Source organism: Symphalangus syndactylus, chromosome 22 (genome assembly GCF_028878055.3).
Source record: "Symphalangus syndactylus isolate Jambi chromosome 22, NHGRI_mSymSyn1-v2.1_pri, whole genome shotgun sequence".
Taxonomy (NCBI): Eukaryota; Metazoa; Chordata; class Mammalia; order Primates; family Hylobatidae; genus Symphalangus; species Symphalangus syndactylus.
In genome coordinates, this window is record NC_072444.2 from 32,977,786 (window position 1) to 33,099,681 (window position 121,896).

Sequence of the window (121,896 nt, forward strand, 5' to 3'; positions counted from 1 at the left end):
TTTGGGAATAATGTCAAGCAGCCTAATATACATGTAATTGGAATCTCCAAAGGAGGAGAGGGAGAACAGAAATACTATTTGAAGAAATAATGGCTGAAAATGTTTCAAATTTGACAGAAACCAGAAACCCACCAATTCAAGAAGCTCAATGAACCTCAAACACAAGAAACATACAGACACATCCCAATCAAACTGCTTAACCCCAGTGAGAAGGAGAATATCCTGAAAACAGCCTGAGAAAAAAGATATGTTGCATATAGAGAAACAAAGATTAAAATGACAGTTGATTTTTTAGGGGAAATGATTCAAGCAAGAAGACAGTGGATCAACATCTTTAAAGTACTGAAGGAACAAAAAACTGCCAACCTATGCAGTGAGCCAAGATTGTGCCACTGCACTCCAGACTGGGTGACAGAGTGAGAAGTGAGACTCTGTCTCAAAAAATAAATAAATAAATAAATAAATAAATAAATAAATAAATAAGTCAACCTACAATTTCATACAGTGAAATTATCTTTTTTTTTTTTTTTTTGAGAAAGGGTCTCACTCTGTCACCCAGGCTGGAGTGCAGTGGCACAATCTCGGCTCACTGCAACCTTTGCCTCCCAGGTTCAAACGATTCTCCCACTTCAGTCCCTGGAGTAGCTGGGATTACAAGAGTGCACCACCATGCCTGGCTAATTTGTTGTATTTTTGGTAGAGATGAGGTTTCACCATGTTGGCCAGGCTGGTCTTGAACTCCTGGACTCAAGTGATCCACCCACCTTGGCCTCTGAGAATGCTGGGATTACAGGCGTGAGCCACTGCACCCGGCCCAGTGAAGTTATCTTTAAAACAATCAAGGGAAGGATTCCAACTTCAGGTGTGATGAAGTAAGCGCATTCCACCCAGTCTCTCCCTCTGGACACAACTGTGACACCTGAACATATGCATGGACCAGTTATTGGAGGACTCTGAAAAGTAAACTGCAGCAGGCAGATTGAGAAAGAAAACCAGATGTCAAAGTACCACCAAACCGGTGGTGATTTACCATGTTCTTCTCCAGGATCATCTGGCCTGAACACAATGCAGTTTGAAAAACAAAGGTAGGTCCTGGCACAGAGAAACCTCCAGGGCAAGCCCTCTAATTCTGGTTCAAGAAACATGAAAGAGGCCTCCCAATGCTCAGGAAAAATATGGAAATTCCACATTTTTTCTATTCTCACACTCCAGCCCCCAATAAACCCTGTGACAGTGTTGGCAGAGACCCCAATAGGAACCCACAAGAGCTGAAACACTGAGGGAGGAGAGCTTTCTCCCTGATTAGTGGATCTGCGATCCCAAGACAGCACAGTAAACCCCATTGCTCTTTTCCCTCTTTCTTTTCTCCACCGTTTGACACCAGACAAGGGCACACTCACAGAGGTGCATGTCAGAGCAGGGTCACTAGAGCCCTAGGTTTTTGGTCAAAGGACCAAAGTGGGCCACAGTGTATCAGGACGATTGCAGAGATGGAGAAGCTTTGGAAAGCAACCACCTAACATTACATATAAATTCCTGGTCCTATCGCCACCCTGAAAGCTGCACGTGGCATGAATCTGATCCTAGACAGTTCAAGAACTGAACCACTTTTTGGCTCAAAGGCCCACTACTCAATGGTGCACACGTGGGATGGACCTAAAAAGTGCTCCAAAGGGCCCGGCACGGTGGCTCATGCCTGTAATCCCAGCGCTTTGGGAGGCCGAGGCAGGTGGATCATGAGGTCAGGAGATCAAGACCATCCTGGCTAACACGGTGAAACCCCGACTCTACTAAAAATACAAAAAATTAGCCGGGTGTGGTGGCGGGTGCCTGCAGTCCCAGCTACTCAGGAGGCTGAGGCAGAAGAATGGCGTGAACCCGGGAGGCGGAGCTTGCAGTGAGCCGAGATTGTGCCACTGCACTCCAGGACAAACACAAAGAAATGCAGCTCTCCAGCTGGGCACGGTGGTTCACATTGGTAATCCCAGCACTCTAGGAGGCCAAGGCGGGTGAATCACCTGAGGTCAGGAGTTCAAGACCAGCCTGGCCAACATGGTGAAACCCCGTCTCTACTAAAAATACAAAAAAAAATAGCCGGGCATGGTGGCGCATGCAGCTACTTGGGAGGCTGAGGCAGAGAATCACTCGAACCTGAGAGGTGGAGGCTGCAGTGAGCCGAGATCATGCCACTGCACTCCAGCCTGGGTGACAGAGCAAGACTCCATCTCAAAAAAAGAAAAAGAAAAAGAAAGAAAGAAATGCAGCTCTCCACTGATCCAGATAATCCCCTCTGGCACTTATGAGATGGAAAATGACAACCACATAATGCAAAGCAACACATCAGCTCCCACAACAGTTCCTGATGTAGCAGAAGCAGCAGAAACAGTAAATGGGCCCAAAAGGCAGCATGTGCAATGTCCCTTAGACCTTTATTTTCTTTTTTTTTTTTCTTTTTTTTAAATAGAGACAGGGTTTTCCTCTGGGTGTGTTGCCCAGGCTGGTCTCCAACTCCAAGCCTCAAGCAATCCTCCCACCTTGGCCTCCCAAAGCGCTGGGATATTACAGGTGTGAGCCACAATGCCTGGCCTCTTTTTTTTTTCTTTACTGCACTCTCTCTCAAACCCTATCAATTAAATTCAGCACTTCAAGAGCTATAGTTGGCCGGGCACGGTGGCTCACACCTGTAATCACAGCACTTTGGGAAGCTGAGGTGGGAGAATGGCTTGAGGTCGGGGTTCAAGACCAGCCTGGCCAACATGGTGAAACCCCATCTCTACCAAAAATACAAAAAAAATTAGTCAGGCATGGTGGTATGTGCCTGTAATCCCAGCTGCTCGGGAGGTTGAGGTGAGAGAATCACTTGAACCTGGGAGGCGGAAGTTGCAGTGAGCCAAGATCACACCACTGCACTTCAGCCTGGGCGACAGAGCAGGACTCCATCTCAAAACAAAACAAACAAAACAAAACAGTTATACTTGTAGCTTCCAGGAGACCATGTTACCTCCAGGCTGGGCAGAGGAGATGGAGAGGGGAACGGAACAGTCAAGAGATACTTTCCTCTTTGGCACCTCGTCCCAGGGTCCACCTCCTCTCCAGTGCTCCTCGCAGAATCCAGGGAGTGTCCTGGCCCAGAGCTCTTCCTGCCCCTCGCATGCCACCAGAGCTTCAGCTGACATTCCGTGGCACCTTTAGCCACCCCTGCAGGCAGTATCCCGTTCCTCCATGGGACCATGCAGGAGGAGGACTTGTGTGCCCACATCCAACAGAACTATAAACATCTGCATCCCTCTCCTCCCTGAAGTTCCCCAGGATATTTGGATGAGTGTGTAGGGCCTTTGGTTCCCCCTTGGGAACAGAGAACTTGATCTCCTCCCTAACCCTCACAGTAGCTGAGGTCAGGCTGGAGGGGCATCAGTGAATCAGGGAGATGCAGAGGAAACATCTCCATGCCATTGTGCAAGACTGACTTACTTTCAGGTTTGAGCAGCATGGCAGATGCCTGCAGCTCAACCATGGATGTCTGTGGCCCAGCCTTTGGCCTGACACAGCTTTAGGAAACACTTAACCCTTTCTCCTCCCACCTAGAGGAGAAAGCAACCAACAAACGAACTTCTAATCTTTTCAGCCTCATCCCAAGCCCAGTATCAGCTGTGGGGACTCAAAGACCTTTTCTCCCCCAACTGGAGAAGAAAACAAGCCCCAAATACGTCATTTAGGCTTCTTGTTGTTACCCCACGTCCCAACATCCAGCGTTCATCTACTTCCCAAACCCTTGCTAATTGAGACAACAAAGTGGGGGGCCACGTACCCTCATACCCCCCTGCTGACTATACGGTTTGGCCAATACATCTGCTACTAATTTCCATGGAGCTCTCTCAAGTTCTTACCAGCCCAGAAGACCCCTGTCTTTCTCTTTCAGTGGCTACCCTGTTTGCAAGCTAATCTGTTAACTTGCCAGTTTTACATGCATGTTGGGCAGAAAGGCACAAGATCCTTGGGCTAGGGAAACAAGACTTTTATTACCCATAACAAAAGCAGCATTTAAAACACCAGTTCCCCAGCCCTGATGCCCGCAGAGTGATGTGGCCAGACCAGGCTGCTGCCCGCACGTGCAGAGGGTTCACCCCAGAAAGGAGCCCCAAAATTATGAGACCTGGGGCTTATATAGGGTGGCTGGCTTATCTGCCCACTGTCCCCTCCTGATACAGAGACCTTATCTCGACTCTGGAAGAAAACAAATCTTCTCCGGGCACAAGAGGGGAAGCCTTCCAGGTTGATTCATAGAGAATGTAAGTGAGTGTCTTGCTGCTCTATTAGTTTGCCAATGCCCTTTGCTCAGAGGGCCCGGACTGACCATGCGGAACTGTGAAATAGTCATGGAGAATTGTCTCCCGACAACTGACTGATCTAAATGCTTCTTTTAGGAGGAATGTGTTTCTAGCTTTCAGATGGAGCAGAAGGAGCAGAGGCAGGCCACTTATTCCTGGGAGGAGCTTCTACAGAAGCTGAGCGTAGGGAGTCACCCAGTGACAGCTCCATGGACAGATGGAAGCTGCTAGAAGAACCTCAGGAGAATGGAATGGCCCCGGCTGGAAATGGGCTGGACTCTGAGACCAAGGTGATTGCTAGTCCTCTTTCTTGCGGGGAAGGAATTGCAGCCTGCGTGGGTAGAGGTCCCCATGTGGCCTCATCCTTGGGGCAGGAGGGAGTGGCCCCTGCACCCAGTGTAGCCCACAGAGCCACAGGACACTGAACCACTCTCCAGGTGAGCTGAGGCTGCAGAGCCTGGTGGTCATCAGGATCATGTGGCTAACAAGTTACCTCTGCCTCCTGGGACAGAAAATGCCCTTGGGGACATTCTCCACTGTGCCCTACAAGAGCAGGGCTCCCAGAGTTGGGCAGCCTGTGTTCAAATCCCAGCTGTGTTTTGCCGGCTTTGTGACCTTGGGCGAATCTCCGCCTCTCTCTGCGCCAGTCAAGTGGGGAATGGCAGGGCCACTCAGGCTGTCTGAGTCCCTGAAGCACCTTGGACACTGTTTGGTACCCAGAACCCAACAGCCCAGTGGCTGTGAACAACAATGGACCTGCCTCAGCTTCTCAAAGCCAAAGGTGCTGCTCAAATCCCAGCCAGCTCTCGACGCAGTAAACACCACATCCCCTCCGCCCCTCCGTTCCTCCCAGAAGGAACAAAATCAGCCGTTTCCATCTGCCGGGGTTGCTGCAATAACGCACCACACACTGGGGGTCTCAAACAACAGGAGTCTGTCCTCTCCCAGGCCAGAGGCCAGAAGCCCAAGGTCCAGGCATGTGCAGGGCTGCTACCTCCTAAGGCAGGAGGGAGAGGCTGTCCTGGGCCCCTCTCCAGCTCCCGGGGCTGCTGGCAACAGCAGCACTACCTGGCTCATAGACGCTTCGCCACAGTTTCTACCTCCATCTTCACCCGGCACCCTCCCTGTGTGTGAGGTGTGTGTGTGCGTGTGTGTGGTGTGTGTTGTGTGTGGTGTGTTTGTGTGTAGTGTGTGTGGTGTTTGTTGTGTGTGGTGTGTGTGGTGTGTTTGTTGTATTGTATTGTGAGTTGTGTATTGTGTGTACATGTGTGTTGCGTGTTGCATGTGTGGTGTATGTGTTGTGTTTGTTGTGTATTGTGTGTGGTGTGTTCGTGTGGTGTGTTGTGTGTGTGGTGTGGTGTGTTTTGTGTGTACTGTGTTTGTTGTGTTGTGTGTTGTGTGTGGTGTGTATGTGTTGTTGTGTGTGATGTGTGTTGTGAATTTATTGTGTGCATTGTGTGTAGTGTATTGTGTGTGTTGCATATGTGTGGTGTGTTATGTTTCTTGTGTGTATTGTGTGTGGTGTGGTGTGTGTGGTGAGTTGTGTATGTTGTGAGTTGTGTATTGTGTGCAGTTGTGTGTTGTGTGTTGCATGTGTGTTGCATGTGTGGCGTATGTGGTTTGTTGTGTGTATTGTGTGTGATGTGTTCATGTGGTGTGTGTATGTGTGTGGTGGGGGTGGTGTGTGGTGAGTTGTATGTTGTGAGTTGTGTATTGTGTGTACGTGTGTGTTGTGTGTGTTGCATGTGTGGTGTGTGTGGTGTGTTGTGTGTATGGTGTGCGTGGTGTGTGATGTGTGTGGTGTGTATGATGTGTTCATGTGATGTGTGTTATGTATATGTGTGTGGTGTGTGTTGGGTTGGTGTGTGTGGTGAATGTGGTGTGTAGTGTGTGTGGTGTGTATTGTGTGTGGTGTTTGTGGTGTGTGTGTGGTGTGTGTGATGTGGTGTGTTGTGTTGTGTGGTGTGAGTTGTATATCGTGTGTACGTGTGTGTTGTGTTGCGTGTGTTGCATGTGGTGTATGTGTTGTTTGTTGTGTGTATTGTGTGTGGTGTGTTCATTGTGTGTGTGTATGTGTGTGGTGTGTTGTATGTGATGTGTGGTGCGTGTGTGGTGTGTTTGTTGTGTGTGGTATGGTGTTTTGTGTGTATTGTGTTTGTTGTGTGTTGTGTGTGTGGTATGTGTATGTTGTTTGTGTATTGTGTGATGTGTATGATGTATGTGGTGAGTTGTATGATGTGAGTTGTGTATTGTGTGTAGTTATGTGTTGCATGTGTGGTATGTGTACGTGTTGCATTTGTTGTGTGTGTTGTGCGTGTGTAGTTATGTGTTGCATGTGTGGTGTGTGTGGGGTGTGTGGGGTGTGTTTTGTGTATTGTGTGTAGTGTGTTGTGTGTTGCATGTGTGATGTATGTATTGTGTTTGTGTATTGTGTGGTGTGTGTGGTGTGTGATGTGTATGTGGTGAGTTGTGTTGTGTTGTAGCTGTGTATTGTATTTGTATGTTGTGTGTTGTGTGTGTGGTGTATATGCTGTGTGTATTGTGTGTGGTGTGTGTTGTGTTATGTGTATGTTGTGTGTGTGTTGTGTCTTCGTGTTCTGTGTGTATCTCCAAATCTCCTCACATAAAGACCCCACCCCACCTGCTTGGGGCCCACTCTAATGGCTTCATCTTAACTTGCTTGCCTCTGAAAGGCCGTTTCCAAATGAGGTCACGCCCATGGGTCCTGGGGGTTAGGACCTTCCACACATAGATTTGGGGGGCACAACTCATGCTCGTGTGTCCATTTCTTGCTCCCTGCTGTACCAGTGCTTTGTCTTTTGCACAGTTTTTAGGACACAGATGGCTCTTCCTGGCTGCATCTGGAGGTCTAGCAGAGCACGGGCTGGGGAGGGCCGGCGATGGGCGTCCCTGTCCAGGCACCTCTGAAGCCAGCAGATCCAGGCACATCACAAGTGAAGCCCAGGTGGGCTCGCCCCCTGCCAGCACACGGCCTGGCAGCCACAGGCACTACAGCTTCCACACATCTGCTGAGGAGGAGCACGGCAGAGGCTAAGTTCCCAAATTGTCGTGGTTCTAATTTCCCTCACCAAGAAAAACAAAACCACCAGGCAATTGCTCCCTCGTTATTCTCTCTCTGCTCACTGTATTTTTCTCTGGTTCTTGGTATTACCCACTGTGCCAGGAACTGCACCAGAGGGCAGCCCTTAGTACCCCAGTGACTCGCAGCTGGGCCCAAGCATGACCCCAAAAACGCAGCAGACCCACTGGGGGAGCCAGGAGTGGGCTGCCCCTCAGGTCTGCTGGCCAAGACCACAGACAGGCATTCGGAGAGGTCCCTGCCTGTACAGCCAGACGTACTGTTGGTGGGAACTTAATAAACTGAAGCATGAAATATTTATCCACTTACACCAGCTTAAGTAATTTTAAGTTTGCTAGAAATCAACATCATGTTTTCATATTTAATGAGCTTTCTGTGAAGCAGCCTCTTCTGTCACTGGCAGGTGTTGGGGGCAGGAGCTTCCACAGCCAGATGCAATTTTAATCTCCCTCCACAAACAATGCTGAATAATGCACCAGGTTTGCCAGGGCTTTGCCTGAGGCTGAGGGGAAGGTGGGGCGCTTTAGCCCAGACAAGCCCGGCATTTGCCACAGAGGTTCAGAGTCTGGTGCCTCCTCCCTGGTCCCCTATTCTCTCTGAACACGGAAGAATGCTGGATGTCTATTAAGCAGAGCTCACAGGGCTGTGGCCAGCTGAATCATGACCCCAAAGATGTTACTTCTGTGTGTCAACTTAACTGGGCCAAGGATGCCCAGATAGCTGATAAGGCCTCATTTCTGGGTATGTGTAGGAGGGTGTTTCTGGAAGAGATTAGCTTTTGAATCAGTGGACTGAGTGTGGAAGACCTGCCCTCACCCATGTGGGCAGCATCCAATCTACTGAGGCCCTGAGCAGAACGCAAAGGCAGAGGAAGGGGGAATCCGTTCTCTCCTTGAACTGAAACATCCATCTTCCGCTGGCCCCGGACATCACAGCTCCTGGTCTCAGGCCTTCAGACTTGGGGACTTATGCCAGTGGCCCCCACAGATCTCAGGCTTTGAGTCTTGGACTCACTACCCCAGCTTCCCTGGGTCTCCAGCTTGCAAACAGCAGATCATGGGACTTCTCAGCCTCCATCATCATGTGGGCCAGTTCCCATACCAAATCTCCTCTTATATGTCTAGATGGATAGATACATAGAGAGAGAGAGAGAGAGAGACAGACAAGACTGATTGACCGATTAGATAGATAGACTGATTACATAGGTGATAGAGAGATGATAGATGAATTCAGATAGATAAGACTGATTGACTGATTAGATACATGATAGATAGATCCAGATAGATAGATAGATAGATAATACTGATTGACTGATTAAATAGTAGATAGATAGATAGATAATACTGATTGACTGATTAGATAGTAGATAGATAATACTGATTGATTAGACAGTAGATAGATAGATAGATAGATAGATCCAGGTAGATAGATGATAGAGATAGATAGATAGATAGATAGATAGATAGATAGATAAGATAGATGATAGACTGATTAGATAGATGATAGATAGACTGGATAGATAGATAGTAGATAGATAAGATAGATTGATTAGATAAAAGATGAGAGATAGATTGACCGATTGACTAGATGATCGATTAGACAGATTACATACATACATAGATAAGATAGACTAGATTGACTAATTGATCGATTGATATATTAAGTAGATTGATTAGATACATGATAGATGATATATTAGACAGCTAGATAAAGATAAATTACATAGATAATGATTGATGGATGGATGAATGGATGGATGAATAGATGGATGGATGGAAAGATGGTTGGATGGATGGACAGATAGGCAGATAGATAGATACATAGATAAGATAGATTACATAGATATAGATAATTACAGATAGATGGGTGGATGGATGGATGGATAGATAGATGATAGATAATAGAGATGTATAGAGATATAAACATATATATTCTGTTGGTTCTATTTCTTTGGAGAACTTTGACTAATACAGGAAGATTTTCCTGGATTGTCTGGGTGGGCCCAATGTGGTCCCAAAGCGTCCTTCTGAGAATGAGGCAGGGGGCAGAGTGTGAGAGATGCTGCACGCTGGTTTTACAGATGGAGGAAGGAGCCATGGGCGTGCAGGCAGCCTGGAGAAGCTGCAAAAAGGAAGGAAATTAATCGTCCCTCGGTCTCCAGAAGGCACAGGCCCCTGAGGACCCATTTTAGACCTCTGACATGCAGACCACAGGAGGAAAGATGTGTTGGCTTGCAGCCACTGAGCTGCCGGTGATTTCTTTTGGCAGGAATGAGGGGAAATGAATGCAGTGACTTCTTTTCCAGCTTTTCCCCCAACCATTGGTCAACACTGGCCACACGTGATCTCTACAAAGCCTGGCTTCAAACTCTCCCCCACCACTTCTTAGCTCTGTGGGCAGGTAGCTTGTCCTCTTGGTGCCCGAATTCACCTCCAAAATTAGGACAACACAGCGTTCTCTGTGAAGGGCGCCCTGGAGCTGCAACAGCCCTCCAGTCAGGGCTGCATGAGGATGGCATGCATTGATACGTTAGACACGGAAGGCACTGGCCACGGTGCCTGCACAGAGGACACTCAGGCCACAGGAGAGCCGCTCCACAGTCGCATGACCCTGTGTCAGAGGAAAGACGAGCTAGACCAACAGCAGCTCCCACATCCCAGGTAGGAAAACTTAAGGCTGCAGGGTGTGGACCTGGTGCCGAGTGAAGGGAGGCTTTGGGCTGGCAAAGCCATATATGGGACTCATGTGACATAACAGCCTTGGCGGGGACAGAAAGAAGGCGGAGATGCCTCCACCTCCCGATCACAGCACCCACCTCAGAGAAGACAGCCAAGGTCCCCAGGAAATTCCAATTCCTGCATCCAGCATTTTGAGCACCAACAGAGACACGGCCCTGGCTGAGCCCTGGCGGGGACACCAGGAATGAAAATCAACCCCTGCCCTCCAGAAGACCAAAGCCTGGATGCAGGAAAAGCCTCGAGCAAGGTACCAAGGTCACCTGTGTGGCAGACACTCCCTCCCAAAGCAGGAGCAAGGTACCAAGGTCCCAAGGTCACCTGTGCGGCAGGCACTCCCTCCCAAAGCAGGAGCAAGGCACTGAGGTCACCTGTGCGGCAGTCACTCCCTCCCAAAGCAGGCCCAGGTAGGGTGGCAGGGCAGATCCCACCTCCCCAGAGGGCTGGGACAGGTTTACCAAAAGAGACAGTGATGGAGCTGGGTTTAGTGAGCATTAAGCACCTTTGGGGTACGTGGCACCTGGTTACAACCTGTTGGGACTTAGGAAAGGACTCCAGATGGTCCCAGCTAAGAAAGGCATTTGTCATCTGGTTGGAGGGAGATGTTGCACAAACCACTATGAGTCAGGAGATGAGTGAGCAGGTGCTCAGGGCCACCCAAGGTGGCAGGGCTGGAGGGAGGGATGCAGCAGATTCAGAGGCCCTTTAGGAAGCACGCAGACATGATTTATGCAGCAGCTGAATTGCTGATGGGCCAGGAACGGAGGGACTGCCAAGGGACTCCTCCGGCCCTGGCCAGGGTATCTGGGAGAACAGAGCACCCTCAGTCAGGGGAGGGGTGCGGCCAGGGCCAGGACCAGGGTCAGGGCTAGGGAGTGCAGCCATGAACCTGGCTTGAAGCTGTGGACTTTGGAGGCAGGCAGCTCGCTGAGAAGACAGTTTTCATTAAGAACAAACCAGACAGAGGCTGCCAAGTGGCTGAAACCCCCCTAAAGAGCAGACCACATTCCTCCCGCCGGCTCAGAACTGAATCCTCCCCATCCCTTGTTCTTCTCCTGGGTGCTGACAGCTGGAGGAGTTACCTGTCATTCTCCCGCCCACACTGGCAGGCAAGGCCAGGCACGGGGGCGCTGCTCAGCAAAGCATCGGGAGGATTTGCAGGGGCACCTCCCTGGCGGGGGTGGGTGCAGGTGAGTTAAGACCATCGCTGGGCAGGGAGGCAGGGACCCCGGGAAGAAAGGAGGAGGCCACGGGGTTAGGTCCTCGCACGAATCCACCTGGGTGGTCTCCCCACCTCGGCCCGGAGGTCCGAGGCAAAAAGCCCTCAGGAGGGCCAGCTTCAAAGGGGCCCCATCAGGAAGCCCATCCATGGCTCAGCCGGCGCTGAGTGTCTGTAATGACTTCAAACTCTTTCTTAATCCCTCAGACTCTGCAAGTTCCTTACATAATCCATCGTCTATCACCAGGGAAGCATGGAGTGCAATGAGAAGGACTGTCCCCAAATGACCCTGGACCCCGTGCCAGCTGAGACAGCGGCTCCCCTTCTCCCAGCAAACAGACTCCTCCCAGGCTAGGGGGCCACAAACTCCACAGGCCCGGGGCCTCAAGTGCGGGGCAACTCATTTCCAGACACCGCCTAGTGCCAAAAAAATGACCAGGCTGATTTCTCCCATGCCCCCGTGGAAAGTTGGAATGGCAGCAGTGGTGCCATCTCCCCTCTGGGACACAGGCCCGCCCGGCACACCCCTGTCCATGGCTTGACCCCAGGCCTGTGTCTCTCGTTCCTCCCACGAGGTCCATCCACTGACTCACATTGTGTGATGTCGAGGAAGTGGGCCCGGACCCTGGTGTGTCACTGGGAAGCGTGCGGAGTCGGGGAGCAGAAGGCCCACCTGGCAGGACACTGACCCCGACGGGCCCCAGGGCTGTGATCCAGAGAAGGTGCAGGACGAGGTGTCCCGGAGGGTGCTGGTGCTGAGGGCCAGGGCCTGGGGTAAGCTGCTTAACCCCTTCATGCCTCACTTTCCTCACAACAAGGGCTGGCCATGTGTGAGCCCTGGTGCATGCCAGATACAGTTCCGGGCACTTCACGGCCTCTGCTCCTTTCCCCTGGAAGGGCCTTATAGAGGCAGAGCCAGCATTACCCTGATTTAGTTGATTAGGGAGCCGGGCCATGGTTCATCCCAGGTCCCCAGGGAGCCAGTGGCAGACATGGGACTTGAGTGGTGACATCTGGCTGCACTGCCTCCCATAACAGCAGTGGCGACTCCACTGCGTCCCTGAAAAGACTCGAGGAGATTAAAGGATGCAGAAGGCCTGGAATTATGGCTTAAAAGGTCAAGTTCTGGATAAAACTCAAGTACAGCTACCATGGGAAGGATAAAGGATGGGAGGAGGCATCACCAGATACGGTGAATCTGGTAATGGATGGAAATGAATTGAGAACTAGCACACCACCATTTTGCAATGCCCAGCAGGTGAATGGATCATGGCAGCCCTGTTGGTTTCTGTGACCAAGCCCCACAGATGGGGCAACTCAGAACCACAGAAAGGTATTCTTTCGAAGTCCTGGAGGCCAGAGTCAAATCCAGTTGTTGGCAGGGCTGGCTCCTTCCAGAGGCTCTAAGGGAGAATCTGTCTCCCAGCCTCCAGTGTCATCAGTCACCCATCCTTGGCATTCCTGGGCTCAGGAAGGCACCACCCTGACCTCCGCCTTGACCTCTGCCCTGACCTCCGCCTTCATGTGGCATTCTCCCTGTGAGTGCATTGCTGCATCTTCCATGTGTCCAAATTTGCCTCTCTTATAAGGACACCAGCGACTGGCTTAGGGCCCAGACTAAGCAAGTATGATCTCATCTTGATTGTATCTGCAAAGACCTGATTTCCAAACAAGAGCCTGTTCAGAGGTACCAGGGGTTTGGACTTGACATCTCTTTTTAGGGGACACCGTTACACCCACTACAGCTGCTACCATCAAAAAAGAGTGAAACCAGACATTATTACATGCCTCCTGATGACAGAAACCAGCACCATCTGCAATCTTGTCAAAAGGACCAAAGTGAGGCAGGAGAATAGGGTCTAGAGGCAGGGAACCTAAGGCTGATTTGCACTGACTTTCTAGAACTAAATCAAAAGGAAAACCCCAACTTTCCACACCCAAGTAACAAGAGAACAAAAGCTCCTCCCTTTGCCACCACCCCCTTTTCTGCATCACAGATGAGAAATGGAAAGTAGCTCTGATTGGTCCCCTCCTGCAACCAATCAGACTGGTCATGGGTCTAGTCTTCATTTGCATACGGGTATAACTTTGTAACTTCACTTCAGCCTCTGATTGGTCCCCTCCTACGACCAACCAGGTGTTTGCATAAGGTGTAACTTGTAACTTCAGTTCAGCCTCTAGTTGGTCGCCTTGTGCAACCAATCAGACTGGTTGCAGGTCACTACTTCATTTACACAGGGTGTAAACCAGGTAACCAATGGGAAACCCCTCAAGGCTATTTAAACCCCAGAAAATTCTGTAACCAGCACTCTTGAGTGGCTTCCTGGAAGCTGCTCCCACTCTGTGAAGTGCACTTTCATTTTAGTAAATCTGTGTTTTCATTGCTTCATTCTTTCATTGCTTTGTTTGTGCATTTTGTCTAATCCTTTGTTCAAAATGCCAAGAACCTGGACGACTCGTAGTCAATACTCTCTACTGGTAATGAAAGCAGAGTCCCATGCAGCCTCCGGTTCCAGCTGCCCCTTGCCAGGAAGTGCGGAGGACAGAGGAACATGGTAGCACCTCGCAGAGGCCTCAGCAAAGCCTCAAGGATGGCATCTCTACAGCCAGATGTGGGGCTCATCATCAGATAAAGCTTGAGGAAAAGAAAGGCATGGGCAGGAAACCAAATTCCCTTTCTTGATGTGGGTGGTGGTTTCAGGGATGTCTGCCTTATCATAATCCATTAAGCCAAATATTTGTTAGTGTAGTTTTCTGTGTGTGTGTTTTACTTACAATGAAAAGATTTCAAAAGTTAACTAGGGAACTGGTTTTCTCAAGGAGGGAAAAGGGAAGACAAATAATAAAAACATTTAAAAAAAATTTTTAAGCTAACTATTGTAATTATTATTCAAAATTATCATCGTCTCCACCATCATCCTTCTATCCTTTCACAAATATTTTCAAAGAGCTCCAAGTGCCCAGCACTGTGCTGTATGCCAAGAATTCAATGATGAAAAAAACAGGTGCCCTCATGAAACTTACCACCTGGTGCAGGTGGGCGGTGAGCAGGGAACAATCTGTCCACACGAGAACCACACAAGTGACCACATTACTCCAGCGCAAGCAGCACAAGGGTGAAAAGGGGACCCTGAGTCTGGATATTGAACCAGAAGAGTCTCCATTTCCCCTGATGAGAGAATGGCTCTTGCATCTGTCTGAAGGATGGGGCTAAACACTAGGAAGAATTAAAAGTAGTAACAGTGCCGCCAGCCAGCCTCTGCTGATCCACAGTTGTGGTGCAGGCCCTCTACTAAGGGCCTGAGATGGATATCTCATTTAATTCTCATAACAATCCCAGTTCCACACAAGAAAAAAAAAAAAAAAAAACAGCAAGACCTGCATTTTAATGAGTTTTGACAACTGTATACACCCATGTAATCACCACCCAAAAGAAGAGGTAGAGCTGGATTTTTTCGGCCCTAGAAAGGTTTCTGAGTCCCCATTCCAGTCCATCACCTCCCTGTCAGAGGCCAGGGCTTGCATGTTGAGAAATGACTGAGGCAGCTTTAAGAGGCCTTTCTGTCATAATCTGGCTGTACCTTTTGCTAAAGCAGGGGCCGGGGCTGGGCATAGTGGCTCATGCCTGTAATCCCAGCATTTTGGGAGGCTGAGGCGGGTGATCACTTGAGCCCAGGAGTTCGAGACCAGCCTGGGCAACATGATGAAACCCCATCTCTACAAAAAATACAAAAATTAGCCATGTGTGGTGGTGGCATGCACCTGTATCTCCAGCTACGTAGGGGCTGAGGGGCAGGGATCATTTGATCCCAGGACATCGAGGCTGCAGTGAGATATTATTGTGCCACTGCACTCTAGCCAGGGTGACAGAGTGAGAAGAAGAGAGGGAGAGGGAGAGAAAAAGAGAGGGAGGGAGGAAGGAGGGAGGGGAAGGAGGGAAGGAGGGAGGGGAAGGAGGGAAGAAGGAAGGAAGGAAGGAGGGAAAAAGAGGGGAAGGCGGAGGGAGGGAGGGGGGAAGACAAAGAAAAGAAGGAAGGAAGGAAGGGAGGGATGGAGGGAGGGAGAGAGAGGGAAAGAAAAAGAGAGGGAGGGTGGGATGAGGGAGGGAAGGAAGGGATGGAGGGAGGAGGGAGGGAAGGAGGAAGGAAGGAAGGAAGGAAGGAAGGAAGGAAGGAAGGAAGGAAGGAGAGAAAAAGAGGGGAAGGGGAGGGAGGGAGGGAAAGACAAAGAAAAGAAGGAAGGGAGGGAGGGACAGAAGGAGGGAGGGAGAGGAAGAGAAAAAGACAGGGAGGGAGGGAGGAGGGAGGGAGGGAGGGAAGGGAGAGGGGGAGGAGGGAGGGAGGAAAGGGAGAGAGGGAAAGAGGGAAGAAGGAAGGAAGGAAGGGAGGGAAGGAGGGAGGAAGGAAGGAAGGGAGGAAGGAAGGGGAGAAAAAGACGGGAAGGGGGAGGGAGAGAGGGAAAGACAAAGAAAAGAAGGGAGGAAGGGAGGGAGGGAGGGAGGAAAGAAGGAAGGAAGGGAAGGAAGGAAGGAAGGGAGGGAAGGAGTGAGGGAGGCAGGGCGAGTGAGCTGGTTGCTATTTCCAATGCCCTTGGAACTTCAGTGCCCATTGTCAGCCTGAAACCTGCAGAACAGAGCAGGGGAAAGTGCCAGCCAGTGAATACCTGGGGACGGCGGCATGGGTGGCCATGACATGTAGATATGCAGAGTGCACCCAGCCCCGTGGCATTCATAGGGTGAGGGCCCAGAGACCAAGACAGCCCAGGGCTGCAGGGGGAGGATACCTAGAGCAAGTCCTGGAAACGGAGCTGGCCCTGCATGGTTAAAGTGCCTCAGGGACTGCACAACTGGGCATTTTTATCACTCCATGGAACTGGGGGCAGCCCCTTGTCGTGCATGGGAGGTGGCTTGTGTTGGGTCTTTCCCCATAGGCCTCCTGATCTCTGGGATGTGAGTAGCCACTGTTGCCGATGCTCACTTACCCTAGGCTCCCTGATGTCCCAGACACCTTGCCAACCTGGGCCTTCATCACCAGGCAAAGTGGCCAGAGAGAGAATGTGGATGTCTCAGGAGACGGCCTGTGTGCCCACTCATGAAGGATCGTTTCCTGGAGCAGGGCAGAGCATCCCCTTCCACCGCCACTGTCCTTGAGAAAGGGAGGGGTCCAGATGCAGATGACTTTCAGCCCCTATCTGGAAAAGGCAAAAGACTGTCCCCGCAACAGCAGCTGGCACTGTGGGCTGGGGTGAAATGGCAGCATTTGCTGGCCTCCACTGGTGGCCTTCCTGGCACACAAAGGTTTCCTCTGAACCAAGCAGGGGACCCACGTGAGCAGCAAAGCCACAAATAGCACTGGGGAGGGTGAGCCCTTTGTAGCTGGTGAATTGCCAATAGAGGTCCAGAGGTGGGAAGGAGGCAACCGGGGTGTCCTGCTGGGAGAATGAGATGCCCTCAGGCACCCTGTCCTCCAGCGCTGCTCAGAACAGCCCTCTGCCTGGCAAGTCCGGGGGTGGTGATCCTGGAAATAAATCCCCTACGCTACTAACCCGGGAGGGCTCTTGGTCTTCTCTGTCTGGTCACAACCTGCCATCACTCCAGCATTCAGGGCCATTTGCAGCCAGTGTTTTGGATGAGAATTTGACCTGGAATTAGCTCAAGAGTTTTCTGGAAACTCTGCTGCGTGAACACAGCGAAGTGCCTCTGCAGGTTGTTTTTCATCCCCCATGAGCAGAAACACATGAGCTTATTCCAAAAATAAGGAGGTTACATGCTGACTCCCCACCCCCAGGCAAAGACTTCTACGTAATCCAGGTGTTTTCTGTGGCTCCCTTGCAAGGCAGCTCTTCACAAAGAAAGCCTGCCTCAGAGATCTGCCCGAGCCTGGCACTGTGGGGCATGAGGCTCTATTGTATTTGCAAAGCGGCCCTGTATTAGTCCATTTTCACGCTGCTGATAAAGACATACCTGAAACTGGGCAATTTACTAAAGAAAGAGATCTAACGGACTTACAGTTCCACGTGGCTGGGGAGGCCTCACAATCACGGTGGAGGAGCAAGTCACATCTTACACAGATGGCGGCAGGCAAAAAGAGAGTTTATGTGGGGAAACTCCCCTTATAAAACCATCAGATCTCGTGAGACTTATTCACTATCATGAGAACAGCATGGGAAAGACCTGCCCCCATGATTCAACCACCTCCCACCAAGTCCCTCCCACAACACGTGGGAATTCAAAGTGAGATTTAGATGGGGACACGGCCAAACCATATCAGGTCCCATTTGGAATGCCAGTGTCCCCATTCACCTTTGCACCCTCCAACTTGGCCTGGCTAGCTCCAAAGAGTGGATGACCATAAGCCAGAAGAAAGGATGGAAAGGAGAATTCAACCTGTTGAGCCCCTTCTATGAGTATATGCCCGCCCTGGTGCCACACATGATGCATGCCTTGTCACAGAAGGAGGCATGGTAGGCTTCGATGTCTGGGCACCCAGCACATACCTTCCCTACCCTGGGGACCACCCATGCCCCTCTGGCAGAGGGGTAACCTCAGGATGGAGCCAATTCCACTCAGCTCCAGTGCAGGCCTGACCCATCAGCTCCGGCAGTCCTCTGGCACCAATGGCAGGGCAAGGGACCTTGTCAGAAAGCAGGGATCACAGACACACTCCCAGGTGGCTGGAATCTGGGAGGATGCAGGCCCTGGGCTTCGGCCGTGGCTTGCCCCGATCTGGAACTCGAGACTGAAGCCCACAAGGAGGTGACAAGAACTAGAGAGGGAGGCTAGACCCCAGGATTTGCAGTTATGAGGATAGACCCCGGGATTTGCAGTTACCAGATCTGAAGTTCTTTGGCTTCAGCCGATTAGGGTTGCTTCTCCTCATCACCTGCAACCCAGAGAGCTAGAATAGATACAGCCCTGCTGTCAGATAAGGGAACCAAGGCTCAGAGGGACCAGGCAATGCAATCAGGTTTGTGCCGCTGTTTACCTGCAGAGCTGAGCTTAAAACTGGAACTCAGATCTGACTGCATCTGCCTAGAATAAAACATTCAGTTCATCAAATCAAAGGCAGAGACCATTATCTAATGGACCAGTAAGAAAGAATTTAAAATGCTGCCAATTAAACTTTAACACAATGTTTTCTTATTATCTATAATTTTATTTTAAAATTTGTTATGCTTTGGGAGGCCAATGTGGGAGGATCATTTGAGCCCAGGAGTTCAAGGCTGCAGTGAGCTGGATTGCACCACTGCACCCCAGCCTGGGCTACAGAGCAAGACCCTGTCTCTTAAAAAAAAAATTACTTAAATTCTTATAGACTTAGAAGGGCTTGGTTTTTCTTCTCTTTTTTCTTTTTTTTTTTTTTTTTTTTTGGCATCCTAATTTCTCTCATTATACACACAGAAAAGAGGAAAACATAAGTAAAATCAGTCTCCGTTATTTCTTTTTTTTTTCTTTTTTGAGACAAACAGTCTCGCTCTGTTGCCCAGGCTGTAGTGCAGTGGCGCACCCTCAGCTCACTGCAACCTCCGCCTCCTGTGTTCAAGCAATTCTCCTGCCTCAGCCTCCCGAGTAACTGGGATTACAGACACGTGCCACCACGCCCAGCTAATTTTTGTATTTTTAGTAGAGACGGGGTTTCACCGTGTTGGCCAGGCTGGTCTCCAGTGATCCACCCGACTCGGCTTCCCTCCCAAAGTGCTGGGATTACAGGTGTGAGCCACCGCACCTAGCCAATCTCTGTTATTTCTGAATGTCCTCACCATCAGAGCCCCCTTCACCTGAGAACCCCCTGACTCACAGTGCCGATGTCCGTGAGCCCCCACGCAGCGTCACCCTCTAGGTCGTCGTCGGGAGCCATGAGACAGGGCAATCCTGCTAAGAGGGGCGCACTGCTGTGTCTTCCAAGCTGCTGATGCCCACTCCAAGTGTGAATGCTGGTATCTTCTAGAACAAGTTGGCGGAGGGTTTTCTGCAACAACAAGAACCCCTACTCCTTCCTCAGTTGGTCCGTACATGGTTTGTGGACTGGGGTGTCGAGGCTGCAGTTGTCCACATGGCACCAGGAATAACCACCAAGTTCACGTGCAATTAGAGATTTCATATGCTGAGACTATTTTTTTAATTCACATGTGAGCAGACAACGGCAACTGCAGCCCGGATGCCACACTTGCTGTCAGATGCATCCCAATTCAGAGACGCTGGGGTGGGAAAGGGTGCGTGTCAGATTCTATGAAACAGATCAGAACGCGCACCCCGCTCTGGAGTTTGCAGAGCACTTACTCATTCATTAACTATCTCATTCGATTTCAAACACATCAGTGAAAAGTATTTTTATCTGTGTTTTACTGTAGGGATCGGAGATCCGGAAGCTATGCGTTCCCTGGCCACATAGCTACTGCGTGGCAGGGCCCAGATCCAAGCCCAAGCTTTCTGCCTCCAGAGCCGACATTCTGCTTAAAAATCAGGGAAATACCAAGGTGGGGGAGAGGAAGCTGGCGGCTTTAAAACGCTATTTTAACAACTATCTGTTGCCAAGGTCCTGAGGGGACCCAAATAACATCACCCTTCTTCCCACCCAAGTTCTGGACCGAATAAGAAACAAGACAAACGCGTGTGCAGATGCAGAACCAAAGTCTCTGTTGTCACGGGTGAGGAAAGGCAGGCCATGCAGCTCTGCAGGAGAGCCAGGTGGGCTCCTGCCCCGGAGCAGACCAATTGAAGGCTGAGCTGGCGGGACAGACACACTCACCACCCCCTACCCCACCCCGATCCAGCCGAAAGGGGACGAGGAAGAGATGGGATGCCTTCAGCACACAGCCTGGCATATTTTGCCTAAATCCACCTGGCAAGGGTGGACCATGGGCTGTCACCCACCAGGAAGTTCCCTCTGCCACCGAGGGGAGGAGGGAGGGCCAGGGGCCACAATGTCCCACGTGGGTGTCCTTCACTGGGAGGGAACATCAGGAGTGCACAGTAAACACCCCACCCAACCCCACACGGCTCCTCTTGGTTCTAGGGCTATCAGAAGGCTTCACCTCGGGAGAGCTGCTCTCCTGTTTGGTGGAAACCCCGCCTGGGGCCTTAGGATGACACGGAGATGATGCCCAGAGCCTGCTGTGAAGTCAGGGAGGCTGAGACAGAGGAGCTGAGCTGCTCTGTGCAGCGATCGTCACATGGCCCAGTCCAGATTCACTCAAGAAAGCAGTCAGTCACTACGGATTTCAGGAAAGTGGGTTCCATATGAGAATGAGGGTTTTTACAACTGTGGGGGTGGCTGGGGGAGGGAGGTCTGGAGTGGGGGTGGTCACTAACTCGTCCACCTGAAGCCTGGGAGCAGAAGGGAAACCAGAGCTTTGGGGGAGTCCCAGGAACTGAGGCCACCTACGTCCAGCCCCCCACACTTCACTGGGCACTGATGCTAGGGAGGCTCGGCAGAGCCACTGGGCCTGCTGCAGCCACAACATCAACAAAGCTATGGGGTGTGACCGTCCTCATGGTGGCCACCAGGACCTCCTACACATCCCAGCTCTGCTTGTCCTCCCCCAAACCTCACATGCATTCAGCATCTGCCACCCGAACCCCCATCCCAGCAAGGTAGGTTCTGGGACACGAAACCTCCAGCCGTGGCAGGGATGGCGAGTTGACCGAAGACGCTCCAGCCCTCCGGCTGCGGTGAGAGACGCAGATGCCTGAATGTTCAGGAGAGAGGGGCGCTCCAGCTGCAGGAACTGGGAGGGGTCGCTGGCTGGGGGTGTGGACAGAAATCCCGTTGAGGGCCCCAGGTGGAGGAGGGACCCACGACTGCGCAGAATGGCAGGAGTCAAGGTTCCTCTTAAATCTCTTCCCTTTCTGGGGTGTTTAGGGGTCAAGGGTGGCCATCACAGAGCCAGGTAGGGTGTTGGGAGCGCCGAGGGAGGATACTGCCATGGCCGCCTGGAGCAGGGCTGAGGGCCACAGCCGGGGCTGCCCTGGGGAACCGGTAAGCCTCTCGGGGGTCAGACAAAGAAGGAGGACGGGAGTCCCAGAGGAAAGGCGCGGGGTGCACGTTAGGTTTTCCTGGGGACGGCGAGGCCATGGTGACACAGCCGTCACTGATGTGGTCCAAGAACCCAAACATTACAGCAAACAGCGAGGTCAACACCCGCACTCAGCCGCATTCCTGGATGTCACCACGAATGGCCCAGCCAAGTCCACGGGGGCGCTCTCGAGCCCTCGGTGGCTGCAGGGGCCATAGGTCTTGGCTGGTTCTCGTGTCCTGTGGCATCGCCGCACAGACCCCTGGCTTTCCTGCCGGGGATAGTTTTACATCGGGATGCTGAGAGCCGCAGCCCTGCCCCAGCACTGCCAGCCCCTCCTTCAACCTCAGTGTAGTCTCAGGTGCTGGGACCAACCTCGCTGTGCGTTTGCTGTTCATTTCCATCTCCCCAGTGAGACCCCAGCCCTCATGAGGCATTCGGGCAGCCACATTCACTGCTATGACTCCCAGAGTCTACCTCAATATCAGCACATAATAGACATTCAATAAAAAATTGATGAACAAGCTGGGAGCGGCAGCTCACGCCTGTAATCCCAGCACTTTGGGAGGCCGAGGCAGGTGGATCACTTGAAGTCAGGAGTTTGAGACCAGCCTGGCCACATGGTGAAACCCCATCTCAACCAAAAATATGAAAAATTAGCCAGGCATGGTGGCATGCGCTTATAATCCCAGCTACTTGGAAGGCTGAGGCAGGAGAACCCAGGAGGTGGAGGCTGCAGGGAGCTGAGATCGTGCCACTGCACTCCAGCATGAGAAACAGAGTGAGATTCCATCTCCAAAAAAAAAAAAAAAAAAAAAAAAAAAAAAAAAAAAACTTGATGATCAGATGGATGATCAATACTTCATGTGGTTTCTAGCCCAAACCTGTCCAGTCAAGGCCCAAAACTAGAACCTCCTGGCTTCATTAACATTAGGTTTGCTAGGCAAACCTAATGTTGATACAATTTTACTTTCAGGCCTTTCCCTAAACGGAAAAAAAAAAAGGATTATCATTTGTCAGTGTCTTTCAAATGCTTGGAAGAGAGAGGGCGACCTGTGGACCTGGGCTTGGCCTGGCGTTCCCACCAGGTCTCCAGGAAGGGGAGGGGATTATAGCACCCCGTGTCCAGAGGACCCCCAGAAAGCACATCCAGCCGCCCTCCATCCACACCGACCCAGTGGCCTCACCCAGACACCAAGAGGCTGTGTCCTTTCAAAGTACCAGTTCGACTGGGCCTGGGGGCTTGAAGGTCAGAGGTCAGGGGTCAGTACAGTTGAGGCCAGATGGGAGATTGTGTCAAACTCCAGAGAGATGGGGTGACCCTCTCACTGCCTCCTGTAGCCCCCAGGCTGCTTCCCACAGAGCAGGGTCCACCTGCGGTCACCGAGCCCCCAGTGCGGTACAATTGCAGAGGCTTGAGCAGAAGGCCACCAGGGTCTGGTCGCCAGACAAACCCACTCCTGGTGAGGTCAGAGGCAGGTTCAAGGAGGAGGCCTGAGGCAGGAACAGAAATGTCAACCAGGGTGTCGGGGCGGGGGGGCCACCGAAACCCACGTCTTGCTCCAAGAGCAAGAGGCTCAGCCTCTCTCTGCCCGGGCCTCTCCTTCAGCCTCATGCAGCTCCAGCCTACAGAGCTGTGGATAGTTGCGACAGAAACACAACAGAAGCAGCCGGCTGGCATGTGGCCCGCACATCTCGGGGGCTCAGTGGGTGGCATGGCTATGATTGTGAGGTAGCCTTGGTGTGGCCACGTGTGAGGATGACCTGCACCTAGGCTGGCTGAGGCTCTGCTCTCAGATGAGGCTGCAGACAGGCGGTCTGCTTGAGGGGAGCCCAAATGCCAGCCCAGGGTGATGGGCCCCTCAGCCAGCCCAGGTCAGGCCAGGGTTGCACGCCCCTGGAAGCCACGGCTTCATTCCCATGGGCTTATCTGTACCCACTCAATGCCAGGCCCCAGCAGCACAAGGTAGCAGCTCCCTGGACACGGGACGACCACACCTGGATCTGTGTTTGCGCTGGCTATGGGGGCTCAGCGACCTGTCTGACTCCATGGCCAGCAGCTGGCCCTGGGGAGAGCAGGGCCTTCATGACAGCACTCCCAGGCCTCACTTTGTTTAGGATCCGCTCGCCGCCAGACCTTCAGGGTGCAGTCTCTCCTCACAGGTCCTGTGGCGTCGCAGCCGCTGAAAACCGTAGCCCCGTCAGGCTCAGGAGGGGCAGGAGGAGCTGGCACCCATGCAGGGTTCACTCTGCTCCTAGTGACAGGCACTGGCGCTCTCCAGACCACGGTGCTGTGCTTGCCGGGTAGATCTGCTGGGTGGACCTGCCAGCTGGTACCGGTTTAATTCCCACTCCCCTTCCTTGCCCCGAAGACTTGGGATAAAGGCCCAAAGTTCATGCCCAGAGGGCGGCTGGAAACCCCCCAGCCCCAGCGTTTGTTGGGACTGCCCATGTTAAATGAAGACTGGCTTCTTGGGAGAGCTCCAAGGCACACATCCTCAGAAACCCTGGGGACCCATCAGTCCCTCCCCAGGTCCCCCAAACACGCCGCCACAGCAAGATGAACCCGGCCAGTGGCGCCCACTCTTCCCACTGGCTGGAGGCGGTGGGTTCATGTCCAGATGCCAAGGCCCAGAAGCAAAGTGACAGACAAGGCTGGAGACAAAGGAAGAGAAAGGAGATGCTGGGGGAAGGGGGAAGGAATAAAAAGTACTTGGAATGGCAAACGGGAGGGAACTGAGGCCAAGAGAAGAACTTGGCCCTCCCCTCAAGGGAGACAGATGGGCAAGGCCAGGACCCAGCCCTGGGGGCGGGTTCCAGGCTCAGTGCAGGGCCTGAACTGTTGTGGGCCTCAGTTTCCCCATCTGTGAATGAGGGATTCGGGCCCGTACAAACCAGAGCTTCCTCCAACACGATTAACTGGTGACCCGTAAGAGATGAGGTGATTTCTAGACAACGTGCCTGGGAGGAGGAAGGAGGGAGCCAGATGAACCTTGGCCTGAACCCCAAGTCCTGCTGGGCCTCCTGGGTCTCAGTGGGTGGAGGCCACCACAGACTTGGAGATCTGAAGCTAGGCCCACCTGCTAGGAAGGTCCCTCTGAGTAGGAGCAGCCTAAAGAACTCTGCAGAGGGGCTGGGCTCCCGAGAACGGCTGGGGGCGGGTCCCCCTGGGCAGCAAAGGCTGCGTGAAGGAAAAGACTAGCAAAGCGGGGGGGTGCAAGGGGCGGCCGCGGACACTCAACCCAGCGGGGAGCAAAGCCTCAGCACAGCACCCACCACCCTGAAATCCCCTCACCAGCTCAGAACCTGCTGGGAGAGCCTGGGAGGGAGCGGCGGTCACCGGGATTCACGCTGTTTCCAGACCAGACAGCAGCGGACACGGAGCTCAGCAGCCCTGGCCCAGCCCGCAACTCCCTCCCTGAGTCCCCGCAGGAAGCAGCTGCCACTTCTCACAAACACATTCTTAATTCAGTGATTTCACTCCCTGGTGCTTGCCGAGGTGTTGGATACCTGAGAAGCCAAAGATTCACATTCTCTACAGAGGCAGCTGCTGCCCCCATCCTGGACTGCTCAGAAGACTCTGAAGGCCGTTAGTGAGCAACGGAGCCGCATTCTGAGCCCTGCCTGCCGCCCGGGCACCCTACGAGAGCCATCCTGAGAGCGTCCCAGGAAAAGACCGGCGAGGCCACCATGCCTGCGGCACCGACTTCGTTCCCCTGTCTCATCCTGCCCCCTGGCGTCGGGACTGCAGACACCTGAGCTGGCACCTAACTAAGGCGGCCAAGGGTGGCTCTCCAGGCAGCCGTCCCCTACTCAACAGGGGTCTGCACCGGTCCTCCTCCAGGAAGGGTGCCCTGCAGAGACCCACATGGCCATGAAGGCGGGGAGTCCAAGTCCAACTGGACCTCGGCACCTCCTTGCTGTGTGATCCTGAGCAAGGTGTGTCCCCTCTGTGCGCCTCCATCTCCCCAGGTGTCAACAGTGGGCGATGAAAGAACCCGTCTGTTTCACAGGGTTGCCGAGAGAATCACGAGATCTGCACAAGAGGGTCCGTGCCAGACCCAAGCCAGGGTCCCCTCAAAACATGCAGCCCTCAGACAGGCTCGGCCACCAGCAGGTCCACGGCACCATCCACGGCGTAGCCATGCAGCCAGGGGCTCCTCCTCTCCCAGAACGCCCGCCTCCCCCGGCGCCAGCCACCGTTGCAGGTGAACAGCCTATTCTCTGCACAGGTGGGAGCCTGCAGCTGCCTAGAAGTTGGGGTGGCTGGGCATGCAGGGCTGGGGCGCCGCATTGCTTCTGAGCCCACGCATCCTGCTTCTCCATCGTCCTTGGGAGACTCTTGGGGACCCAGTGCCCAGCTTGAGAGAGAAGTGGAAACTCCAGGCCTGGACCACAGGAGCTCAGTGGCAGCCCTGCCATTTCAGGGAGTCAGATGTCCCTGATGCTGGGCATCCTCGCAGCAGAGTTTAAAAAGCCATTGCTAGGAAAAGCCCCACTGGGAACGTCAGGCCGAAAATCCCTGTTTGGATGCAGCGCTCTGCCCCGAGGGTGCTGATCACCACAGACGCAGGTGCTATGTGCACCAAACCATCAACACACCACTGGCCTTAAAATGCACTGACTTCTTTAAAACCCCAGGAAGAAATTAATAACAACATCTAGGGGAAGGATAACGAATTTTTCACTAAGTGGGAAGGCTGGCCTCTGGTTTGGAGAAGAGTCCGGGTCAAACTGTGTCCAGCCAAGTGAGGAGCCTCAGTCTGGTTCCCATGGCCTTGGGGAGGGACAAGGCCTTCACAGCCTGGGGACCCATTTTCCTCACCCTAGTGACAGGGTGGAAGTCACTTTACAAACCACCACAGTACACACCCCCTGGGCTGCAGCAGCCCATGATCTGCAGAAATGCAAATATTAAGACAACATTATCTGCACGCCTCTCTGCAGGAAGGTTGCATCCCCTTAGCAGTAGGATCAAAAATTTTTTAGTAAATTAAAAAATTATTCAAAGGAACATTTCTCTCTCACTGAGAAAAAAGCAGGGTGCCTCCTTTTTCCTGAGAGGAAAAATGCTCTGTAAAATCTCACTCTTTGTAATCAGGTTCATACAATAGGCATTAGTTCCAGGGAATTTCAACAGAAATCAGAAATAAAAGGAGATAAGAAAGTTCCAACCAGCCTCGGAAAAGGGGCATTCCAGACCCATCAGAGAGATATTCTATTTCCTTTTCTCCTTAGTTCACTTGTGTGTGGGGGGAGGAAGGTCTGCGGTAAGAATTTAATCCTGCCCCAAAGAGGCCTGACCTTTGTCCTCAGCCACTGGGAGGTGACCTTCACGATGTCCTGCCTGATAGGAGTCATTGTTTGCCCAGGGCCTTGGGTCACACGGGAGAGTCCAGTGATGTGACTTAGAGTGAAGGACAGCCACCATGATGGTCTCAGGGTGGGGATGGCCATGCCAGAAAGACCAACGGTGTCATGGAGGGTGGGAGATGGGGGCCATGTGGTGTCAATCGGCCCAAGGACTGGGACTGACCACTTGAGTGGTCACTCAATCAGCCATGCCCATGTAATGGAGCCCCAGTGAGAACCTGGACACTGTGGCTTGAGGCTGGCCCTTGCTCGTGCTACCACATTGACGCAGGAGAGTCACAAGTCCCAGTCCTGCAGGAAAGGGATAGCAAGAGCTCCGCTTGGGGCACTTTTCCTGGACTCTGCCCCCTGCCTCCCGTCCTTTGGCCAATCTTAATCTGTATCCTTTCCTGGTAAGGAACTGATATATGTAGATGTTGTTCCCACCCAGACAGGCTGGCTCGCCCTCTGGCTTCTGCCACGACTGGAGGCTTCCTGAGGCCTCCCCAGCAGCCGAGCAAGTGCCACCATGCTCCCTATACAGCCTGTGGACCTGGGAGCCAATTACGCCTCTTTTCTTCATAAATTACCCAGTCTCAGGTATTTCTTCATAGCAATTTGAGAATGGACTAATACAGAAACCACAACTGTGAGTGTAACAGCTTTCAGGCAGCTCTGGGAGTCCTTCCAGAATCATCAAACTGAGGGTGGCCTTGGGCGCCTGACCTTGTGATTGGTACCAGGGTGAGGCCTTGTATGGACGGTGCCCTTGACCTTTGTAACTGGCCTGAACTCTTACTGAGTGTGTGTGTGTGTGTGTGTGTGTGTGTGTGTGAGAGAGAGACAGAGAGAGAGAGAAAGAGAGAGAGGAGAGAGAGAGAGAGGAAAGAGAGAGAGAGAAAGAGAGCAATTCCCGATCTGGTATAAATCTATTTTCTGGAATACTAAAGTTATACATCTTGGAACTGACAAATCCAAGGGAAAAATTATCCCCACCCTTTGGCCTCTAAATTCATGCAACTGAGTTAGCTTGAGAACGTCCAAGAATTCCAGACAGTTCAGTCCGAAATTCGAGACAAGGCACAGACCTTGTTAGCTGCTCCTGGTCCACAAGCCAACACCCCCACAAACCCAGAGACACGTGTGGAGACCAGATAACCACGTGGGCTGGCCTCCATTCTGTGCCCAGACTTCGAAAAGAAGGATGGAGCCAGGCAGGGGGCGAACCTGCACTAGAATAAGATGAGGTGAAACCACTGTACGAGGTGGCCTGGAGGGAGCCTGGAGCAAGACAGCCCTGCAAAGCCCCACCTGAGAGGCCAGGTTATGTCCACCCCATCAGTTCACACCAGTCAGCTGCTGTGAGCGGGCGGCAGTGACCCTGGCTCCGCACTCAAGTTTAAGGACGGACGCTGCCGTTCATGCAGCACTTAGCTGCCTCGAAACGCACTGACCTGAATCTGTTCTGGATTCTTAGGAAGCAGCATGACAGAGAAGTCACAGCCACACGGACCTCAGTAGGCAAGTGCCCTTCGAGGAAACTGGGGAATCCTCCGTGCAGCGGAGCAAGCCTGGGTGAGCAGAGACCGGCCGTCGGCCATTCTGCTCCCAGGGCCCACCAGCAGGGCAGACCCCTCCCGACCGACATGGAGAAGTCTCGTTTCTGAAACATGTCACCGACACACAGTCTCTACTGTCCTGCATCCCTAAAAGCAGATCCCTCAGCTCTCCTTCAAGTGGCTGAGACACTAGGCGGGAGGGCCTGCAAGCCCCACCCCGCCCTCCGGCCGCACCCCTGCCTTCCCACCGCACCCCTGCCTTCCCACTCACTCTTTCCTGCATCTTCCCACGGCCTTTGCTGCCCTTAGGGGGCCCTCATGGCCTTTACTGACAGCCCGTGACGTCTCAGTAGCTCAGATGAAACCTGTTTGATTTGAAAGCTGATGATATTAGCTCCCGAAGACCATATATGGAAACCGACCTGGACTTGAGGGCCATCGTTCCCAGTCCTGCCTCGGTCCATGTCCTGCCAAAATGCGATACCCATGAGAACTGGGCAGGGCCCCACAGTGTCTCCTCCTGGGTGGTCTTGACCTGTGTCGGTGGCAGCCGAGGACAGATGCTTGGGTTTCAATGAAGGCAACTGAACACGCACAGCCGCCAAGAGAGGCTGTGGGGCGGGGGAACCTCGGAACCCCATAGTCTCTGCCCTGGGTGCAGTTCTTCAGGAATTCCTCATCCTGCACATGGCCTGAGCATGGCTACACGGCCACAGACCTCACTCTGCCATCAGCACGATCCCCGGCAGGTTTCCACTGTCAGCGGTCCCTGCTTGAAGGCAAGGGAGCTCTCAAAATAGGGCTTTTCATCTTGGTATTTTTCTTCCTGACTGCCCAAAGATTCTCATAAAATGGCAACTTTTCATCTAGCTGGAAATTCAGCCTTTTCCAGGCTCCGCAAATCCCAGGCCTTTTCTTCAAAAGACACTGCAGCGTGATCCCAGCAGAGGACTGGCAGCGAGATGCAAAGTGGCCCATCGCTCAGAGCTTTTATGCTAGATGATGTTGGAGTTCACGATTTGAATGTTTCCCCCCTGGTGTGCGGTTTCACTGACACCCAAATGGAGTGTGTTCTTCATATACTCAGGGCAAGTGGAGACTATGGGGTTCCCGAGGTTCTCCTGCCCTGCAGCCTCTCTCTGCAGCTATACACGTGCACCGTGACTCCCCATGGAGGGTGCAGCTCCACCCTGGCGGGAGCCGCGCCCACAGCTCCCACGGCCCTGCCTGTGCGCTGCCTGCAGTGCTCTTTACAACGTGTGTGCAGAGAGCCCAACAAACTTTTGATAAATGAAACCAGTGGACTCCACCAGGAGACAAGTCCTGGCTTCTGCTGGAGCATCTCCACGGGGCCTGCGTCGGTGAAAAGCGGAGGCAAGCGAGTTCTCCTAAGTAGGCCTCCACATCCTGCCTACTTACATAGTGATTGTGAGTTGCCATCAATAAGAACAGAAGCACAATTCAATTTTTAGAACACACACAATTAGGTGCCCATAAAAAACAGAAGCCAAAAATTAAAAGACAAGTGAATGAGAAAGAACAAAACAAAACCACAATATTGAGAAACTTTAAGGAAGGCTCAAATTTCCTGGCAAGGGGGCAGAGAGGGGCCAGGGCTGGGCGTGAGCCTAGGAAGAGACGGCCAGGCCGGGATGACCGAGCCGGGTCAGGCCATGGGTCATGACCTCCTGGAGACCAGAAGGGCGTCGGGCTGGGGCAGGTGCCACGGACCCCCCACTGCCTCCTGATCCCAGCACGTTGTAGGATATATGAAGCAGAAAATGGCCTGGTCTACTCAAACGCGTCATGTCACCGACTACTGATCAGTCTACAAAGCGGGCTACAAGAGCCCAGTGGATGTTCAGCCTCCAGTGAGGGCCCCAGGGGCACAGGCATCGGGCCCCTCCACCCGCACCTCCTTCCCCATCTCTGCACGGCGCCGACAGTTCCTATGTACTTTACACCTGATTCTGATGCCACCAACTCCAGAAGAGAACCTCTGCCCCATGCTGGTGGCTCCCTGAAGTTTCTGGGCATCTTCCAACTGCCCCAGGGGGAGCCCTGTGAGTCTCTCAGGCACCCTAGCAGGTTCAGAGCCTACATCCTTCTCCGCTGTGTCCTTCATTCAAGGCAGGACCTTGGCACATGTGCATGGGGCAGACATGGGAGGAGCTGCGATACTTTCCGGCAGCAGACTGCTGTCCTACCGCAGGGTTATTTTTGCCCAGCTAAGTCGGGTGGACCGAGAGGATAGGAGAGGGTAGGCTATTAAGAAAACATTAGTTTAGGTCAATTCAAAGATAACTTTTTTTTTTTTTTTGGACGAAGTCTCACTCTGTCGCCCAGGCTGGAGTGAAGTGGCGCGATGACATTTTAAAAGCATGCTGCAAGCTTTTTTCCCCTGCCTTCTCCCTCCCTCTCTTCTACCTATTACGTCTTTCTTTTAATTATAAAAGGCCAGTATGCAAGAGAGGACCCGTCATCATACAGGCCAACATCTGTTGTCAGGAATGCGATGTGTTCTGGCCGGGGTGGCCTCAGTTAATGAGTCTACCGACTGCTAGTCAGTTGAAAGATCTTTTCAGCTTTCTCACTGGCCCTACAGTGTTTGTCAAAGGCAAATACTGAGCTGGGGCACAGCAGTGTTTTAAGTCGGAAATTTGTGGTATGGGCAAGAATGCAAAGTTTCCTCCAATCCACAATCCTCAAGTTCTCTGTGTGTGTCTCACCCCCAGACAGCCAGCCAGCCAGCCAGCCAATGTCCCCTGGGTATCACTAGCCTCCGTGAACAAAACACAGACCCTGCCTTCCGGGGGCTTACAGTTCAGGTGGGGGGCCAGCCACGTACAAGCCTGCACAGACTTCACACGCCTGCCACCATGAGGAGTCTCACTGTGCCCTGACATGGCCAGGCGGGGGCATAGCTAATCAGGAATAAGAACTGAAGCGGACACGGGGAACCCAGGAAGCCGTGGCACGGAGGTGGCTTTGGCCGAGCCTGGTTTTGGGGAACCCGGGAAGCCGTGGCGCGGAGGTGGCTTTGGCTGAGCCTGGTTTTCTGCTCCCTCCAGGGTCTCCTGCAATTCCACATGGCAGCTTGAGGTGGAGCAGGGGAGAGAATTCAAGATTGGCTCCTCTGCCCACGCCAACACCTCCCACCTCGTCAGGAGGGGTAGCCTGTCCAGACAGGGCTCCACTGCACATCCAGCCCTGACTAGGAGGCTCTGTTTCCCCCGGGTGGGCCTGAAAGGGGCCTGCATCCTACAGGATGAGGGAGGTAGAGGGGGCCCCAGCCACTTCCTCCCAGGATCCTCGCCCTACACTCCCAGCTCTGTGCTGTTGCCCATGTGGCCTCTCCCCTGTGGTTCCCATCACACTGCAAATGTACAATTCTCTGTGATGATTCCACACCTGGGCTCGCGCCTGGCCCAGTCCCCAGAACATAGTGGAGCTTGATACGTTGAGTGAATTAGTGGATGCGCCATGCTCTGGGATAGCGCAGGAGAAACGGTCCCGGCCTGCCACGGGGTCCTGGTAGAAGAGTGCAGAACGCTACAAAAGCAGTAACCGGCAGATGGAATGTGGGGGCCGGGGGAGCATCTAGGAAAGAGGCTTTGCAGTGGTCAGGAGCTCAGGGAGGCACTGTGGACAGCAGACGGGCAGGGGAACAGGTGCTGGGACCCTGTGCATCTAGAGCAGGGAGCAGCAACGGTGGGCAAGCTCAGAAGCCCTTCCACACATTCATTCGACAAACACTGCTGGGCACCCACAGTGTGCCAGGCACCGTGCCAGGGCTTACAGGCCACTCTAAGACTGTGGCTCTGGATCCCAGAAGCAGGGGATCACCCCAACAGCTGTAGGCTGCCCAGGCCAGAGGAAAAGGAGAGACCAGCCACGAGGCTTCAAAGTCTAGAATTAAGAGCAACCGGCATCTGATAGGATGTGGGCAGAGAGAGAGAGACGTTCACGAATGGCCTGGGTGTCAGGCCTTACAGCTGGGAGGCCGGAAACCATCCTCATCCCAGACCCGGGGAGGGGACAGACCACAGTGGTGAAGGGAAGGAGAGCGCCCTTTGGGATGTTAACGTCCACATGGCTCAGAGCCCAGAGCCCCCATCTGGCGGGCGAGGCCAGGCAGTGAGGCGTTTACATCAACTGGCACCAACCACAAACAAGACAGGCAAACACCAGCCAAGCCCCAGTGGATGAGAACTTTGAGCTCCCAAGGACTGGGAAATAAAACCACTGAACCAAGCTTATTATGAAATCAATCTCTGCGAAAATGGGACAGGCTAGGTGTTTAACAAAGTATCGCTCGCTCTCATTTTTTTCTGAACAGCTGGCAGCGATTATATTAAGTTTCCATTTCAAATGGATTTCCTGCCAGTTACACATTTGTCTCCTCCCCTTCTGTACAACATGGGAAATAACACGGGAGAAGCGCAGGGCTAGGAAGAGAGAGTGTACAACAGCCAGGTAGGACATGTGTGAGTGTGCGTACACCAGGGCTGCAAGCATCTTCACTCACTGCCGAAAGCAAAACCCCACGTGCAGTCTAATTTCAGGGCTCCACCTAATTACCAAACGTCACACTTCTAAAGAGAGTGGAGGCTGCATAGAGCTCAAGCTGGCAGGATCCTTAAATACTCTCCTTTCTCAGGCACTAAAAGGAGGCATCAGCTGCATGTCTGGGCTTTGAGAGAGTCATACCGTAAGTGCAGGCACACTGATGCTTTTGGAAGTGATTATGAATCACACCCTGCCTTGGAACAGTGCACAGAGGGACCCTGAGCAGGCCATGAAGCCACAATGCAATGCAGTTCACTTTTCAACCTTTGTAGTTTAAGTGGAAAACCTAACGCTTCTCACAAAAGTGCCTGATTTAAATGTTCTCACTTGAAAAAAAAATAATGATTTAAAAAGGAAATAAGACTCCCATTTATTTGCAAACCACAGTACGGGCTGCTGGGTGAGCCCTGTGCCCGAGCACCTGGGAGCCAGCCCTGGACTGGGCAGCCACCTGCGGGCAGAGAGGGGAGGCGCCAGGTGTCCTCAGCCTCTGATGTGGTTTCCACCCTGCGCCCTTTTCTGAAGACACACATCCTACAGCCCAGAGAACTCGAGGGCTGGAGGGTTTAAGGCAAGGCTGGATTTCATTTCTATGTTGAAATTCTTAAGAACAGAACAGTGTGCCGGGCGCGGTGGCTCACGCCTGTAATCCCAGCACTTTGGGAGGCCGAGGCAGGCGGATCACGAGGTCAGGAGATCGAGACCATCCTGGCTAACACGGTGAAACCCCGTCTCTACTAGAAATACAAAAAAATTAGCCGGGTGTGGCGGCGGGCGCCTGTAGTCCCAACTACTCAGGAGGCTGAGGCAGGAGAATGGCATGAACCCAGGAGGCGGAGCTTGCAGTGAACCGAGATTGCGTCACTTCACTCCAGCCTGGGCGACAGAGTGAGACTCCCGTCAAAAAAAAAAAAAAAAAAAACAGAACAGAACAGTGGGCCTGGTGCGGTGGCTCACGCCTGTAATCCCAGCACTTTGGGAGGCCAAGGTGGGCGGATTATTTGAGGTCAGGAGTTCGAGACCAGCCTGACCAACATGGTGAAACCCCATCTCTACTAAAAATACAAAAATTAGCCAGGTGTGGTGGCGCCTTCCTGTAATCCCAGCTACTCAGGAGGCTGAGGCAGGAGACTCGCTTGAACCCAGGAAGCGGAGGTTGCAGTGAGCTGATATCGCGCCACCGCACTCCAGCCTGGGTGACAGAGCAAGACTCCGTCTCAAATAAAAAAACCACAACTGAACAATGGTCCTCAGCTTTACAAACAACCTCCCTTAGCTGACAGGAAGGCCAGGATGTCAAGCGGTGGCCAAAGAGAACGCATCACAGCAGCCCAGGCCTGCTAAGGGTGTCTAGGCTGGAGGAGGCGTGGCCACCGTGTGTCCATCCAGACCTGATAGGGCGTGGCCATTGGAAGAGGCGTGGCCGCTGCGGGTCCACCCAGGCCTGCTAGGGGCATGGCCATTGGAAGAGGCGTGGCCGCTGCGAGTCCACTTTGGCCCCGGAGAGTAACGGGACAGCGGAGGGGTCAGTTCCCGCCTTGCACGTAACAGGGGGCGAAAACCGGGCCCCCAGCCCGACGCCTGACCCTTGCCTCCTGGGCCCACCGACGGCCTCCACTAAGGCCCGCTCCCGCCCGCGACGTGGGTGACAGCCGAGGCCACTTCCCGGGCGAGCCACCCCAACCCAAAGCGGCACGTCGCGGGGCAGCACAGCCTGCGACAAGCGCGCAAAGCTCCCCAGCGGGGCCGCAGCAAGGGCAGGCCTGGGAGTCCCTCGCGCTGCTCAAGGCCGCTAACCGGCGCTCAGAAACCAGCGCTCTGCGGCACTGGAGAAAGCACTTCCCGCCCTCTTGCAAGCTCTTAGCCAGGGGATGCAAGGGGAGGCGCCCCTCACAGACGCCCCGCCCGCCGCTCTCAAACATGGCGGACACAGGCGCACCAAGGGACGAGCCCCTCACAAACATGGCCATCCGCCCCTCTCATACATGGCGCCAAAGAGGCTTCAAGGGAAGCACCCCTCACGAACATGGTTGCCTGCCCCTCTCAAACATAGCGGCCACAGGCGCACCAAGAGAAGCGCCCCTTACAAACATGGCCGTCTGCCCCTCTCAAACATGGTGGCCAAAGAGGCTTCAAGGGAAGCGCCCCTCAAGAACATGGTTGCTCGCCCCTCAAAAACATAGTTACCCACCCCGCTCAAACATGGCGGCCACAAGTGCACCAAGGGAAGGGCCGTTCACGAACATGGCCGTCCGCCCCTTTCAAATATGGCGAACACAGAAGCTACAAAAAAAGCAACCCCCGCAAACATAACCTCTCAGGCCTGCCACGGGCGTGGGAAACATAGCGGCTACAGGGGTGCCAAGGGACGCGCCCTCCCGAACATGGGCGGCCACAGGCCAACTTCCTGCCCCAGTGTCCCACCACAGGCCCGAGGCCTGTGAGCTTCGCCCGCCGCTTACGTAAGAGCCAACACTGTGGGGTCACATGACGAGGGCGCTGCACTGTGATTAGCTGCGCTGACGTCGGACGCCGCCGCGGCGCGCTCTGCAGACTCCGGGTCGCCGCTCCGCCGGGACGCGTTGGGCCGGGGCGCGCGGTGCTTGGCTGCGGTGCTGACACTCATGAGGAGCCGGAAGGTGAGGGCTAGGTCACGGCAGCAGGGGCCACCTGCTGTCTGGAGAGCCGGGGCAGGGTCACGGGGTGCCTGTGGCCTGGGAGCGGCCTCCGCTTGGGCCTCGCCCCCCGGAGGAGTGGAGGGGCTCCAGGCCACGCTCCCAGGAGAAGGAGGGCTCCCAGGTCACGCCCCTGTGAAAAGGGGGGCTCCGGGCCACGCCCCCGGGAGAAGGGGAGCTCCCAGGCCACGCCCCCAGGAGAAGGGGAGTTCCCAGGCCACGCCCCCGGGAGAATGGGGGACTCCGGAGCACGCCCTCGGGAGAAGTGGAGCTCATAGGTGTTCACGTCTCCGGGAGAAGGGGGCTCCCAGGCTACCCCTCCAGCAGAAGGGGGGCTCTGGGCCACATACCCGGGAGAAGGGGAGCTCCCAGGCCATGCCCCCGGGAGAAGGGGGGCTCCGGTCCACGCCCTCGGGAGAAGTGGAGCTCACAGTTCACGTCCTGGGGAGAAGGGGGCTCCCAGGTCACGCTCCCTTGAAGGGAGGTTTCAGGCCACTTTCCTAGGAAGGTGGGGCACCCTCTCCAGAACTGGTTTCAACTCCTGATAGTGCTGGATGCTGCAGAGCTGAGTTTGTGCCCCTCAACTGCTGCCACTCCAATGGAGGTCACACAGCAAGTGACCTCAACTTGGCCCAATCTACTTAATGTACTAAAAGTGGGGTGATGAGGGATCCACCAAGAGGGTGGTGAGGATTGAAGGGGGTGCCAGTGTCTGGCAAGGAGCAAGTGCTCACTGCGTGGGTGTAACAGTTAAGGCGAGGGACCCTTTTCACAGTGGACCTGGCGCGGGTCCAGGTCCACTTGGGAGGCTCTGAGTTGCATGGAGGCTCTCCTGGTTTGTTCAAATGGAGTGGTCACTTGTGAATTCCAACTCCTTTTACTATTTTTATCTTTGAACCAAAACGTGTCCCCTGTAGGCGCATATACTTGGATCTTTTTTAAAATCCAGTCTGGTAGTTTCTGCCTTTTGATTGAATTGTTTAGCCTGTGCACATTTAATATTATTGATATACTGTAGTTAGGTTTACATATGCCATTTTCCTTTTTCTTTTCTTTATACAAGTCTGTCTTTTTCTTCCCCTGTTCCTTCTTTAAGTGGATTAAAATGAATATTTCCTAATGTACCATTTTAATTTAATGATTGTTTTTCACGATGTTTTTTGGGTTTTTTCCAGTGCTTGCTCTATGTTTTACCATACACATCTTAATCTTCATAGTCTCCATATACATCTTAAGCTTCAGATTTGTACTAGGTTAATTCCAGGTGATACGGACGTGTTACTCTTATATGGTTATTTTTGTGGTATTTTGTTATATGTATTACATCTGATAATGTTACAAACTCAACAATACAGTGTTATCATTATTACTTTTTGTCTGTGGTCATTTCCTTAGCCAGTAAGGCTTTGCTTTCACCCACTTTCTTTGTTTTGTTATTGGCAAATATAGTACATGTCTGTATATATTATATACATATTGTATACAATTGCTTTTTAAATTAAGAGAAGGAGGTAGAGGAATAGGCATTTAAACTATCTTTATAAGAACATAATTACCTTTACTGATGCTGTTTTTGTGTGTGTGTGGTTTTGAATTACTGTCTGGGGTCACTTGCTTTTACCCTGATGAACATCTTTTAGTATTTCTTGTAAAGTGAGTTTTTTTTCTTGTTTTTTTTTTTTTTTTTTTTTTTTTTTTGCTTTGAGACCAGAGTCTCACTCTGTTGCCCAGGCTGGAGTGCAGAGGTGTGATCTCGGCCCACTGAAACCTCTGCCTCCCGGGTTCGAGTGATTCTCACCTCAGTCTCTGGAACGGCTGGGATTACAGGAGCCTGTCACTACGCCCGGCTAATTTTTGTATTTTTACTGGAGTCAGGGTTTCACCATGTTGGCCAGGCTGGTCTAAAACTCCTGACCTCAGATGATCACCACCTCGGCCTCCCAAAGTGGTGGGATTACAGGCATAAGCCACCATGCCCAGCCCATTTTTGAAGTATAGCTTTGCTGGATATAGGATTCTTGGTTGACAGGTTTGTTTGAGCTCGTTGAATATGTTTGAATATTCTCCATTGTTTCAGTCAGTTCATTTATTGAGGTTCCCTTCTAAGTGGCTTTCTTCTTGAGGCTTTCAAGATTTTGTTCTCTTTCACGATTTTGCCTTTGATCTTTGTATATTTTACAGTGATGTGTCTGTGGATCTCTTTGCATGTATCCTATTTGGAGTTCTGTTCATTAAGATTCCTGGATATGGGGCCAGGTGCAGTGGCTCACACCTGTAATCCCAGCACTTTGGGAGGCTGAGGCGGGCGGATCACGAGGTCAGGAGATTGATACCATCCTGGCTAACACGGTGAAACCCCATCTCTACTAAAAATACAAAAAAAATTAGCGGGGTATGGTGGCAGGCGCCTGTAGTCCCAGCTACTTGGGAGGCTGAGGCAGGAGAATGGCATGAACCCGGGAGGCGGAGCTTGCAGTGAGCCAAGACTGCGCCACTCTACTCCAGCCTGGGTGACAGAGTGAGACTCCGTCTCAAAAAAAAAAAAAAAAGATTCCTGGATATGTAGGTTAATGTTTTTCTATAAATTTGAGAAGTTCTCAGCCATTATTTCTTCAAATATTTTTTCTGCTCCTTGCTCTCTGCATTCCTGGTGGTTCTTATTACGTGTATGTTAGTGCACTTAATGATGTCCATCATTTCTCTGCGGCTTGCTTTATTTTTCTCTGTGTTCTTCAGCATGCATAATCTATCGATCTGTCTTCAAGTTTGCTTATCCTGCCAGTTCAGTTCTACTATGAGCCCTTCTAGTGAATTTTGTTATTTCAGGTTTTGTACTTTTCTACTCCAGAATTTCCATTTGGTTTTTAAGTAATTCCCTTTATTGATAGTCTCTTTGATGCAATGTTATCTTATCTTTCTTCTTTATTCATGATCTTGATATTGTTTATCATGGTTACCTTGGTCCTTTATATATGTATAAATCCAACATCTGGTCACTCTCACAGACAGCTTCTGTGGCCTCCTTTTATTCCAGTGTATGAGTCTACTTTTCTTTTTCTTTGAGTGCTTCATAATTTTTTGTTGGAATTATGCCTTCATAATTTTTTTTTGACATTTTAGATAATACATTTTAGCAATTCTGGGTACTGTCCCCAACCCTGGGGCTTGTCATTGTTAATATGCTTATTTGTTTAGCAACTGGGTAGATTGTTTTCATAAAGTATATTTCCCCTGCCACAGTGTTCAGCCTCTGATGTTGCTGGTGGGGGGTGGCACCCAGCTTTGGGTGTGCCCACAGCCACTCTGGATGACAGTGGTTTTAGTGAGGTCCTTTTCCTCTTTGCCTGACCACATCCAGCTGTTAAACTTCCCTAATGCCAGGTTATTGTGCTGTTCTCAGCAACAGCCTGGGCATAAGTTGCTCTACAAACTAATCCAATCAAATTGTGGCTTCTTCAAAGGGATACTTTCTAAGGTCAGTGTTTGATTAGTTTGTTCTATGCCCAAGAGGCCTCCTCCCAGCCATGTTAGTCTCTGGTTCTCTCCTGCTAACTAGTTGGCCTACAATTTGACTTACTGCTTGATTCTCCACTGCCACCACCCCCTTCATCACAGCCTCCACTGTTCTTGAACAGTTCACTTAGGCTTGAACTTCTCCACATTCCATTGCAGTGAATTTGGTGCCTTTGGGCAGACTTAAGAGCTGTCTGTTTAGTTGCCTGCCTCTCACCCCAGGCAGAGCCTCTGAGCCAGGACCCTGCAGCTGAGGACAGTAATAGGCTCCTCTCTGAATGGGGGCTGGGGGAGCTAGCAGCAGCCTGAGATCCTCCAAATTTGCCTTCCCCAGCCTGGAACCACCTCATATCTAGGACAGGGTTGATGAGGCCCCAGTCTTCTTGGTTCACTGGGTGGAGCCTCTTGTAGAGGCTCAAACCCTACTTGTAGAATGGAGCCAGGGTGAAGCCTTCATTCTACAAATAGTGTCTGAGCAGAAAGGAGGGCCCCTCTTCTCAATCCTACTCACTCAGGACCTAGTCTCAGCCACAGGTGGGATGAGAGCAGAAAGGGAAGCATTGCTGTCCTGCCTCTCCTGGGAAGAAACCCCGCTGCCTGGGAGCTGGGGAGGTGGCCCTGTGTTCTTAGTTGCAGCAGGACGCAGCTCAAATGCCACAGGCTCTCCATGTCCTTATCAAATGTATGTAGGTGTTCTGGAGCAAGTGTTTCTTCATTTGCTGGGTGCCCATAGGACCATTTCCAAAGACTCTCTAAATGGCTGTTTGGGGACTGCTCATCACTTTCTCTGAGTAGAAGGTCAGTGAAGCTCCTCAAGCCGTCATGTTGAAGTCAGTCTCGGCCAGCCCTTTTGGAGAACCATGTTTGTGCTTCTGACATACCAGTTATTAAACAATCTACTGGAATGAGGAGAATCTCAATGATGAGAAAGTCTTTCCTTTTTTGGACTGTGGGAGCAGTCCAAGCTGCTCAGCTGCAGAGCAGGAATCTGCGAGTGAGAATGTGACCAGTTCTTGACATTTTGGAGTTGACACCTTGGAGGTGGTTAATCCATGATGAAACTGAAGCTAAGCTGCTCTCATATTTTGACTCCTGTCAATCCAGAGTGGACAGCAAATGGCCTGCTCAGGTGTCTGTAACAGCCAGCGCTTCCAGGCCCACCAGATCCTCACGTGTCTGTAACAGCCAATGCTTCCAGGCCCACCAGATCCTCAGGTGTCTGTAACAGCCAATGCTTCCAGGCCCACCAGATCATCTGGCTTTTCTCTGCAGAAGGGGCCGAAAGGTCTACCCGATGAACCTGTTGCACGCGAAAAGTTCAGAACCACTGCTGCCAAGATGCTGACAGAAGCCTTGAGAAGCACCTGCTGCGGGAAAAGACCTGCAGGCATAGAACACAGAGCGGGTGACAGCTTCTTCAGTCCCCACCTCAGGCAGCTTTTGGGGGTCATATCTAGGGGGAGCTGTGGTGATGGAACAGAGATTTGGAGGCCAGGCATCACTTGTATAACCTCATAAGCTCCTTACCCAAGTTGTCCTCATCTGAAATGGGCGTGCCACTCCTTTAAAGCTGCTCAGGCACCGAGCTGGGCTCCCCACACAGCATTTTTGCAGAGCAGCAAAGCGCCCAGAGGAGGGCTCACAGCAGGGAGGAGAGGAGGGGCAGTGGCTTTCTAGGACAGAGATGTCTTTTCCCTACGAGGCACGTGATGGTGTTTTAGGGAGATGGGCTTGTTTAAGACCCAGTGGGAGGATTTTGATGAGAGATGTTTATGGCAACTCATAGCAAGTTCTGTAACCTCTGTTGCCTCAGTCTCCTTGGTGTAACTGTGACCGTGACATCTGCCGGGGCTCTCAGCAAAGCCCTGCCCTTGTGAGAGGACAGAGCCCCAGCCCCCAGTGTGCCGTGGTAGCAGGCACTTCACCCAGCCTGTGGGCACCTTGTGTGTCCTGTGTACAGCGGGCGGGTGTCCTGGCCTCCGGTGGGCTGCTGCCTGCTCTTCTCCCTCCTGTTTTATATGCACACTCTGACTGCCACAGTATCACAGGACCTTGGAGCTGCCACCCCACAGGGCTTCTGGAGCTGTCTTGGGCTACGGTGTGCATGGCAGAGACAGATTTTTTTTTCTTTTTTTTTTTTCTGAGATAGAGTCTTGCTCTGTTGCCCAGGCTGGAGTGCAGTGGTGCAATCGCAGCTCACTGCAAGCTCTGCCTCCTGGGTTCACGCCATTCTCCTGCCTCAGCCTCCCAAGTAGCTGGGACTACAGGTGCCCGCCACCACGCCCAGCTAATTTTTTGTATTTTTAGTAGAGACGAGGTTTCACTGTGTTAGCCAGGATGGTTTCAATCTCCTGACTTCGTGATCCACCCACCTCGGCCTCCCAAAGTGCTGGGATTACAGGCGTGAGCCACCACGCCCAGCCGAGACAGATTATTTCTATGTTTTACTTTTTGTTTTTTTCTTTTTTTATTTCTCTTACCTGCTGTTGGGCAGGGCAGTCTTCTTCTGTCCCCTTCTGGGTTCCAGTTCTAGGGCCTGTTGGCAGCAGCTCTTGGGCCTTTCCTGGCCATGTCAACCTGCATTCCTCCTGTTTGTTGCTTCTGCTCCTCACACTCATTCCTTTCGAGTTTTCTAAGTGCAGTGTGGTATTCTGGACTGGATTCTGGAACAGAAAAACAGTTCATGGAGAAACTGATAAAATACAAATAAAATCTATAGTTTAGTGAAGAGTACCGTAATGTTGCTAATTTCTTAATGTTGACAGTGTCCTGTAGTTGTTTAACATTAGTGGAAGCTGAGTGAAGGCTACATGGCAACTCTCCGTACTATTTTATTATTATTATTTTTTCAGAGACACAGTCTCACTCTGTCACCCAGGTGGAGTGCAGTGGTGCAGTCATAGCTCACTGCAGCCTCAGACTCCTGGGATCAAGCGATCCTCTCCCCTCAGCCTCCCACATAGCTGGGACTACAGGTGCACACCATCACACCTGGCTAATTTTTTAAAAAATTTTTTAAAGATGGGATCTCACTGTATTGCCCAGGCTGGTCTTGAACTTCTGGGCTCAAGCGATCCTCCTATCTCAGCTTCTCAAGTAGCTGGGATTACAGGTGTGAGCTATCACACCAGTTTCTTTGTACTATTTTTTGCAACTTTTCTGAATACCGAAAATTATTCCTAAATAGTTATTTTAAATGTTGTGTCTTTAATTAATTTCTTTCTTGTTATTAGAAGAGTTTGCTTTGCATTCAGGATAAAAGACAGGTGGACCAGTTTGTTAATATTAAGATTTGTGAGACAGTTGCTAGCTGCATTCAACTAATAGAATAGGACTCTAATTTGAGGGAGAGAAACTTTGGTTTCCTCATGTTACCTTTTTTTAAGAACTTTGACAACGTATGAAAGTTGGAGATCCTTCTAAGGAAGGGCATGTGCTGCTTATTCTAAACACTTTGAAGTTGACTTAATTTCCACTAATGGACAAACGGTGGCTACTAGAAATATACAAGATAAGGGGAACAGATTGTCCCAAGCCTCCAAGATCATGGAAATAGTAGATCCTGTATCCTAAACCCAGGCACAATTTTGTTTGGATTTACACATTCAGGCCACAGCTGTCTCCACAAAGATGATAAAATCCCAGGAGCAGGAGGGACTGTCTTCGGGTGTTCTTTAGGTGGGAAATTCTCGTCTGCACGTTCATGCTGCCTTCCTGAGAGCACTCTCTGAGTGGCTCTTGATCTGTCTAGCTCACAGGTGCAGTGCGGTCTTCGGCGCGCTTAAAAGCACGAAGTTGTTCGGCAGCCAGGTTGGCCTCTGCCCAGGAAGTCGCTGGTTCCACGTCTGCCAAGACAGCATGTCTGGTGAGCCCTGTTACCATGGAGAACACCAAGATCCTGACTCGAGGGTCCATTTTTATACAAAATCGCCACTCCAGGATGTGTTGCTTTAGAAAAATATCGAATGTTACTTGTCTGCCAGAGGGGGACTATTTCAGATGAAAAGGTGACAGCACTGTAATTGCCTTCAGAGAAAGACACACTCGGCAGGCCGGGGCTGGCTCTCCTAGCACCTGCCCACCCGTGTGTGTGTCTAGACCCGGGCTCTGATCCTAGCACCTGCCCACCCATGTGTGTGTCTAGACCCAGGCTCTGATCCTAGCACCTGCCCACCCATGTGTGTGTCTAGACCCGGGCTCTGATCCTAGCACCTGCCCACCCGTGTGTGTGTCTAGACCCAGGCTCTGATCCTAGCATCTGCCCACCTGTGTGTCTAGACCCGGGCCCTAATCCTAGCACCTGCCCACCTGTGTGTGTGTCTAGACCCGGGCCCTGATCCTAGCACCTGCCCACCCGTGTGTCTAGACCCGGGCCCTAATCCTAGCACCTGCCCACCCGTGTGTCTAGACCCGGGCCCTGATCCTAGCACCTGCCCACCCGTGTGTCTAGCCCCGGGCCCTGATCCTAGCACTTGCCCACCTGTGTGTGTGTCTAGACCCGGGCCCTGATCCTAGCACCTGCCCACCCGTGTGTCTAGACCCGGGCCCTGATCCTAGCACCTGCCCACCTGTGTGTGTGTCTAGACCCGGGCCCTGATCCTAGCACCTGCCCACCTGTGTGTCTAGACCCGGGCCCTGATCCTAGCACCTGCCCACCCGTGTGTGTGTCTAGCCCCAGGCCCTGATCCTAGCACCTGCCCACCCGTGTGTGTGTCTAGACCCGGGCCCTGATCCTAGCACCTGCCCACCTGTGTGTGTGTCTAGAGCAGGCTCTGAGGCCACTTGTGCTCATCACTCTGCTCTTAGTGTGCTATCGAGTCATGTTGGCCCATTGCCGTGCAGCCTCACCGCCAGAGGCTTGAAGAGAAAGGCAGAGTGGGTGGGGAAAGGAATCTCGTGCCATCTGCCGTTCACCCTAGCCCAGCCATCGATTCCAAGGAGTGAGTTCCTGAACTTACCGGTGAAGTAGAGCCGCTTCCCGGAGCCCACAGCTGAGGGGTTGGGACTTGGCCCTATGCCAGCATGTAGCACAGAGCTTTGCTCATAAAGAGGTGCTTGGTAAAATTTTGTCGAAGTCAGTTTAACAAATATTTCTTGAGCACCTACTGTGTGCCAGGCACTAATCAGTGAATAAAGCAAAGACCCCTGCCTTCACAGAGCTTATGCCCTAGCAGAAATGAATGAAAGCTGGATTCTTTTACTGTAATTGTATAATATATAAATATATGCTTCAGAATTCACCTCAGGAGCTGTAACACCACTAGGGAAAACTGAAAGTGTAGGAGTGATGTGGGGTGTGTCTAGATTCAGTCTCACTTGTATTTTGTCCCTTGGTGGCAAAACAGTGAAATGGCGATCTGTGAAAGTTGTGGTCACAGCATCTTTATCATTTCAGATGTGAGAAGAAATACTAGCCTGTGGATTGAGGCCTGTTTTATTTGCTAGATGTGTCTGGTTCCCCTTACATTTTTTTTCTTGACAGACTTCCTCATCCCACAAAGCCACGGACAGGCGAATGTCCAAGAAGTTCAAATGTGACAAAGGACATCTTGTAAAGTCAGAATTACAGAAGCTTGTCCCTAAGAATGACAGCGCTTCTTTGCCAAAAGTGACACCTGAGACCCCTTGTGAAAATGAGTTTACTGAAGGCAGTGCCTTGCTTCCAGGCAGCAAGACTGGCGTTTCTGTGCAGCAGGGGGCTGCAAGTCTTCCCCTCGGTGGCTGCAGAGTTGTGAGTGACTCTCGCTTAGCAAAGACTAAAGATGGCCTGTCTGTGCCGAAACACAGTGCCGGGTCCGGAGCAGAAGAATCCAACAGCAGCTCCACTGTGCAGAAGCAGAATGAGCCAGGGCTAGAGACAGAGGACGTGCAGAAGCCACCACTTCAGATGGACAACAGCATCTTTCTAGATGACGACAGCAATCAGCCAATGCCCGTGAGCCGGTTCTTTGGAAACGTTGAGCTCATGCAGGTAAGAGTGGCGCCTTCCTCCTCCCGTGGGTACTCAGGCAGCAGCTGCACATTCAGGTCACACACTCACCACTCAGTGCAGGTAAATAATGCCTCGACACAACATTAAACATAAATTAATCATTTTAACCCACGAAGAGAAAATGAAACCGTTGGCTAATTGGGGGCCCTCCCTCCATCTCCCAAGCTGAGAATCACTGCCATCGGGAAAGACGGCGGCGGGAGGGGTCCCTCCCGCAGCCACAGGTGTGTTTCCGTGAAATCAGGTTTGTGGATTTTTTGAACATCTACCCCACGCTTGTTGTTGCTTTCTTTTGTTTTGAACCCAGCATCTTTCCTTCTCTTTACTCGATTAGTCCAGTAGGGAGGAAGCTCTCATCTAGAGGCGAGTGCTGGGACTCAGGCATTTTCACGTGTCTAAAAGGGAAGAGCGCTCTGTGAGCCCCAGAGCTGCTGGATGGGGCGCATTGCAAATGCAGGTGCAGATATGTATTGCTCATGACTGAAGTCATGTTTTCTTCTCCTCTAAGGACCTCCCTCCTGCGTCTTCATCTTGTCCTTCAATGAGCAGACGAGAGTTCAGAAAAATGCATTTCAGAGCCAAAGATGATGATGATGACGATGAAGATGATGATGCAGAAATGTAGAGGCCATACAAAATGATGTCCTTGAGTATTTAGTACCATTAACAATTTGGCAATTTAGCACATTACAAGATTTATATAAAATGTATCTCCAAGAGAATGTCTTAATCAAACTTCAGAACTGACCCATCAAAGTCAATAGTGCAAAGCACCCAGTACCTGTGGAGGATGTACTCATGGGAACTAAAATTCAAACCGTCTTTGAGGTTGCAAAGCTGCTGTACTGTGCCAATGTCCTTTCTTTTTTTTTTTTTTTCCTTGGAGACAGAGTTTCTCTCTTGTCGCCCAGGCTGGAGTGCAATGGCGCAATCTCAGCTCACTACAACCTCCACTTCCTGGGTTCAAGTGATTCTCCTGCCTCAGCCTCCTGAGTAGCCGGGATTACAGGCGTGCGCCACCATGCCCAGCTAGTTTTTGTATTATTAGTAGACACGGGGTTTCTCCATGTTGGCCAGGCTGGTCTCAAACTCCTGACCTCTTGATCCGCCTGCCTCAGCCTCCCAAAGTGCTGGGATTACAGGCGTGAGCCACCATGCCTGGCCAGTGTCCTTTCTTATACACGTATATACATGATGATGGCTTGAGTCAGCTGCAGGGCAGTGGGCTTAATGAGAGGGATCTTTGTAAAGACAGCTCTTCACTTCAGCTCAGTAGCTTTGGTCATAGGCAAGTTTGTTTTCCATTATCATAATTTGATCATTCTTGTGATGAATTCAATGCTGGTTCTTAAAGAACTCTTTTATTTCTGTATGCGGAGCTAATGTTTACCTTGGAAATTTTGCAAAATACATGTAAGGAAGAAATAAAATATATTTTGAAAATATTTTGAAAGCAGTCGTATGTTCCTAAAACCGGATTCCTTTCTCAGTGCCTGGGAGCCGAGTGGAGGAAACACATCCTGCCTCAGTCTCATGCTCCCAAGTGCTCGTAAGGCTGGGTCCATCTTTTTTTTTTTCTTTTTTTTTTTTTCTGAGACTGAGTCTTACTCTGTTGCCCAGGCTGGAGTGCAGTGGCACAATCTCGGCTCACTGCAACCTCTGCTTCCCGGGTTCAAGTGATTCTCCAGCCTCAGCCTCCCAAGTAGCTGGGATTACAGGCATGTACCACCATGCATGGCTAATTTTTCGTATTTTTAGTAGAGACGGGGTTTCACCATGTTGGCCAGGTTGCTCTTGATCTCATGACCTCAGGTGATCCGCCTGCGTCGGCCTCCCACAGTGCCGGGATGACAGGCGTGAGCCACCGCGCCCGGCACGGGTCCATCTTTTAGACCCATTAACCACTGAGGCCGGGACAGGGCCTCTTCCCTTCTCTCAAGTGTACTTCTGCTCCCACTTGTCTGCCGCAGAAGTGTCGGGCTTTCCTATCCTGTGTGGTGGAGATGGTCAGCTGTCCAGCGAAGGCCATGCTGTCCTCCAGGCCATAGAGAGGTCCGTGTGCAGCTGCCTGACAAGAACTGCACTCCCCAGCCCTAGCGGCATCAAGGAGCACCTTACCGTGTGTTCTCGCCCAGGGCGGTGAAGACAAGCCATTGGGAATGCTCTCTCCATGGCCTCTTCCTGCCACCACCTGCACATAGAAGCCAAGTGGACCAACCAGGAGCAAGCTGGGGTCCCCGGGTGACCAAGGACAAGGAGAAGTTGCCTGCGATGTGGAAAGACCGTGTGGGCCTTTTCATGAGGGAGCAAGTGAGTCTTGCTGGTTTTGAGCTTTTATACGTTTCTGGTTTAATTACAAGAGCAGCTAGAATTAACCCTGTGAAAATGTCCTATGAAGCACAGGAAGGATTTTCCATAACAGATAAATTGGAAGCAAAATATAGTTGAGGCGCCCTGTGAAAAGTGTTTCCGCTCTTTACTATTCAAACACTGCCCTCCCTGAAGGTGTCATTCTCCACTTCTAATGTGATCCTTTTCTCATGAGCTGTGACTTTCACCTGCTTTGAATAACTTTGTGATTTATTGATCAACAAACTATAATTTGGAAATGTGGCTTATAAAGTCATTTTATGATAGCCAGGGAAAATAATTTACAACTTTTGCCGGGCGCAGTGGCTCACACCTGTAATCTCAATACTTTGGGAGGCTGAGGCAGGCAGATCACTTGAGGTCAGGAGTTCGAGAACAGCCTGGCCAACATGGTGAAACCCCGTCTCTACTAAAAATACAAAAATTAGCCAGGTGTGGTGGTGGGCGCCTACAATCCCAGCTACCTGGGAGGCTAAGGCAGGGGAATCACTTGAACCCAGGAAGCAGAGGTTGCAGTGAGCTGAGATCACGCCATTGCACTCCAGCCTGGGCAACAGAGCAAGACTCTGCCTCTAAATAAATAAAGTACAACTTTAGATTGCTGCATGAATAACTATTAATAACAGCACCTGGCCGGGCACAGTGGCTCACGCCTGTAATCCCAGCACTTTGGGAGGCTGAGGCAGGTGGTGGGTGGATCATGAGGTCAGGAGATCGAGACCATCCTGGCTAACACAGTGAAACCCCATCTCTACTAAAAATACAAAAGAAAAAACTTAGCTGGGCGTGGTGGCAGGCGCCTGTAGTCCCAGCTACTCGGGAGGCTTAGGCAGGAGAATGGCGTGAACCCGGGAGGCAGAGGTTGCAGTGAGCCAAGGTCATGCCACTGCACTCCAGTCTGGGCAACAGAGCGAGACTCCGTCTCAAAAAAATTTAAAAAAAACATTAAGAAATAACAGCACCTATCTTGATAAGAATTTTGCCATCCTCTAAGCAGACTTCAGTGAGGTACACTGTCCCAAATTAGGATACACCTGCAGAGGAGACGCAGCATGCAGAGTGGAAAGTGCGTGTGTTCCTGGGGCCACCCCTATTCACTCACAGTTGTTAACCTGCACTAACAAGCACCCTCAGGTAGAAACACTTCCTAGTCTACATGTGGAGTGTAGCCTGCACAGACCTAGGGGGACTGAACAAAGGGGGGCGGATGAGGGAATAAAAGATAAGATACAAAACAGTATATTTGCGCTCATGCACAGCCCCTGGCGCAGGCCGACTGTGGCTCTGCCTACAGTGCGCTTCGTCCTGCGCTGCAGGAAGGCCATGTCTTGTGGTCGTGTTTGCTGCATCTTTGCTGTCTGGATGGAGCCTCGCACTGAGCTGGTTGAGGCCGTCTGCAGGCCTTTACTGGGCTCTTCCCTTGGAAGCTTCTTACGGATGCCAGGACCTCACAGGAGGTGACCCTTAGCCCCACAGATCACAGAATTCCACAATCTTAGCTCCTAGAACTTTTCTCCCTCTTGTGTGAGAATGGACAGACCACACACTCTTTGTTGCAGAGGTTCAGCCACCTTTCCTAACCTGAGACTCTGGGTGACATAACTCCTGATAGGTGATAGCTCTTTGTAACAATCACCAGCACCTTGCCCAGCCAAGGGCCCGAAAGCAAGAAAAAAACGACCAAAACACCATGTCACAGCCAGGAGAGCCTCGCACGCTTCACACACAGCTCAACAAGCCTGGGTTTCCGGTGTCTCACCTCCTGCAGAAATGAAGCCTCAAGTCAGGAAGGGTGAGGAGGGGCACGGACGAGGCCCAACAGCAGCAGGATGGCACAGAAGGCCTGAGGGACACAAAACCTTCTAGGCCTAGTCGTAGGCAGTGGGCAGCACCGTGGAGCCACGTGGTAGAGGGATAGCCTCCCTGTGTGTCCAGGGCAAGGTGGCACAGCATGCCTGGACCGCTGAGAAGGAAGGACTTCCCTCAAGAATGTGTCTTGCGCCGGGTGCAGGGGCTCACGCCTGTAATCCCAGCACTTCAGGAGGCCAGGGTGGGTGGATCGCCTGAGCCCAGGAGTTCGAGACCAACCTGGACAACATAGTGAGACCATCTCTACAAACATAAAAATAAATTAGCTAGGCATGGTGGCACACGCCTGGGGTCTCAGTTATTCCAGAGGCTGAGGCAGGAGAATCACTTAAACCCGGGAGTTCAAGGCTGCAGTGAGCTGAGATCACACCACTGCACTCCAGCCTGGATGACAGAACAAGACCCTGTCTTAAAAAACAGACAACGAAAGAATGTGTCTCTGAAAAAGGCCCACGTCTGTGGCTGGAAAACAGAGCAGCTCGTCTCCTGAGGCTGGAGCAGTGGAGCTGGAAGGGCCTCACAGCTGTCCAGGCCAGGCTCCTTGCTGCACAGGTGGGATCTGCTGGCTCCAGAGAGTTCTTCAGACCCTGCAAGAGGGATCTGAGAAGAGGAACCAGGCCCCCCGGTTCCCAGGCCTTGACTCTCCCACTGTTTGTCCTTCCCTGATCAGAGCAGATAAACATCACCATACCATAGATGGCGCTTCTAGAAATTCCCCACACAGGACTGGGTAATTCTAAGGTATTGCTTTAGCTCTGTGAAGAAAATGTAACAACTGAAGTCAATTTGTAAAACATCACAGACTCCTTATTTTTATCCTTATTTTCGGCATCCTCAATGAGTGCAAACTTTTTTGACATGTCTATTTTTGAAAAATCTTTATTGCTTTTCCTGATTGTACAACAAATGTAAAAATTCAATTACAAAATGACTTAATTTAAAAAGTACATTTTAACGTGTTATAAAATAAATGCCCATTTCAAAAAATTCAAGTATCAGAAAATACATAACATAGAAAATGAGCCTTCTGTAATCCAGCCCTGCCCCCGTATGCCCCAGGATTACTGCTGTTCAGATCCGCGTGTTTCCTTCCAGACTGTCTCTGTGCACCCGCCGCCCACACGGCTGACATGAGCTCCATGTGATCTGAGATGATAGTAACGCTGATCATCGAAGCAGGGTTCAGCTGCCGGTGCCCTGAGCAGCTTCCAGTTTCTACACAGAAACACTTTCCTCATAAAAGCTTGAAACTGCGACACAGTTTTGCACTATGTAAATGTATCAGGTTGAATCATGAAATAAATGATCGCTGACCATTTTTGGCCTAGAAAACGGCAGTTTCATGTGGTTCAAAGTGATAGCTGTGGCCCTACTCACAGACATTGGGGGGTTTCCTACTTTTTGCCATTATAAACAATTCAGCAGGTCAGGTGCAGTGGCTCATGCCTGTCATCCCAGCACTTTGGGAGGCTCAGGCGGACAGATCACCTGAGGTCAGGAGTTCGAGAACAGCCTGGCCAACATGGTGAAACCCTGTTTCTACTAAACATACAAAAATTAGCTGGCCATGGTGGTAGGTGCCTGTAATCCCAGCTACTTGGGAGGCTGAGGCAAGAGAATCACTTGAACCTGAGAGGCGGAGGTTGCAGTGAGCCAAGATTGCACCACTGCACTCCAGCCTGAGCGACAGAGTGAGACCTTGTCTCAAAAAAAAAAATCAGCAGTGAATGTTCTTGTATGTTCTTTATGGAGTACAAACATCGTACCCCCAAAGCATGACACCTCTTTTGGGCATTTAGAAGAGTCAGGAGGATGGAGCTGCCCATTTGCCATGGAAAGGGAGACCCAGCAGAGAGCTGATGCATAAACAACTTGTCCCTCAAGCAAGAGTGGCCAACTTCAGCCATGACACAATTTGAGGATGGTGACCACATTACATGAGCAAACCCAACGCTGGTGAAACCAGAGAACAGAAGAATTCCTCAGCCCAGAGACAATTCTTATCCCTGCTGACCCGTATGACCAGGAACTCACAGACATCCAGCGAGTACCCCAGAGCTGTCCTCTGGAAGTTGGGCTGTCAGAAGGTATAAGAAATGATTCAGGCTGGGCGCAGTGGCTCACACCTGTCATCCCAGCACTTTGGGAGGCTGAGGAGGGTGGATCAACTGAGGTCAGGAGTTCGAGACCAGCCTGACCAACATGGCGAAACCCCATCTATACTAAAAATACAAACATTAGCCGGGCATGGTTGCACATGCCTGTAATCCCAGCTACTCGGGAGGCTGAGGCAGGAGAATCACTTGAACCCAGAAGGCAGAGGTTGCAGTGAGCCAAGATTGCGCCACTACACTCCAGCCTGGACAACAAAAGTGAAACTCCGTCTACAAAACAAAACAAAAAAAAACAACAATTCAGAAATGTAATGAAATCAGATTTGCAGGAAACATTTTTTAAGGTTTTTTCCAGGAGCTACTGGAGTGACCAAAAAAAAAAAACAAAAAACAAAAAAATAAAAAAGGCACCTGTTAAAATGATGCCCACGTCAGGCCTCAAACAAAGACCAGAACGTGGTGTGTATGTGTCACTGGCGTTTCCGCACAGGCCGCTTCCGCTTCAACCTTGTCTGGGGTTTGTAGATTCTGCTCGGGTCACAGTTGAGCTTGTGGGTGGTTTTCTTATGGCAGACAATGTGCACTAGTTTTAGGTTCTCTGAGGTAAAAAGCAGGCCATAAAAATACTCCCAGTCCACTTCTCTTCCGTCTTGTTCCTTAATTGCTTCCACCAGTGTAGGAATGATGGTGCGTTTCTTTTCTATTCTGCAAAGTAAGGTTAGAGACATCATTTTCTGTGGTCACGGTGCCACAGGCAACAGGTCACAGCAACGCACTGCAGTCACAGCTCTTCACAAATTCCCCTAAGTGCCATCACGGACACGCGGCCGCGCCTACTGGCCACGTTTGTTGAGCAGAGCCTGATGCAAGCAGCCTTGCTCCTCTTACTTTTTAAAACTTGACTTGTGGCCAGGCGCGGTGGCTCATGCCTGTAATCTCAACACTTTGGGAAGCCGAGGTGTGGACGGATCGCTTGAGGTCGGGAGTTCAAGACCAGCTTGGCCAACATAGTGAAACCCCGTTTCTACTGAAAATACAAAAAATTGGCTGGGCTTGGTGGTGGGCACCTGTTATGCCAGCTACTTGGGAGGCTGAGGCAGGAGAATCACTTGAACCCTGGAGGTGGAGGTTGCAGTGAGCCAAGATCACGCCACCGCACTCCAGCCTAGGCAACAAAAGCAAAACACCATCTCAAAAAAAAACAAAAAAAAACAAAAAGACTTGTGTCACTGTTCAGAATACTGAAAAGTACGTGGAAAATAAAGGGGGTCAACCACCTTCCCATCACTTACAGTCACCCACTATCAACAACTGGCTTAACTGCCTCCATGTTTCATCTACGTATAGATTTACCCCAAAAAAATTACATGATAGGACATAAAAGTTTTACAAACAGAGCCTTACAAAGGAAGCTGAAGTCACTTTTGATACCACTTGTAATCTCATGTCCCTCCTTCCCCTCAGAGGTAATCACTATTAAGGGTTTGCTATTGATCTTTCCAATCCTAATCTTATACCGTTATATGCATATATGTGTATCTGTTTAAAAAAACAAATGAGGCCAGGCGCAGTGGCTCACACCTGTAATCCCAGCACTTTGGGAGGCTGAGGCGGGCGGATCACCTGAGGTCAGGAGTTCAAGACCAGCCTGGCCAAGATGGTGAAACCTCTTCTCTACTAAAAATACAAAAATTAGCTGGGCATGGTCATGCGTGCCTGTAATCCCAGCTGCCCAGGAGGCTGAAGCAGGAGAACTGCTTGAACCCTGGAGGCAGAGGTTGCAGAGAGCAGAGATTGTGCCACCGCACTCCAGCCTGGGCAACAGAGTGAGATTCTGTCTGAAAAAAAGAAAACAAAAAATTACATGAGGCTAGGGGCAGTCGCTCACGTCTGTAATTCTAACACTTTGAGAGGATGAGGTGGGTGATAACTTGAGGCCAGGAGTTTGAGACCAGCCTGGCCAACATGGGGAAACCCCATCTCTACAAAAATTACCAAAAAATTAGCCAGGCATAGTGGCACACGCCTGTAATCCCAGCTGCTACTCAGGAGGCTGAGGCACGAAAATCGCTTGAACCCGGGAGGCGGAGGTTGCAGTGAGCCAAGATCGTGCCACTGCATTCTAGCCTGGTTGGAGCGAGACTGTCCCAAACACACACACACATACACACACACACACAACATGATATTGTTGTTTCACTTATAAACCATTTGGAAGACTGTGCAGTAACAAGTGTAGGAACTTGCAAACTGACGAGGCGGGTTTAGAGACCCCATGGCCAGGAGGGCTTATGGTGGGTGGTGAGCTAAACTGGTGCAGACCCCTCTCCCTACAACCCACAGAAATGCTGAGCAAAAGTCACCTTTTTTTTTTTTTTAAACAGACAGAGTCTTGCTCTGTCACCCAGGCTGGAGTGCAGTGGCATGATCTCGGCTCACTGCAATGTCTGCCTCCTGGGTTCAAGTCATTCTCCTGCCTCAGCCTCCTGAGTAGCTGGGATTACAGGTGTGCACCACCACACCCAGCTAATTTTTGTATTTGTATTTTGTATTTTTAGTAGAGACGGGGTTTCACCATGTTGGCCAGGCTGGCCTTGAACTCCTGACCTTGGCCTCCCACAGTGCTGAGATGACAGGCGTGAGCCACCACACCCGGCCAAAAGTCACCTTGTTAAAATACTTAGTTGAGATCAAAAGAAAGGGGCTCCCCAGCTGCCAGAAACCAAAGAGAAATTAGTGCACACAGGCAAGCTATGGTCCAGGGGCTCACCAGGATTCCAGTCCCTGATACAGGCCCAAGGGACCCTAGAAAGACAGGGAGGTGAGACCGAGACCCCTGCCATGGCCATTAAGGGGGATAGAAAAGCTTGAGCGGAGCCCAGGGCTTAGCTAAGAGGAAGGGAAACCCACGGAGCCCGTTATCTAATGCTGCAGAAGCAGCCACCACAAAATGCAGTGGCTTCCGGGGATTGGCCTAGGGGACCTTCTGCTGGTGTTGCCTGGTGCACGCCAGGGCTGTGTCTGATGGAGGGTGGCCGAGGGCCGGGCCCTTCTCCCCTGTCCTCCCCCATCCTGAAGGAGCCAGGACAGGCTCCCTCACATGGCGATGGCAGTGTTCAGAGGGGACAAGTCCCCCACGCAAGCAGGCCTCTGTTAGCTCAGTGTTGCCTTCGCTGGTGTCACGTGGACAAGCCTGAAGTCAGCGTGGGGAGAGAAGGCAGGGAGCACACAGGGTGTGGACACTGGGAGTGCATTCCTGTCCCTACCTTCACAGTCATCTGCAGAACGCAGGGTGTACGGCCCAAAGTACACGACAAACAAGGCAGGGAACCACAAGCAAGAAATGGCAGGAAGTTGCTTCTAAGTCACAGGGAAACCCTGGGCATCTGCAGGAATCAAATCCGAACCCATGAAGAGCTACGCTGAAGGCGAGCTGTGACACACCGGAGCACAGAGGAGGCCTACAGGAAACACTTCCCACTAAAGTGAGCTCCAGGCCAAGTGAGCTCCAGGCCCAAGCAAGCTCCAGGCCCAAACACACAGCAGCAGAAAGCTCCAGCAGAAGGCTCCACCAGAGCCAAGCTGAAGGCACCGTGACACACTGGAGCACAGAGGAGGGCTACAGGAAGCACTTCCCACTAAAGTGAGCTCCAGGCCAAGCGAGCTCCAGGCCCAAACACACAGCAGCAGAAGGCTCCACCAGCAAGAGAGGCCGACCCAGCAGCGGCACAAGGCTGCCCAAGTGACAGGCCCTTCAGGAGCCCAGCACAGTCCACAAGGACTCTCACTCCTGACACCAACTACAGCAGGGAGGGGTCCCTGAGACCACCTCAGACATCATAATTCTCTGAAAGGACTCGCAGATCCCCCAGCGGGCCGTTGGACTCAAGGTTATCATTTCTTATAGCTGCAGATGAAAATCAGCCAAGGTTAAGAGGCACAGAGGGGTCGGTCCAGAAGGTTCCAATCCCAGAGCTTCCAGCTGTCCCCTCCCTGTGGGGTCATGGCCAGCCTTACCTTCCCCAAGCACTAACTTCCACAGCCCTCTGTGACGACACTGCCAACCGGGAAGCTCACCAGGCCTGGGCGCCAGGCTTTACTGGGGCTCATGCAGACATGGCTGATGGCCCACGGGGCCAACCTCTGCCTCAAACCCTCTAGAGGTCAAGCTGACCCAAAGACCCCCATCCTACATCACCCCATTAAACTATCCAGTGACCCAAGGCCCCCAGGTGAACAAAGACACTCCTACCAGGCAGGACATTTCAAGGCATTGGAGTTTACCTCCCAGGGCTCAAGAACAAATGCCAGACCTCTCTGTGGGCAAGGTTGAACGCTTTAGCATGTGACCATAAAACAAATATGCTTAAAATGGATGATTAATGATTTAAATGATTAAAAAGAAATGGAAATAATGAAAACACACTAGCATAAAAAAGGCTCGTTTTATAAAGAACCCAAACGCACTTCTTTTGGGCTCTTTAGGAACCCAAAAAAGGAAGCATGTACTCAGTGGACAGAATGTACACATGAACAGCTGAAGAGAGAATTCCTGAACAATACAGGAGTGTCTTAGCATGCTCCAGCTGCCAGAGGAAAATACCACAGACTGAGTATTTACTCTCTCACAGTGCTGGAGGCTGGAAGAACAGGTGCCCGCAGGCCAGGTGCTGGTGAGGGTTCTCCTCCTGGCGGGTAGACGGCCGCCTTCTCACTGTGTCCTCACGTGGCGGAGACAGAGGGAGACTGAGCTCCCTTCCCATTTTATAAGGGCACCAGTCCTACTCGATTAGGGCCCCACCCTCATGACCTTCATTATCTCCCAAAGACCTTATCGCCTGATGCAGTCACACTGGGGATTAGGGTTGCAACATACGAATTTTGGGGGACGTGATGGAGTCCACAGCAGAAAGTCCCAGTGAGACAGCAGCCCAGACGCAGGCACAGCATGAGGAGAGCAGAATGAGAAGGTCCAACACACAGCTAACGGGCACGACCGGAAAACTGCACAGGCAGAATCAAAGAGAAGCCACACCTTATCAACGCAGAAGCATTTTCCAAAACCAAAGAAAAGCGTGTCCTCAGCACAGGGAATACAAGTCCCAGGCAGAATCCAAAAGAAAGAGCTCTACCTAGATACTTATTATTTTCCAAGAGGAGGAGAAAAATCTAAAACTACCATTAAAAAGGCAGAAAATTAGGCTGCCCACAGACTTCTCACAAACAGATTCCAGAAGACAATGGAGTTATTCTTCAAAGTACTGAAGGTAGGTATCTGTCATCCTAGAATTCAGTACTAACTAAATAATTACTCAAGAGTGGAAGCTGAACGGACTTTTTCAAACGCTGAGTAGAGTTTACCCCTCACAGCCACTCGTGGAGGAAACACTAAGGGCTACACATCAGTAATCAGAAAATGAACCCAGAGGTGAGATGCAAGAAGCACTGGAAAACACAGATGCGGGTGAATCTGTTGATAAATAAATGGAAGTGTTGGCCATAAAACCACACCAGCATTTTGTGCAGGATTAAAATAAGGTGAGACACGAACACTAAAGAATACCGCAGAGGGTCACAACGAGGCCGGCCCGGGAGAGGGTACAGCAGCAGTGCTGTCTTCCAGTATCACTAACATTAGGGACACCATGAAGGTCAAACCACGAAAGGGTGGGGTGATGGGCAAGGGAAAGAATGAAACTCAAGTAAGTCAACAGAAGGCACAGAAGAGACCAGAAGAAAGTGAAGATGTGGCATGGTGGATACAAACCCAGAGTAAAGCAGCTAAAATCCAATCTATGTATTCACTCAACAAAACGGTCAACAGAGGTTCACTGAGTGGTGGCTCACACCTGAAACCCCAGCACTTTGGGAGGCCGAGGTGGGCAGATCACTTGAGGTCAGGAGCTCGAGACCAGCCTGGCCAACATAGTGAAACCCTGTCTCTATTAAAAATACAAAAATTAGCCAGGCGTGATGGCAGGTGCCTGTAATCCCAGCTACTCGGGAGGCTGAGGCACAAGAATCACTTAAACCCAGAGTGATTTAAGGCGGAGGTTGCAGTGAGCGGAGGTCGCGCCACTGGACTCCAGCTCGGGTGACAGAGCGAGACTCCATCTCAAAAAAAAAAAAAAAAAGATATTCACTGAGTAGCCATCATGGCCAAACTCTGTCCCACGTCCCACACACTGGGGACACAGCTGAGAGCGAGGGACCCCACAGAGTCACATTCTAGGAGACAGCAGCTGTCACAACACCTGCAGCAGGAGGTTCAAGCTGCGGCTGGCTGAATGACAATCTCAGGTTAGATGAAGACAAAAGGCCGTTACCCTTGGCTAACAAGAGATAAGCCCAAGCCTAGTGGCACATAAAGGCCAAAGGAAAGGGGTGGAAACGCCACAGGACTGAGAGAAAGCCAACACAGAATAGAAAGCCAGCACAGAATAGAAATCCGGCACAGTGGAACTGAGGTGCTGAGTGTTATGAACATCTACAAATGCTGACCAGTTACAAGGAAACAGACCACAACAAAAGGCAGGCAGGAACACAAGACACCGTACACAAACACAAAAACATGTTCGGAAACTAAAAAGACTTCTGAAAAATCCATGGGTCAAAAACAAAATCATAACGTAAATCATGCCGTCTCAAAACAACTCCAGCCGGGCATGGTGGCTCACATCTGTGATCCCAGCACTTTGGGAGGCTGAGGGGGGTGGATCACTTGAGGTTAGAAGTTCGAGACCAGCTCGGCCAACATGGTGAAACCCCATCTCTACCAAAAATACAAAAATTAGCCAGGCGGGGTGGTGCGCACCTGTAATCCTAGCTACTTGGGAGGCTGAGGCATGAAAACCGCTTGAACCTGGGAGGCAGAGGTTGCAGTGAGTCGAGATCATGCCACTGCACTCCAGCCTGGGTGACAGAGTGAGACTCTGCCTCAAAAAAAAAAACAAAAACAAAAACTGAACTCCCAAGACACAGCTCATGCAGCCTAGGAGAAACTACCTTAAGCATAGATTAGATACAAAATAGACATGAACGAATGAATAAGCAAGAAGAAACCCACAAAGGTAGAAGGTAGGAATAAAAAAAAAAAAAGCAAACGTTAATAAAGTGAAGTAAAGGGCCAAAGACGGCCAAAGACAGCCTTGAAGAGACAGAAAGTTCCCTAGCAGCAGGGCCCACAAAGTCCCACAAAGGACCCCGCTATGGTGCTAAAAGAAACATCCCTAGGGCTCCAGGAAAGGGGAGCTTTCCAGGCCCCACCCACCACAGTCCTCCCACTGCAGTCAGGATTCTTCTGGGCTGAGGAGTCAGGTCCACCCAGAGCCCACATGGACACTCCCCGTGCCACCTTCCGCCCAGGGGCCCCTGAACCACACGGGCTCTGGGCCAGGCCATCCTCCTCGGACAGGCCGAGCCCCAGGGCCCGTGCCCTTCAGCCCAAGAGGGAAGGTGTTCCCAACCTGGACACTCTCTGTGCAGGCCCCTGGTGTGAGGTGGCACTAAGGGTGGGAAGAGAAGGCGCAGGCAGCAGGTGGCAGGCCATGTTTAGGCTCCACTGCCGTGCACATCCTGGGACTGGGAGAGGCCTGCAAATTCTTCTGAAACCTTCCCAGCCATGATGCTACATAAGTCCAGGTAGGGGGACAGCATGCATTTTATTTCATTGTTCGTTAGCTTTTAATTCTTAAATAGCTACACGTGGCACGTGGTGTCAACCCCCACAAACGTCAGGACGGGCCTGTGGCAAACAGACCACTGTCTCTGCAACTTTCCGAAGACCGGTGCTAAAAACTACATGTTTAATTAAAACTCAACGCACTTATCAGTGTGAGTATACATATTTAGGAAGCGTGAGAGAAAATATAACTGCAGCAAACACTTGGTGAAACATTCCTCTGACTCACGCTGTCCCTTCTGCTATTTTCATCTGTACTCTGTTCTAGGATGGCTTATTTCATTCTGTAAATGCTGGTCGTGTCCCCTAGATTAAGGTCCCCACCCGCAATGGTCTTGCAAAGGACAAGAGCATTTGGACGGCCGGGAGAAAACATTTTTGGGTACTTGGTGCATGTGGCAAGGGGTCCAGCAAACCCGCAGAGAAAAGAGTAGGAGACTCTCTTTCAGATAGACAGGGTAGGGCAGAATTTCTTAACACACGAAGGGAACATCTGAGCACATTAACATTGAAAACTTGTTGTGGGCCAGGCACAGTGGCTCATGCCTATAATCTCAGCACTTTGGAAAGCCGAGGTAGGCAGATCACCTGAGGTCAGAGCTTGAGACCAGCCTGGCCAACATGACAAAACCCCATCTCTACTAAACATATATAAAAATTAGCCGGGTGTGGTGGTGCACACCTGTAGTCCCAGCTACTCGGGAAGCTGAGGCAGGAGAATCGCTTCAATCTAGGAGGTGGAGGTGGCAGTGAGCCGAGATCACGCCACTGCACTCCAGCCTGGGCAACACAGTGAGACTCCACCTCAAAAATAAATAAATAAAACTTGTGATAAAAGATATCATAGGATTAACGTATCCAGAATGTGTAAAGCATGCCCACAAATAAGACCACAGCCCAAGACAGAATGAGCAAAGGAAAGAAACACAAAAGACACAAGCAGCCACAGACATGGAAAGAGAAGCTCAACCTTCCTAGTCATCAGGAAAATGAAAATTAGAGCAAGAGAATCTGTGTCTCACCTATCGGGCTGGGAAAATGCAAAAAAGTACAATGACACCAAGTGTCAGCAAGAACCCGGGAAAGCATGAACTCACATGGATGGCGAGCGTGTAGGCTGGGACACTCGAGAGCAGCCTGGCCAGGCTCAGAGAGGGAACAGAGGTGTCATTAGGACCCAGCACACTCCCTAGAGGGACTCAAGCTCAGACACTGGGGGCATCTTGTCCATGCTGGGACGCACTCCCCAATCCCCAGGCACCTGGGTTATGTCTGGACGGGGCCTGAGAATCTGAATTCCCACCCAGCCCCCAGATGTTGCTAATGCTTGAAAGTAACCACACTTTAAATAGCACGGAACCAGACCATATGGGTTCATTCCATAGAGTGTTCATCCCAGGGATTTTTATAATGATGAGAAATTAGAAATAACCTAAATGCCTACCCGTATGGAAAGATGTTAAAATTAGAGCCTATTCAAAAAGTGAAGTGTTCTGCACCTGCTAAAATGAATATGCCAAATCTAAGCATAGCATGCAATGAAAAGGTACACTGCAGAAGACAGTGTGGGCCACCACATATGTACATGTTAAACTCACACGCGTGTGGTAAAGGTGCAGCTACACGGCTGTGCAGACCGCAGCAGGGGAGGCCACATATGTGCATGTTAAACTCACATGCGTGTGGTAAAGGTGCAGCTACAGGGCTCTGCAGATGACAGCGTGGGCCACTGCGTATGTAAATGTCAAACTCACACGCATGTGGTAAAGGTGCAGCAAGAGGGCTCTGCAGATGACAGCATGGGCCACCACGTATGTACATGTTAAACTCACATGCGTGTGGTAAAGGTGCAGCTACAGGGCTCTGCAGATGACAGCATGGGACGCCGCGTATGTACATGTTAAACTCACATGCATGTGGTAAAGGTGCAGCAAGAGGGCTCTGCAGATGACAGCATGGGCCACCACGTATGTACATGTCAAACTCACATGCATGTGGTAAAGGTGCAGCAAGAGGGCTCTGTGGATGACAGCATGGGACGCCGCGTATGTACATGTCAAACTCACATGCATGTGGTAAAGGTGCAGCTACAGGGCTCTGCAGATGACAGCGTGGGATGCCGCATACGTACATGTCAAACTCACACGCGTGCGGTAAAGGTGCAGTGAGCGGGCTCTGCAGATGACGGCGTGCGCCACCGCGTATGTACATGTTAAACTCACACCCATGTGGTAAAGGTGCAGCGAGAGGGCTCTGCAGATGACAGCGTGGGACACCGCGTATGTACATGTTAAACTCACAAGCGTGTGGTAAAGGTGCAGCGAGAGGGCTCTGAAGGGCACACACACCTTTCACAAGAGTGTTTTCCCTTGGGGCAAGGTGTAGAGGCTGAGTATGGACAGGGTAAAAGCTCAACTATGACTATAGTGTTTTACATACTTTAAAAAAATCTCACTCCGAAAGCAATACAGGTTGAGTGTCCCCATCTGAAATGCTGGGGACCAGAAGTGTTTTGGATTTGAGATTTCTTTAGGATTTTGGAATATTTACATTATACTGACTAGCTGAGCATCCTTAAAAAAATCCCAAATCTGGCCGGATGCGGTGGCTCACGCCTGTAACCCCAGAACTTTGGGAGACTGAGGTGGGCGGATCACCTGAGGTCGGGAGTTCAAGACCAGCCTGACCAACATGGAGAAATCCCGTCTCTACTAAAAATACAAAATTAGTTGGGCGTGGTGCCACGTGCCTGTAATCCCAGCTACTGGGGAAGCTAAGGCAGGAGAATCACTTGAACCTGGGAGGCGGAGGTTGCGGTGAGCCGAGATTGCGTCATTGCACTCCAGCCTGGGCAACAAGAGCAAAACTCCATCTCGGAAAAAAAAAAAAAAAAAAAATCCCAAATCCTAAATGCCCGGATGAGCATCTCCTTTGAGCATCACGTTGGTACGCAAAAAGTATTGAATTTTGGAGCACTTCAGATTTCAGATTTTCAAATTAGGGATGGCTCATCCTGTATAGCCATTTTAAGGGCATTTGAAGGCTTTTGTCTTCAAAAAGCAAGTGCAAGTCTACAATTATATTCAAGGAATGCATCTCAGTTTAAAAGAATGAAGTTTTCCATCCTGCCCATTTGTTAGAGCCATAGAGCTCGTACGGCTGTGAAACACTCCTGCCAGCTGAGAACTTCTGCTCATGCTGGTTCCACAAAATAAGCCAGCCAGGCATGGTGGCAAGCACCTGTAGTCCCAGCGACTCAGGAGGCTGAGGCAGGAGGATCGCTTGAGACCAGGAGTTCGGGGCTTCAGTGAGCCATGATCCTGCCACTGCACTTTAGCCTGGGCCACAGAGCAAGACTCCATCTCTAAAAGAAAAAGAAAAAGGGAAAAACACCCTTACCTATCATAACACCAGGAGCTCCTGCTTTCTGAGCTCACCCTGGTTCGAACTCACAGACGTTCAGAACCTCTGACGGCCAAGGGCTGGGACCTGTGTTCTGGGGAAGGACGCTGCCCACCAGCTCCATCCACAGGGAGGACTGGAGGGGACAGGAGGGATGGCTCCAGGTCAGGCACATGTACTGACAGTGGAGGGAATGGTGTGTGCCTGCTCAGCAGCCCCCCATGCTGCCATCAGGCACCCCTTCCCTGGGCTGTAACATGGGCGCAGCCCTTGAAACCCAAGGAGGCAACACCGTGGCAGGGACAGGGCTGTGGTAGGGACAGGGCCATGGCAGGGACAGGGCCGCGGCAGGGACAGGGCCCCGCAGGCACTCTTGGGTCTGAACCTCGCTCTGTGAGCTTACATGTGATCCAGGTTCCAGGTGCTGAAGAGGATCCTGCTCTCCCTGTTACTGTAGGGGTTGATGGAGTGTCTTGATAAGCAGCTGTCCATGTCAAAGGGACCCTGGGGGCCAAAAGACAATGAGAAGGCCAGAAAGTGAGTCTCTTTTTTTTTTTTTTTTTTTTTTTTGAGACGGCGTCTCGCTCTGTCGCCAGGCTGGAGTGCAGTGGCGCGATCTCAGCTTACTACAACCTCTGCCTCCTGTGTTCAAGCGATTCTCCTGCCTCAGCCTCCCGAGTAGCTGGGACTACAGGCACCCACCATCAGGCCCGGCTAATTTTTGTATTTTTAGTAGAGACAGGGTTTCACCTTGTTGGCCAGGATGGGCTCCATCTCTTGACCTCGTGATCCGCCCGCCTTGGCCTCCCAAAGTGCTGAGATTACAGGCATGAGCCACTGCTCCCGGCCAGAAGTGAGTCTCTTATACGGTCTCAGTCACCAAGTGACATGCTTTGGACGTGCAGCCCCGCCCAGAGCTCATGTTGAAATGTCAGCCCCAGTGTGGGAGGTAGGACCTGGTGGGAGGTGATGGATCCTGGGGGTGGATTTCTCATGAACGGTTTAGCACCATCCCCTGGGTGCTGCCCACGCCAGAGTGAGTCCTCCTGAGATCTGGCTTAAAAGTAGCACCCACCCCTCACTCTCACTCTCGCTCCTGCTCCCACCACGTGAGGCGTGCCTGCTCCTGCCTCCCCTTCCACCACAAGTGTGAGTTTCCTGAGGCCTTCCCAGCAGCCAAGCAGATGCCAGCACCATGCTTCCTGTACAGCCTGCAGAACCGTAAGCCAATTACACCTCTTTTCTTTATAAATTACCCACTCTCTATTTCTTTACAGCAATGCGAGAATGGCCTAATACACCAAGTCAGGCGATCTTACTGAGAGGCACACCCTGTGGGGGTTGGTCCCTGATCCAGGGTGTGCTGCTTTAGGGAGATTCAGAGTTCTGCCTTGGCCGGGCACGGTGACTCATGCCTGGAATCCCAGCACTTTGGGAGGCCAATGTGGGTGGATCACCTGAGGTCAAGAGTTCGAGACCAGCCTGGCCAACATGGTGAAACCCCATCTCTACTAAAAATACAAAAATTAGCCGGGCATGGTGGCGGGCGCCTATAATCCCAGCTACTCGGGAGGCTGAGGCAGGAGAATCACTTGAACCTGGGAGGCAGAGGTTGCAGTGAGCCGAGATCACACCACTGCATTCCAGCCTGGTGACAGAGCAAGACTCGTCTCAAAAAAAAAAAAAAAAGAGCTCTGCCTTTGGAATCAGACCCTTCTTTTTCCCTCATTACCCCTAACAATATGTTCTGAGTTCCCAAAGAGGACAAGGTAGTTATGGTCACTGTTACCCCTGTGATCACACACCAGCACCCCCACCTCATGGGAAGTGAGGCCAGAAGGTACTGACTTGCCAGGGCAGGGCCAGTGCGTGAGAAGCAAGGACCCATGCCCCAGAGGCTCCCTTTCCAGCCACTCCCCGCGGCTTCCTGATGTTTCCCTGTGACCCCAACACAGAGGCAGGGCTGCCTCACTGAAGGTGCTGTGGCCACAGCTTCTGTCTTCCCTGTGGTCCGCAGTCCAGCACTCAACACACTCATTCGTGAACAGACATCTGCAGAGCATGTGCCCGGAGCCCCAGTGCCCACCTGCATTCTGTGCCCCCATCACCCCAGGGACTTGCAGCCTCCCCAGCAGAGCCCACTGCTTCCCACTGCCATGCCCAGGGCACCTGGACCCTCCCAGCTCACTCTTGTGCCCCCACCTATCAGTCAACCCGCTCTAAAGCCCCACCCCCTCCCTGGGGCGGCTCCTGACTGGCCCTCGCTCCCAGGACGCTGGCTGCGGCTCCTGCAGCCCCACAGCCTCCTCTGCCTCACTCGTTTGTGTGTCTTTCACCTTCCACTGTGCAGGACTCACCCTGCCATCAGGGATGAAGGATTTTTCATCTTTGTGTCCCAACCCCTTCCACAGTGCCAGGCACGAAGTAAGTACTCAGTGAGTGGTGAGCGAGCGCACTGCAAAGTCTAAATGTTAAGCTAACTTGGAAGAAGTGTTTTTATGGTCAGAGCCCATCACCCCAGAAGGATCTGCCTGGCAGGAGCAGCAAGGAGCCTTGTCCCATGGGAAGAAGCACTGGAGGCCATGCCCACCACCTTGTCCCTGCTGCTGGACCCACTGAGTGGCACTCGGAAGATCACGGGCATCAATGGACCTTACGGGGAATGCAACTGCAGTGTGCAAATGCCAAGAGGCGTCTCAAGTTGCTCCCCACACCATGGGAGGGTGAGGGGTGTGCCCAGCACTCGCCAGAGACACAAATGCATCACCACTAAAGGCCAGACCACGCCTAGCATGGTGCAGCAGGGACACCTGGGAAGGCAGCGGGGGATTGCAGGCCTGATCTCAGCTTCCAGCCTCCAGAACTGTGAGCAGTAACTAGCTGCCGTTCCAGCCTCCCCAGCAGGGGTCATCTGTTATGGCAGCCAGGGCTGACTGAGACACCGCCCAGCCCTACCGAGACAAGCCCTGGGGCGGGGCCCTGCAGCCCTCTACAAGCTCCCCAGGGACTCCTGTGTGCACCGCAGCTTGAGAGGCACTGGCTGAGACACTGCCACCCTCCCTGGGAATGTGAGGGCTGTACCTCTTCACAAGCCTTTGCCCAGGCAAGGCAAGGCAAGGGCTGAAGGTCCCCACCCGCCTCGCCCCGGGCGGGCTGCGCTCCACAGGCCAGCCAGGCGGCCCCAGGATAAAGGGCACATAGCTCACCTCGCAGGAGAACCAGCCTTCCGGTGTGCAGAGGCGGCCGCCGCCCTTGGCTCCTCTGTCGAAGTAGCTGCCATTGTACTGCACGGACCGGAGCTTCTGGCACATGGAGCCGAGGACCCGCAGGAATTCCTCCTGAGCCTCCGCACCCACCGTGGAGGGGTACGAGCTTACCTGGAGGAACCAAGGAACGTCGCTGTGCCTGGTGCACAGTGCCCCAAAACCCGCACTGGCTCTCAATCCATCTCACTCCATGGCCCTCTGAGACCCTGCCCAAGTCCAGTCCTGTGGTCAGAGGGTCTGAGTTCACATGGCCTCTCGGCCACTGCTGGGCTGTCCCACCCTGGGAGACTCTGACCTGTGAAATGGAGGGAACCACACCAGCTCCCAGCTGGGTGAGACTTAGATGAGATAACAGGCTGGGTGTGGTGGCTCACGTCTGTTATCCCAGCACTCTGGGAGGCCGAGGTGGGTGGATCATTTGAGGTCAGGAGTTTGAGACCAGCCTGACCAACACAGTGAAACCCCATTTCTACTAGAAAAATTAGCTGGGCCTGGTGGCACATGCCTGTAATCCCAGCTACTTGGGAGGCTGAGGCAGGAGGATTACTTGAACCTGGAAGGCAGAGGTTGCAGTGAGCTGAGATTGCAACACTGTACTCCAGCCTGAGCAACAGAGTGAGACTCCGTCTCAAAAAAGAAGATGAGCTAACAAAATCAGGCAGGCACGGCCATCCCACCCTGGTCAGGCGGGCAGTGGTGCGTGGAAGGCCCTGGTCATTGCACTTGCAGGTAGGAGTATCAGGATCAGTTAGCTCCACTACAGGGAGCAGGCTGGGAAATGCAAGGGAATATGGCAAGTCACCAGGACCTCGAGGAGATGCAGAAAAACGGGGTGCAGCGCAGCATTAGCAATTGTGCCACAGAGAGGAGTGGGCCGAGGGCGTGGGGGCTGACCACGCAGGGCAGCACTGGGACAGGACACCCATTGCAGGGGCCTCCACAGCACCCTCCATGTGCTAATGATACAGTGTGGCATGATGTGGCATGACGTGGTGTGGCCTGGTGTGGAAATGGCATGGTGTGGTGTGGTATGGTGTCGTGTGGCCTGGTGTGATGTGGCCTGGTGTGGTGTGGTATGGTGTGATGTGGCCTGGTGTGGTATGGTATGGTGTGGTCTAGTGTGGTGTGCCCTGGTGTGGTGTGGTTTGGTGTGGTATGGTGTAGCGTGGCGTGTCATGCTATGTGATGAGGAAATCCACATTCAGATGGGGTGGATGGAAATGAGGGCAGAGCTGACTCCACCTTTGGGAGGGAGGAGGGAGAGGTGGAGAGGTTTGCAGACCAAGGTTGGGCTCATGAGAAGGGCCTCAGATCCCTGCTACTGCCTGCTGACCTTGGTCACAGTTGGGCAAATGACAACTCAGGCTCTGTGTCTGCCCTGACGCTTGCCACTGCTGCCCCGGAAGAAGCCTCGGGGGGAGAGGAGGGGAGGCAGGCAGGAGCCACCACTCCCAACCCCAGTGACCTCAAGTGCAGCTGAAAAGGCCTGATGGGTGCTCACCTCCATGAAGAGGAGAGGCACAGGGTCCATGCACTAGCTTCCCTCACCAGAGCAGCCCCACCAGGTCCATGCAAGCATGGAATGTGGTCCTACCAACTGCCCATCGTGAGGACCACAAGCTTCCAGAACCCACAAAGCCTGGCTTCAAAAACCCTCCCAGCATACCTGGCCTTCACACAGGCTCACCTCTCTCAGGTAACTCCGGATCCGGCTCTCACAGCTGTATCTCAGGTAGCCAGACTTACTCTGAAATCGGGACTCCAAGCCTGCAAGGAAAACGAGAAGACCCCCAAGTCCACAGGGCAGGCCATGGACCTCTGGGTCTGTGTCCCGCCCAGCTCAGGTGCCAAGCAGGGTAGAATATAAGGGTCATACTGCTTCATCTTTTTGAGAGGGTCTTGCTCTGTCCTCCAGGCTAGAGTACAGTGGCACGAACACAGCTTACTACAGCCTTGACCTCCTGGGCTCAGGGAATCCTCCTGCCTCAGACTCCCAAGTGGCTAGGACTACAGGTACACACCACCACACCTGGATAATGTTTTAAATCTTTTTAGAGATGAGGTCTCACTTTGTTACCTAGGCTGATCTTGAACTCCAGGGCTCAAGCTGTCTTCCTGCCTCGGCCTCCCAAAGTGCTAGGATTATAGGTGTGAGCAACCACACCAGGCCAGATTGCATCATCTTGAGAAGTATTCTGATAGTGACACAGACAACGTCCCTGTTTGGTTTTTGTTTTTAGAAGCATCTCAAATACCACCAAGGAGCTTCTGCCTGGCCCTCAAGCCCTCCTTTCCCAAAAAGGCTACAATCTCTCAGCATCGCCTCTGATGGGCTTACAAGGCCAGGCCAAAAGGTGGAAGCAACTCATGTGTCAGTGAATAGACAGAGTGTGGTATGTACATGCAGTGGAGTGAATAGACAGAGTGTGGTATGTACACGCAGTGGAGTGAATAGACAGACTGTGGTATGTACACTCAGTGGAGTGAATAGACAGAGTGTGGTATGTACATGCAGTGGAGTGAATAGACAGAGTGGGGTATGTACATGCAATGGAGTGAATAGACAGAGTGGGGTATGTATATGCAGTGGAGTGAATAGACAGTGTGGTATGTACACGCAGTGGAGTGAATAGACAGTGTGGTATGTACATGCAGTGGAGTGAATAGACAGAGCATAGTATGTACACGCAGTGGAGTGAATAGACAGAGCATGGTAGGTACACACAGTGGAGTGAATAGACAGAGTGTGGTATGTACACGCAGTGAAGTGAATAGACAGAGTGGTAAGTACATGCAGTGAAGTGAATAGACAGAGTGTGGTAGGTACATGCAGTGGAGTGAATAGACAGTGTGTGGTATACACACACAGTGGAGTGAATAGTGTGGTATGTACCCGCGGTGAATAGACAGAGTGTGGTATGTACATGCAGTGGAGTGAATAGGCAGTGTGTGGGGAATGTATGTGCAGTGGAGTGAATAGACAGAGTGTGGTTTGTACACACAGTGGAGTGAATGGACAGAGTGGGGTATGTACACGCAGTGGAGTGAATAGACAGCATGGTAAGTACACTTGGTGGACTGTCATTTGGCCTTAAAAAGAAGGAAATTGGCTGGGCATGGTGGCTCACGCCTGTAATCCCAGCACTTTGGGAGGCTGAGGCAGGTGGATCACGAGGTCAGGAGATCGAGACCATCCTGGCTAACACTGTGAAACCCCGTCTCTACTGAAAATACAAAAAATTAGCCAGGTGTGGTGGCGGGCGCCTGTAGTCCCAGCTACTCGGGAGGCTGAGGCAGGAGAATGGCGTGAACCCGGGAGGCGGAGCTTGCAGTGAGCCGAGATTGTGCCACTGCACTCCAGCCTGGGCGACAGAGCAAGACTCCGTCTCAAAAAAAAAAAAAAAAAAAAAAAAAAAAAAGGAAATTTTGATATATGCTACGATATGGATGAACCTTGAGGACACTGTGCTGAGTGCAATAAGCCAGTTACACAAGGACAAATACTATGTGACTCCATTCATATGAGGTCCCTAGAGTCATCAAATCAGAGAGACAGAAACTGGAATGGTGCTTGCCGGGGGCTGGGGGAAGGGGAAGGGGGAGTGAATGTAACAGGGACACAAGTTCAGCTTTGCAAGATGGAAGGATTTCTGGAGATGACGGTGGGGATGGCCACATACAATGTGACTGTACCTAATGCCAATGACCTGTGCACTAAAAAAATGGTTGAGATGGTAAATTTTATGTCATACGCACTTTAGCACAATTTTTTAAATAATTATAATAGGCCAGGCACGGTGGCTCACACCTGTAATCCTAGCACTTTGGGAGGCTGAGGTCAGAAGTTCGAGAGCAGCCTGGCCAACATGGTGAAACCTCATCTCTACTAAAAATACAAAAATTGGCAGGGTGTGGTTGCACTTGCCTGTAATCCCAGCTACTCGGGAGGCTGAGGCAGGAGAATCGCTTTAACCTGGGAAGCAGAGGGTGCAGGGAGGCAGAGGTTGCAGTGAGCCAAGATCACGCCACTGCACTCCAGCCTGGGGGACAGAGCAAGACTCCATCTCAAAAAATATATATAAAAATAATAAAAAGTCCCATCCGAGGGCTGCCCTGGACTCTGGCCCCACGTGAGTCCTTACTGGGTGCCTTTCCCACGAGGTTGGAAAATGAGCACATTTTCTTCCAAGTCCCCCACCTCAACCCACGAAGGTACAGGCCAGCCCCCTCACTGGGGACTTTTTGGAACCCAACTTCTCCTGGCACCTCAGGCTCCGAAGAAGCCTCTCCCCTGCCAGCTGCAGCCCCCATGCACCTTCAAACCACGGCGGGTCCTCAGCCCGGGTCTCGGCCGCGATGTTCTGGCTGACGTTGTGCAGGAGGTCGGCCAGCAGCCTCTGCCTCTGCGGGGCCTGCTCATCACACAGCAGCTGCTGGGCAGCCTGGATGAGCCCCACTTGCGGCTCGTGAAATGCACTGAGGAAGCGCCCGATGTCGCTCACATCTGCCACCAATGGGACAAACAAAAAGGTGCCAGTCCAGCAGAAGACATATCCTGCCCCGGTCACAGGAAGAGCCTCTGACCACATCTTCCCCCATTCCCCAGGGCCTGGCAATCACCAGGACTCAGACTCGAGGTGTCCCGGGTCTTTGTCCTTGCCCTGACACCAACAGCTGGGGACCACGCATCAGGGTGGCATGAGGACAGAGGAGGAAGGGGTAGGGTGTGCTTTAGAAGACAGACGAAAGTGCACCAAGAGACGGCTGCTTTCCCATTTGGCCTCCTCCCCTCCAAACCATGCACCCCTCCTTTGGCCCTTCCTGGAGACCTTGCTTTCAGATCCTTCCTATCACTTTTCCTACTCTCTCCTGGAGCCTTTTCACAACTCCCTGAAGCAGCGAGCTCTTGGGCAGGCTCTTAATAGGAAGTTAAAGCAAAGTCTACCCAGGACCTTAACAAAATGTTAGCAAAGAGAACTCAGTAACATGCAAAAAGAAGTATCACCACGGCCAAGTGGGAATGCAAGGCTGGTTCACACCTGAAAATCGATCAGTGCGATCCACCATGAGAAAAGCCTCACAATCACATCAGCGGATCAGAAGACAGGAGGACATTCTGGGGAGTGAGGACTTGGTGGAAGTCCTTAGACCTAACATCAAAAGCACTGCGTAAAAGAGAAAATCAACACACAGAGCTTCCTCAAAACTAAAAACTCTTACTCTGCAAAAAAATGCTCTTAAGAGAATGAAAAGGCAAGCCACAGGGTAAATATTTGCAAACCACATGTCTGACAAACAACTCATGTCCAGGTATTTTGGCAGGGTGGGGGTGACTTTCAAAACTCAACAGTAAAAAAAAAAAAAAATCCAATTAGAAAATGGACAAGAGGCATGAAGAAACACTTCACCAAGGAGAATCTACAGATGGCAAATAAGCACATAAAAAGATATTTAGGGCTGGGCACAGTAACTCACGCCTGTAATCCCAGCACTTTCAGAGACCGAGGTGGGAGAATCACTTAAGGGCAGGAGTTTGAGACCAACCTGGCAACCAAGACCCCATCTCTAAAAAAAAAAGCAAGACCCTATCTCTAAAAATAATAATAATAATTAGCTGCACATGGTGGTGCACACCTGTAGTCCCAGTTACTTGGGAGGCTGAGGTAGGAGGATCGCTTGAGCCCAGGAGTTCAGGATTGCAGTGAGCCATAATTGCCACTGCACTCCAACCTGGGCAACAGAGTGAGACCCTGTCTCTATTTTTACAAAAGATACTCAGATAGTCAGCATTGTTAGCCATTAGGGAAATGCATATTAAGGGCACAATGAGACATCACCACACTGCAATCAGAATGGCTAAAATTAAAAATAGCAACAGCGCCAAAAGCTGGTGAGGCTGCACAGAAACTGCACAGTGGAAAGGTAAGATGGCCACTCTAGCATACAACTTGGCAGTTTCTTTTCTTTATTTTAAGTAGCTTTATTGAAATATAATTCACACTCCTTACAATTCACCCATTTAAAGTGTACAATTCAGAGGCTGGGCGCGGTGGCTCACGCTTGTAATCCCAGCACTTTCGGTGGCCAAGGTGGGCAGATCAGAAGGTCAGGAGATCACAGCCATCCTGGCCAACATGGTGAAACCCTGTCTGTACTAAAAATACAAAAATTAGCCGAGCGTGGTGGTGCATGCCTGTAATCCCAGCTACTCAGGAGGCTGAGGCAAGAGAATCGCTTGAACCCAGGAGGTGGAGGTTGCAGTGAGCCGAGATCGTGCCACTGTACTCCAGTCTGGCGAGAGAGCAAGACTCCGTCTCAATAAATAAAATAAAGTATACAATTCAATGGGTTTTATTATATTTCCAGAGTTGTGCAGCCACATCTACAGTCAATTTCAGAACATTTTCACCGCCTCAAAAAGAAACCTCATACTCTTTAGCTACCAACCTCCCTCCCCTCTACACTACCCCCAACCCTAAACAACCACTAATCTATTTTCCATCTCTCTAACATCCCTGTTTTGGACATTTCCTATGAATGGAACCCTACTGTATGTGCAGGCTTCTTGACTTGGCATGGTTTCAAGGCTCGGCCATGCTGTGTTTCATTCCTCTTCACGGTGAGTAATTCCATTGTATGGATGTGCCACACTCTGTTTATCCATGTGTTCATCATTGAAGACTTGGGTGATTTCCACCTTTTGGCTATTATGAATAAAGCTACTGTAAATGCTCACGGATGAGTTTTGGTGTGGACGTGTTTTCATTTCTCTTGGGTACATACCTAGGAGTGGAGCTGCTGGGTCACATGGCGATTCTGTGTAATTGTTGATAAACTGCCAGACTATTTTCCACAGGAGCTGCACCATTTTCCCTTCCCACCAATGGGGCCTGAGGGTTCCAGCCGCTCCGCATCCTCGCCACACTGGTTGTTAGCCTAGTGGGTGTGAAGTAGCATCTCACTGTGGTTTTGATTTGCAGTCCCCTGATGACTGATGATCTCAAGCACCTTTTAATGTGCTTACCGACCACTTGAGTATCTTCCTTGGAGGCATTTCTTTCTTTTCAGAACCTTTGCCCATGTTTAATTGGGTTATCTTTTTACTATTAAGTTATAAGGATTCTTTATATATTCTGATGCAAGTCCTGTATTAGATACATCATTGGCAACTATTTTCTCCTATTCTGTGGGCTGTCTTTTAGCCTCCTTCATGGTGTCCTTTGAAGTAACAAAGTTCTTAATTTTTCTTTTTTTTTTTTTTTCTGAGATGGAGTCTCACTCTGTCGCCCAGGCTGGAGTGCAGTGGTGTGATCTTGGTTCACTGCAGCCTCTGCCTCCTGGGTTCAAGCAATTCTCCTGCCTCAGCCTCCTGAGTAGCTGGAATTACAGGTGCCTGCCACCACGCCCGGCTAGTTTTTGTATTTTTAGTAGAGACAGGGTTTCACCATGTTGGCCAGGCTGGTCTCAACTCCTGACCTCAAGTGATCTGCCCGTTTCAGCCTCCCAAAGTGCTGGGATTACAGGCATGAGCCACCGTGCCCAGCCTAAAGTTCTTAATGTTGATGAAGCCCAATTTATCTGTTTTTTCTTCTGCTGCTCATGATTTTGGTGTCAAATCTAAGAATCCTTTGCCAAATCCAAGGTGATGAGGACTTATCCCTATGTTTTCTTCTAAGGGCTTTATATTTTTAACTTTTACATTTAGGTCTTTCATTTATCGTACTTTTTGTATAAGGTACCAGCTAAGGGTCTAACTTCATTCTTTTATATGTGAATATGCAGTTGTCCCAGCACCATTTGTTGAAGATACTACTCTTCCCCCTCCATTGAATGGTCCTGGCATCCTGACCACAGATACATAGATTTCTGGGTGCTCTATTCTATTCCATTGATCTATTTATCTGTCCTTGTACCAGTGCCAGTCTTGATTACTGTGGCTTTGTACTAAGTTTTGAAATCAGGATATGTAGGTCCTCCTACTATGTTCTTTTTCACGGTTGTTTTGGCTATTCTGGGTCTCTTGCAATTCCATATGAACTAAGGATTAGAATCAGCATGTCAATTTCTACAACGAAACCAGCTGGAATTTTCATAGGGATTGTGCTGAATTTGTAGGTCAATCTGGGGAGTCCCACTGTCTTAACAATGTTAAGTCTTCCAATCCATGAACATGGGATGTTAATCCATTTATTCAAAACCTTAATTTCTTTCAACAACATTTTGCAGTTTTAAGAATATAAGTATTATAATTTTTTGTTACACTTATCCTAAGTATTTTATTCTTTTTGATGCCAATGTAAATGGGATTATTTTCTGCTTCATTTTCAGATTGTTCGTTGTAAGTGTATTCCTATATTTGCATATTGATCTTACATCCTTCAACCTTGCTAAACTTGATGATTAGTTCTAATCATTTTTTAGTGGATTCCTTAGGGTTTTCTACATACAAGTTCATATGATCTGCAAATAGAAATAGCTTCACTTCTTCCTTTCCAATCTGGATGCTTTTTATTTTTCTTGCCTAAATGTCCTGGCTAGACCCTGCAGTACCATGTTAAACAGAAGCAGCGAGAGTGGACATCCTTGTCTTCAGAAACTAAACACACACCACACAATGCAGTACTGTACTCCTGGGCATTCTCCCAGAGGAATGAAAACCTACATCCTGCAAAAACCTGTCAAGACGGCCAGGTGCGGTGGCTCACGCCTGTAATCCCTTTGGGAGGCCAAGGCGGGTACACCGCTTGAGCCTAGGAGTTCAAGGCCACCCTGGGCAACATGATGAAGCCCTGTTTCTACAGAAAATACAAAAATTAGCCAGGCATGGTGGTGCACCCCTGTAGTCCCAGCTACTCAGGGGTGGAGGTAGGAGGATCGCTTGAGCCCAGGAAGTGAAAGCCACAGTGAGCTATGATTGCACCACTGCACTCCAGCCTGGGTGACAGGGTGAGACCCTGTCTCAAAAGAAAAAAAAAAATCTGTACATAATTGGCCAGAGCAGCTTTATTTTGTAATAGTCAAAAACTGGAAACAAACAAAATATCTTTCCACAGGTGAATGGTTGAACAAACTGTGGTAAAACAAACCATGGAATGCTACTCAGCAATGAAAAGGAACGGACTATGAATACTCACAACTTAGGTGCATCTCAGGAGCCTTATGTGGAGTGAAAAAGGCTCATCTCAAAAGGTCACATACTTTATGATTCCACTTACCTAATATTCTTTTTTTTTTTTTTTTTTTTTTTTTTTTGATACAGAATCTCAGCTTGTCACCCAGGCTGGAGTGCAATGGCACAATCTCAGCTCATTGCAGCCTCCACCTGCTGGGCTCAAGTGATTCTCCTGCCTCAGCCTCCCGAGTAGTGAGATTACAGGCGCCCACCACCACGCCCAACTAATTTTTGTATTTTTAGTAGAGACGGGGTTTCACCATGTTGCCCAGGCTGGTCTTGAACTCCTGATCTCAGGTGATCCACCCGCCTCGGCCTCCTAAAGTGCTGGGATTATAGGTGTGAGCCACCGCACCTGGCCCCTAATATTCTTTAAATGACAAAATTATAGACATAGAGAACATATCAGCAGCTGCTACGGGCTAGGGATTGGTGGTGGGCAGGGGTAGCAGGATTATAAAGGGGAGAACCTTGAGTGATGGATGGGAGATGTCTGTACCTTGACCCTGATGCTGGTCACAGGAATCTACATGGGGAGAAATGACAGAAGAACACACACATTGCAATAGTGTCAGTGTTCCTGTTTTATATTGTACCACGGTTGTGTCTGATGTTGCCTTTGAGGGTAAGGGTAGAGGTACATGGGCCCTTCCTATCTGTGCAACTTCCTGGGAATCTGTCACTATTTCTAAATAAACGGTTTAGGCCAGGCACGGTGGCTCACACCTGTAATCCCAGCACTTTAGGAGGCCAAGGCAGGAGGACAGCTTGAGCCCAGGAGTGTGAGACTATCCTGGGAAACATGGCGAAACCCTATCTCTACAAAAAATACAAAACAATTAGCCAGACGTGGTAGTGCATGCCTGTGGTCCCAGCTAATTGGGAGGCTAAGGCGAGAGGATTGCTTAAAACATGGAGGTCGAGGCTGCAGTGAGCCATGTTTGTGCCACTGCACTCCAGCCTGGGCAACAAAGTCTCAAAATATAAATAAAATAAAAATATTTTGGCCAGGCACAGTGGCTCATGCCTGTAATCCCAGCACTTTGGGAAGCCAAGGTAGGAGGACTTCCTGAGCCCAGGAGTTTGAGACTAACCTGTGCAACAGAGGGAGACCCCATCTCAATGTTTTAATAAAAGAAAAGAAAAAAAATTTTTTTAAGTCTAACGAGGAGGACGACTAGTGGTCTCAGGGAAGAGAGGGGGATAAAGCACCAGAGAAAGGAAGGACAGAGAGGGAGAGAGACAGAGAAAGACAGAGAGAGCCAGAGATAGAGACAGACAGAGGAGAGAGACAGAGACTGAGAGATGCAGGGAAAGACAGAGAGAGAGCAACGTGCTCTGCTGTCTTTCAACTATGCCCTAAAATGGGAAAGAAAGATAACATCCAAAGGTGAGGCATACCCTGAGCACACCCATGCCCAGCCCCCACCTCCTGCAGGGGCCACCCCAGGGGGCATCACGGTGATACATTTTCTGGCTGCCTCCTCTAAAAGCACAAGGCCCAGTGGAGAAAGGGGGCTTGCAACCTTGGAGCACATACCAGAGGCGTCACCCCTCAATGCTGACAGTGGAGCCCCCAACACTGTAGCCGGGGAGGTGGCCACATGGACGTTACTCTTCGACTTCTCTCTTTCTGCCCCTTAGGCCAAGGAGCCAGAGCTCCATCCCTCAGAGCACCCATGTCCTTCCTGGGCCGCCAGAAGCATCTCGTGGAGCCTAACCCCCTTTTCACAACACTGGCCGACCCTCCCAGGTAAAGGCACATGATGGCATCTCCCGCCCCAGTGGCCAAAAGCTCTCTTTTACGGGAGTCAAGCAAGTGCAGACCTTGGCATTCAGCTGGTTCTGAAAGGCAGGACTTTGTGTCCTGAGGCTTCAATACAGATACCCCTAAAGAACAACCTCTCAAAGCAATTGCCCCCAAACTTGAGCCCTGAGGACAGCATCTCTGCAAACAACAACCGAGAACAATGTGAGAGCATCCCACGAACCACCACCTCATCCTTCCAGAAGGGTGCTCAGCCCAGCAGAACAGAACAGCATCTCCTCCTGGCTCCACCTTCCCCATGAAACTGTGCAGGCTCCAATCCCAAAGCCCTCCCTCTGCTCTTGGGAATTGCTAGGACACCTCAAATGAACGCAAATAAAATTAAAAGATTCTTTGAAGAAAAAGACAACCAACTGAACAGCTGGGTTCATGAACGAGAGGACCGAGGACTCTGCCACCTAAGCGACGCTGACCAGTTCTGCCTCCAGAGGGCTTCCTCCTTGAGACCCCAGAGTTCACAGAAAGGGGGACGCTTCCCAACCCTGACAGGCACCGGGAGCTAAGCCCCCAGGACCTCCGAGAGTGCCAGCTTCCCGCCCACCTCCAAGGTCCTTGTCACTCACAGCCCTGCCAGGCCTGGCCCGAGGTGAGCAGCACCAGCTCGGCGTTGTCGGGAACGCTGGGGAAGTAGTCTTCCGTCAGCTCCGTGCCATCCTCGTACAGGCACAGCCGGGAACCGCGCTCAGGGAGCTGCAGGGACGGGAGAAGCAACAGGAGGAGGAAGGGTCTCAAGATGAGGGCTTTGCATCTGCAGGCCTCACAAAAGACCAGAATGAGCTGTCTTTAAAGAAGCAGGCTCAGGCTGCCGCCTGTATGCCACAGTCGCGCCAACGCCCAGGCAAGGATGAGGGAGCGGGAGCAAGGGCGCCCGACTGAGGGCCGTTCTAAAATACGAAGAGTCAGGAAAAACATACATCAGGTGGTGACTGCTGGCTCTGCAGGATTCACCCTTTTTAAATGAGCTCCTGAGGGCACTTCAAATAGAGCCTGTCTTTGACAGCACCGCCTCCCTGCTGCCAGGAGCTGAACACCACCATTCCCAACACACAGCCGCCAGAGCAGTGCTGGCACACGAAGGACAACGGTTGGCTGCCTCTGTGCACAAGTGTGACCGGCACGTGGCACTGTTAATTTGTTGGAGTCTGGTTCCCTGTTACTCTGCACTGGTCAGTTTTTGGCATTTTATGGCAACTCCCACCCCACCCGCACCGACCCCGGCAATGCACACCTGGTAACCCTAGTACTGGTCTAAAAAACAAAACCAACCTAGAATAAGGTGACAATTGCAACCCCCAGCTGCGAGGGCTGGAAAGGCCTGCAGAGCCCACCTAGCCAAGCCTTTCATTTTATGCAGGGGGAAGCTGAGGCCGGACAGGCAGAGCAGCCGTGACCCCGCGTGCCAGTACCTGGCACTCAACCCGGTCTCCTAGCTCTGATGCAGGGCTGTCCTGCCCGAGAGATGGGAAGAGGGAAGGGTTGATCCAGGTCGCCCCCCAACCGCCCTGCGCTCTGAAGCCACGCTCAGGAACCCCAGGCTGCGGGGGCCCGGGGTCTTAGCGGCTGAGGCGAACGAAAACTACCCGCCCCGGGCGCCGCCCGCACCCTCCGTTTTGGAAGAGGAAAGGCGGCACCTCCTATTCTCCCCACACGCCTCCCCGGCGGGCCGTCCCCGCCCAGCCCGGCGGGCACCTGGAAGCGGAGACAGCCCTTGTGCAGCACCTCCTGGCAGCTCCGGCCAGCCACGCCGAACTTCCTCGGGCTGCGCAGGGCCCGCAGCTTCACGCTCTTGGGCTTCTGGAGCATTGCAGATGTCCTCAAGCCCTCTTGGTCCCGCAGGCGGCGGCACCCGCTGCCCGGCTGCTCAGATCCGTCCTCGCCCTGGCCGCAGGGGTCTGCACCTGGTGAGCTCTGCAAGCTGGCATAGGCCGGGCGCCGATCCCGGAAACTACATTACCCAGAAGGCCTGGGAAAAGTGAGGCCCGACGTGGTCTTGTGCGCAGGCGTCGCCCCACGGAAACTACATTACCTTACTCAGAAGGCTCAGGAAAGCAAAGGCGCGACGCCACCTGGTGTGCCCAGGTGCCGTGGCCCCGGAAACTACACGACCCTGAGAGCCAGAGTAGCGGAGCCCTTCCCTTGTGCGCAGGCGCGGCCTGGGGCGGGGCGGGGTCGCGCACGCGCAGAGGCCCCGGCCCAGAGCTGGGCTTGGTTGTCATGAGAGCGGCGGCTGCGGCCGGGGCGATGGGCAGAGGCGGCCGGGTTGGCTTCTTCCCTGTCACTGCCGCAGCAGCTTGGGGTGCAAGGCGGCCTGGGGCGGCGGAAGGGGCGCCCCCTGAGTTCCGTCTGAGGAAGCGGCTGCTGCCGAGGAAGTCTACGAGAGCCGGATCCCGCCCGCCCCTGGGGTCCGGGTGCTGAGGCGCAGTCTGGCCACCTCCCCGGGCCGCGGCACCGCTCCGACCCAGCCGCCCTCTCCACCGGGGCCGCGGCAGCGCCAGTCGGAGCCGTTCCCTCTGAGCAGGTACCTTCCGGGCCGCTGCGGCTCCGGGCCAGGGCCGGAGTGGGTAGCGGGGCTCGGGCGCCGCGGGGGCGCGGTCCCCACCTGGGAGCTGGATACGAAGCCTGGGTGCGCGGTGCAAGCGCGGACGGTGTGGAGTTAGATTCCGGCCTTGCTGTAGCCGAAGAGCCGGCGCGGTCCCGTGGTGCCCGATGCCGGGGAGCTCAGCACGGGTGCTGGGAGCGCCTGCCCAGGCCGGGACTGCCCATTTAGCGTGGAATATTATTTTCAGATCTGGCTTTTCCTCTTCTGGATGCATAGTACATAGCGGGCCAGTTTCAGATGTGTTCTGCTGAGCGAAAGTTTGAGGAAAGTTGCTCTGTCCCTATAGAGATTAAAGTCTGATGGTTGGTTGTTTTTTGTTTTTGGGTTTGTTTTGTTTGCACTTAAGTTCAGATTTCTCTGAAGCCCTTTCAGTCGCTAAGATGACTTGATCAGAAACCCATAAGCCTTTGAGACAGTCTCACTCTGTCGCCCAGGCTGGAGTGCAATGGCATGATCTCAGCTCACTGCAGCCTCCGCCTCCCGGATTCAAGCGATTCTCCTGCCTCAGCCTCCCGAGTAGCCCGACTAATATTTTATTTTTAGTAGAGACGGGGTTTCACCATGTTAGCTAGGTTGGTCTCGAACTCCTGACCTCAAGTAATACGCCCTCCTCGGCCTCCCGAAGTGCTGGAATTACGGGCATAAGCCACACTTAAAAGTCTTCTTGAAAAGAAAATCAGAAACAAGTTTTGTTTCCTAGTCTTGTAACAAAATGGAAGTTGCTACACTGAGTTTCCGTTTAATTTATAGTTAATTGCCTTTTACCATGCCAGCATTAGGAAAGTGTAGTGAGGGATGAGACCGCCATGGGGTCATCGCTGCCTGGGGAGAGATGTACTCTGGCACTTTTCGGGATGCCGATGGCTGTCCCTGGGACAACGGGGATCCCTCATGCCTCTGGTGAGGAAGACCAGCCAATAACTGGACGTTCAACAGAGCTTTGCTTCTTCCTAAATTGTTAATGGTGATTTTTATAGAGCCTAAAAGTGGCATCCTTCAGGGACATTCCAAGTATCTTATGTAACACTTGAAGGTTTACACAGAGGGGACTGTAGGGTACAACTGGAAGGTCTTTGGGAGGGGGTAGGCTAAAAAAGGAATCCTTTTCAAATACCAGACTGAGGTAATAGCATTGCCTCCACAGTGCCTGTGCATTTCTCTTAGCTGGTTCTTAAATGCCACTACTTTGTTTTAGATTTGTTGGGGTCAATATAGCTTACTGGAAACACCCTTCTGTTTGACTGAAAAGGTCGTATGTTTACGTCTTCGAGCCATAACAGAGAGTGTTGGTTAGGATCAGAGACTAGCCAGGCTCAGCGGCTCATGCCTGTAATCCCAACACTTTGGGACACTAAGGTGGGAGGATCACTGAAGGCCAGGAGTTCAAGACCAGCCTAGACAACACAGTGAAACCCCATCCCTACCAAAAAAAAAAAAAAAGTAACTGTGCATGGTGGCATGTGCCTGTAGTCCTAGCTGCTCAGGAGGTTGAGACAAGAGGATCATTTGAGCCCAGGAGTTCATGGTTACAGTGAGCTATGATCACGCCACTGCAGCAGTACAGCCTGGGCCACAGAGCGAGAACCTGTATGAAAAAAAAATCGGGGCCGGGCGTAATGGCCACGCCTGTAATCCCAACACTTTGGGAGGCTGAGGCAGGTGGATCACCTAAGGTCAGGAGTTCGAGACCAGCCTGGCCAACATGGTGAAACCCCATCTCTACTAAAAATACAAAAATTAGCTGGGTGTGGTGGCACACACCTGTAATTCTAGCTACTTGGGAGGCTGAGGCAGGAGAATCACTTGAACCCAGGAGGCAGAGGTTGCAGTGAGCCAAGATCGCGCCACTGGTCTCCAGCCTGGGTGACAGGGTGAGACCCTCTCTCAAAAAAAAAAAAAAATTGGGGACTGGAACCCAACAGCCTGAGCACAAGAGCTATTTTCAAGGTGGGATAGGGAGTGACAGGCCCTGCCCTTAAAGATGATGAAAGGGGCCTGGGATGGTGTCTCACGCCTGTAATCGCAGCACTTTGGGAGGCCAAGGCGGGCAGATTACTTGAGGCCGGGAGTTTGAGACCAGCCTGGCCAACATGGCAAAACCCCGTCTCTACTAAAATACCAAAAAAAAGAAAATTAGCCAGGCATGGTGGTGCATGCCTGTAATCCCAGCTACTTGAGAGGCTGAACCACAAGAATCACATGAACTGGGGAGACAGAGGTTGCAGTGAGCCAAGATCACGCCACTGCACTCCAGCCTGGGTGACAGAGTGAGACTCTTGTCTCAAAAAAGGAAAAAAAGATGATGAAAGGATTGGAGGGCTTCAGAGCTGAAGCGTATTAACTTTGAGCTTTGATTGTTTGGCTGGACTTCAGAATTCAGGACAAGACGTGAGGGTCAGGGGAGAGTTGGCGCATTTGATCCTTAGCTGTGGAGCCCACCGAGAGCTCTGGAGTTAGGACATGGATGGAGATGACTGAAGCTGGGCCTGAGGCACGTTCACACAACAGGAACTTAGGACTTGTCTGAGGGAGGCGCTTCAGGTGGGGACACCAGGCAGTTGCTGTCTAGAAAAGACAGTGGGATCAGAAGGAAGGGTAGGCCTGATAAGACCTGGCACACCGTTGGGTGGGGAGTGAGTGAAGAGAGATGCTGAGGCCAAGGGAAAAGTACCTCTGGGCTGAGAGCCCACGCGACCCAGAAGTGCCAGGTCAGGAAGGAGTAGGAGCCATGGGCTGTGCGTTTCTGGCATAGGGTGCCCAGAGTGCAGGTGGGGCTGTGCAGCTAACAGTGGGTTAAAACCACACTCATCCTTTCAAAATTCTTTTTTTGTTTGCTTTTTTAGAAACGAGGTCTCACTATCTTACCCAGGCTGGTCTCGAACTCCTGGGCTCAAGTGATCCTTCCACCTCGGTCTCCCAAAGTGCTGGGATCATAGGCGTGAGCCACCACACCCAGCCTCATCCTGTTTTGGGGGGCTTTTTAAAAATTATTTTCTGGGTTGGTTTAGTTTTGTTTTCGTTTAATATACAGTAACATCTTGCAGTGAACTTTGTGCAAAAAATAACTAGAATCTCAATGATGGTTTATCATTCTATCTTAGTGCTTTTGTTTATACATTCCAAGAAACATTAGCAATAATGCCAGCCAATAATTAATATATTGAAGTGGTCCTCTTCAAATTCTCAATGAAAGTAAAAGAAAGATCTAGATCATGCATCAAGCATGTCAAAATACGTACAGTTTTATGTGGGGGTATGTTTATATGTTACCTCCTATTGGGAATTTCAATTAATAGTTTATCTTATCCCAGAGAACTTTCTGATGGAGGCTTCTTTATCCTGGTTTAGTGAGGAGCCTTTTTTTTCCCCCCGATGATTTAGACCTAACCCAAATTGGCTTACTCAGGAGGAATCTGACTGGCTTAGTAACTGAAAAGTAACCCAGAATCCCTGAGCAAATTGGGCTCAATGTCCTGTGAGTCAGTCCCTCAACCTGACTCTGCGTGAACGTTTTTGTACTTAATATGCCTGCCTGTCATTCCTGCTCTTCCTTCTGGTCGTACACATTCATTTAGCAGTTGTTATGCTAGCGCTTACGTTGCCTTTTTCCTCTTGGTATTGTATAACTAATTAATGTACTGGTTGTATTAGTTTCCTAACTAATAGAAAGAAGTTTGTGTTTATATTCTAGACATAGCGAAATATCATAAACTAGATGGCTTAAAACACCAGAAATTCATTCTGGAGGCAGAAGTCAGATGGCTGTATGGGCAGGGCTGCACTCTCGCTCTGGAGGCTGTAGGGAGGATTCCTCCTGGCCTCTTCCTAGCCTTGGGTGCCTGCTGGCCATTCTCGGCCCTTCTTGGCTGGCCCACTTAGAGATGCGTCGCTCCGGTCTCTGCCTCTGTCACCACATGGCACTCTCCCTTTGTGTGGCTGCGTCTCTTCCCTTCTTCTTAAAAGTCACGTTGGATTGGGCCCACCCCGAGGACCTCGTTTTAACTAGATCACACCTACAAAGACCCTATTTTCAAATAAGGTCACATTCACAGGTACCACAGGTGGAACTTTAACATATCTTTTTGGGGAGCACAATCCACAGCACTCGTCGAACTTTTTGGACACACATTTGGGAAAAGTCAAGATAACTTAAATGATACCTTAAACAGAATCAGAAGCATCTATAAAAAGTGTTTAACAAGAAAAAAAAATAGACTCTTTCAAAGAGATGGGAAAATTCTGAATACTTAGTGCATTATTGTGTGTGTTAGCAAGGCATGAACTAACCCTTTAAATGTCCATGTGTTAGTGAATTCCTTTGTTTTAAAGAAATCTTTCCTGCTCTTATAAACAGCCCAAACGTGCAGAATGCCCCACAAGATTGGATTTGTAGTTGTCAGCTCATCTGGACACGAAGACGGCTTCAGTGCCCGGGAGCTCATGATCCACGCGCCAACCGTCAGTGGGTGGCGGTCACCTAGGTGAGGGCTGGATGGGGCGGGGCTTGGGCTGGGAGGCAGCCACAGGTCCCTGAGGAGGGTACAGGGGATCCTTTCATTCAAAGCCTCAGATTTTACTATGACTCGGACATCAGGACCAAGGATGTCAGCATGCAGTGCAGTGTCGGGCATCTCTTTCTGTTTATATTTTTAAAGAAAATGTGTTGACCCTCTTTCCCTTATAACGTTCACCCACACTCCCTTAAGAAAATGTGCAAATGTGGAGGAGAAGGAAGAGAAATGAGGCCCCGTAACTGTCTAACCATACTCCCTGATCACACACTGGGCTGCACATTCTCATCAAGTTTCTGTGCAGAGATTGTGCGTGCAGCCTTTTTTGCTTTTACAGTTGGGCTCCTGTGCCGAAAGAGTGTGTGTCTAACTGCTTTTATATGACACCAAGCTTTAACCAAAAGATGTGTCTTTCACATTTCTCTTAAACACGTGTATACTTTTATTAAAATGTTCAATTGGGCACAGTGGCTCCCGCCTATAGTCCCAGCTACTCAGGATGCTGAGACAGGAGGATCCCTTAAGCCCAGAAGTCCAAGGCTGCCATGAGCTATGACAGCCATGCACTCCAGCCTGAGCAACCGAGTAAGACCGTCTCAAAACAAATGTTCATTAGATGAGTGTTTTGCTTGCTTATTTTCCTAAAACATTGAAGTCTTTTTGCCTCTGCTACTTTGGTCTTTACAGCTGAGCCCCTTTATGCACTCACTTGGCATCTGCCCTCTGCCCTCAGTCACGTGAATAAAAACCCACCCTCCACCCCATCCCACCTTGTCAGCTCTGTGCTCTTCATGACTTGCTTTCAAGCCTGAGAAGTTACTATTTATTCCTAACTTGCGAATGCGTAAATATGTATGGCATTTTAAATTCAGTCATATAATTGTGTCTTGCTTTTATTGAGAAGACATGTTGCTGAAAATTGAATGTAAATCTCATTTAAAATTAAAACGTATTTTCCTTTTGGAGTTTTTGAGGAGACATAACAAATAAGACCCCCTGTCCCTGCATTTCCTGGAAGTGAGTTCTGAATGAACTGCCAAATGAAGCAAGAGTCAAGCAGAAGGGGCCAGACAGCGCCTTTGTCACCCGCGGAGCTAGGATTGCAGGCAAGCCAGCGTCCTGATACTGCCCAGGCCATGGCCGATGCACTGCCCATGCAGGCAGCATTAACAGGGTCCAGCCTGTGGCTGGAGGGCAGGAGGAGGAGCACACCCACGGGGGCAGCCCAGCGTTCCGCCCTCTCCTCCCAGACTCCCCATGAGCCTGCTCATGCCTCTCCCAGGCAGGAGCATCCCCTCTGCAGAGGTCCTGTACGCTCACTGCACGTGTTCCATGTTATTTGGGGATTGAAGGTTCTCGAGTATACACACAGCCACCCTTTTTGGTAATAGTTATAAAAATCACACCAGTATGGTTCTTTTGTGCGTTGACATGGTATTGCTTTAAAGGGCATGACCTACACTCACTTCAGTAATGTGCTTTCAGAGGAGGTACCCAAGAAAAGGATCTGTGTGCCGTTGGTCACCACAGACTCCCACTGGGTTTGGCTCAGGGTCTCTTCACTTCCCTGAGGTCAGGCACATCGCAGAAAGACAAAGGAGGATACCCTGAAGCCGAGCCTCCCAATGACAGGACAAGGCACCCTGTTACCACAGGTCATAGAAAATGTGGGACCCTCTACATCGGAGCTCAGGGCATAGATTGATGCAGTTCCAGGAGAGACACTGAAGAGGGTGTTAAAGAGATCCAGGGAGACCCCCAGTGCCATTCATGTGACCTCAGAATTCAGAGAGCCTAAACCCTTCAGAGCAAGACGTTTTTCCAAGAAAGCATAAAGTTTGCACCAACCGTAGCCTCTGGGCATCCATTTTTTCGGTTGTCAAATTATTTTTATTTTAAAAAATCTGTATCTGTCAATTTATCTTGAAAAGATAAATTCATACTAGCCTTTTTAGCTGTGTGGTTTCTTTTTATATTCAGCTTGAAAGGTATTTTTGATTCATCTATAAAGTGTTCGTCAGCTACATTTCAGTAGCTAAATCATAGGCTCTTTTTGGAAGGATTTTTAAAAGTACGGTCCTACATTGCTCAATCATGGGGACATTCTGAGAAATGCATCATCAGTCGATTTCATCGAACACCTAGAGTGCCCTCAAACCCAGATGGTACAGCCTACTCCTACACACCTAGGCTCTGTGGCATAGCCTATTGCTCCTGGGCTGCAAACCTGTGCAGCACGTGACAGTGCTGAACACGGTAGCAAGTGTAACACAAGTAGGTATCTGTATATCTAAACATAGAAAAGCTAAGTCAAAATACAGTGTTGTCATCTTATGGGACCACTGTCTCATGCAGTGCATGACTGTATACAACTTCAAAGCTTTGCCGGTTGTCTTGGTTTTCTTTAAGCAGTTTTGGAGTTTTGTTTTTTCTTAATAAAGATTTTAAAATAATAGATTACTTATTGTCCTTATGTTCAGATAATCTCGCCATGAATGATAATATATGTGCCCTACATTTAAAAGCAGTAACTATCTAAAGCAGCACTTTACTGACATGAAAGACTAAAGAATTTGATTTCAAAAGTTGCTCAGTTTCCCAGTTTGTGCCAGCTGCCCTCCTGCCCCAGATGTGCCTCTCTTGAACCTTTGCATTTTTGGAAGCGGTGTAGGGTCTTTGCTGACTGCTGTGATTCTGTACCCAGCTCTTAGTTTTTTAATACGTTGTATCACTTCTGGAGTGGGCCCAGTGGCTCACACCTGTAATCACAGCACTTTGGGAGGCCGAAGTGGGAGGATCCTCTGAGCCCAGGAGTTCAAGACCAGCCTGGGCAAAATTTTAGCCAGGCGCAGTGGCACACACCTGTGGTCCCAGCTCCTCAGGAGGCTGAGGTAGGAGGGTCACTTGAGCCCAGGAGATTGAAGATGCAGTGAGCCATAATCACACCCCTGCAGCCTGGGTGACAGAGCAACACCTTGTCTCAAAAAAAAAAAAAGTTATGTCACTTTTGAGCAAAGAAGCTCCAGCATGGCCCATAGCATAGGCTTCTCTGCCTAGACCACTATGCGTGAAAGGCAGGCACTCCTTAAATATTGATACCTTGGGGCCCTTAAGCATTTGAGTTCCTGTAGAAAATCCTTTGGCTCCATCCTGCCCACTAGTGCCGCCTCATAAGATTGATTTATCTTATGAAAAACTGCAGGTTTCACGTCATTTACTAGCTGCCAAGAGTATGATTCCTATAGGGTTACAGGCAGATCAAGTCACATTTTAATTCCAAGCTTCAACTCCAACATGAAAAAGCTCAAGAGAACGGGAATCATGTCACAGGCATCTTTGTACCATCAGTACCTACAGACTGTCCAGTTCAAAGTGGGTGTGTGGTTAATACTTCTTACCTCCAAGAATGAGATGCTAGCATCTAGAAACCCTCTGCAGAAATTGTTCAGAAAATACAAAAATGTGTTTGCTTTCAGATTTTGCCAATTTCCACAAGAAATTGTCCTTCAAATGGTGGAGAGATGTCGAATAAGGAAACTACAGTTACTTGCTCACCAGTATATGATTTCAAGTAAAATTGAGTTCTACATTAGTGAAAGCTTACCTGAATATTTTGCACCCTATCAAGCAGAGCGGTTTCGAAGACTTGGGTAAGAATGAAATTTAAAATGTATCATGGCAGCTTTTAGGCTAATTGTACCTGAAAGCTCTTTTCTTTTTTTTTTTTTTTTTTTTTTGAGACGGAGTCTCACTCTGTCGCCCAGGCTGGAATGTAGTGGTGCAATCTCGGCTCACTGCAGCCTCTGCCTCCCGGGTTCACACCGTTCTCCTGCCTCAGCCTCCCAAGTAGCTGGGACTACAGGCGCCTGCCACCATGCCTGGCTAATTTTTTGTATTTTTAGTTGAGACGGGGTTTCACCATGTTAGCCAGGATGGTCTCAATCTCCTGACCTCGTGATCCGCCCACCTCGGCCTCCCAAAGTGCTGGTGTTACAGGCGTGAGCCACTGCGCCCGGCCCTGAGAGCTCTTAAAAATGAATTGTCCCTTAACTTTTGGTCCTATGTTATGTACTTCTATTTGGTTCAAGAGTACACAATTTCTTGACACCTGCCTCTTATTGGATATGCTTAAAAAGCAGCATTATAATTTCTATTAATTCTGCTATTCAGCTCTACTTTTCAGATGTAGAAATTTTCTTAAGAATACTAATTAGATGACCAATGTGGCCAACATGGTGAAACCCTGTCTCTACTAAAAATATAAAAATTAGCCAGGTATGGTGGTGAGCGCCTGTAATCCCAGCTACTTGGGAAGCTGAGGCAGGAGAATTGCTTGAACCCAGGAGGCGGAGTTTGGAATTAGCCAAGATTGCGCCACTGCACTCCAGCCTGGGTAACAGAACAAGACTCCATCTCAAAAAAAAAAAAAAAAAAAAAACAAGAATACTAATTAGAATTTGAGTTCTAGGGGTTTTTCCTAGGTTTTTCATTCTAGACTTAGCTTTTATTCAAACCTGTTGATCCTGCGTAGGGGTAGTCTAGCTTTAAAAACTAAAACAATAAAAATAAATAAGCCTATTGAGTTCAATCAGAGTAGGGAGCAGTTTTATTGAACAGCACATTTTCAAATCAGCGTGTTCTTCAGTTGTGTTTTGTTTTTCAGCTACGTGTCTCTCTGTGATAATGAAAAGACAGGTTGCAAAGCCCGGGAACTAAAATCAGTTTATGTGGATGCAGTAGGACAATTTCTTAAACTGATTTTTCACCAAAACCATGTCAACAAATACAACATATATAATCAGGTAAGATGCATGCAGCTTCGCCTTTGATTCTGCCCCTACCTTCTTTGTGGGATTATGTGGTCACGTATCTTTTCTTAAATGCATTTTCAAGATGATCTTATAAGAGAGGATCTCTTCCGGGATACTGCTGAGCTCTCTGAGCTGTGCAGTCTGATCCAGCAGCCTCTGGGCACATGTGGCCAGTGCCCACCACAAACTGGCCTAGTGCCCAGAGCTGCTGCCAGCATCACCAGACTGTGGGCTTCAGAGACTCAGTACAAAAGGAGAATGCGAAACAGTTCATGAGAACTTTTATGTCAGTTGTATGTGATGAAATGATAGTATTTTGGATATGTTGTGTTAACCTGTATTATTAAAATTAATTGCATTTTTTAATTTTTTAATGTGCCTACTTAATGACACGTGGCTCACATCCTATTTGTGTAGGACAGCACAGTTCTAAATAAACCCTCCCAATGTGCACGAGGTAAATCCCCTGGTAGAAATTGCGGACACATTAATGTTGCATGTAATCCAGAATCTCCCCAGCTCCAAGCTGCTAATTCTTCATCTCTTCCTTCTTCCCTCCCTTTCTTTCCTTCTTTTTTTCTTTCTTTTTCTCACATGATTAGTGCAGTAGAAATCAATTGTGTCCAAAGCAATCTTGTTAATTAGCAGAAGCATGTACAACTCTCCCTGCCCCCTCCAAGAGGAATGCAAGCACCCAGCAAATCAAATCTCTAGACCAAGCGGGTGAGCTGGACAAGAGCACAAAGGTCCAGTTAAGCTGCCTGGCCCCTTGCAGCATAACACACCAGGAAGCCAGAAGAATGAGTCTTAACCCTTTTCTTTCCTCCACCCGCCTGCATGTATTTACCAGCAATGACCTGGCTAAGTAGTTGGTCTACAATGGTTGGGGGTGCAGGATGGAAAAGTGACTCCCCACCTCAGATGAGACTCACCCACTGGGATAAACTGAGCTGTGTTAACTTTTCATCGTCTAATTTCCCAAGATCCTTCAAAGATGAGCTCCATACTGAATCTCAAGTGATGTCTCATTATGAGGCTATGTTAAAATTTGGGGAGTTTTTAGCTATTATGATTTGAACATCATTTTTTTTTTTTTTTTTTTGAGATGGAGTTTCACTCTTGTTGCCCAGGCTGGAGTGCAGTGGCGCAATCTCAGCTCACTGCAACCTCTGCCTCCCAGATTCAAACAATTCTCCTGCCTCAGCCTCCCGAGTAGCTGGGATTATAGGCATTTATTTGCCCAGCTAATTTTGTATTTTTAGTAGAGATGGAGTTTCTCCACGTTGGTCAGGCTGGTCTCAAGCTCCAGACTTCAGGTAGTCTGCCCGCCTCCACCTCCCATAGTGGTGGGATTACAGGCGTGAGCCACTGCACCCAGCCAGAACATCCTTTAAATGGTTAAAATAACCATTTGGTTAAGCATTAGAATACTAACTTACATAATTTATTTAAAATTCTTTGTTAATTATTAAAAGTTATTTATATTGGCATAACATTTTAACAATTAATACACTTTGATATACATCATCCCATTTGATAACAGTGTAGGTCAGAGTTTGTTATAAAGGGGTTAAGTCTAGCCTGGGGAACATGGTGAAATCCTATCTCTGCAATAAAAAACACAAAAATTAGCAGGGCATGGTGGCTCACACCTATAGTCCCAGCTACTAGGGCAGCTAAGGTGGGAGGATTGCTTGAGCCCAGGAGGTCCAGGCTGCAGTGAGCCATAATCACACCACTGCACTCCAGCCTGGGTGACAGACGAGACCCTGTCTCAAAGTAAGTAAATAAAGGGGTTAAGTCGTTTCAAACATTGTATATTTAATTCTGTTAATTTAACACTTTCTTAGGTTGCTTTGGTTGCCATAAATATCATTGGAGACCCTGCAGATTTCAGTGATGAAAGCAATACTGTAAGTTTGTAAAGTTTTAATTCCTAAGGAAGTAAATGTATTTCTGACAAGAGGGGGTCATTTATTTTCACCCAAAAAATGTATCATTTTTATAATCTGCATAAAATTGACTAGTGAATAACTTTCAGATGATTTTTAAGAGCTATAGCATATGAAACTTTAACAGTTTTAGCTGTCCCTCCAAAAGATGAGGATCACTGAACCTTGCTGACAGCTTTATATGAAATAAATCTTGTAGTTAAGGTTTTGTGTTGTTCCTCTTTCTCTCTGAGACACTAAGCAGATGTTTTGCCCCCAAAGGCCTCTCGAGAGAAGTTGATTGACCACTACCTTGGGCACAACAGTGAGGACCCTGCTCTAGAAGGAACTTATGCCAGGTAAGAGTCCTGCTTCCCAGCAATGAACTTCTGTTACTTTCCTCAGAATCCTGAAAGGGTCAGTCATTTCCAAAGGAGTCTGGACTTAGAGCCTCTAAATTCAGTTTAGAGCTGGATAAGCCACTGATTGGATTGTCTGAAATTTACATAAAGATTAAGGTCACTGTTTTATTTAGCACATCTTCATATATTTTTTTCCTTTTTTTTTTTTTTGAGACAGAATTTCACTCTTATTGCCCAGGCTGGAGTGCAATGGCGTGATCTCGGCTCACTATAACTTCTACCTCCTGAGTTCAAGCAATTCTCCTGCCTCAGTCTCCCTAGTAGCTGGGATTACAGGCGCCTGCCACCATGCCCAGCTAATTTTTTGTATTTTTAGCAGAGATGGGGTTTCATCAGGTTGGCCAGGCTGGTCTCGATGGAGTCTTGCTCTGTCGCCAGGCTGGAGTGCAGTGGCGTGATCTCGGCTCACTGTAAACTCTGCCCCCTGGGTTCAAGCAATTCTCCTGAGCCTGACCTCAGGTAATCCACCTGCCTCAGCCTCCCAAAGTGCTGGGATTACAGACGTAAGCCACTGTGCCCAGCCACACACCTTCATTTATTGCCCAGTAGAGACTACTTCCTTTCTTGTGTTCAGGTATTACTAGAAGTTTCCTAAAATGCATTTAGAACAAAGATCTGTCAGCCATCCTTTGATATTTTATCAGCACAAGCAAATTCATGGTAAAAATCAAAGACATGAATGGACCCAGGTTATCAGTTCTAGAGACATCACCTTACGGCCTCTTCAAAAGTTTATTCTTTAGAAGAGTGAAAAATATGTATCACATACATTTTTAAAAACACAATTTTGCCAGGCGCGGTGGCTCACACCTGTAATCCCAGCACTTTGGGAGGCCGAGGTGGGTGGATCACAAGGTCAGGAGTTCAAGACCAGCCTGGCCAACATGGTGAAACCCTGTCTCTACTCAAAATACAAAAATTAGCCAGGCATGGTGGCACGCATCTGTAATCCCAGCTACTTGGGAGGCTAAGGCAGGAGAATGACTTGAATCTGGGAGGTGGAGGTTGTGGTGAGCCAAGATTGTGCCACTGCACTCCAGCCTGGGCGACAGAGCGAGACTGACTCCATCTCAAAAAAAAAAAAAAAAAAACACACACACAATTTTTACCAATCCCTCTCTACCCATTAAAAATATTTTTTCTCACTGCTAAATTTGGTCAAAAAAAAAAAAAATGGGTATTGGGAAAGTTCTTCATGTTAACAATTGTAGGCCGGGTGTGGTGGCTAATGCCTGTAATCTCACCACTTTGGGAGGCCAAGGCAGAAGGATTGCTTGAGATCAGGAGTTTGAAACCAGCCTGGGGAACATGGCAAAACCCCATCTCTACTAAAAATACAAAAATTAGCTGGGCATGGTGGCGCGTGCTTGTAGTCTCAACTACTCAGGAAATTGAGGCAGGAAGATCGCTTGAGCCAAGATCATGCCACTGTATTCCAGCCTGGGTGACAGAGTGAGACCCTGTCTCAAAAAAAAAAAAAAATTATACATATTTTTCTGCTGCTGTTGCCGCTTCCTCTTTTTTTAGCAGTGTAAGGAGTGGGGGTGAATCCACTTTTGGAGAGCTAAAGGGCCCCACTGTGCCATCCTCGGTCACCCTCTCTGTCCCGGGCACCTCTTTGGGACAGTGGCTCCCTTGCCACCTGCCTGCTGTGGATGACAAAGAGGGGACTCCATTCCAGAGGTGCCTGGTCTAAAGGAAAGAAGGGAAGGGCTGGCATAGTTGCCGCAATGAGAAATAAAGAGGAATTGAAATGTTTGTTAGGCTGAGCATGGTGGTGCATGCCTGTAATCCCAGCACTTTGGGAGGCCAAGGTGGGCGAATCACTTGAGGTCAGGAATTCAAGACCAGCCTGGCCAACATGGTAAAACACCTTCTCTACTAAAAACACAAAAATTAGCCAGGCATGGTGGCACACACCTGTAGTCCCAGCTACTCGGGAGGCTGAGGCAGGAGAATCCCTTGAACCTGGGAGGTGGAGGTTGCAGTGAGCCAAGGTCATGCCACTGCACTACAGCCTGGGGTACAGAGCAAGACTCCATCTCAGACACACACGCATGCGCACACACACACACAAAGTTATTTAAAAATAAAGAGGAATTCCAAATATCCTTGGTTCTTCTCTGACAGCAGCTTCCCAATAAAGAAAAGATCAACTTTTTAAACTTTAATAGAAATTTCAAATTTGTCCGCGTTTGGTGTGATTTCACTTGTACCTGCATACAGACTGCTCACATAAAGTGATTAATTCTTGATCCAGGCTGTTGTATTTGCACACAACCGGGATCAGATTCTCTCTGCAGTTGCTCAGGAGCCGCACGCGATTTGCTGAGCGTGTGCACTGGTGGACAGCGAGCCTTCCCTCCTGTGGAGGCTACCCCGCCTCCCCACAGGCCTGGTGCAGACCAGAGCTGTCACAGGCACTTGTGAGTGTGGAGTGCTCAGAGGGTAGAGGCTATTCATGTAATGTCTATAAAAAAATAACACCAGCCTCTCAGTCTCTCCCTCAGAACCTCCTTTGCGTAATAGAAAAATCACAGTACTCTTCCCATCTTTCGAGCTGGTGATAGGAAGCACTGTGAGGAAGGAGCGCTGAGAGTGGATGGCTGCCTCCCTCCTGCCAGCCTCGCCACGAGGACCGCAGCTGGGGCTCTGCCCTTACTGAAGCAAGGGCAGTAGGGCAGGAACAACCAAACTGATTAAGTCTTTAGTTTCTCAGTATCTCCAATAAAGCTTCTTTCTGTTATTTTGATTTAGACTTTAAATCTGTCACCTTAATCCAATCAGCCAGGTGGGATGGCAGGCTATGGTTTGCCTGTCCTGCCCCACGCCCGGGGTTTTATGAAGGTTAAGTGCAAGGACTGGGAAAAGCTGTGTGACTGGCATGTGCAGGCCTGTGCTGGACGTGGAATCCAGTCATTGCCACTGGGGGTTCTGTACCAAAGTGGGTAGATGGCACCCCATGCTGCTGCTGAATCAACAGGAGCTGGGACTGGGTGCCACAGTACATGATGTTTGCTTTGAAGGATTTTTATAATCAAATGAAGTCTTTGTGTTCATCTCTGGGACAGCAAGGCAACGTGACTTAGAGTGTCATATGTGTTACGCTAAAAATAGTTAATGTGATCTTGTAGACACCCCAAAATGTTTTGTTGTTTAGTCACCCCTGGGATTAGATACAGTTCAGAGCTGCTGGTGCCGTCCCAGCCGCCAGCCTGTGGTGCTGCTGTGAGCGAAGTACCATGACCTCAAGGATGGGGAGATGCCAGAGGTGGGCTGTGAGTGCTTAAAGGGGGCCTATTCCCATGCCCCACTTGAATTCATTGTAATACAGATTCACCAACTATACTTTTATGACCAATGTTTTCATTAAAACGTACCTGTCTCGAAGGATGTTCAAGTCACCGTAAGCAGCTGGCTTGTTTAATGGGGTTGATACAGCAGCTGGGACACTTGCATCCTCATCCTCTCGTAAGATTTTGTTGCTTGGTGAGACTAGCTTTATTGTTTACATTCTAGACCCTACTATAGAGCTCGAAAGGAGGAATAGAGGTCATATTTAATCAGAAATGAATTATTCAGGTGACTACAAAAGATCACTTATTTCTGAAGGAATGTTTTTGATCTCCTCTAGGATATGATGGTTGACACCATACAACTTAACCCTCTGAGTAAAACCTCAGTGGTAGCAATTCTTAACCTATCATGTTCATCAAAAATACTGTGATGTTGGCCGGGTGCAGTGGCTCACACCTGTAATCTCAGCACTTTGGGAGTCCGAGATGGGTGGGTCACCTGACATCAGGAGTTCAAGACCAACCTGGCTAACATGGTGAAACTCCATCTCTACTAAAAATACAAAAAAATTAGCCAGGCATGGTGGCTCATGCCTGTAGTCCCAGCTGTTTGGGAGGCTGGAGGCATGAGAATTGCTTGGAGGCAGAGGTTGCAGTGAGCCCAAGATCATGCCACTGCACTCCAGCATGGTCAACAGAACAAGACTCTGTCTCAAAGAAAAAAATACAGGCTGGGCGCAGTGGCTCACGCCTATAATCCCAACACTTTGGGAGGCTGAGACTGGTGGATCACTCGAGGTCAGGAGTTTGAGACCAGCCTGGCTAACATGATGAAAACCTGTCTCTACTAAAAATACAAAAATTAGCCAGATGCGGTGGCACACGCCTATAATCCTAGCTACTCAGGAGGCTGAGGCAGGAGAATCACCTGAACCCGGGAGGTGGAGGTTGCAGTGAGCCGAGGTGGCTCCACTGCACTCCAGCCTAGGCAACAGAGTGAGACTCCGCCTCCAAAAAAAAGAAAAGAAAGAAAAAAATACTGTGTTGTTATAAAATACGGCGCCTGGACCCCATCTTGGGCCCACTAGTCACATTTCTTAGGGTGGGGCCTGGTCATCCATTTGTCTTTGTTTTTGTTTTTCTCCTTGTTCTGCAGTTGATTCACATTCATTGTCCTATTCCCAGGGCCCATAACGAGGCGAGGCCCAGAGTCTGCACTCTGAGCGAATGCACTGGAGGCTCAGATGCCTTGAAGTGCAGTTTGGTTCATGGTCAAGAGCATGAGCTTTGGAGTCAGAAAGGCCTGCTTGGAATTAAGAGCTCTGTGACCTGAGGCCCGTTACTTCTCTGAGACCCGTTTTCTCATTCAGGAAATGCTCTGTGAACCATGATGGGGCGGGGTGGGGAGGGGCATGTTCTCAACCATGCATCTTCAGCACTGAATTCCTAGGGTGTGAAATTATCTCTAAATTATGCATTTCTTCCCTTTAGGAAATCTGACTCTATTTCTCCACTAGATGACTTAGCTTTTGATATGTACCAAGATCCAGAAGTTGCACAGATTATACGAAAATTAGATGAAAGAAAACGAGAAGCTGTCCAAAAAGAACGCTATGATTATGCCAAGAAACTAAAACAAGCTATTGCTGATTTGCAAAAGGTATTGCTTTTGGAGAAAACAGTTCCTAATTTATGCCTGTAATAGGTTTTATGTATACTTAGAATAACTACATGGTAAAAGAAACCGGTTACTAAAAGCCGTGAAGTTAGTGCGAGTTCAAAGATCTCAGCAAAATAAAGTTACGGAGACACATAAGCACTTTAAGAATGCAAATGGAAGCAGAAGCTTTACCTCTTCAGACTCACCTTCAGGTGCCAGGGTCAGCCACCTCGTTACTGGGACCCCGAGCACAATGGGAAAATAGGAAAACCAGCTATCCTGAAAGTCATGACCAACCCATGGGCTTATTAGATGCCAGTACAGCAACAGCAGCCAGACCTTTGCTATGAGTGTGGCCCGTTCCTTCCATTTCCCTGTGCTCGCTCCCTCTCCTCTCAAGACGCTTCAAGCATGATTCTTAAACATTAGCTTTGCATTTGATGTGAGTTGATCCAAATTTGAAACAAAAAGCAAACATTTTGTGCTTCAGGTTGGTGAGCGCCTTGGGAGGTATGAGGTAGAGAAACGCTGTGCCGTGGAGAAGGAAGACTACGATCTCGCCAAGGAGAAGAAGCAGCAGATGGAGCAGTATCGCGCCGAGGTGTACGAGCAGCTGGAGCTGCACAGCCTCCTGGATGCCGAGCTGGTGGGTGCAGGAGCCCGGACGGGGTGGAGGAAAGCCTAGGAGAACAGAGATTCAACTGTGTGGTTCACAAAGGTGGATAGATGTCTTTGAAGTGCAGTGTAAAACACTCTGCCGTGCTCAGGGGGCAGTTATCATAGATGGCCTCAGCTCTGTGCCTACATCAGGGAGGCTTTGCCTCAGCATGTTCTTTCAGGAGACTCACAGTCGTGGGAAAGGGAACGAACCGGGGTCAGGAAAACCGAAGCCCTGCTGCTTTTCTGCTGCATCCCTTCATCTCCAGCTGCTTCCTTATTTGGAAAAGGCAGTGATGACCCTGCCCCACTGACCCCTCAGTGTTATAAGGATCAAGTGAGAATGTAATACTAACAGCTTCAGTGTATTGAGAACATATTTCCCATAAGGTGCTCTGCCTCTGATTTTAGAACTCATGCAAATGGGGCATTCAGCCCACATGACAGATTAGGAAACGAAGGTCCTGAGATACAGAATAGTGATTGAGGCATGGTGGCTCACGCCTATAATCCCATCACTTTGGGAGGCCAAGGCTAGAGGATTGTTTGAGCCCAGGAGTTCGAGACCAGCCTAGGCAACATAGAGAGACCCTGTCTCTACAAAAAGTAAATAATAGCCAGGCCTGGTGGCACACACCTGTAGTCCTAGCTACTCAGGAGAGTGAGACAGGAGGATCACTTGGGCCCAGCAGTTCGAGGCTGCAGTGAGCTACAATCACGCCACTGCACTCCAGCCGTGGTGATGGAGTGAGACCCTGCCTCTAAAAAAAGAGAGTGCACACTCTGGAGCTGGACTGTCTGGGTTGAAATCCGGGCACCACCATTCCAGCTCTGTGATCACTGACTAATTCTTATCAGCTTTATGCCTCAGTTTTCCATCAGCTTTCAAGTGGGGGTAAAAAGAGTAAGCATTAATGAGTCTACCTGTCCAAAACACTCAGTACGATGCCCCGTGTGCAGCAATTGTGCAGTCAGCTTTGCTTGTTGGGATTACACAACATCACTTTCCTTTGTACACACAGTGAATAGCAGTGCCAGATTTTGAATGAAAGTCCACTTGAGTCCAGCCCAGGTGCTTTCTCTACACCACCGTGCTCCTGCAGGGGCACATGTGTGGACATGCTCCATGCACAAATGCTCATTCCTTCACTAGCATTTTGGGTGTTTATGTCACTTTTGTAGTCCACACAGAAATGTAGAGAGACAACTGAGATGAGTGCAACTTGATTGTGTGGGACTTTGAAGTAGATTTCACTCCATGGAAGTTTCTCTTTGGTTTTGAAATTTTTCATTGTGCCAAGGAGTCTCTTCCAGCACAGCTTTCTAAAGTCTTATTCATCTGAAGGAATGAGATGGATATATCTGGCATGGCAGTGGCATTTGAAATTAAATGTTCCTTTTTGTTCTCTAGATGCGAAGACCTTTTGATTTGCCCCTCCAGCCCCTCGCTCGTTCTGGCAGTCCTCGCCACCAAAAGCCAATGCCCTTACTACCACAACGGGAAGAAAGAGGAACAGAAAACCAGTTTGCAGAACCTTTCCTTCAGGAAAAGCCTTCATCATATTCTCTAACTATTTCTCCTCAGCATTCTGCAATAGACCAGTTACTCCCTGCCACAGATCCTCATCCAAAGATCAATGTAGGTAATTCCGTTTCAGATTGGCATTCAATTTATTTGGGTATTTGTAGAGGACCTGTGTTGTGCCAGGTGCTGTTCCCATGCATGAGGTGCATGAGTGCACCCCAGCCAGACCCACCTCTGTTCCATTCTAGGAGCCATAGTGCTGAGTGAGAACATAGCCACATAAGCAATAGGCCTAATGACACCTTGTGAGCATGTTTATTAAAATCAGGCTTGATGCTTATTTCTAAGCAATAAACTAAGAAAATATCAGAGATCTTGTCAGAAAAAAAGATGTAATAGCCTTTACTTTAGTAGTCTACCATGTCAATTGAACTGAAATTGCTACCAGTAAACAGTCATTAAGGCGGAATCTACCTTGCTTTTTTTTTATTAGGTCTGTAATGAGTTTAGAAAGTAATAGAAAGCCTCATCTAATCTTTTCAATTACATCCTATTTGTTGTATAAATTATTCTAATCTGATGATACTGATATTTAGCAAAATAACATCTTTCAGATCAGGTAAGTAAGCGCAGTAAGCCTGCCAGTGAGAGTTGCATTGGAGAATGTGACCTATGGAGCTCCCCAGCGCTTTCCTCTCTCCTTCGCTCACTGCAGGCAGAGTCCCTGCCCTACGATGAGCGGCCTCTTCCAGCTATTCGTAAGCATCATGGGGAGGCAGTGGTGGAGCCGGAAATGAGTGATGCAGACATCAGCAATGCTCGGAGGGGAGGCATGTTAGGGGAGCCAGAGCCCTTAACTGAGAAGGCCTTGAGAGAAGCCAGCTCTGCCATCGATGTGTTGGGAGAAACCTTGGTAAAAAAACAAACAGTGGGGGGCAGAGGGGAGGGAAGTCTATATGGTATGCACACCTCTGCATACTTACACATAAAGGAGGGAAAACGCCCAGGGCTTTGCATTTGCAATATTGTTGACTTCCCTTTGTTCTTCCTGAATTGGAAAGTCTTTTGCTAACTTTTTTTTTTTTTTTGAGACGGAGTCTTGCTGTATCACCGAGGCTGGAGTGCAGTGGCCCGATCTCCGCTCACTGCAAGCTCCGCCTCCCGGCTTCACGCCGTTCTCCTACCTCAGCCTCCTGAGTAGCTGGGACTACAGGTGCCCGCCACCATGCCTGGCTAATTTTTTGTAATTTTTTTTTTTAGTAGAGATGGAGTTTCACCATGTTAGCCAGGATGGTCTCGATCTCCTGATCTTGTGATCTGCTCACCTTGGCCTCCCAAAGTGCTGGGATTACAGGCGTGAGCCACCGTGCCCGGCCTTTTTTTTTTTTTTTTTTTTTTTTTAAGAAACAGAGTGTTGCTCTGTCACCCAGGGTGGAGTACAGTGGCATGATCATAACTCACTATAGCCTTGAACTCCTGGCCTTGGCCTCCCAACGTGCTGGGATTACACACATTAGCCACCATGCCTGCCCTTCTGTAAATTATAAATTATGTGAAACAGCAAAAACGTGAGCTAAGATGTATCAGTGAGTACTCATTTCAGCCTGGGTGTTTCCTTCTGGCATTCATGGAGCTTGTATTAAACAACTGCTCCGTTCTGAATACCAGCTAATTCCGGCGCAAAAGGATGGCATAGCAAAAGATGGAAGTATCTCCTTATAGAAATGAGTAGAGTTGGCCGGGCGCAGTGGCTCATGCCTATAATCCCAGCACTTTGGGAGGCCAAGGCGGGTGGATCACGAGGTCAGGAGTTCAAGACCAGCCTGGCCAAGATGGTGAAACTCCATCTCTACTAAAAATACAAAAATTAGCCGGGCATGGTGTCAGGCACCTGTAATCCCAGCTACTTGGGAGACTAAGGCAGGAGAATTGCTTGAACCTGCAAGGGGACGGAGGTTGCAGTGAGCCGAGCCACTGCACTCCAGCCTGGGTGACAGAGTGAGACTCCGTCTCAAAAAAAAAAAGAAATGAGTAAGGTTTTCCCCTCATTCTCAGCTTTAAAATATTTCTCTTGGAGAATGTAATACTTTTTATATTTTAACATAGTCTTAAATTTCCTTATCAGAAAAAATTATTTCTCTAAATATGCATATTTATTTGTAAAAGTTCTATTATTAGAAATGAATCATTTTCATTTATAAAAGTTCTGTTATTAGAAATGAATCATTTTAGTTTTAAAAAAAAAACAAGTCCTTCAAGTTGTATAGTATTGGAGGATGGTTGTGTGATGTCATGCAAATGCTGCCTGTTTTGTGGTAGGTTGCTGGGGCCTATTCTAAGACATGGTCCTACCGAGAGGATGCACTGCTTGCCTTGTTTAAGAAGTTGTTGGAAATGCCTGTTGGAACCCCAAAAGAAGATTTAAAGAACACACTGAGAGCATCCATCTTTCTCATTAGAAGAGCCATAAAGGACATTGTGACCTCTGTGAGTGCCCTCAGCTGGCGCTGGCTGCAGCGTCTGTGGATGAGATCATGCGCCATACCAAGAAGACCAGAGTAGCTTGAGAGAGGACCAGTTGGTCATTGACATGGTCACCAACTGTAACTTGATAGAATCACTAAGAAATGAGGTTCTCTAGCAAGAGCTATATTGTGCAACTGATCTTACATGAAGGGTCTGGGAAATCTGCCTTTGCTTGGGTCATGGTCTCTGGTCTCGAGCAGTGTTCGCTTTTCCATGGTCTGCAAAGCCAGGCATTTGTAGAGGCCTGGTTCAATGCTACCACATCTTCAGTTTGTGTTTTCACTTTGCATGAAACCTGATGGGGTTGAGAATTACTGTTTTTCTAATGCTGAATGGGCCTTAAGAATGGACATTGCACAGTTGGGCTTCTAACAGCCCACTGAAGCAGGGCTGTTAGATACTCAGTATGACGGGAAGATTTGGGCTTACCCATTGAAGCAGGGCTATTAGATACTCGGTATGAAGGGAAGATTTGGGCTTACACATTGAAGCAGGGCTGCTAGATACTTGGTATGAAGGGAAGATTTGGGCTTACCCATTGAAGCAGGGATGTTAGATACTCGGTATGAAGGGAAGATACCGGCTTACCCATTGAAGCAGGGCTGTTAGATACTCGGCATGAAGGGAAGGTTTGGGCTTACCTATTGAAGCAGGGATGTTATATACTCGGTATGAAGGGAAGATTTGGGCTTACCCATTGAAGCAGGGATGTTAGATACTTGGTATGAAGGGAAGATTTGGGCTTACCCATTGAAGCAGGGATGTTAGATAATTGGTATGAAGGGAAGATGGGGAGTGATTTCTGAGAGAGTGAAGTAAGAGCGTATGTCCTCTATATGCAAGGTACTGTGTTTAGAAAGCTGTTTTCAGTTTGCTATTTTCAGCCTTTCAGATGAGATGTCATTTTCAATATAATGTTCATATGTATTACTGATAGTAAGTGCCATGTTTTCTCTTGGTGGAATTCCACTGTAGTAACTCATCCGTGTTTATCACTTTTCTCTTAGGTCTTTCAGTCTTCTTTGAAATTGTTGAAAATGATCATTACACAATATATTCCTAAACATAAACTGAGTAAACTTGAAACAGCTCACTGTGTGGAGAGGACCATTCCCGTTTTGCTCACCAGAACTGGAGATTCTTCTGCCCGCCTCCGCGTCACAGCTGCAAATTTTATTCAGGTCTGAACTTCACCATGGCATTTGAAACCGTAGATGATAAACATATTCCTGTAGCTCTCTGGCTTTCTTAACACCTTTTACAAGATTCTGTCTCTACTCAGTTAACATTATTCTCGGGGATTCACCATCACACTTTCCTTATGCTCTAAAAGGTCAGTTTTGTCTTAGACATAAACTTTAGTTAAAATCTACAGTTGGGTTTTTCCAATGTTTCTTTTGTCCAACATATGCCATTAATTTTTTAAATAAATAAAAACATACAGAAAACGATATCAAAATAGAAAATCTGAGGGTAAAGAAATAAAAAATATAACTGTCTTAATAGAAATATTTTCATTCTTTCACCAAATGTGCCTCCTCTAGGCTAGATATTATGGGAAATATTGAGATAGAGATAAATGTATGAGTTTGGGGGCACACAGTTATGCACCATAATTTGAAAATCTTTAAACTAGCTAATGAATTCATCTAGTCTAGGAGTTCTTAAGAGTCCTCCTTTGGGCTTAAGAAAGCTTATGAATTACTTAAGTTTTACACAAAATTTTGTGATGTGCAGATCCTTCTTAAAAAAGAATCCAGGCCAGGCCAGGCACGGTGGCTCACACCTGTAATCCCAGCACTTTGGGAAGCCGAGGCAGGCAGATCACAAGGTCAGGAGATCGAGACTATCCTAGCCAACCTGTTGAAACCCCTTCTTTACTAAAAATTCAAAAATTAGCCGGGTGTGGTGGTGCATGCCTGTTGTCCCAGCTACTTGGGAGGCTGAGGCAGGAGAATCGCTTAGAACCCGGGAGGTGGAGTTTTCAGTGAGCCGAGATTGCGCCACTGCACTCCAGCCTGGCAACAGAGTGAGACTCCATCTTAAAAAAAAAAAGAACCCAGGCCAGGAGGGGTGGCTCACGCCCATAATCCCAGCAGTCTGGGAGACCAAGGCGGGCAGATCAGTTGGGCCCAGGAGTTTGAGACCAGCCTGAACAACATAGTGAGACGCTGTCTCTGCAAAAAATACAAAAATTAGCTGGGCATGGTGATGCACCCCTGTATACCCAGCTACTCGGAAGGCTGAGGTGAGTGGCTTGAGCCCAGGTGGTTGAGGCTGCAGTGAGCCGTGATCTCGCCACTGCACTCTAGCCTGGGTGACAGAGCAAGTCTGTGTCTCAAAAAAAAGAATCCAAAGGGGTCATTTCTCCAAAATATGAGGAACCACAGATCTAGTTTCATTTAATAAACCTAAATTTTCAGAGTAAATAAGGAAAACGAATGCTAAAAAAATGTAAAAAGAAATGCCATCATGCTAATGTGCTACAGTATACACACCTGGTTACGACCTACATTACACTCCTGGTTACGACCTACACTACACTCCTGGTTATGACCTACAATACGCTCCTAGTTATGACCTATAATACACTCCTGGTTACAATACATTCCTGGTTACGACCTACACTACACTCCTGGTTACGACCTACACTACACTCCTGGTTACGACCTACAATACACTCTTGGTTACAATACACTCCTGGTTACGACCTAATGTGCTACAATACACTCCTGCTTATGATACACTCCTGCTTACGACCTAATGTGCTACAACACACTCCTGGTTACGACTTAATGTGCTACAATACACTCCTGGTTACGATACGCTCCTGGTTACGATACACTCCTGGTTACGACCTAATGTGCTATAATACACTCCTGGTTACAATACACTTCTGCTTACCACCTGATGTGCTACAATACACTCCTGCTTACGACCTAATGTGCTACAATACACTCCTGCTTACGACCTAATGTGCTACAATACACTCCTGCTTATGACCTAATGTGCTACAATACACTCCTGGTTACAACAGCTAGAATTTGGGGATGAAGAGGATTCATCTTTCAAAAGATATGTTGCAAATGAGCACATGTTATTGCTTCATTTAATTATTTTTAAGCCGCATTAATTTCTGAGCAGTTTGTTGGTGCCAAAATGTTCTCTCTATTTGAGATGACCCTAAGGCAATCTGTCGAGGGTTACAATTCTTGTGTACCAGTATGCCGGTTAGCGGACTAAATATACACTCACAGCATCTGTTTGTACTTAAGGAGTTTACTGTCCAAACTTCCCTGGAGAATGATCTTCTTCTTCTCTTAGCTTTTAGATTTGTACAGAGTCACTCACAGGCCCAAATACAGAGTGAATCGGGCCAGCAAGATGAGAGATTATTTTAGATGATAGGACCTACAGACCTATTGGAAACAGGTTTATTTCTGATTATAACTTAATGCTTCAGCATCTTATTTTTTTCTCTATATCCGCTTAATTAAGTGATAAATATCTTAATTACATAAAGACTTGTTTGTTTAGAGACATTCAAATATGTAATGGTACTTACATTTTTTCCATCTTAACCCACTAGTGACCATATCACTGCAGAATCATACACTCTTGGCTGACATTTAATAAATACTGAAATAATGATGATTCTAGCAGCAGCTATAATTTCTTTTAGAATTTTAGAAATGAGAAAACCTTTTCCTTGAAGCTGAGAATACTGAGAACAGAAACCTTCAAGTTTTCAATTACACTTCTGAAAAGCTTTCATTAGACATAAACTCGTTTTATTCTTCATGATTTTATTTCCTGTGGCTCAGATTTTCATTTCTAATGGTTGTTACGCTTTAAATAGAAATACAAGCTTACAGATCAGTGCTGTTATTGCTCCTTGTCACTATCAATCTGTATTTCCCTGTTTTTCCCTTCAATGTTTAGTTTAAGATCATGCTGAATTGTACTAAACTGCCTCCAGCATTTTCCAGTAAAAATTAACAGATTACGTTGGCTTTCATAGGAAATGGCCTTGTTTAAAGAAGTTAAGTCTCTCCAAATTATTCCATCCTACCTGGTGCAGCCATTGAAAGCAAACTCTTCAGTTCACCTGGCAATGAGTCAGATGGGCCTCCTGGCCCGGCTGCTGAAAGACCTGGGCACTGGCAGCTCGGGCTTCACCACTGACAACGTGATGAAGGTAAGCAGACCTCGCGTGTGACACACCACCTGGCCCGGCACTCACCACAGTGCCTGGAGCGTGGCGAGGGTCTCATCAGCGTTTGTGGAAGGAATGAGTGAGGCAATGATTTCAGAAAAATAGCCAGTGTTTCATCCAACAGATGGGGGCCCCCGCATGCATCCTGCTGTCTAATCCTACTCGGTGGTGCATGGTGTGTGCAGATCTTTATCCATGGGGAGAAACAAATCATAAAAAAAATTTCTTTGCCTTTTTTTTTTTTTTTTATTGAGATAGAGTCTCGTTCTGTCGCCCAGGCTGGAGGTGCAGTGGTGCCATCTCGGCTCACTGCAAGCCCCGCTTCCCGGGTTCATGCTATTCTCCTGCCTCAGCCTCCCGAGTAGCTGGGACTACAGGCGCCCACCACCACGCCCGGCTAATTTTTTTGTATTTTTAGTAGAGACAGTTTCACTGTGTGAGCCAGGATGGTCTTGATCTCCTGACCTCGTGATCTGCCCGCCTCGGCCTCCCAAAGTGCTGGGATTACAGGCGTGAGCCACCGCGCCCAGCCTGTCTTTAAGAGACAATAACAGCAGTGTGATGGAGAATATCAGGTACAGGTTGAAGCCCCTCATCTGAAATGCTTAAGACTAGAAGTGTTTAGGATTTCAGATCGTTTTTGGATTCTGGAATACTTCCATTATACTTACTGGTTTGGATCCCAAATCCAAAAACCTGAAATCTGTACATCGGCTACACAGGAATGCACACCTCCAAGGAGGATGAGAAACCATGGGCCCCAGAGACGCATGGCGGGGATGGAATTACACCATAGCCACAGCGTTCTGTTTCTTAAAAAGATCCAAAACACGCGTGATGAAAGTATAACACGGCTTACAATGAGACGGTAGATCCATGAGGTTTTATGTTTGAGGTATTTCATAATACTTAATATGGATGTTTTCCCTTTTCTGTATTTTTCAAATGTTTATAATGTACCTTTTTTGTATGCTGGAAGAAATTAATTTTATTTTAAGAATCAGTAACAAGAGCCCCTCCCAACTTTAGTTTTCAGTGAGTGCCCTGGAGCATAGAGTGTATGAGGTCCGCGAGACGGCGGTTAGAATTATTTTGGACATGTACAGACAGCACCAGGCTTCCATCCTGGAGTACCTTCCTCCAGATGACAGCAACACACGCAAGAACATTCTCTACAAAACAATTTTTGAGGGATTTGCTAAAATAGATGGCAGACCTACAGATGCTGAGATGAGGGTGAGTTAACTTTGGTGAAGTTATGACCTCATCCTGTATTGAAGTAGTTACTTGGTACATAAATAAGTAAATACGTAATTTGAAGGAGCCATGTGTATGGGCAGCCCAGGCGTATTGGCTAAGAACATAGGTTCCTGCATTCAGATCCCGGCTCGTCCACTCTCTGCCAGTGAGACCCTTAGGTTCCCACGCTGCAAACGCAATAATGATAGCTGTGAGGACATGGAAGGTTTATCTATCAATAAACACCGATGAAATCAATGGAAAAGATTTACTTCTAACTTGTTATTAGTCTTAGTGAATATTATAATTTATAAGAAATATAGTTAATATGGCATAATTTGTCTCCCAGTTTCTAAGATTACCCTAACAAGCTATTCTAATGGAAAAATAATTTTCTTACCAGGCACGGAGAAAAGCGGCTACAGAAGCAGCAGAAAAACAAAAGAAAGAAGAAATAAAAGCTTTACAAGGGCAGCTGGCAGCACTGAAAGAAATTCAGGCTGAAGTTCAGGTTGGAAGTTAACACGTCTTTCACCTGTGTGCTTTTAGCTGCAATCTATTTTGCTGTATAGATCCACATCATACTTGACTTATTTTTCATGGGATTATGCAAATGAGTGTCTTGATTCCTTTTGGTTTTTTAGGTTAGTTTTGGGGTGGATGACAGAAGCCCTCCATGGAGAGGTGGAATTGGGTGGCAGATACTCTTCCTGCCCCTCCATCCTCTGTCAGAATTGATGTGAGCTGCTGCAGAGGTTTAGGGAGGGACCAGGGGCTGTGGGCACAGAGCTGCTCTCCTCCACAGCTCTCCAGCCACCTGCAGAGGCAAAGGAGAAAAATCAGCTTGACTATAAAGGTCTGACTTCAGCGCATTAAAAAGGGAAGGTTTCAGGTAAACATTCTGTTTCTATGAGCCCTTACTCTTTAAGCCTATGGGGGTGTCATATGTACTGGGAACAAATATTATCTGGTTGAATATAAATGTGTTCCTTTTCAACCTCCCTGCTTCTGGGATATGAATTAGCTTCATAACACTAATTTTATGATGAAGTTTCCTGCAGTTGAAAGAAAATTTCCTTTAAAAAAAAGAAATAAAGGTGGCAGAACACGGGGAGTTTCCGTTCCACAGACCTGAGGTTTCAGCCGTGCCAGGTGAATGAGTTCTGGGACCTGCTGGCACCTCAGGCCTGCAGCCCACTTGGCTGCACAGCGCACCCAGAGCTATTCAGAGGGCAGAGCTCATGTCAAGTGTTCTTACCACAGATTTTTAAAAGAAGAAATGGGTACAAGTGGGGAAAAAAGATCAAACGTGACTGTATATATGCTTAACTTCCAATGGCAAAAAGTCACTGTGACATTTCCACCAAATGCTGGAACATCAGAGTCACAATCAGAAAAGGACACAAGAGGCGGAAGGAGGCAGGCAGACCCTGGGATGGGGAGTGAGCCTCTGGCTCAGGTCCGCATCGTAGTGTGGATGACTTTCGTGTGCTCAGTGACCCTCAGTGACTCAGCACACACTCATTGTGATTAGTACACAAACAAGGACACGGATGTTGCAAACTGAAGGGACTTCCCTCCAGCCATGAGCTAGCACGTACTAAGCCCGTTGCCAGGCACCTGCCTCCCGCCTCCCTCACCACAGCCCAGGACCTGGTGGCAGTGGCTCCAGAAGCAGCAGCCGTCCAGGAGCTGTTGTTCCCAGCACTGTCCATCCTGGGGCCACCTGTGCTGATGGGCGCACAGCACTGTCTGTCCTGGGGTCGCCTATGCTGACGGGCTGCACAGCCTCTGCACAGCTGTCCTGAGAGCCTGCAGCTCCTGCTCATTGGCTCGGTGTTTATGGAGCGCCTCTCTGGGCCAGGCACCATCTGGCTGTGGAAATACAGCAGGCAGCAAAGCAAAGTTCCGCCCTCATGGAGCTGGGGCTCCAAGGAGGAGCAGACAAGGGAGAAAGACCCAGGCAGTGGGTCCCTGCTGCAGGGTGCTGGGGACCACGGAGTGCGGGGGCCTCGAGGCCAGCGCAGGCCTGCGCCCCCACACAGGGCCTGGTGAAGGCTTCTCCCAGGAGAATGATGGGATGGGATGGTTTTTTCTCTTTTTTTATTGGGGTAAAATACACAGAGTGTAAATCTTACCATTGTAAGTGCACACTGCGGTGGCATGGAGTGCTCTCACATTGTTGTGCAACCATCGCCACCATCCATCTCCAGAACTTTCAGAATTTACATATTAAGTCCTTTTCTGGTTCTAAAATCATACTCTTGGCCAGACACAGTGACTCACGCCTGTAATTGCAGTACTTTGGGAGGCCGAGGCAGGAGGATCACTTGATTTCAGAAGTTCAAGACCAGCCTGGGCAACATAGTGAGACCTCATCTCTACTAAAACTTAAAAAAAAAAACTTAGCCAGACATGGTGGTGAGCACCTGTAATCCCAGCTACTCAGGAGGCTGGGGCAAGAGGATGGCTTGCACCCAGGAGGCCAAAGCTGCAGTGAGTTGTGTTTGTACCACTTCCAACCTGAGCAACAGAGTGAGACCCTGTCTAAAAATAATGATAATAAGAATAAAATTCTGCTCTTTTTAGGGGCGGGGTGGGTGTCTGTAGAACTAGAATTGCACTTCTGCATGTGTTTTCCACAGTCAGTGGTTGAGTTTGAGAGAAACTGCAGTGGCATGATCTCGGCTAACTGCAGCCTCCACCTCCCAGGCTCAAGTGATCCTCCCTCCCCAGCCTCCTGAGTAGCTGGGACTACAGGGCACACCACCACACCCGGCTAAGTTTTGTATTTTTTGTAGAGACAGGGCTTTGTTTGCCCTGTTGCCCAGGCTGGTCTTAACTCCTGAGCTCAAGCAATCCACCACTCACCTTGGCCTCCGAAAGTGCTGGGATTACAGGCATGAGTCACCTTGCCCAGCCAGTAGAAATTCTAAAACAAAACCCAGAAATGTGCTTTCATGATCAAAACGTATCTTCAACAGGCTCTCACTCACGCTGCAGCTCTTTGTCCCTGACCTTACTGTTTTTGTGTCTTAGGAAAAAGAAAGTGATGCTGTGAAGCCAAAGAATCAGGGTATGTAAAGAATTGGGGTGCACAAAGATTTGGAGTGTGTAAAGAATTGGGGTGTGTAAAGAATCAGGGTGTGTAAATGCATGTCATGGAAGCTCCGTGTGGAAACGGCTTCCGTCCATTCTGCAAGTATCGCTGCACACCCGCTGCACCTCAGCCATCTCCCAGCTGAATGGAAAACATGCTACCTTTTTACTTGTATAATCGTTTTAGAGCTCACATCAAACTGCTTACTAAAATTTTGAAAATAATTTCTACAAAAAGGTATTTAAATTGTTTTCTTTTAATCTCTTCAGACACTCAAAGAGGGAAAGCAGCACCTGCCGAAGCTCTGGGAATCCTGGATGAGCATTATCTAGATAAGTGAGTCGCGCTGTCTTCCACCCCCATATGACGGTCAGGCTGAGGGGCGCTCTCCAGATTAGTGAGTCGCACTGTCTTCCACCCCCTGTACGATGGTCAGGGCAAGGAGCCACACAGAAACCCTGGAAAGGGAACGCGTCCTCCCTAGTTGGCCCTTCGTAGTCATCATAAAAGGTAGGAAATGTGCCTTCTGCACTAACCAGCATCCACTCCGAGTCAGTCAAGACAGCTTTCCCTCTGTTGCCCCAACGGAAGTTGCCAGTCTGTTGAAACTGTTGTTACAGGCACAGAATATCACAGCAGCAAAATTCTTTTTACTCTCCAGCAGCCAGGACAGATCTATAAGAATGTAAGGTCTTCGTCTTATCTTTTTATTGTAACTTAAAATATTCTTTCTGCTTGACGATGCTGAGTGAAAGTTTGGAAGGATCGTTCACCCGTTGATTTCAGGCACCTCCTTGGTGAGGGCTTTCCTATCGTGCTTTAATATGTGGCATACCCGGCCTCCTCTGCCACCTGCAAGGAAGGCCCAGCCCGGGCCCCACAGAGCAAACTGAGGCAGTGCGAGACGAGAGGGAAAGTGCATACATCACAGGGACTGGGGAAATTCAGAATTTCCTCGTGACGTGGGAGCGGAACGGCCATCAGTGGAACTAGATCTTTACCTTTATTTCCTGCTTTTCTTTCCTTTCAGTTTGTGTATTTTTTGTGGGGAAAGGAGTGAATCCTTCACAGAGGAAGGTCTGGATCTCCACTACTGGAAGCACTGTCTCATGCTGACAAGATGTGACCACTGCAAACAGGTCAGGCCAGCGGCACAGCAGCCCAGCTACTTGCATGAGTGTGAACACCTGGCTGTTGAAAGGCCGAGTCAAAAAGCTGTCCCAAGTCTTAGTATTTTCAGAGGAGAGGTTGTGAGAAAAGTAACTGAAGCCGAACACACACCTGCAAATGCATGCGAGTCATTCCACATGACAGACAGCCCAGTGAACCGGAAACATGCTGTGCCGCCACCTCCCCTCAGGGCTCCTTCCAGAGTCAGCAGGGGTCTGATTGCTGACACCACAAATGGGTCCTCCTTGCTTTTTAAGCTTTATGGAAACAGAACCATGTGGTGTCATGTTGCATTTCTTGCTTTATGGTGTCCACTGCTTGAATAGACCACAGCGCCTTCATGCATCTACTGCTGCACGCGAGGGCTGTGTCCAGTTTGGGACCATGATGAACGATGTTGCCACAGCATTCTGGTGTCTTCCAGGACGCACGGGAATGCACTTTCTTGGGTTCACAATGTGTCGTGGGATTGCCGGGTGTGCTGATGCTCAGTGGGGCTGCCCAGGAGTGCTCCAAAGGGGTTGTGCCCGGGCACTGCTGCCAGCAGCATAGGCACTGCCCCCTTCCTACAGTGCCTCTGCCCCCCTTCCCACAGTGCCACTGCCCCCTTCCCACAGTGCCACTGCCCACCTTCCCACAGTGCCACTGCCCCCTTCCCACAGTGCCACTGCCCCCCTTCCCACAGTGCCACTGCCCCCTTCCCACAGTGCCACTGCCCCCCTTCCCACAGTGGCACTGCGGCCATGCTTCCTGCTGTCTTGGCGAGTTCCCACTGTGCCTGTCCCTGGTGAAGATGAGGTGGAGTGCCCGTCCTTTTGTCTGCAGGCATTGGCTGTCCTCCTGCAAAGCACCTCCTGGTTTCTCACCCGTTTCCCTCGGGTTGTCCGTCTGTTTTTACTGATTTGGGGCTGTTCTTTATACATGTAGATGTGAGTGGTTGGTCAGTCACATGAATTGTGACCACCTGCTCCCACTCCACAGTGTGCATCTTCACTGTCTTCAGTGTCTTGAGGAAGACTCATTTTTAATGTTAGCATTGCCCACCTTGCCAATCTTTTTCATGGTTCATCCTATTCGTGTCTTGTGTAAGAAGTCTTCCCCTATCCCCTATATTAGGCCTTTCTTGCATTACTATAAAGAAATACCTGGCTGGGCACGGTGGCTCACACCTGTAATCCTAGCACTTGGGGAGGCTGAGGCTGGTGGATCACCTGAGGTCAGGAGTTCAAGACCAGCCTGACCAACACAGAGAAACCCGTCTCTACTAAAAATACAAAATTAGCCAGGCATAGTGGTGTATGCCTGTAATCCCAGCTACACGGGAGGCTGAGGCAGGAGAATCACTTGAACCCGGGAGGCAGAGTGAGCCAAGATCGCACCATTGCACTCCAGCCTGGGCAACAAGAGTGAAACTCCATCTCAAACAAAAAATATATCCCTAAGACTGGGTAATTTATGAAGAAAAGAGGTTGAACTGGCTCACAGTATGTCAAGTCCTGCGGCCTGAAGTTACAGAGTATATACAAGTCATTCCTGCCAGAGACACCAACGTAGCGAGAGAATCTCTTAAAATTCTTTTCTGTGGTCCTGTTTCTATGCGCATTCTTAGAAATAGCAGGGAGCCACGATTTGAACCCTGGGCCACATGTGTAACCACTGAGCCACTCTGCGCCCTCATCCAAGTTTCACACTCAGGTTGACCGTAGCTTCCCCATCCTTTACAGTGGCCCCTGCCTGACGCTAAGATGACAGGAAAGGAAGGACATAGGGTCTTCAGCAAAGTATCACAAGTGACTCCAGACAGTCTGTGGGCAAATGCCAAAGATAGAAGCCTGTGGCTCACTTCATGCATAGGTGGCACAGACCTCCCTGGGCAGGGAGGCGCTCACAGGCTCTGCAGGCTGGCCGGAGGGCGCTTCCGCTTTCTCAGCAACATGCTTTGCTCTGTATTTCAAAATCCAGGTGGTCGAGATATCCAGTCTGACGGAGCACTTGCTGGTGGAATGTGACCAAAAAGACGGGTTTGGAAAGTGTTACCGTTGCAGTGAGGCTGTTTTCAAGGAAGAGCTGCCCAGACACATAAAAAACAAGGATTGCAACCGTGAGTGCCCCTTCCCAGGCTCCCGTGCCCTCGGGTCACCAGGTGTCCTCTTGGAGGAAGTGCCACTGCTCTTGGGCCTCTGCAAGGGCTTGGTGAATTAAAGGGCACCTGCGGGCAGACCAGCAGCATGTCTTGTCACCTGTCATTCAGGGAGCGACTGAGTCTTTTTTAAATCATTTCAGCTGCCAAACCAGAGAAGCTGGCAAACCGGTGTCCTCTGTGCCATGAGAACTTCAGCCCTGGAGAAGAGGTGAGGGGCCTAGAGGGGAAGGGACCAGTGAAGTAGGTGACACACCTGTGGATGACGGTGGTGGTGGCGGTGGTGGTGACAGTGGTGGTTAGTGCTGGACCATAGCCACAGAGTACAGTACGTGAGTGTTCAGGGAGTGGACAGCGTCTAGTGAGCTCTGTCTGAACAGTTGTTCCATTTACCTACATGTTCACGTGATTTCCTTCCGTACGTTTACGAATGGTTTATCAAGGAGCCTCAACTCACTGAGGCCCAGCCTGTGTCACTGGGATACAAGCATGAAATGGTTTTATTTTGTTCTGGTCATTGCCTTTATCCAGATAATGAGGCCCTCAGTGACATCTTGGCCAGATTCTGTAACACTGCAGTCCCTTTTGCGTAATAAAACCTAGCCCTATTTGGTTAAACGATTCTTTTTCCTACCTGATTCCAAGCTCTCCTCCCTGCCCCAGTGTGCTATGCTGTGACTCAGCAGGCTTAGTGGGGATGGCCGGCTCGTACATGCCCACCCCTCACTTCCCCATGCGCTCGACTCCTCTGGCATTGGAGGCGACGAGGAGGGACATGGGCGTGCAAGCCTCCATGGCAGTTATTCTGGCCCTGTCCAACACGATGGGCTGGCGGTGCCCTCTTTCTTCCAGGCAGCAAATGCTGAGCCCTGGGGCCCTGCTCAGGACCCAGTTTTGGAATCTGGCTCAGCCTCTTCCACTCCAACCTCCTTAGCTCCTGCCACCTGCAGTGTGTCACTGTGTCCTACTGCTGGCTCCCCTTGTCCCAGCCTTCTGGGATATGGTACCAGCAAGATGGCTCCAACCCAGCCACTGTAGCTTTCTCTTGACCACAGAAAACTCACACACCAAACAGAGAAGACAGCCCCCAGCCACTCTCAGCCCTAGTGTCTACCCAGTTATCTGGCTGTCTCTGTCGGTCTGTCGGTCTATCTCTCGAAATTTGAAATGCATCACAAAGTACACAGAAAAGTAACAGAAACCCTCAGGACTCTCCCTTGTAGCGGTCACTGAGCTTGAGCAACTAGCAACTCAGCCCGTCTTGTTTCTCCTGTGCCCCCACGTGCTCCCCTCTCGTGTAATGTTGAAGCCAACCCAGACAGCAGGTTGTTTCATCTGTAAATGTTTCCATGCGGAGCTTTCAGAATCGGGACTTTTTTACATAGCCGCAGCAGCAGCCTCAGCCTTCCAGATATCAGTCACATTGCCGCCATCTCATCAGGTCAGAAGCATTTGATTACCGGGATCCATAGAAGGCCCCAGTGCCTGGTTGGTCTGTTTTGAACAGGTTCATTCTCTTGTTCTTTTTCCTTACGATTCACTTGGTGAAGGAAGGAGCTGTTTGCCCCGTAGGGCTTGCCATCATCTGGATCTGCTGACTACGTCCCCTTGGGGGCGCTTAACCTGTTTCTCTGTCCCTGTATTTCCTGTAAACAGGAGGTGGGATCTCTGGGCCTCATCAGGTGTGCACAGGCTCGGTGTGGGTGTGGCCGCTTCACAGGCAATGCTGGTGTGTCCCCCGGGAGGCGCGTGATGTGTATGATGGTGGCAGCTGCTGATGCTCGAGGCCTAACCCACTGACTCAGGAGGGGCCTCATTCCATCATCCCTCCTTCGTTCATCTGCTGGGATATTCCTCTAAGCAGAAGCTCGTCCACTCTGTGGTTACCCTGGGTTAGACTTTCTATTGGAAAGGCAGAATGAAGGTTTAATTTTTTTCCTTGGTTTACTGGTTTTCAGAATAGTAAGCTGGGTCACTAGCATCTTCCATGGCAGCTAATTTGTTTTGTTTTGTCTGCAGTGTCGTTAGGAACCATGGATTTAAATTATTTGATGTGTTCCAGTCACTGCAGTTACCATGCTTAGTGATGCGTGAATTATCCAGCTCTGGCCTATGGCAGACTCTTCACTGGGCTCCTGAGGCCTGGATGAGACCCACGCAGCCTCAGAGAGCTCCCTCCTGTTTGGTGCATTCCTGCCCCGGATCTGGAATCAGCCATCTGGTCACAGAGGCCTGGTTCCCATTAGCAGGAATGGATGTCTCAGGACAGCGCTGGGGGCCTCATGCCCACTGCTGCTGGGTGGGTCGCTGTGGCTGGACTCTCAGTGGACACAGCCGGGAGAAATCAAGGGAAGTAAGCTCCATCACTCATGCACACACACTTCCCCTTCTCATCCTGAGCCGCAGGCTTTATTTAACCTTGTCTCTCCCAACATCTGTGTCTCCTTTCTTACATCCATGGGCCCCGGTTCCCAAAGGCCCAGGAGACAGAATTCAGGTATTGGAGACGACCAGTTCACCTTGGCCCCCACTGCACCTGGGGCAGCCCCAGCACAGTGGCACCTGCACCGCCGGCAGGAGATGCCACTGGAAATTAGATCTGTTCCCAGTTCTTGTCCTGACCACATCTGCCACTGGTGATGGGGGTCCCAGTGGCCCTGTGTTGGAGGGACTTGGGTGAGCCCTGGCTAGCAGTGCCACCAACTGTAAATACATTCATTTTATATTACATTTCTAGGGGACTTTAAAGAATTAAGTTCTGTAATTACAGAAGACATGTTTCCGGGTCAATAGAATCAGGCATCTTGGAAGAACCCCGGACAGAGGCTGCCGTCCTGCCCCACTTCCATCCGCCTTCCTCCACCCCAGACAGAGGCTGCCATCCCGCCCTGCTTCCATCCACCTTCCTCCACCCCAGACAGAGGCTGCCGTCCCGCCCTGCTTCCATCCGCCTTCCTCCACCCCAGACAGAGGCTGCCGTCCCGCCCTGCTTCCATCCGCCTTCCTCCACCCCAGACAGAGGCTGCCGTCCCGCCCTGCTTCCATCCGCCTTCCTCCACCCCAGACAGAGGCTGCCGTCCCGCCCTGCTTCCATCCGCCTTCCTCCACCCCAGACAGAGGCTGCCGTCCCGCCCTGCTTCCATCCGCCTTCCTCCACCCCAGACAGAGGCTGCCGTCCCGCCCTGCTTCCATCCGCCTTCCTCCACCCCAGACAGAGGCTGCCGTCCCGCCCTGCTTCCATCCGCCTTCCTCCACCCCAGACAGAGGCTGCCGTCCTGCCCTGCTTCCATCCGCCTTCCTTCACCCCAGACAGAGGCTGCCGTCCTGCCCTGCTTCCATCCACCTTCCTCCAGGGGCTGCTTTTCCTACAGGGCATCCTGCCCCTTTTCTACCCAATATAAGCAGCTCTCACTGCACATACATCTTTTCCCCTGGTTATTTCCAGAATGTAGGAGCCTTTGTGTTTGCCTGCGGGTTGTTACCTTTACTCATCCTTCCGTGCAATGCCCATCGTCCCCTCTGATTTCAGTTACTGCCATTGGTTTCCTACTAGGAGCAGTACTCAGATTCTCCTGTAACCGCCTTTTCTTCCTTCCTTTCTTGTTCCCAACATCTGATTTGAATTGACATCCTCTTACAGGTAGTACCTGTAAGGCTGTCACCAGGCGTGTCTCATGTGTCATCTGCTTTCCCTGTATCTAATTATCTGCACTCCCTTACACATCACCACACACCTTGCAGCGTAAGCAGATAACAAGCACTCACTTATTACCTCATGGGTTCCCTGGGTCCGGAGCCAGGCTTCCTTCTCCTCTGTGGGCCCTGCTAGGGAAGGACTCACTTCCAGGCTCATCCCAGCAGCCAGCAGTAATATGTTCTTGGGGGCTGTCAACCTGGAGCCACTCAGCTCCTGGAGGCCCCCACCGTCAGCACCGGGGGCCTCTCTGCTGGACAGCTCACTTCCTTGAGGCCAGCAGGAGACTCTGCTGCTCCAGCCTGCTGAGACACGTGTTTCTAATTTCGTGTGAATTGTTTTGCCATTCGTTCTTCAAATATTTTTCCTCTCTTCAGCGTTCCCTCCCTTCTCTCCTGCCTGCAGGCTCGTATGAAGACAGCTCGATCTGTTCTGTGGGTCACTGGGCTTTGTCCAGTGTTTCCTTTCTGTTCTAGTTGAATGGCCCCGTGCCCTTTCTCCTTCCATCTCCAGTCCTCTGTTAAGTGACTTTTTCATTTCCAGTCTTGTACTTTCCAATTCTAGTATTTGTGTTTGGCTGGGATTTCTCTACAGGTTCCATTTCTCTGCCGAGATTCACCGCTGTTCACTCGCTAAGGTCACCTGCTTTTAACGGCTTCACGGAGATCTGGTCTGCACAGCCTCTCCCCATGGACAGATAGCGGGTTTTCATGTATTCAGGGTTGTGCAACCATCCGCACACGTGGAACTTTTCCATCACCCAAAAGACGGCACTGCCTACGTGTCGCCCCTTTTCTCCCCAGCCCCCTCTCCAGCCCCTGGCAACCATCTGTCTAGTTTTGGTCTCCATGGATTTGCCAACTGTGGACATTTCCTGTAAATGGAATCGGACACTATGCGGCCTTTGTGTCTGTGACTTAACATGTTTTCAAGGTCACCCGGGTTCTAATAGACCAGTAGCACTTCATTGCACGTTTAAGTCCTTGAACATACTAGGTATCTGCTTCAAAGTCCTTTTGTGCTAATTCTAACATCTGGAATTTTTCTGAATGATGTGAAGGCGGGTAAACAGTGAAGTTTGCTCAGAAGAAAGCTCTGAGTGGATCTAAGATTCAAATGTGAAAGGCCCAATTATGAATCTGTCAGGAGATGCTAGAGATAAGAGAACAGGCTTCAGAATAGGAAGGGATTTCTCAAACAGGACACAAAGCTTAAGCCTTGATGGAAGAGGCTGATCAACTCAATTCGATTAAAATGAAGAACCTCGGGGCAGAGTTTGGGTTTTGTAAAATGAAAAGAGTTCTGGAGTGAAGCATCATGAATATGCTTAACACTACTGAACTGTACAGTCATTTTATAATAAAACTATTAAATTGTAAAAGGTGAGAACCTCTTCATCAAAGGACATAAATAGACTGAAAGGCAATGCTGGGGATGAAAAATCATTGACCATTATTCCTCAAAGTGAGTGGAAGGCAACGTCCCTGCAGGGTTTGAGCGGAAGAGTGGGCATGAGCTGGCGGGCCTCGTGCCAGCCACTTTTGCTGCTCTGTTGAGAGCAGCCTGTGGGACAGGTCGGGTGGTAGCAGAGAGCTAAGTGGCGAGAAGTGGTCAGATTCTGGACATGCACTGCAGGCAGACCCAGGACTTGGCTGGTGGAGTCCTCATGACATGGTGAGGGAGTGACTGCGGTCAGGAACCCAGGGCGCTCAGGAGCTTAGCCTGGAGCTGTGGAGTTAAAATGCCTGTCAGACGCGCAAGCTGGTAGACGGGTGGCTGCAGGTGGAAACGTGGGGTTTGTAAGCGTGTATAATAAGTGGGTTTAAGGTCATGATACTGGAAGCACTCTTCTAAAGAGCAAGTGTAGACAGAGGAGAGGCCCACAGGCTAAGCCCCAGGCAGAGTGGGAGGAAGAAGGCAAACCAGGCGCTGGGGAAGAAATGCATTGGGGAGGAAGCCTGACGAGGGTGGCGTCCTGGAGGCCCCAGAGCACAGACCATCAGAGCCTGCTGGCCTGGCTGGGCTCAACTGATCGCAGCCGCCCGGCTCTTGCATCTGCACTTGGCCATAGGGCGGCCAGGCGGCTCTGCTGGCCCTGACTGGGCTCACACACATGTGTGCCTGGGGTCCACAGCCGGTGACTGATCGAGGATGGTCTTGGAGGCAGCTGCAGCACCTCAGCTTTGCTTCCTGTGTCTGACCCCAGCACGCCAGCCTGGGCATGGCATTCCCGCAGCAGTGGCAGAGGGCAACAGCAAGACAAGCCCAGGCGCATGAGTTCATTTCAGCCTGCCCTGCCACGTGTCTGCCACTGTCCCACTGGCCAAAGCAAGCCACAGTCACCCAGATTCAAAGGATGGAGAGGGACCCGCCACCTCTGTGCTGGGGAGGGAGGAATTGGAGCCTTAGGGCAGGCCGTGACCCTCCACAGGGGAGGAAGAAGCAACTGCACCCCATGTGCTGATGGGCCACGTCCTGACGAGAAGGCGCCCCAGCTTTAGGGACGTGAAGGTTGCCAGTGGCCTGGAAAGACCAGAACCCAGGCCTGCCGGGAGCAGCTAAAGCGGGACAGGAGTGGGCTGGGCTCGGGCTGTAGGTGCTCTAGCATCTTGAGGGCTGCCACAGGCGGCCAGAAACTGACAGCCACTGGTGAGAGTGAGAGAGGAAGCAGGGAGAAGCAGGGCTGTGTCTGGTGGAGATACTGGTCCCCCAGAGAATGGGAGAGCGGCTGGAGCAGTGTCCCTGGGGAGCGTTGTTTGTTTTTGAGACGGAGTCTCACCCTGTCACCTGGGCTGGAGTGCACTGATGTGATCTCGGCTCACTGCAACCTCCACCTCCCGGGTTCAAGCAATTCTCCTGCCTCAGCCTCCTGAGTAGCTGGGATTAGCTGGTGGGGACACGAGATGCGCCACCACACCCAGCTAATTTTGTATTTTTAGTAGAGATGGGGTTTCACCAAGCTGGCCAGGCTGGTCTCGAAATCCTGACCTCAGGTGATCCACCCACCTCTGCCTCCCAAAGTGTTGGGATTACAGGCGTGAGCCACCGCGCCCAGCCTCTTGAGTGTTGTTTAAATATAAGGGAAGAAACCAGGAACAACCCAAATGTCCAGAAGACTCAGGGAATCAGCGGTCCCACATTTATATCCAACAGGGGGACGGGATGAGCTCCCTGTCCCTATGCAGACGGTCCCACAGCTGGTCCTCAAGGAAAGAAGCTGGCTGCCCAGGCAGTCAGGCCTGCGTAAGCCCCACATTCTGCAGGGCAAGTGCATGTGGCGTGGCTCAGGAAGAGCAGGGATGAAGAGAGTGGGAACCCCACGAGGAACCATGGGCAGCAGGCTGGCAGGGAGCCCGCGGGGCCTGGCGCGTTCTGTCTTCTGGCCTGGAACGTAATCACGCAGGCGCTCTGCTTCTCACCCTTGCATTTGCGTGCACGCTCTGCTGTGCTCAGAGTCACTGACGCCAAGGGCCCTGTGTGGCTGGGTGGGGATGCGAGATGCAGGCTTGCCTGGCGACAGGACTTCGTGCTTCCTGAGTTGTACCCCGCACAGACTGCAGAGCCTATCATAACATATCCGAAAGGAGGTGCCCAGGTGAGGGAGCCGCTCTTCTGCGGCTCTTGCTGGAGCGGCCGCCCCTCGTTTTCAGCTTGCGCAGCAAGTCCTTTTGGGTCTGAGGTAGCATGCCAGGTCCGTCTCGCCTGATTAACACTCCGTGTGCCTCCTCTGCTACAGGCATGGAAAGCTCACCTGATGGGTCCAGCCGGCTGCAGCATGAACCTGCGCAAGACACACATTCTGCAGAAGGCCCCGGCACTGCAGCCAGGTGAGGGCCAGCGCCGCTGAGCGGGTGTAGTCTGCATCCCTCCATTTTGACTTATTCAAAAGAGCATCCCCAGCCAGGGCAACATGGCAAGACCCCATCCCTTTAAAAGCGAAGAAAAGCATCCCAGCCTCTCTTCATGTTCTGGTTCCATAGTAAGCAGGCTAATAATCATAATCGTGTGACCAAAATCCTTCTCCACGTGCAAACTGGCTGTGCAGTGCGAAGGCTCCACGGGTGGCCTAGGATTCACACTCCAGTCCTCTGCTCTTTCTACATCACTGACTCAAATGTTTAGAATCAGGAAGCTGGCCAGGCACAGTGGCTCACGCCTATAATCCCAGCACTTTGGGGGCTAAGGCAGGCAGATCACTTGAGGTCAGGAGTTCGAGATCAGCCTGGCCAACATGGTGAAACCCTATAAAAAATTGGCCAGGCACAGTGGCAGGCACCTATAGTCCAGCTACTCAGGAGGCTGAAGCAGGAGAATTGCTTGAACCCGGGAGGTGGAGGTTGTGGTGAGCCAATATTGCGCCACTGACCTCCAGCCTGGGTGACAGAGTGAGACTCAGTCTCCAAAAAAAAAAAAAAAAAAAATAGGAAGCTGAAGAGTAGACCCTACTGGGCTCAGCCCTGGCTCCTGTAGTCAGGTGATGGCCATCCGCATGGCCCTCGGATGTTGTTGCTGGGTGTCTGATCACTCCCGGCCACTGACACTGTGGCCACAGGTTCTGCACCTGGTCCATGGGTAGGAGCGCCCCTCCTAATGCGGGTCCTGTGCTTGCTCTGCAGGCAAAAGCTCAGCTGTGGCCACATCAGGCCCCTCGGGGTCAAAGGCCGGAAGCAAGATCCCCACCCCGAAGGGCGGACTGAGCAAGAGCTCCAGCAGGACGCACACCAAGCGCTGACGCGGTGCTCAGGCTCCTTTGTCTCTGTAAGGGACGGAGCAGGTCTCCTGATTCTACACCATTTCTCCAGAACTCTCTGGCCTTGGTGACCCCATGCTTTGGCTGCTGTTCCCAGCTCCCAGTCGTGCACGCCTCTTACATGTCTGTGCCGTCAGCTTTCATGCAAATGATATGTATGGAACTAACCAAAGATCCTGTGTGCAGCGCCAGGACCTGGCCACACTGTACATTAAGCCTTCAGGGCTGTCTCAGGCCTTCCTTAGAATCAGAAGAGGAAGCGTCCTGTTTGGAGAGAGCCGGAGAGCACCACCCAGGAGGCGCTAGCGCAAGGCCACCGTCAGCACAGGCACGGTCCCGCTTTCCTTAGTGCTTGGAGCAATTTCCATAAAATATTCACCAGAAACCTTTTGCACATCGGTCTCTGCCACACGCAGTAGAATTTCCGCAGGGCTGTGGCTCGGCTAGCATGGTTCCAGAAGAGTGGCGGTGCGCATGGGCCTCCAGCCGTGCCTTCTCCCTGCAGGCCCCATCTGCTGGGCCTGCTGCCCAGTGCACTCAGTCCCGGGTAGCAGAACTCACATTCCCACTATAGCAAGAAATAAAGGCAAAAGAGAACATCTTTTTTTAAATCGTAGTTTTTTTGAGAATTGGTCCCACCTCAGCCGCACCTTGCTGGATGCTTCTCCAGTAGTGCTGCCTCTGTGACAGGCGTCAGCTCCCTGCTGGAACTGAAGTAGACACAGGTGTGGGCCCTTCCCGTGCCTTCGCTCAGAGGCGCTTCACATTCTCCACATTTTCAAATTCCTAAAGACATGTGGAGGAAGTCACTGTTAAATGAATTTCCACCTGATCACCCTGTGTTCACAGCAGGCAGAATCCCACTGGTGTGGGCCTCCTGCCCCTTCCACA

General features: G+C 50.2%; 3 protein-coding genes across 14 annotated transcripts; 2 read left to right on the forward strand and 1 right to left on the reverse strand.

The window, feature by feature from the left end:
* Positions 1-35,370: 35,370 nt before the first annotated feature.
* On the forward strand, positions 35,371-46,501 carry C22H1orf174 (chromosome 22 C1orf174 homolog). Its single transcript, XM_055260799.2, has 4 exons — positions 35,371-35,515; positions 42,816-42,929; positions 44,547-45,035; positions 45,565-46,501. Exons 1-4 carry the CDS (start codon positions 35,501-35,503, stop codon positions 45,679-45,681), a joined length of 735 nt encoding a protein of 244 aa, XP_055116774.1. The 5' UTR covers positions 35,371-35,500; the 3' UTR covers positions 45,682-46,501.
* A 3,643-nt stretch (positions 46,502-50,144) lies between these two features.
* DFFB (DNA fragmentation factor subunit beta) lies at positions 50,145-78,874 on the reverse strand. 6 transcript variants are annotated; one of them, XR_010118780.1, is made up of 8 exons: positions 78,448-78,795; positions 77,322-77,448; positions 70,074-70,262; positions 67,446-67,525; positions 65,699-65,869; positions 62,896-62,996; positions 51,821-52,114; positions 50,145-51,679 (listed from the first exon to the last, which is right to left on the reverse strand). XR_010118780.1 is itself a non-coding variant. In XM_063631168.1 (8 exons), exons 1-8 carry the CDS (start codon positions 78,559-78,561, stop codon positions 52,110-52,112), a joined length of 915 nt encoding a protein of 304 aa, XP_063487238.1. In that variant the 5' UTR covers positions 78,562-78,874; the 3' UTR covers positions 50,145-52,109. The 6 variants fall into 6 exon arrangements, 3 of the variants coding, with proteins under 3 accessions (XP_063487238.1, XP_055116769.1, XP_055116773.1); XM_063631168.1 differs by adding an exon at positions 56,286-56,413 and having other exon boundaries at positions 50,145-52,114; positions 78,448-78,874; XR_008653769.2 differs by lacking the exon at positions 50,145-51,679 and adding an exon at positions 62,331-62,454 and having other exon boundaries at positions 51,989-52,114.
* A 28-nt stretch (positions 78,875-78,902) lies between these two features.
* CEP104 (centrosomal protein 104) lies at positions 78,903-121,616 on the forward strand. 7 transcript variants are annotated; one of them, XM_055260789.2, is made up of 22 exons: positions 78,903-79,276; positions 83,712-83,838; positions 87,345-87,518; positions 88,532-88,670; positions 90,530-90,592; positions 90,893-90,969; positions 95,820-95,988; positions 96,479-96,634; positions 98,057-98,284; positions 98,886-99,083; positions 100,490-100,657; positions 101,704-101,877; positions 104,718-104,894; positions 105,942-106,148; positions 106,555-106,662; positions 109,191-109,227; positions 109,521-109,587; positions 110,282-110,390; positions 112,384-112,522; positions 112,705-112,772; positions 119,992-120,082; positions 120,872-121,616. In XM_055260789.2, exons 2-22 carry the CDS (start codon positions 83,726-83,728, stop codon positions 120,985-120,987), a joined length of 2,778 nt encoding a protein of 925 aa, XP_055116764.1. In that variant the 5' UTR covers positions 78,903-79,276; positions 83,712-83,725; the 3' UTR covers positions 120,988-121,616. The 7 variants fall into 7 exon arrangements, with proteins under 7 accessions (XP_055116764.1, XP_063487237.1, XP_055116766.1 ...); XM_055260791.2 differs by lacking the exon at positions 83,712-83,838 and having other exon boundaries at positions 78,998-79,276; XM_055260793.2 differs by lacking the exon at positions 98,886-99,083 and having other exon boundaries at positions 79,031-79,276.
* Positions 121,617-121,896: the final 280 nt, after the last annotated feature.

Excerpts from the sequence above, each read along its gene's own strand:
- DFFB (XM_055260794.2), bottom strand. The coding sequence starts at position 78,561 with ATGCTCCAGAAGCCCAAGAGCGTGAAGCTGCGGGCCCTGCGCAGCCCG. Across the intron at positions 67,526-70,073 it reads GGACCCGCCGTGGTTTGAAG|GCTTGGAGTCCCGATTTCAG; the intron begins GTGCATGGGGGC and ends TTTTCCTTGCAG. Across the intron at positions 62,997-65,698 it reads AAGGCTGGTTCTCCTGCGAG|GGTCCCTTTGACATGGACAG; the intron begins GTGAGCTATGTG and ends TTTGGCCCCCAG.
- C22H1orf174 (XM_055260799.2), top strand. Across the intron at positions 42,930-44,546 it reads CTGCCAAGACAGCATGTCTG|ACTTCCTCATCCCACAAAGC; the intron begins GTGAGCCCTGTT and ends TTTTCTTGACAG. Across the intron at positions 45,036-45,564 it reads GAAACGTTGAGCTCATGCAG|GACCTCCCTCCTGCGTCTTC; the intron begins GTAAGAGTGGCG and ends TTCTCCTCTAAG.
- CEP104 (XM_055260789.2), top strand. The coding sequence starts at position 83,726 with ATGCCCCACAAGATTGGATTTGTAGTTGTCAGCTCATCTGGACACGAA. Across the intron at positions 90,593-90,892 it reads TCAGTGATGAAAGCAATACT|GCCTCTCGAGAGAAGTTGAT; the intron begins GTAAGTTTGTAA and ends TTGCCCCCAAAG. Across the intron at positions 109,228-109,520 it reads TGTGAAGCCAAAGAATCAGG|ACACTCAAAGAGGGAAAGCA; the intron begins GTATGTAAAGAA and ends TAATCTCTTCAG.